The following is a 139,990-nucleotide window of genomic DNA, read 5'->3' on the forward strand; positions in this document are numbered from 1 at the left end:
TTGGAAGGGAGGTTGTCAGGGATATGAGTCGCTGGCTTTTGTCAGCTGCTGCGGTAGACAAGGTCTGCAAGGGGCTGTCACGCCGACAAAGAAGTGTACAATATCACTGTAGTGTTATTTTCAATTTCGTAATTGTATCATAGCTTGCTAGTGGAGTTATCCAAATTCATTTCTTGTTTGCTTCGTTGAAATATAAATTGAAAGAACGCTTTATAATGTAATATTGGATGGCGCGACTCTCCACACGCTATTGGCGAAAGCATACATTGCCATAGGTAAAGAGTGCTGCTCTATGCCACCTATGTCCTGCAGTGGACTGTTAGTAAAGATACGGTTCCCAGTAGACACGACTGCGGTCAGTAAGCGAGTGGATCACCACTTTGATTAGTCTGAGTAGGGACTGAGGGTGAGCGGTATCGGTCCTCGTAAGACTGTTCAGCGGTAAAGTATTCGACTTCGCGCGCACGCCTTCTGTCTACCAAAGCAGGTTAGCCATCCTCTCTGCAGAGGAATAGAATTTAGATGGCATGTCTTCGTATCATCCTCAGAGATGTTTCCCAGATAGTTGCAAATAGCACATCGTGCAGCTCTAGTGCGATGTTAATAAAGTACCACGCCACCTGCAGCTACTACGTCTCCACAAAGCTTTGAAAGTTTAAAGCTTGTTTTAAATCGCACAGATATATGCAGCAGCACGCTTCTTAGCATAACAAAAAATTTGATCTCTTTCCGATTCAAGATTATTTAGTCTTTCTGAAATAAATATAGGACATTAAGTTTTCTGATAAATATAATTCCGAATTAGGATAAGTGCTCCTATTTTTAATGATTCAACTGATGAAATGCAGGTTAAGTTTAATTTTTTATGTATTCTGTAATCAGCATGGAACTGTTTTTCTCATATTCCTTTTAATTATGGTATCTGACTGATTTTTATTAATTCATTCGACTTTAATATGAAATCAAATTGTAATATTAATTTGATTTCATATTAAAGTGGAAGAAATGTGAGGCGTTTGTAACAATTGTAACGAACCTAACTATTATTTGTTTATAGTAAATGATATAGTTACAAGTCAAATGACACTCATATCTTTTGAGAGATCTGTCAAAAAATTTTACAAAACTATATATTTTTACTAAACCTTGCGTTAATTCATTAAAATTAAGAGCATAAAGTGTTAAAATGAAATTTTTAAAAAAAAACTGGGTTTTAAAACAAAAAATATTGTGATGGATCTATTTTCAAGACGAAATATTGGTGTACAATTACTTAAGGATATTTTTATATTGATGCCTGTTTGGTGCTAGTAAGTTTTTGTCAGCAGTGAACAAAATTGTCCGCTTTTTCTTTGTAAACATCTAGTTTCATGCATCTAATGATTAGTTGCTTTAATATAGTACATAGGTTATTCCCTACAAATTGGCTATTTTCAGGTAGGAACAACAACTACAAAAATTATTAATTTTCTGTAATAAGCTACAGGATAAGGTACTAAACAAAAACAAAAAAATAGCAGTCTCGGTTGTTATTAAAATAAAATGATTTATTATTTTAAGTATTTATTAAAGTGAGTTTATGATAGCATAGTAAGAGAATAATAATTCTACAGATAAACATGTTTAAAATAATATTTTTAATGAACATGTTTAAGTGCATCCTTAGTCCTTAATTGCTTTTTGAATGATATATTATCCATTACTGGCAAGTATTATCTGTAAAATATATATATTATTTAATCGTATCAGCTATAAGTAGTAAACATGCAAATAAATTATGGGCTGTCAATTTTTAACAGGATTTGATTAATTCCATCTTTTTTAACCACTAAGAACCTACTTTTTATCATGTTTTGGTAAAACTGGTTCTTAAAATCTAACCGGACCAAATAATTACAAATGTTATTTGAGTGTTTCAGCTATTGAAAAAGCGCTTGATTCCAAAAAGATCAGTTTTAGGAAACAACTCTAAGGGTAGAATCGTATTACTGAATAAGAAAAGTCTCTTTTTCTGCCCATTATTGAGATTTATAATTTTGTTCTTTAGTGTCAAGATCATCATAGCTATTTGATCGGAGAATTCAGGTGAAGGATTTCTGACTGATTTAAAAGACGTGATTGGCTGTTGCAAATTCATGAAGCTGGTAAAGTTGCTGTTGATTGGGAGTTTTCTTTAAAGAACAATTGCTGCCAGCTCTAAATATATCTTACTGAGTAAATATCTACCTGATTTTTTCATTGCAGGTCCACATATAAGAAAAACAAGTACCAGAGGTTCACATTTAATAAGGAAGATGCAGATACATAGACAATCAAAATAACAGACAAAAGTCCAAGCGCTCTACACTCTTTAAAATCATAAAGCCACCTTCAAGGTTAATGCCTAAACATATACACATAACTAAGAGTAAAAAATGAAACCACGGTCCACACATGGTTTTATTTTTCTGAAATAACAAATGATTATATTACAGTGTTTTCTTCAAAGAATTATTAAAATAGACTCAAATTAAATTCTAATTTGAAATGTATTCTTAAAAGTAATTTTTCTTATTGAAGGGAAAAGATTCCGTTTATAATTATCATTACGATTGCATCTCATTATTTTTACTTTCTATAAATTGTTATTTTCCTCTTTTTATAATGTTTTATGGTACTTTAACATTAATTTTGGTCCCATCTGTTTTAAAAAATAATTTTTTTATGGATAATATAATTGTTTTTAAAGCAATACGAAGCTTTAAAAAAAAAAAAAAAAAAATCATGAACGTGGTATAAGTATTAAGAAATACTGTAGTGTAAAAATAAACGATTGGTATTAATTTCATTGAACTCAATAATTCTATTCAATTGTCTCTACGATTAACCACTGAACCAATAGAAGTTAGTAAAAAGTTTTTAAAAACTGAAATTGGAACCATTACATTAATGAATAAAAATTTACACATACCTTATTTGAAACATTTTAAATTTTAATTAAAAAACTAATTTAGTTTCCATGGAATGCCAGATTTTCTCTTTTCATTAACATTACACTTATTGTTTTGGGTATATACATTTTTCCTGCATTTATATTTTGTTTTGAAAAATGACTTAAGAGAATTCCATACCCTTAAGGAAACTTTTCATTGAAAGTTCTCTTTCATCTCCATAACTAATTTAAAGTGAGTTCAGACAAACCTAGAGTAAGTTATCAAGTTTAAATCGCTGAAATTTATTTTTCTAAATTTAAAAATGCGAACAAATTATTGGAAGTAACAGTTGCGTAATCAGAAGTTATCTTCTCATAACTTATTTTCATTTTGTTACTTTTAATACTTTATTACCAGTATTTGAAACTTTATGACTTACTCTAGGTTTGTCTGAACTCACTTTTTCTTTAATTTAAATAAGTTGTTCTAAGGTGAAAGAGAATTTGCAACGAAAAGTTTCTCATGTGGTATGATGTCCTCTTAAACATAATTTTGCATTTAATAGTATAAAAATAATTCTTGATCTTCTGTCAGCACTTACAATTGTTTGGACCAAAGCTTAATGTTGCCTTCTACGTTTAATCATGAAGTATACACACATAACATTTAAGTAGTATTTACATATGCAATTACTGGTAAGAAGATATTTAGACTAAAAATTTCTTTACAATGACAATTTAATGAACATAATATAGCTTTAATTATCGTAAATTAAGAAAATATTTTTGAAGAAATTATCCAGATAAAAAACAATGGGTCTAAACCAATTATTTTCTGCTAACCTTGTATTTCTACTTATCAAATTATTTCCTGATAGCCTTTAAAGTTTGAGCCTATGTCAGTGATCAATTTGATTGTCATTCATTTTATTGATGCTGAATCTTTTTTTCAGATGCAGAATGTACTTTAAACCCACCTTATATTGGGTCTACAAAGTGAGATTGAACTTCTTATTCACACATTTTGCGAAAAGCTTACAAAAGCACCTGCCTCAAAAATGGCTGCAGTTTGCCTGATAGTGTAAGTTTTATTTTAATGCTAAGCTCTGAATATGTTTGGATATGTATTTGAATCTGTTTGTGTATCGCTGTATTTTAAAAAAAGTTTTTGTTACAAATTCAGTGTGAAGGAGGATATAGACCCATACTTGTACAGTTTGTTTCTATAGTTGTGCCATTCCTGGTTTTAAGGCCTGCTTATTTGATCCAAGTTTTTGAACGAAAATTGTTTGAAACTGAGGAAAACTTGTTTTGTTTGAAACTTGAATCATGTAAACTAGGGGTGCACAACCTTTTTGAGTGAAGGGCCACTTGACAGCAGGTTGACTAACGAAGGACTGCACATGTATTTGGACATGTTAACAGCAAATGTAGTAATATTTATTTATACATTAGTGTTCTAATTTTTTTTTATCAATAAACTTAGTAATATATTTGTAGAAAATTAAAGGTGTTCAAGTATTAAAATTCATTAAAAAATGAAAAAACTAATAATTTTTTTAAAAAAAATTGCCATTTTTTATCATATCAAAAATAGATTTATCAAAATAAATAAATAAACATTGGAGAAAAGAAGTGCTTTTTTTTAAATCATATTTTGCAATACAAAAATTCATTTTAAAAATAGATTCTATTTTAAAAAAAACTACACTGCTCATTGAATGAAAGTAGGAAAAAATTTGGTACATAATTAAGTAATATAAATGTTAAATTCCAAGCATAACAGAGGGGAAATCACACAACTATTTTATTCTAAAATATATATTAAATATTTTTGAAAACAAAAATTCTACTGGAACATGATACTTTAGGGTTTAATTAATTGGCATAAAATAATAAAAGATCCTCATAGTTAAATTGCAAGTTAATTAAAAGTACTTGTGACAGAGGGAACGAATGAAATCCCATATTTTTGACATGCAGTGTTATTTATGTTAAGATCTGTGATTTAGACCATCCGAAACATTATCTGTAACTTTTTTTAAAATAATCACATTTCAAGGTAGGTAAAATAAATTATTATAAGATTTTTAATGCCTAAAGAATACTATAAAGAAAATATTCTTCCTCAATTTCTACTGCTTGTATCAGTGCATTTTTATTTTTCCTTTATCTTCATTTTTTTTTTTCAATTTATCAATTTTTCTGTTAAGTTTTTTTTTCAAAATACTTCTGTTATCATAAATTTTTGCTTCATATTCTTTATCTTTCTTCTCACAAATATCTTTATTTATCTGAGAGAATATAGAACATTCTAGTTCAATATTCTCTCATTCTTTCAGCTGCTGTTTTCCCCATACTGATTACTCACTTAAAAAACTTTTAACTATAAACTAAGTGCAATGTCAAATAAAAATTGCACAGCTTTGTATAAAAAGTGTGCTCTAATAGTGCAGGAACTGGTTTAAACTAATTGAATCGGGATGCATTAGCACCTGTTTACATTCCTAGAGTTCCTTAATGGTCAACTTATCAATTTTGCGTAACAGAGGGGGTATTTAGTTTTGTCCTCTCTGTTATAGGAGAAACTTTAAAATTTGTATTTTTTTTTTTTTCAAAAATGTAACATAGCATGCTTGTACTTAAGGACTTTATTGTAAGACCTTAAGAGAATAATTGTAACAGAGGGGACAAACATATTTTTGCGAATTTTTGACTTAAGCAATAAGAAAAATTTTATTTTACAGTAATCACTGCATAATTGGACTCAGGAACAATTTATTTTACAATATAAATCAAGCTGTATGTAAAATCATAATATTTTTAATGACCTATTCTTCTTTAAAGGAGACAGTTTTTTTGGTAAAATAAGTCGAAATCATAAAGCCTATCTATTTATGATAAATTTTACTATACTCATGCATAACTCCAAAGAATAACATTTAAATTCATAAATTACAATGGATTTCCTTTACAATGATACCAAATACAAAGATATTGCTCAAACTTTAAAAATTCACTACTGGTTTCAGTTGGCATGGAATTCAACAAATGCAAATTAAATACTTTAATTGAACAAAATTTATATGTCTTAAACAAAAGCCTAAAATAAAAACAAAACTGTTATATTTCAAAATAAAATCTAATTTTTATTTGGTAATGTACTTTATTATTTCTTTTTATTGATTATTCGATTTTTCTATATAGTAAAGGTTTTCTTTTTTTAATTGAAAAAAATCACTTAACCAACAAAAAATCGAAATCAAAACTACAAACAGTGAGCTGTTTAAAAATTCATGTTTTTCGCCTCTTTATGAATTTCTCAGGTTCCAAAAATATATTAGGGGTATCCATTTATATTAAGGATGTAACGAGTATTTGGCCCTTTTGTCAAAAATTCAGTTGGTCGAAGGATCAGCCAAATATTAAGCAGAATAGTTTTTAGAAAAATAATTTTTTTTTTTTTGAATTTGTATAAATATGATAAAGATAATATAAACTATATAGTATTGTTTATTATTAGATATATTTTTTACACAAATTTCTTACATTTTAAAATCCCTGTTTCTGCACATGGCTAGCAAATTTATCATATACAAGACAAATGGAAAAACTAAATTTGAAGAATTGAAACTAGATTAGTTTACATTGAACCACAAGTTTTGGCTTTTTTTAAAAATATATATATATAAGTTTTCAGATAAGTAAATTTCATCATTTTTTCGATACTTTTAATTCTAAGAATTAAGAAGGATTTTTTTTTTCATTCTTGCTGGTTTCATTATAACTCAACATTTTAACAGAATGTCTCATACTATTAATTTATTATCACTTTTTCCCTGTGCTGTAATATGAATAACCAGTAACATAGAACTGTGATTTTCAATATTAAAGTTTTGTTTTAGGAAATTTAATTAAATTTCTTTTTGATTAACTTTTCCTTTTACAAGCATTTTTTTAATGAACATTACTTCATTACTTAGTAGTTGGAACATTACAATTTTCTTCTTCTAAGAATATGCTAATATAAAACATTTAAATTGAGATTTTCAGCATAAAATTTTCATTAAAAAAATTAAGAAAAGTTTTTGTTTATATCTAGCTGTTTTTTTCTTTTTAAGAAAAATTCTTTTTCATGGACTTTTTTATTGTAACGTGGCATTTTCAAGAGCATTTCCGTTACACTTAATTGTTTTTTTTTTTTTTTTTACTCTTTCTAGTAATTTTGAGGCCTTAGAAAAGTAAAAAATTCCGTTAAATAAAAATAATAAATTAAAAAATGAAAACAAAATTTCTAATTTAAAGCAATTTCTTAAAAATCAAAACATATTAAGAAATTAGTAGATTTTAGAAAAAAAAGAGGACAATTTCGCGGCGAGACCTGCAGCTCTAATCATGAGAAAAAATGAGAAATGTTGCTTATTTTCATCTTCGTTAAATCGGATTACCAATTTCATAATATCAGTATTTTTAATTCATTGTTTCTATAGAGATTCATTTAGGGATTCTTAAAATATTCGTTGCATTGAAATTTTTGCTATTTTGGAATTTGACTATATATTTTCTTTGATGTAAATAATGTCTGGTGAGCTAAGCTTTATACTTATCTGAATTTAAATTTATTCTCCATTTTTTTTGTATTGAGTATATTCTTCAATCATTAACAAAGTAACTAATGAAGAGTTGAATATAGTTAGTTACTATTTAAATAAAAATTAGTGTGTTTATTTTATTAGTGAGTTGGCTGCCAAAGTAAGGATTGAATTACTTGGAACTTACACTGAAGACAATGCTTCTCAAGTTGGAGATGATACTCATAAGTAAGCTATGTACATTCTTAAGTTTTTAGTGCATCACATAATTATAACACTATTTGAATTGAATGTGAATTAGTTCACTGTGGCAGAATTTTTTTAAGCTATCTGCAACAAAACTTTCTAGCACTGATATCTATCTGCAAGACACTTTTAATAATAGCAAACGTATCTGCTACTAATTTAAATTAGAAAAACTTTGTGTTTACAAAAAAAAACTATAATACTGAAGCATCTATTTTATCTTTCACGTAAGGCTAAATCTGAAAAGGGATTCAAGTTTTGTTGGTTTCGCGATGGTAAAATATTCCTGAGAAAATATGAATCGTCCAAAATATTATGTGTGAAATCATCTCAAGACCTTAATATTCCATCCAACTGAAGAAACATTTTTATCTGTGCCGGACTGCCTAAAAGTCGAAAATTTGGACGATCTAAATTATTTTTTTTACCTCAACCTGTAAGTTAAGCATTAATATTTTACATATAAATATTAGAAGTTTAAGAGCCAACTTTGATAATTTTATTTCACATATTTCTAGCAAGATTGAAAATATAAGTGTTATAATTATGTCGAAAATCTGGATTTTCCAAAATGAAACTAATTTTTACTCAATAGATGACTATAATTCATTCTTTAATTGCAGAAATAATAATCGCTCTGGCTGTGTTTTTATTAAAAGATGTCTTGATATTTCAGAGTTAGCTGTACATTTTGTTTCCGCAGAATCTATATTACTTTATTGCAAATCTTTAGATTTATTATTTCTATCTTTATATAGATCTCATGATTTTAGTGTTGATTTTTTTAATACTGAACTTAAAGTAATAATCTCTAAACTTAAATATCCTAATATAATACTGATGGGGGATATAAATATTGATATTCTAAGTGATAATTTTATTACTCATGAATATATTAATTTGTTATTCCAATTTGGATTTCAAAGTTATATAGACAAACCAACTAGAGTAAATTCCTCTTGAAATTGCATTGATCATGTCTTCGTAAAAACAAATAAATTTTCAATCAAATCCGGAATATTCATAAATGACATAAGCGATAATTATCCAACCTTTTGCAGTATTTATAACGATGAGGTAAATAAAATTAAGGAAACTGAAAATAAAATTTCAATCAACTATAATAAGCTCTAATTATTTGTCAAATTACAAATTTAATTATAATCCTCAAGATTCTCTTGATCAACAATATCAAAGTTTTGTTTTCAAACTCAATAAATTAAAAAATAATTTTAAATATATGCGTAAATTAAACAAAAGAGCCAAAAACAACTGGATGACTAGTAATATCTTGATTTTAATTTGAAGAAAAGAAAAACCATTTAAAAAAACTAGAAAATATCCATGGGATATTATTTACAAAACAGCATAGAACACTATAGTTTCTGAGCTTAAGAACTTAATTAAAACAGCAAAATCAGAATATTTCAAAAACAAATTTTTAAATTATGATTCAAATAAACAAAAATGGGATCTTGTAAATAGTTTTATTGGTAATCAGAGCAAATCACCTACTTTACCTGATATTTTAAACGACTATGAATCTTCTGATCAATTCAATAAATCATTTGCAAATGCTAACAGTACCTCAAACCTAAATTCAAACAGTTTTCAAATCTATATTTCACCAAGTTTAACCTCATTTGTTTTCCTAGAATTGAATGATTGTGATGTACTTTACTTGATAAATTCTCTTTCTAATAAAAACTCCTATGACTATGACGGTATTAATGTAAAATTATTTAAACTATTTGCTCTCAACAATATAAATTTTATAACTAATTTCATCAATACCTCAATCAAGTCATCCATTTTTCCAACTTCTTTAAAAAGAGCAACCATAACTCCTATTTTTAAAACCGGCGATAAAAATTGCTTATCAAACTATGGACCAATTTCAATATTACCTGTTTTCTCCAAAATCATTGAAAAAGCTCTAGCTGATAAAATGAACAATTATTTAAAACATAAAAATTTTTTCTCTGAAAATCAACATGGATTTATTGAAGGCAAAAGTACAGAAAAAGCTCTTCTGGAATTTTCAAAATTTATCCATAATAGTATTGCTGAAAATAAGATAACAGTAGCTATATTTCTTGATATATCAAAAGCTTTCGATAATATCAATCACAATCTTTTAATCAAAAAATTAGAATTTGCTGGTTTCAGAGGAATTATTTTAAATTTGTTTATTTCATATCTTTCAAACAGAGAACATAGAGTAAAAATCCGAAGTAATTTTAGTAATTATATTTTTTCAAAACGTGGTGTTCCTCAAGGATCTGTTCTAGGACCCTTATTGTGTTATTATATTCATCAATGACTTTTGTCAACTCAAACTTTTTTGGTAAGATAATAACATATGCTGATGATTCCGTAATTTTGTATTCTTGCACTGATTTAAATCAACTAATTCTTCAAATTGAATCTGATTTACATATAATTTCAAAATGGTTTACTGTAAATGACTTAAATTTAAATCTAAATAAAACTAAATACATTTATTTCAGTTTAAGAAAATCAGAAATTAACTTAAATTTAAAATTTCACTCTCTCTCCTGTAAAAGTGCTAATGAAAATTGTCAATGCTACATTCTATAATCTGTAAATTATATCAAATATTTAGGACTATATATCGATTCTAATTTGAAATGGAAAACACATATTAACAATTTAGTTAAAAAATTGCGTTTAATTTTAGTTAAAGTTTATCACCTTAAGAATGAAATTAATTTTAATTTTGTGAAAGCACTCTATTACTCCTGGTTTTATTCTTTAATTAATTATGGTGCAATAATATATGGCGGTGAATATAAAACTAATTTACTTCCTTTAATCTCAGTTCAGAATAAATGCTTCAAGATTATTAATTCTCTAATTATTATAATTACTACTAATATATATACAAGAATTAATCTATTACCATTTCGCCATAATGTATTTTTTCGTATTTTACTCTATTTACACAACAATAAATTAATATGCAAATTAAAAACTAATGTGTCTGAAAGGAGACCAACTGAAATATATGAGATTCCCCACTTTACAAAAGAAAATTCACGAAAACAGTTTTTTTACTCAGCACCTAAATTATACAATAAATTACCGTTTCAGTTGCAAAACATCCAAATATATTCTTTTAAGCATGCTTTATTCAATTTGTGATGAACATTGACGATTTAGATCTATATTTTTCACTTTAAAGGAAGCATTTGATTTTTTTATACCAGTCTTGTGCCAATCCAAATGAATTTCTTATGTTACCTTTGTTATTTTTTTATATAGTTTCATGCATTTTTTTCTATTATTACAGTGTTCAACAATATATGATGTCTTATGATGAGCAAAATAATTTATAATTGTAATATCCCCCCCCCCTTTTCTTTTTTTTAATTTTCTATTTTAAATTTATTGTATTACCTTTCTTTGTTGCCTGGACAGGATTTTCCTCTTGGTGACGAATATATATTCTTTGTATTTATGTGTTCGTTTTTGTTCCCAATAAAGTTATATTTGTGTTAAAAAATTTTTTAAAAATATATACTTTTTTAACTGAACATGTAATAATTTTTTATTCTAATATTGTGGGTGATATTCTCACATTTTGTTGGTGGCGAACGGACAAATTATTTCCTCTTTCACATTTTGTAAATAATCATCGCAATAAAAATACTGAAATCCATAGTGGTAATTGCCGTAGAAAAGATCAAAGACGAAATCACACAAATCAGACTACTCAAATGCATGTTTCGTTTCCAGATTAGGTTGTAATAAATAATATTGTATAAAAAGTATCAGGTTTAAAAACTATGGGGAAATCAATAGCAATAACTGCTAAAAATTAGATGGAATCAGTGCTTTGAAAAGTAAATACTCAAATGCATGATTCTAATACTTTTATTGTTTGAAATAATCGGGATATTTAAAAACCATGTGAAAGTCTATATCAATAACTGTCAAAAATTCAATCAAAACATTGCATCGATTTAAGATACTATTGGCCTAAATTGAATGCGCACAAAATTTCTTATCTAAATGCATGATTCAAATATTATGTGTAAGTTTCTGCAGAAAATAAAAGTAAATTTTTTTGTTCTTAAAAAGAAAAATCTTTCTGCAAGAACTCTGTAACATTCTGCGACAATGTCGCTGCGATTCTGCCACAGGGGATCAGTTATTGTTATAGATTTATATTTAGTTCTTAAAAATCATTATTGGAAAGAAGTAACTTGTTTTTTCCCAAAGTATGTAGGCCCTCGATATATCAATATGTATCTCTACAACAATATATTAATTTAGTCCCCAAAATATTGTTGTTACGAGGTTTTACTGTGTTAAATAAATGAATAAACTTTGAATTTTTACATTTGTTTGGATTTTGTGAGGATGACCTGAGAAAGAAAAAGATAAAGACTGCTTCAAATAATAAATTTTTCAATGAGTAGTTTTATTTCATATATATTTGTTTTACTTATTGACTTCAACAACTTAGTACTAAAGGTAGCTTGTTTAAAGAATAAATTATGGTTTAAAAGTTTTTAAAATATAATAGTTTGAAATCACAAACCAAAAGAATTATTCTTATTTATTTCATTAAAGATCAGATAAGAAATAAAATTGGGGAGTTTATGTATATGTTTTTTTTTTAAAGTTTCAACTTAATTATGTAATCCTTTGGAGTTTAATTTCTACAATTTTTTTTCTAGATAACTACTAAATATTCTATTTCTATTTAGTTTTTGTCCAAATCAAATCTAATTTGGCTAAATGAATTTGATATTCAGTTAAAAGTAAGCGTGTGTGTCTGCATCTTTTTGTTGTTTCGGTGAAATTCAGAATTTCATTTGGCAAATTTAAATTCCTCTAGGGTCTAAAGTGTATGTTCCTGGTACCCTTATTTAATGACACCCACCTGTTCCAAATTTCAATAGTGTCGACTAAAATCAGAATTATTACTTCATAAATGGGCTTGCTGCTCACCTCCATAGACTCTAGATCTTTCCCGATCCAAACAGTGTCGTGCACAGGGAGGACTCCCCAACCGAATGCTTTGGTGAGATTCTTGCCCTCTCATATGCAACTCTTCTCCCTTTTGTGAGATATTCTCAATTACAGGTTTCATTTTCCACCCTGGGAAATCGAACCTTAAAATCTCTCGATCTATGATGGCTATTATAATCAAAAAAAGAGTTCTTTGTCAGAAACTAGTTATTTTGTCATGATCATGCAAAGTCTTTGAAAATTATTTTGCATTTCGTTAATACATATGTTGCTTAAAATATTTTTAGTGCTTAAAAAGTCCTTAAAAGGTGCTTATTTTTTGTTGAAAGATTTGGCTACTAACCCTGAAAAAAATTATGTCAAATACGAAACTTGTATGGTATATAAATTTTTATAGATTTTTTGCACTCAAATATTTTAGGGTTTTTCACTTAGTGTCACAATTACCCCTGCTTAGTACATTAATTACCAAAAATTTTGTTGAGTACTTAATATTGAATAATGGATTTTATACTTGTGTTGTTTCAAGTTTATCTACTTATGAAAAAATTAAAATGAAAAATAATTTCAGAAGAATTTAAAGAATTTTTAAATTACTAAGCTTTTGTTTTCAGCAGAGCGTAAGAATTTGAAAAGGTTTTTCCTTTCATTTTTGCTTGTGCAAAAATTCTATGCTGTTTTTTATAATTATCAAAAGTATTTCATTATTTAAACTTTAGATTTTATATAATGCTAACAATGCCTGGATGAATATTTTTGGATTATTTTTTATCAAGACATGAAATGACACTAAAAATTTACTCATTGGTTTGATTTTTATTGTTATTTCATATTCATACTTAGTTATTAATTTTTTTTTTTTCAGAAATGAGTGCTTTATGTTTTAATGAAAATTGTTTTGAAAATTATTTCACAGGTATTTATTTGCACAAGGAAAGCAAGTTTGGAAAAAATGGGAAAAAAAAGATTTTTTTTGCTGATCCAGGTGGGTGTTTTTATTGTTTATAAAAATGTCTTAAGATGCTCACTGATCCATGACTAATCAGTTGTAAAAAAATATTAAAACATAAAAGTTTGGAAATTTTCAAATTCTTGTGCTATTTTTTCTATTATATTGTAGCAGTTACATATAAATTGTGAGAGACTGTTTTTCAAACAAATTTTTATTTTATGAGAATAACTATGATTTTTAACAACTTTAATTTTTATTGTTATGTGTTACTGGCAATTAGATATAAACAAAACATTTTTAAAGAACATTGCACTTACAAAAGGGAACATCACCATTTGGAAACACACTGTAGACTAAACACTTACTGGCTAATTTTGACAATTAGATAGAAATGTTGTCTAAATATCACCAGTACAGCCATATATCATTAAGAAAATTACATTAAACTCATTTTTTAAACTATTCTGGTTTGAAAATAATTGTTAGTTTAAACTGTTTCAGATTTGAAAAAACTTGCTATTGTCTAATTATTTGCTTTTTAATTTATGAATAATTTAGGAGAATAGTATTTAGTTTTAATATTTTTCAAATGTGAGTTTTGAAAAACGAAAGTAAAACTAAAACAAAATATATCTATTAGCTTTTATTATTAATATAATGACTTGCATTTTTTGTGTATGTTATGTTCAAACTTGTATTTGTTCCCCCCCCCCTCCCTCTAAGTAATAGAGGAATATCAAATTCTTGCTATATAGTATATTATTTATAGTCTGTTATATCCCTGTGTTATATTAGCATCAGTATCAATTCAATAAAAATATCGATGTTTTCTAAAAAAAAATTATCATGCAAAATATTTAGACCATATATCTTGTTTAGTTATAATCTTTTTTCAATTTATTAAACTTATGCATGTGTCTTTCTTTAATATTATTTTTTCTATTACAAGTTATCCACAGTATAATTTTGCAATGTGCAGTTATAGAGAAAAGAAGTCAGAACCTACGGAAATGGTGTACTGTAGATTTTGTTGAACTAGTGCTTGGCAATATGTTTTCTATGTTTTACTTTATTTACTTAGTTTTCTAGTTTGTATTTAATTAATATGCGTAAACTCCAATAACTAAACTTTTGTATCTTACAAATTATTCTAAATAATTTGTACAACCAATTTGATAGACCTTTAACTGAAACGAAAAAAAATAAGAATATAACACGATTATTACACTAAACTACTAATCTGAAAAAATTAACAAGCTTACAAGATTTTAAGCTTTAGCGATTAAAACTCAACATAATTCTTGTTGGATTTTTCTTATTCTGGTCTATTTTGAATAAAGAGTTTTCAGTGCAAAACAGTGCTGAACTGCACACTCAGTGGAATGGTGGTCATAGTGTAACTTAACAAATATGAACTCTAGAAAACAAGCAGGAATGGGGTTAATCAGACCGTAATTTTTTTTTAGAAACATTTTATTTGTAACAAATGTCCTATATGTGAACTATATTGAATTTTTTACTTACTTTCGATATGAAATATGCTCATTTTGTTATTAAAAAAATTGGCATTAGTTTTGTGTATTATGAAATCCGATTTAAACTAATAAGATTGGTATAAATTTTTTTTTAAACCGTTGTTGAACAGCTGACCCAAGTTTTTGGGTCCATTTCTGCTAATATTCAACTTCATAGCCTTGTAATTTTGAACCAATCCTGAAGATAAGGAACCTCCTAATTAAGTACCCCCAGAAGTATGATTTGTAATGGGAACATGGTGGACTTTGTAACTCGACACATTTAACTTCCGTCAGTCACTATTTACTACACCGGGAGTCTTTGTCTGGCGGGGATCAAACCCATGACCTCTGGGACATGGGCCCATAATCCTACCTACTAGGCTATCCCGGCGTTTGGTATAAATTGTGTCATTTTTTGGAGTGCAATTTGTTTTTGGGTTTGTTCAGTTTGAAATAAACTAATTTATTGTTCAGATTGTTTTTGTCTCATTGGCTCTAGGATCTGAGATGAATCACCAGTTAATGTTTCATAATAAAATTAATCTTTGTTAATGTGATAGTGGTTTTCAAAAATTACTTGTATTTAATGGTGTTCTAACTATTTTTGCTACCTTTTCATTTAAGCAAAAGTGTCATCTGAAATATGTTACTGTTGTCTGGAGAAAATCTGTTGCTGTAATATTTTTATTAAACTTATTGAAATTCAAAAAAAGAATGAAGCAAATTGAGCATTTAGGGCAACATCAGTTAGTGCAGAAAATAAATGCATCTCTGAACAAGCATCTACTTTTGTTTGAATAAAATCTCTTTGTACTTATAGGATTTAATTTATTATTTCCCTTTTCTTGTTTTGTTTAATGCTACTTCAAATTTCAGATCTTAAAGGTTTGAGTTTTTTCTTCAATGCGGTTAAAGAAGGTGATAGCTTACTTTATGCCAGTGACGATGAAAATTAGTGCCATCTATGGGTCATGGCTATGTACAGGGCTACAGGACAATGTCATAAACCAACTCCTCTTGTTCAACCTCAAACCAGCAAAAACTCTACCATATCTAGATTACAAGAAGGTATGTAGCAATATTTGGCTTCAAAAATTAGCTCAAATGATTAAATCTTTAAAAAAAAAAACTGAAGAGTAAATATTTTGGAGAAAGGATATAAGTACTTTCCAATTATTTTCAGATAGCTCTCATCCCACAAAAATTTTTTTTAATTTTTGTATCTACTGATGAGATAGATACAAAACTATTTTAGTAGAAAAATATATGTGAGTATAAATATATGTGAATTTTCTATTTTATGTTCTGAGCTTCAAAAACAAATATGGTAAGTAAAATATACCGATTTGATAGCACTTTTGTGTGAATAAAAATGTTGAAAGTTGTAAGTGTTCTAAGGTTCTACAATCAATTTTTTTTATTAGACAGCAAATTTAATGAAATCAGAGCTCCCACGGTCCTTAAAAACTGCTTAATTTTTATTTTGGAAAGTAAGGGCCCTTGAAAGTACTTAATTTTGATACAAAGGTTTTAAAAGTCCTTAATTTTTCAGTATCACTATGGTTGATAGGAACAATTTTTCAGTTCAATTTTTTAAAACAAAATGCCGTTCTTTTATAATTTAGAATTAGACCATGCATAGAGGGTAAAGTATTTTAGAGAGACAAAAATGAATGTGTGGGAGGGGGTTATGGCAAGGGGAAGAAAGCATGTCCTTTCATTATTGTATTGGTTCTTTCGTTAATGTATTCTGCATTTTGCCTGGAATGATACTCTATGAGGAGAGTGAAGCATTCTAAAAAAAACGATTTGTGTGGACGTGGGGGATACTGCACATGGAGGAGATAGTGCTTTTTTAGAGAGAGTGCAGTTTTAAGGTATCTTTTGTAAAAGGAAACCTATATAAAAGATTATAAACTCAGGTTTTCACCGAGGTGGAATTCAATCATTTATCAATTATGCTTATCAATTCATTAATGAAATTTAATAGTTTTTTTTTAATTAAAAGTTTCTTAGTGAAAGTATTTCTTAATCACAGTATCGGTTATCAAAATATATTTGCAATTGTTAAAATATATAATAATTCATTTAAATATGTTTTTAACTTAAAATTAAATATAACTGATATGTATTACACTTTTTAATGTCTTGCTTTCTATTTATATTGCTTGAATATAAATATTCGAGCATACTTGTTATTTTATCCTTATTTTTTAATTGAAAACAATATTTTGAGTTTAAGGAAAAATTTTCTGAAAATTTTTACTGTAAGAAAAAAACAAGAAGTAATGCCAATTAAAAGAATATATATTTTCTTATTAAAAGAATATATATTACAATATATTTGCTTCCTTTTAAAATTCATGGTTTAAAATTATACAACTAGGCTTGGTCATTAGTATATTGTAATAATTTGTATAATTATGGCTACTCGAAAGGATAAATTATGACTTTGTTAAGCATTTTATAATAAAATGGTTCAATTTTGTAATTATTCACTAAGTTTGAAAACAAAAAATTTACATTTAATTGAAATGTACAGTAAATTCTTCGAAAGTTAGTTTATCTTTTTTTTAAAAAAATATTGTTCTTTGTGCTTTCTTTTTCGTTAGACTTTTAAAGGTTTATTTATTAATGCAAATTAATACAAAAAAGGAATTAAAAAGTTAAAATCTACTTGCAAGGTAGTAGATTTAGACCTTTATATGTGGTGCCATAAATTTTGAGTTCTTTTAAAAAAGTATAATTTTCTTCATACCTTGTCTAATTGCATCAATACATCTTTGTTTTCAGTAATATTAATTTTCTTTATAGCATTATTGTTTATGTATAATTCATTATAATATACTTTTTTCATTTCAAAATAATATAAATTACATTTCAGTACTTGGTAATGTACATATATATATATATATATATATATATACAAATGGGTGACAAAATAATACGAACACCTGTGAAATATCAGAAAATCTTTATTAATAGGGAGTTGGGCCACCCTTTGACTGAATTACAGATTTAATACGACGTGGGATCGATGCATAAAGGTCATGGACAACGTTTAAAGGAATATTAAGCCATTCCTCTTGCAAAGCGGCCTCTAATTCCAAAAGATTTGATGGAGGTGGGAATCGGGAACGAAATTTAGACTCCAAATATTGCCACAAATGTTCAATAATATTTAAGTCCGGATACTGAGGGGGCCATGCGAGATGCTCAACTTTATTGCAATGCTCTTCGAACCATGTTTGAACGCACCTAGCAATCGGTCTCTCTCCAAGGAATACAGTCTGTACAAAAGAATGAACTTGATCCGCTAGAACGCTTAGATAGTCATTAGATTTGATTCTCCCATGCAGATGTACTAGTGGCTCAAGACCACGCTAAGATATCGCACCCCAAACCATAATGGAACCTCCTCCATGTTTCACAGTTGGTAAGAGGCATTCAGAATCAAACGCTTCTTTGGGTGATCTCCAGGCATAAACGCTTCCGGTGATCTGAAATAAGGTGAAGGATGATTCATCGGACAATATTACCTGCTGCCATTGCTGTGGGGACCAGCCTTTGTGACCTCTACACCACTGACGGCGCTTGAAAGCATTGGTTGCTGTCACCAAGGGTTTACGAATTGCCACTCTCCCATAAATGTTCGCTGCATGAAGTTCTCTTTGAACAGTTCTTTTTGAAACAGGGTCCTGAAGATGACTGTTCATGTCTGATGTTATCTCGGATAACGATTGCTTGTGTTTTCGAGCTACAACGCGCTGCAAGACACGTCTATTCCTATCATCAAGCTTTGACTTTCGGCCACTGTTTTGCTTTGAAGACTTCGTCTTACCTTCTTTCATGTATGCTGTCATAACGGCTGATACAGTACTTCTTGCAAACCCCAAAAATGTTGCTGTTTTTGTCATTGATGCTTCACTTAAACGCGCCCCAACAATGATCCCTATTTGGAATTCTGACAGGTCAGACATTTCACCTCATAAAAGATAGTTAGATAAACTCATGCAACACAGGTGACTAATGTTGAGAGACTGATAGCTTCCTCTTCACGCTCACTAGGTGGCAGACTTCTGTTGCAGGTGGCGCGGCTGTACTGCAGGTGTGAAATAAGTCACACTTTTTCACAGGTGTTCGTATTATTTTGTCACCCATCTGTATATATATATTTAAATACAAAAAAAAAGTATTTTTTTAAAAATATCTTATGATAAAATGGCTCACGCACACACATCACTTATTGAGTCTTATGCCACTTTTGCATCTTAGTTTTCTTTCTTACATTAATTAGTCTTATTAAAGTTTTTTATATGTTTAACAAGATGATTTAGTAATTTGTAGTTGGATAGAGAATTTCTTAATATATAACTAATTGCCCTTTCTTATTTTGCTTCCTTCGCGTAAACAATGTGGAGTTTTTTTTCCGGTCTGAAGAACTATTTAAACAGTTCTCTTTTAAATATTATTATTTGTATGAACTGTTACATTAGAGGATAGCTTATTTTTATGATAGGTTCACTACAGAATTTTTACTTCTGTGAAAAATTTATTTATTCACAAACATGAGAATAACATAAAATAAATCATTAGCAACACAAAAATCAGAAAGAGTTTTAAAAAATAACAGTTTCTGTGCTATTAGCAAATCTCAATCTCAATATAATAAATTTAGATGCTTGGTTATAGTACTAAAATAAGCAAACACTAGACTAAATATTTTTAAAAGACTGACGCTTGCCTTTCAAAATTCTTTTTTACATAATATTCATTATTTCTATTTACTACCAGCAGAAAGATTACCCTACTTTTCTTGAATACAAGGGCAACATATTAGGAAAAAGATTTTTGCAATAATCATAGAATTTAAGTTATAGAGTAATAAAATTTATAACATACTTATAGCAAGTCTATGTTAAAAAATAAATTGCTTTAAGGAAATTTATTGTATCTCTTAAATAAATCTTTCTTCAATTTAATACGCCTCCATATTTCAATTACTCTGTATAATGTACTAAATTTCCCAAAAAATTTTAAAGAAATATGTTTTTCAAAAAAATTTGGTACATGCAAATGGTAAAGATACCACTTTTAATTGATTTATTGAATTTTTATACCAAATGCTATTGTTTTATCATTTTCCTTCAATAAATGCTTACTCCTAATTTGAAATTTTTTATGAATACATTATCAGTTATTTGACATTTTATTAGTTCTCACATAGTTTATTTATTTGCTGTTTAGACTTATATGTCAAACTGAAAGATTGTTGGAGAAAAAAGAGGAAAAACTTTGCATTAAAGTGCTGCAAACTTTTAAAGAAATGATGTCATTAGACCCAGACTATGGAGAACAGGTATGTTTAGTCTTAACTATCTACTTACCAGGGCAGTAATTAACCAGTAACTTTTGATTCTTATTTGTTCCTATTATAAATGGTTATGAAAGCTTAAGTTCTGATAACGACCAAGTGTGTTTTTTTTTTTATTCATTGTTCTGCTTTTATTATACTAATAGATTACAAAGTTTGTCATCATTGCAAATTATTGGTTTCTTTTTGTTTCGTGTCAAGTTTCAGAAAAATATTAAACAAATCTTCACTTCGATTTTCATTATTATTACATGGTGCGTAGCGTTTTTAAAAAGGACTTAAAGGTGCTTATTTTCGTTTTTTAAAATCCCTTGAAGGTGCTTTTTTCATTGGGTGTTTTTAAAAAGTGCTTAATATCCCGAAAATGAACTTTTTTTCTTTCTTTACCATGTCGACTTTCGCGCGTTATGCAAAAGCATGCTTTTCACATTGTTCTATTCAACGTCTTCACAATTCATCCAATCACAATCTATTTCGGCTTCCCGTCGGTCCATAGGGTCTGAAAGCACCAATCATTTTACATGTTTGATGAAATATTTGATAGTACATGTCTACTTAATACCCAAATAGAAAAGGTTTTGAATCACTGCCATTTTAGCATTTGAACACAGCTGATTTCTGCTCCTTTGCCATTCAACTCAATGACACTCCTTCAATGTGTATAGGTTGTTATCTCAAACTTTTTAATCAAACATATTATTATTCAACTCAAATACTTTTTTTTTTAAAAGATGTCAATTAAGTGATTTTTTTTTATTACTATAAAAATTATGTTATTGCAGATTACTAAAACTTAACAAACTGTTATACCTGCTTAACACACTTTACTTTTACTTGAATTACTCTTATATTTTTTTCCCCAACAGATTGTCACAACTTTTTTTTTATATTTTATTATTTACCTTTAAATTATTCTTTTTATATTTATATATATTTTTTAATTATTTTATTTAAGTGTGTTGATTGTGAACCAAATTTTTCTTTTATCTGGTGCATGAAATTCTGGTGAGTATGATGCTTTTGTAGCATATAGGCTTTGTTCTTGTCTTCTGTGGCCTTTCTGCAATCATTGTCAAACCACTCATTTCGGGTTCGTCGTTCCAGATCTGGAATAGCTTCACGTGCAGATGTCGAAATGTTATCTTTTATTGCGTACCAGTCAAAAGTGAAGCCTGGTTTCCCTTTTTGTTCACCAATTCAATTGGAGAATTTAATTTTATATTCTTTAAGAATGTTTTGATCATTTAATTTAGAAATGTCAGGTTTGAAATCTCTGATTTCTCTCCTGTGATAGAAATTCTTACATAATAGGAGTCTGACTTTGGATATCACAAGGACATTGTCGTGTCGACATTTGCTCCTCTAAAACTTCTCACGTCCGTCACATTGCTACGGTGTCTCGTGTCCACAAGTATATGATCCATCTGGTTAAGAGTTAACCCATCAGGGGACCGCCAAGTATGCTTGTGTATATCTTTATGTGGGAATGCCGTGCTTGTGATGAACAGATTTTCTGACACAGCAAAGTCAAAACTTCTCTGTCCGTTAGTATCGAAGTGAAGGCTTTCATCACGGAATCTAACAAATCCTTCCCTGCCGATCTTAGCATTGAAGTCCCCAATTACCGTCTTCATGTCCTGTGTGTGCAGGGCAGGGCTCTTCATCAACAGGTCGTCCTTTTCCGCATAGTCTTTCTCTTCAGTCGGTGCATGAGCACAAATCTGGGTTATGTTGTAATGTCTTCCTTTCAGTCTTATTTTACAGAGTCTCATGCTTATAACCTGAAAGTCAATGACTGCCCTACTCAGTCTTTTGTTCACAATGAAACCAACACCAAAATGGTGTGATTTGTCATGGCAGCTGTAATATACTCTGCATTCCCTTTTTTCATCAAAAATGCCTTTTCCCAACCATCTGATTTCCTGAACTGCAAGGATATTTAGCTTATAGTCATGGTCTAGCTTATTGCAAGGTTATCCCTTCCCATGCAGAGTCGTCTGGGTAAAACAGAGCCCGGTATATGCACATTGTTGAGGTTTCTGAACTGGAGGTCTTTTACAGGGTGGGGTAGTTGGCCCCACACCCAACCCCTAACATAGAGGACCAGTTCCCTAATATAATCCCCAGGGGCAGTGTGCCCGGCTATACCCCCGGACGCTGATGCCCTAGCTGACCCAACTCACAAAAACTCGACGGTAATTGCAATTAAAAAACTATGGCATAAAGGTATTACTCTTAATTGGACTAGAGCTCATGTGGGGAGGCGGATCGGGCAGCCAAGGAAGCCATCAGTCTCGACCGAGTGGATTTCACTGCCCAACTAACCCAAGTACAGGTCAAGTCGATAATAAATTAATGTGTCATGACACGGTGAAAAAGCGAATGGACAAACAATACTAAAAGTCGTCAAACTTGTACATTTTTTAAAGATCCAAGGGTCACCAGACTGCAGGCAGATTTTTACCTAAATCAATTTCTTACAGGCCATGGCGTGTTTGGTAATCATCAATACCCCCTTTTCGGGAAATCCCCAAACTGTAACTTCTGTGGTGAATTCCAGGATATTAAACATCTATTACTTGATTGCCCGGAATTCCAGACGCTAATCAGGCCTGCAGGAATACTATCAAATACATCATCAAAGTGACCCTAAAGAACATTTTAGACTTTACGTAAACTATAATACTTGAACTATTACTTCTGAACTTAGACTGTCCCTCCATTGTGCCAACAATTTTAACTTTTTACTTATTGATTTTAACTATTGACTTTTAAAACTTTACACCTGCTTTTATCATCTTATCTGTCTACACTACGATGTTAGTTTTTTATTTGTTGAGTTTCATATGATTCATCAATTTAAAGTTTTACTATTTCACCCAAGTTTTAATTTCTTATAGATTTTAAAATTGCTCATTTTAGCATTTGATGTTAAATTACTTTTAGAATTTTACTTGTTTTGGGGCTTTTCCCAGGTTTTAAATTTCTCTTTTGTTCTATAGCTTAATATTTATCTTACTCGCCCACCATGTTCATGGGCTGTTGCCATTTTTTACGTATCTTGTGTATTTTATGATTTGTATATCTTTTTGGATTTACATAAACATTTTCCCGTATGCCCTAAATTTGGGCAGGTCAGGGTAAATTTTCATACCCCCGGATGCTTTAGTCGCCTTTAACGACATGTATGAGCTACATTGAAACTATTCTTTCTCACCAGGTCTCCACACAGGTGTTTCTTATTATATTCGTTATTTTAGAATAATTCTATGAAACATATCAATTATATAAATATTGCTATTTATTTATTTGTTAGAAAATTTCTGAGACAAAACTTTTGTTTTGGTATATTTATTTGTTATATTATTGTAATATTCTTAAATGTATATATATTTTTTTTTTTTTGCTTTGATAATTCCCTTCTGCATTTCTGCTGATGCTATTTTTTATTAGTTTCTATAAAAGCATAATTACATCTGTAATATTTTTATTTGATATAAATAAGGAATCTGCCAGGTTTTTTTTAAATACAGGGTATCTGCGCACCTGGAAAGTCATGGAAATTCATGAATTTTGGTATTGAGCAAAATTTGTCATAGTTTTAACTAATTTTTTTAAAAAAAAATCATGAAACGTCATGGATTTAGGTTGCCGATTAAATTTTTTAAGTGGAATTTACCCCCCCCCCCCAATTTCATAGTGTTCCGAATATCTGAATTTGTAACAAAATTCCCACTCACCACTCCCATATTTGATTAAAATATAAAATGTTTTTATCGTGTTCTATAAAAATTATGGTATTCTTTCAAAAAATTAAAGGAAAAACATCATTTCTGGAGCGAATTATCTTTGAAACTTCTGTGATTTCAGAATTTTTGTTATTATTTTTATTTTATCAATTTAAAATTTTACCTGAAGGCAAGCCAGTAATTGGTAAATTTTTTTATTCCAAAATGTAAACAAAAAATTCAGGAGTATTCTTTTATTTTCCGATGAACAAGAAAAGTATCTTTCGAATGTAATTCTGCCGAAGAAAAAAATTATTCACTTTTGTATTTTTTCAGCTATTTTATGGCTTTAACTCTTTCTTTACACTGTTTTTTAAATTTAAAATCTATAAATATGAAGAGGCAGAGTATAATAACTTTGGTTTGACATTGAAATAGTAGGTATTACCATTTCAATAAATGTTTTTATAATGCTGTTTTAAATTTATTGTTGTGTTTTTGTCAGAGAAAATAGTAACTTCGTTAAGTCATGAATTTGAAATTTATTAAATGTAACAGATACCCTGGTAAATATTTTTCTAATTAGTTATTTTTACTTCATCATATTGTGTTGTATTTTGTCTTTTCAACAATAGTCATCATCACGACAATCCCTTAATTTCTGTTAAGCTTCGCGCTCCCATGCCACAGGTTCTGGGTTCAATCCTCGGGCCGGGCAAGGTTGACTCATCCTTTCAGTGGGTCGATAAATGAATACCAAGCATGCTTGGGGGCTAAACACTGGGGGGTTCGCATTCGACTGACCACCTAGCCGCAACATCTTGCTTCTGCACCCCTGAGCCCAAGGTTAAGAAAACTGAGATGGGCACAGTAGGCCTTGGCCCTTTATGGGCTGTTGTGTCACTGAGTTTAGTTTAGTTTTGAATTGCAGCATTAAGAGTTTTAAAAAAACAATACTGGAGATTAAAGCACATTAATCAATGAATGCAGTCAATAATATTTATTGTTTCAAATCGATAATAATTAAGTTAAAATGTCTGAGTATAGAATATAAGATTAAAATAGTTTCATTTAATATTTCCGTTATATTTATTCAATATGTTATAAGACATTTATTTCACAAAATTTTGATATTTTTCCTTTTCCTAATAGTTTTGTATCAAACTCTTTTTAGGGGCTCATACCCACATTGCTCTTGAAGAAATTTTAGCCGAAAAGGCTGAAAAAGCAAAAGATGCCGAAGAAAACAAACTTCCCCAAGAAGTAGTTCTGAAGCAGCCTATTTTAAGATTCTTACAACTCTTGTGTGAAAACCATAATTATGATTTGCAAGTAAGTGCATATTTTCATAGCACAGATTATTAACGAAAAAAAGGATAAATTAAATAAAAATTCAAAGTAAAAATATTCCTTAGCTCCTTATTTAGTATTAATATGTTTTACGGGAGACATAAGTTTAGCTCATTAAATTTGGATGTAGCTTCGTAGCTATAGATTGAGTGGTGTTTAGTTTTGTTTATTTAGTAATTATAGTTAAATTTCAAAGTGAAATTGAGAAAGTTTGTTTTATCCAAAAAGGCTGTTGAAGTAGTAAATCAATTATCTTAAATATTTGACTTGTTTTAAATTTACAGGTTGCGGTGTGCTTATTTATCTTCAAATATATATTGTAAAGAACTGCATTTTTATTCACTCTTTATCTGAAACAACTCACTATATTGTGATAGACTTCAAATAATTATATGCATTGTGACTTTTTAAAAAGATTTCCTTGCATCTTTCATAGTCATCATTTAGTTATGTTGAACCCTTGTGTTGGTTATTTGTATACAATACCCACAATTGGTATAACTGTGGCCATTGACATAACTGAAAATATAGTACAATTTATTTTGTGGAGATTATAACCAAAGTCTTGTATCGAAAATTGTCTTTATTATGGCATGCTAGTGTTCTAATTATGAAACCTCTTGTATTTTGTAAGTTTTAAAGCATCTTTCATTTTTCTGAATGTAAAGCAAACTTTTTTTCATCACATTTAACCATATATTTTTTTTAATTCTGTTAAGTTGTGTGGATTCACAATGATAACTAGGTCTAATAATTTAATTTTGATATTATTTACTATTATTTATTTCGATATTTTCATTAAGACTGTTAACAATTAGAAACATATAATAAATTAAATTAAGTCTAAGAAAGAAAATGTATGTGTTGTGCAAACCGATTAGTTTTCTCTCTTTTTTTCCAAATTATAATCGACATCCTTAATTATTATCATAATTTTAAAGAGTGGCTAAACATTGCATAGTTATGAATATTTTTTTAAATATTTTTGTTTGCATCTTGCAAATAAAAACTACCCCCTAAAAATTTTTTATTTAAAACATTATTTTGGACAACTATGCACTATTTTAATTGTTTTTTTTTTAAAAATGTTATTTAAATTTTTTTAATTAAATGTTTAATTACATAACTTATGACTATTTAGTTTTTATCTGTTCCTTTTTTTAAAATCAAAACTTGAAAAATTGAATACAATATTTAATATCCATCTGCTTTTGTTAAAGATCTTTAATTTCTTTTATTTTTAGAATTTCTTGAGAAACCAAACTGATAAAAATAGTTACAACGTTGTATCTGAAACTCTTATGTTCCTTGATTGTATATGTGGAAGTACTACAGGAGACCTTGGATTATTAGGTTTATATATTAATGAACACAATGTTGCTTTAGTTAACCAAACTTTAGAAACACTTACTGAATATTGCCAGGACCATGCCATGAAAATCAAGTAAATAGTTTTGATTTATTTTCTTTACATTTATTGTTTATTTTTACACATTGTATTTGCTTTTGTTTTAGTGTACTCGTGTGGTAAAAATTGGTCCTCTCCAAAAATCAGTATTAGAAAATTTTATTTTTCTAATACTGAACTAACTCTTTTCTTTTAAAGTTTTCAATCCAGTGTAATTAGTTTTAAAATGAATAAATTAAATTAATTTTGTAAAGAAAATATCCTTGATAGCAATTTTCTATTTGTATTAAGGAGTGACTGTGCTTTTAAGTATTCCATCAGTTCATATACCATTTATTGATATTAAATACTTTAAGTTTAAGAAAAATTATTTTGAACCAATTTAAGTGAGAATAATATTACTTTTGAAATTATTGGTTAATGTACTTCTCAGAGCCATCCCACAGTCAACTGACCGTAAGACTTCCTGTACATCACCAAAGTCAAGCTTCACTGAGCAAGTGGGTAACCACTTTGATCAGCCTGAGAAGTGACCTTATTAAACTGTTCTACCATAATGTGCTAAACTTTGTGGGCAGATGGATCAAACTTGTGATGGCATGTTTCTGAACCATCTTCAGTGATGTTTCCCAGACTGTCCCCCATTATGCAGCTCTGGTGCAATGTAAATATTGTACTACTTCTCAGGGCCAAGATTTGAATTTCAGTTGGCTGTATTAGAACAATCTGACCAGTTTCTGTTGAACAACTATGTCAGCTTTTAAAATATTGGTTAAAGTGGTTTAAAAGCAAATGTTTCTCAAATCGATAATTGAAATGCTTCTCACTGTTATTTAGATCCTATGTTGTAAGGACTCGAATAACTGTTGTTCAGGATCCCAAAAGAAAGGAGAGAAATGATTTTATCATTCTCTGATTGAAACAGGGTTGCCACTCCACAGGAAAAGCCTGGAAAATACAGGGAATTTAAAAATCACTTAAAATAACAGGGAAAATGCAGGGAATTTTGATTTTTTCTTTACAAACTGGGAAAATACAGGGAATTTTGTTTCTTATTTTTGTCTTTTAAAAAATGGTGACTCCTCAAAGCGTAATCTATGGGATATTTAACACTTATATTTCAGCTATACTAAATTATTTCATTTGCTAAAGCATTATTTAAGTATGTTCACTGTTTCTCCAGCAATTAAAACTAATAAAAATAGTTAGCCCAATATAGCTCACACAAGAGCACAGTAATTGTTGTTTCCTCTTAATATATTGTGTATAATATGTGCAGGGAATTTTTTTCCCTGATTTGAGTGGTAACCCTGTGTAAGATTGTTCTTATTGAAATCCAACCTAATGTAATGTCCTTAATAGTTTCTAAATTAAGTTCCTTGGTTGGTTAGGAAACAGTGTGGTAGCCAGGTAGTTACTACTACAGTATGGGGAAAACGAATGGATTTAGTCCTTGAACTGAAGGTTTGTGTATATTTCTTCTAATCTAACAAAAAATGTTTTTCTTTATAAACTTATGGAATATTAGAATAATAAAACCTGTAATTGGTTCTAAACTGTAGCTGTTTTCGTAATTTGTTGTTAACCTTTCCATTTTTTAATTTAAAAATTTTTTTTTAAGTAAACCAATATGCAATGTTTTAGATTTAAGTTAACGGATTTAAATTTGGTTTAAAAAAATTGTTAGCTTCTTTTGTAACCTATTGTGTATTCTTTTACACAGAACAATGCATCGAAGTTATTGCTGGCAAGAATGGAAGGCAGAGGTGACAGTGAAAATGCTGAACGAATTCTCCATAATATGAGTCCAAAGCAACTGGTAAAGTAATATTTTAAATAAATTTCCTATTTACTGAGGACATTTTTTTTTAAATATTTATTTACATTATTCAAGTTAATAAATAAAGGATTAAAAATAAGGCAATATTATTTAGCATTTTTTAACTTAATTTTTTAATTCAAATTACCAATTACTTTGTTTTCTAGGTATTCATTTTTTTGTTTATTTAATTTTTTACTTATTTTTTACAGATTTAAGTTTTACAGATTTTTTTCTTTGATAACAAAATAAATTAAATATTTTGTAAACTGCTGAAAATTTCAATTTCTTCATTTTATTAATGGCTTCTTATCTTCTGTTACATTTAAAAAAAAAAAAAAATTGAAGAAGAGATATTTATGTGAATAAGAGTATTACTACTATTACCAGCATACCTGCTTAAATTTTTTATTTTAACTGTTTATTTTTTTTATTTTTTTTATTTTTTTTTTTTTTTAGTATTTAGTTATTTTTAAGAGTTTGATTTTATGTGTACTTTTTTTTAATTAGAACTTCTTTGAAATTATTCAAAATACTTCTATTGTAATTTAATGGAATGTGATATTTTAATAAATTATCAAGTGCAGAAATTTAAATTTGTATCTAGCTCTAGAAAATTGTGGGAAGCTTGTGAAAATTACATAAATTTCTTTTTCTGTCAGTATAATTCTTGTAGCAATTGAAAAATATTTTAAGATTAAATTATTTCAAATTATATTAGGAGAAGCTTTCTAAATTTATTCTAACGATTATTAATAAGTCACAGAGATTTCAAAGATTACAAATGTTATATTTTTGTCAGTTATTTCTTCTATCTAATTTATTAAGTTCGGAACTCATCATAATGTGCATTATCTTCGTTAAATAGAAAATAAATAATTTCATTTGTAATAATTATTAATAATTTTTTGATCTGCTTACATTCTAGTATTTCATAATAAGAAGCTAATGCATCCTTATTGGAGATGAGTCCCAGCTGGGCTTGACAACTAGCTGAGACTCATTGTCTGGAAACATTTTCCATACTCAGGCTAATGACATAGTTTTTATTTACTTGCTAATTTTTAAATAAGTGATCTCAATATACTAATCTCAAACATATTTTACTTAGTCTTATATCTTTACAAATTTTAGCTTAATCTTACATATAAAATCTTTAACACATATAAAACCGCCTTAAATTTAGAGTCAGCCTCAAGCCTCTAAGAGTGAGTCTATGCTTAACACTAATTAGTGCTTCCTCAAAACAATAAAAGTTTAATTTAATGGTTAATTATCATAAGGCATTTGATCTTTTAATACTAATTTTTTTTTTTTTAGTAGTTTGAAGTCTTGTGACATTTTGTTTCCTCCATTTCATTCTCATTGCGGTTTTAGTCTCTTCTCGATTCAGTCCCGCTACTAATTAGATGTGTCTATTTTGATATAGACATTCCAAATTGTTTATTTAATATTTCTATTAGCAAAAGCCAGGAATTTCTTTAATGATTATTAAGTATTTACAAACTATTAAGCGTGAAATCATATCTCCAAATTATTTCAAGTACTATTTTCCAGTGATTGCCCACAATATTCTAATAAATTAGAGAAGAACTTATTTAAGTTTCAAGGAAAACTGTCCTTTTTTGTATTCTGTTATTTATGTATCTGTGTTAATTATTATGAAATAATGTATAAAAATTGTAAAAGATTTTTAAGATAACTACCTCCAGTCATTCTTTTCAAATGATTCCTCCCTTGAAAAAAAGAACTTTGAAAAAAGGATAAATATTAGGAGCTAAAAAATTAATAAAATAGAGATACAGACAGGGTGGCCACCCACCTGGAAAACCTGGAATTATCAGGGAATTTTTTTTATACTGGAAAAAACCTGGAAATATCAGGGAAATTTGGATAAAAACCTGGAAAAATCAGGGAATTTTAAAGAAAAGCTGGAAATTTTTTCTTTGATCATTTTTTTAATTTCACCAATTTAAATTATTTAAAAATTTTTTTAATTTAAATTATTTCATCCATTATACCTACTTTTTTGTAAACGGAAATGTATCGCCAAACAGTTGAAATATTATCAACTTAGCGATACTTTGCTTGCATCAAAATTTGCTCCATTACAGCTCTGTTAAACTAGAATGCCACATAAAATTCTGCCACGGTTGCTAAACGAATGTAGAAACCTTTGACCGCTATGGGACTGTTCAATTTAGGAAAGATTCTGGTGGAGGTGGAAAGAGGGATTAGGATATTAGCTTCTGTTTTTAAATTCTGTTCTTGGGCTGAATCCATTTATGGCTCAAGTTTGTTCCGATGCTTTGGTGGTGTTTTTTTTTTTCTATTTTGACAAAATGTTTTTGTATTTTTAGCTTTTTGAAATTCTCAAAAAATTAGTTGGTTATAATTTAATAATAATAATAGACTTTATATTGCACCCTTTTTCTGAAAGCTTTTCTACTCCCATACAAAGAAATCTATGAATTATTTTTTTCTCAGCAAACCAACCAATCACATATTTTTACAATCGCTAACCGCAATGTTTGTCAACAAATCTCTACAATTGTTGCATTAATGATTTTTGATTCAAAATTTTGTACCAAAACATTAAAAATTAAATAAAAAATCTTGAAAATTGTCAAAATGAATTATTTTTTTTCAAGATAATATGTTAAAAAAATAATATTTTGAATAAAATATTTTATAATACCGACACTTTTCTTGTACACATCCTACACTTCACACGAAAAAAGAAACAAAAACCTGGAAATTTTAAGATTTTTATCTGGAAAACCTGGGAAAATCAGGGAAATTTGAAATCTGATTTGAGTGACCACCCTGAAAATAGAGATACAGATCATTACAATTACGTAGAAATGTTTGCACATTTAAAAAAAAAATTTAAATTTCATTTCTCTTTTCAAATGAAAGAGAAAAACAGAAAGGACCCAAGGGACAACAGGACTTAGAATTTGCCTTTAGTATGCATTTAATGCTCAATAAAATAATTAGTTATGTATTGGGAGTACAAATTAATTCAGTCCTTTTTTTTGTGGTTAAAAATCCATTTATTTCAGAACAAAATTAATGAACAGATTAATCGAAGTATTGTCCATCATTGGCTACTACTTTTTCCCACCTCTCAGGCAATTTTCGAATTCTATCTCTTCTCTTCTTTTGAGGCGATCCAAGTTAAGAGGCAACTTTCGATTTCTGCAAAAGAAGTGAACCGGTGACCTGCCAAATCGTGCTGCGTCCGTCGGAGCAACCAGTAATCAGAAGGAGCAATGTTTGGCGAATACGCCGGGTGTGGTAAAATATCCCACTTGAGCGTTTACAAAAAAAAATTTGCGACATGAAGCCAACCGTTGTCATGAAGAAGAATAACTTTGTCATGTCTTTGCTCGTATTCGGGCTGTTTTTCTCTTAATGCACGGCACAAACGAATCAATTGTAGCCTATACCGATCGCCTATAATGGAATCGCCAGGTAGTAGCAGCTCATACTATACCACACCATTCTTGAAGCGTCGAAACCATTCCCTACATGATTTATTAGTTTATTAATTTTCATTTTAATAGTTCTCTCCCCTATTCAATGAAAAAAAGTGTTATATTTATAAATTTTATTAATGTATATGAAATACTTTTTTTAATTTTATTAAGTACAATAAGATTTTGATTGTGCAAACACAATCATATTTAAAAACCTACCTTGTTAACATAGCTTAAAAATATATAGGTTAAAGAGAGAAAAATAAATGACAAAGTACTGATTTGAAGCATCTTGAAACTAACCTGTACAATATTGAATGCCTTCTAAGACATTATTTGGTAGAACAATTCTTTGCAATAAGAAATTTTTTTTATTCCAAGCAAGTAAAATGCCTCGTAAAAGTTTTTTAATTTATGGTAACTAAAAATAATGTTAATAACACCTACATTTCACTTATTTATCTATTCTTAAATAGTAGAAAATCTTTTTATTTGGCAAAAATACACCTTTTCAAAAAAAAAGCTTTCTTGAAACTGAAGTTTAAAATGTAAATGCAATAAGAATCACTAAACTAACATTTAAGTGTGAAGGAAGCAAAAAAGTTATAGAAATTTCACGATTTTCTTATGAGTTAAAAAAGATGAAAAACAACAGAACCAATTTAATTGCGCATTGAAATGTTGAAGTTTTCAAAGATTATTTTTTAACTTTCCTGTCCTCTGGCAATCAAACAGGTTTAAATATTTTCAGTCCGGTTTTCCTCTGAATTATTCATTAGATTAGATTGTTTCTTTTCCTTTGTGACCCTTGATGTGTGCGTCTTATAACAAAGTTTTTCTTTACTAGAATTCGAAAAGCATATATTGAAAGTGGTTAATGTGGAACCCCTGCTATACTAATCTACAGAAAATGACAACTAATTTTTCTGTATCAAATGAAAATGCATGTAGTATGTAGTGTACTTCCTCGAGAAGGGCCACCCCTCCTCACTGCCCTTTGATGACACTGTCTGTTAATATTCCTTTTAAAAAATTAAATGTGTATATGATAATTACATACTTTTAAAATTATTCGTGTTAATAGGTTTGATTTTGATACCATTACAAATATTTACTTTGTTAGGATTTTTCTCACCTGGTTAAATTTTTCAAAGTTTCTCTTTTTGGTATCAATAAGTTTATTAAGGGATAAATATATATTTTTAATATAATAAATATATATTTTTTTTAAATGTACCTTTAAATATTTATTTTTCTCATAATTTTTAGTTTAAATTATAGAAAAAGATCTCTAGTTTAACAATTAATTTTTTTTTAAAGTGTGCACAATGGTTTTCTTTTAGCATATCTTTTTTTTTCGTAAACTAAAAATTTTTCTCATTTTGATAATGGGTGAGAACTACTTTTTGAAATACACATGTAAATTAGTATAAGATGGTAATTTTACAGTCGTTGAGAATCAAATTCAGCTACTACATAATAGTATACATTTTGTTAAATATTTATTGTGTTAAATAAGAGCCCTTTAAAAACTCGATGTACCCTTTTCTGTGAGGAAGCATCTTGCGCTTTTTTATTCCAAGGGAGAACTCTGTAGTAGGCGTAGTAATGGAGTATTTAAGAAAAATTTTTAGTTAAAAAAGCAACTAAATAAATAAAAAAAAATGAAGTAAAAAAAATTTCTTCAGAGATGTAAACAATGTTATTAATATTTATGTAAACATTTCATTTTTTGTCTTACATCTGTACCAGTTATACAGAGACATTACGGAAATCGTGACTTGCTCAAATCTGTGATTATTCTTATCTAACTCTTGTGTTTTTTATGTAAGGAAAACTTATGAATTTCTCAAAGCATCACCATTAAAGTAATTTAAAAACTTTTTGAAATATAAATTAGTTACAGTATTGGAAAATTATTTGCCTTTTTAACTAGCAAATTTTGAGCAATCTTTTTTCATTTATTACTGAATTGGTTTCAATTTCATTACGTATTATTGTTTTAATATGAAAAATGTTGTAAATTTTGACATTATTTTTTGTCGAAGGAATCCAATAGCAAATTTAATCATAAAAATAAACCGAAAAAGAAATACAATTGATAAATTCATGTATGTAAGTAATAAGAAGTACTTTTTCTTCTATGCCTTTCCTTGAAACAATAATTTACATTAGAGTATCATAATTATTTTAAATATTAAAAGCAATAAAATTGAGCACCATAAAATAAATAATGGAAAAAAAACAGTATGTTTTTGAAAGTTAAATATTTTCTGAGAAAAGGTGTGCACAAAATAAAAAAGTGAACACTCTGAATAACTTTTCATTTAACAGTCAGCTTTTCCTGTACTAGGTGTCAATCTTAATGGGTTCGTGAGTCAATAATTTCCTTCAAAAAGGAATTTTGTGTTCAAAATCTTTCTAAATTATAAGGCAGGTGTATACTTGCATGGTGTTACAATCTGTATTTTGTTGTTGAGTCAAAATTTATCAATGAAATAATGAAAACAAAAACTTTTCAAGATAGAAATTTTAGTTTTAAAAGCATATTTGTACAAAAATACTCAAGTTGCTTAAAATATATGATTTGCATAATTTTTATTTTAATATCTTCTCTTTCAGGATTTTGAAAAATGTCAAGCATTGTTTGTTGCAGTTGTTATATTGAAGTTTTTCAGAACTCTTCTATGCTATTCCAAGGGATTCTATGTTGACAAAAATATTTATTTCTCTGTTGTCTTTATTATTTTTAAAATTAAATATAAATAGAAATTTGTGTAATATTTGTATTGTTTATGGATATGTCTTTGTATTTATATATCTTTGTATAATAAAATGTATGCTAGAGACAATGTTGATTATGTATTTAACTACTTTCAGTGTACATTCAATTCATTACATGAGATAATCAGGTGATTATATTAGTACATTTTTGTACAATACACTTATTTTTTGCTAAATTTCCTGCAAGACAAAATATAATCTGTAAAACATGAATTCATGATCAATACTGCACTAAATCGTCATCTGTAGACAGCTTCTTAATATTATCGGCTGTAGGTTGTATATAGTTTCTGTATAGGGTACAATAGTATCACTAGATTCCTTAAAAACGCACAGCTTTTATTTTAAAACTCTATTTTTAACTTTATTATCTATTTATTTTATGTTTAGTAATTTATATACATATATTGACTACAAGTTAAAACTTGAACAATTACTTGTGAGATACAGAATTTCTATAAATCTGGACAGCAGTTTTATTACTCTGCTTTTAAGTAGAATAGCACAGTGAAGGAAAAACTATTATGTATGTTTACCTAGCTTAAAAATGTACTAATAAGTTTAACCCCTTCCTTCTCTCTCCCGTGAAAATGACGGGGTGAGATTTTGCCCGCTATTTCTCGCTCGCGTGATATTAACGGGCTGGAGTGTTCAGTAGTAACGCGTCAATAAGAATAAAACTAATTCATTTCTTTTGCAAGGAAAACATTTTATTTCTCATTTTACACACCTGGTGGCAGTAACAGGAAAATTTTAAGGTAATTGTAGAGTAAGTGTAATTAGTTTATTTTAAACTAGTTGCAGCACTAATCTAATATAAATACAAAAGCCAAGAAAATAGGCACTTTTATGATCGTTTTCATGAAAATTAACCGATCCTTAAGGAGTTAAACATAGATTATGCAGGGCACATCTTCTGGACTAAGGGGTTGAGCTGTGTAAAAAATATTTTTCTTTACAAAAGCAATTTAAATGAGAGAATTACCTAAAAATATTTTCTTAGTTCATTTATTAATAATTTATTCAAATATGTTATTAGATAGCTAGATATTTATTTAGCTAACTGAATTGTATTAAATAAAAATAATTGGATTTGAGGGTTTTAATTACCCCTGTAACTAGGTCAGTGACTTCTAGTAAGTCTCAATAGACTGAAAGGATGCTGCTGAGTGCATATAAATTGCTGGCCCTCAATTATTGATTACCCTCTGCTTGAAAATGTCGGGCAATCCCTCATCCTGCGCTTCTTAGACGACGAATGCTGTGTTGAATACTACTGGCCAGCATAAGTACAGTTGAAAGTGACTTAGACCCGTCGCTTTAGCTGCTGGCAACCAGCAGTTTTGTGGTGCTGGACCTATGTATTTGTTTTTCCTGGGATGGAACTTTATTATCATATAATACTAACAGCATGATGGTTATAAAATTATCTTCTTTTCTTAAATTCCAATTGCTCTTAGTAAGATTGCTTAAAAATTATTTCTTTTTAAAAAATACATTTTATATAGAGGAATATTTGCTGAAATGAGGCACATTTCATGATATTTAATTTACCATCACTGTACTATCCTGAGTTATCTCAGAAAATAAAATAAGTTAAATATTAGTCTTCGTATGATAGTTTTTAAAACAAGGGACAAAACAAAGTGATACTTTCCAAACAACAGTGAAGTGATACGCTATTTTTTTTACTCTTTTTTTTCCTACATAAATTTGTTGTTGTAATTTATGTCGCACTAGAGCTGCACAATGGGCTATTGGCGACGGTCTGAGAAACATCCCGGAGGATGATCCGAAGACATGCCATTACAATTTTGATCCTCTGCAAAGGGGGTGGTGCCTCCGCTTCGGTAGCCCGACGACCTGCACGCGAAGTCGAGCACTTTACGGCAGCACAGTTTAACGAGGACCAATACCGCACACCCTCGGTCCCTACGCAGACCCTACGTAACTTTAGTAACCGTCGTATATACAATCGCACAAAGCACGTGTGCAGTATCGCAATCCAACAGCAAATGTCATAAACAAATCTTTGTAATCTTCCAATGACAGCAGATTTTTATTCCAATCTAGTAAAAACGGGGAAAAAAACTGACAAATTCTGCTATGCCCGGGTATTGTCGGGATAATAAATAAATATTTGCAATATATAGACCCACCCGAGTTAACTCGGTACAAAATTACAGTAGCTTGATTGGGAGGTATTGTCGCATCCCCCATGTAGACCCGATCTCCCACTATCATTTAATATTTATTTATTTACATCATTTATCATATCTTGATTACCATTTTTACGAATTTTACAAAATTTTAAAGATTTTATCAATAAAAATCACATAAAATTGTGATAAAATTACCATTCTGCGCAGTAATGACATTTCTAGTAAAATAAAAATAAAAGTTTTGCTTATAAGGACCTGAAGTTCTATGAGCTTTGGATCATGGAAATAGTAGAAAAGTCAGTCAAATAGAATGAAAGATATTTGACTAATTTTATTTTTTGTGTAGGAAAAAAAAAAGTTTATTTCACTCTAAAACACCGAAATTACTTTCCAGCTACCCCAATAGTAAAATAATAGCTTTAAAGGGGTTCCCAGAATTTTCACTGAGTATCTTTTTTTTAAAATTTGGGCCGCTGGAGCCCAGGTATCATAAAAAAGATGAGTCAAAATTTAAAAACTTTATATGTTATTAAATATGCTTCATATAAGAAAACGATAAAAAACGTGCTTCAAATACATATGCGTACATAGTAAACTACAGGGCCACATTGTGTACCCCCTATGAGGTCTATAATGATTTCCTCTGGTAGGGTACACTATTACCCGGTAATATAATACGTGGTCCAATTTGAATATTATAGGTTAATATAAGAGGGAGATATAGGACCATATTTTTATACAGAATAGTGACTTCGAATTTCTTCATTTAAACGCTATTCAACACACTATTATATTTATACATACATAGGAAATTAAAGAGCCACTGTGTGAACCCCCTATGACAGGGATGGCGAACCAATGGCACGCGTGACATTTATGACACGCGATACAATATTTTGGGCACGCCACCAATCACAAGGTTTACTATGAAGCATATTAACATATAAATTAAAATTTAAAAAAAATTATTGACAAAAAAATTAACAATTAATGCCAAAAAAAACTAACAATAAATAACTAGCAAAACAATTTAACAGTCCTGTTTAAACTAACATACGATCTAATATAAGTTATTTGTCATCTGATTTGCAACAACAGAAGTCACACTGATGTTACTTTAAGTTGAATTATGCGTATAACTGAGACATTGCAAAATGCCTTTTTTTCCATAGTATATAAAGAGTTTTGAGTTGATAGTATTCAGTATTATTACTTTCCCAATAATCACGAAGTCAAAATTATTTGATGGCACGTCTATGATCACATTAAATAATTTTTTGGAAAAAATGGCACGTTAGTGCAAAAAGGTTCGCCACCCCTGCCCTATGAGGTACAATACTACCCGGCAATTAAATACGTGGTCAAATTAAAATATTATGGATCAATATTAAGGTCTGATATTGGGCCTTGCGGTAATATTGAAAAATAATTTCGAATTTCCTCGTTTTAAAGCTCTTTAGAACACACTATTTAAGATATACGTAAATAGTAAACTACAGGGCCACATTGTGTACCCCCTAAGAGGTTTATAATTATTTCATCTGGTAGGGTACACTATTACCCGGTAATATAACACGAGGTCCAATTAATATATTATTTGTCAATATTAAGGTCTGATATCGGGCCATGCGTTAATATTGAAAAATGACTTCGAATCCAATCCAAAATTTATCAGTTTATTAGCAATTATTCGCTATTTCATAAAGGAAAAATAGTTATTTCTATATACAGAACACTTGATTCACGTTAAATTGTCAAAAAGTATATTAAGCTAAATATTCGCGCGGCTGGTATGTGAATCGTGGTGCAGTTGGTAGCGCTGTGGGCAAGGATGATTTGTAGTCCCGGAAGTCCTGGGTTCGATACCCTGCAAGGGTCGCCTTTAAAATTTTTTTATTTAATTTATTTTTTAATCTACTTTTCGACAATTTAGCGTGAATGAAGTGTTCTGTATATAGAAATAACTATTTTTCCTTCATGAAATATCGAATAAATAAACTGATAAATTTTGATTATTTTTTATTTATTTAATTATTTTATTTAATGTTATTTTTTTAACTTCTTTCTCAATATTTTTAAGAGAATAAAGTGTTTTATATATGAAAAGAATTATTTTTCTTTGTTAAAGAGCGAATAATGGATGAAAAAAAGACAAAAGTCGTATCAGGAGGCACGCAAACATTACACCCCGTTACTCGCTATAATATTAACCTATAAATTTCAAACTCGGCCTGAAATTAGAGTCTAATGTAACAAACAATTGAACCGAAGGAATTTTTTATAGACTAATTAGTGGACCCACAATGTTCCAAAATAAGTTTTGTTAATTATCCGGGAGGAGGTGCTTTAAGCTAAATATACGTGGAGCAGGTATGTGAATCGTGGTGCAGTTGGTAGCGCTGTGCGCAAGGCTGATTTGTAGTCACGGAAGTCCTGGGTTCGATACCCTGCAAGGGTCGACTTCAAATTTTTTTTTATTTATTTTATATTATGTTTTTTAATATACTTTTCGACAATTTAGTGTGAATGAAGTGTTCTGTATTTAGAAATAACTATTTTTCCTGTATGAAATTGCGAATAACAGCAAATAAACAGATAAATTTTGATTATTTTTTATTTAGTTATTTATTTTATTTAATGTTATTTTTTTAATTTCTTTCTCTATATTTTTAAGAGAATAAAGTGTTTTATATAAGAAGAGAATTATTTTTCTTTGTTAAAGAGCGAATAATGGCTGGAAAAAAAAACAAAAGTCGCATCAGGAGGCACGCACACATCACACCCCGTTACTCCCTATAATATTAACCTATAAATTTCAAACTCAGACTGAAATTAGAGTCTAATGTAGCAAACAATTGAACCGAAGGAATTTTTTATAGACTAATTAGTGGACCCACAATGTTCCAAAATAAGTTTTGTTGATTAACCGGGAGGAGTTGCTTTAAGCTTAATATACGCAAAGCAGGCATGTGAAGTGTGGAGCAGTTGGTAGCGCTGTGGGCAAGGATGATTTGTAGTCCCGGAAGTCCTGGGTTCGATACCCTGCAAGGGACGACTTTAAATTTTTTTATTTATTTTATAATATGATTTTTAATATACTTTTCGACAATTTGGCGTAAATAAAGTGTTCTGTATATAGAAATAACTATTTTTCCTTCATGAAATATCGAATAATAGCTAATTGATAAAATTTGATTATTTTTTTTTATTTGTTTATTTTATTTAATGATATTTTTTTAACTTCTTTCTCAACATTTTTAAGAGAATAAAGTGTTTTATATTTGAAAAGAATTATTTTTCTTTGTTAAAGAGCGAATAATGGCAGAAAAAAAGACAAAAGTCGTATCAGGAGGCACGCACTCATCTCACCCCGTTACTCCCTTTAATATTAACCTATAAATTTCAAACTCGGCCTGAAATTAGAGTCTAATGTAACAAACAATTGTACGAAAGGAATTTTTTATAGACTAATTAGTGGTCCCACAATGTTCCAAAATATGTTTTGTTGACTAACATGGAATAGGTGCTTTTAGCTAAATATACGCGGAGCAGGTATGTGAAACGTGGTGCAGTTGGTAGCGCTGTGGGCAAGGATGATTTGTAGTCCCGGAAGTCCTGGGTTCGATACCCTGCTAGGGTCGACTTTAAATTTTATTTATTTTATATTATGTTTTTTAATATACTTTTCGACAATTTAGCGTGAATGAAGGTTCTGTATATAGAAATAACAATTTTTCGTTTATGAAATAGCGAATAATAACTAATATACAGATAAATTTTGATTATTTTTTATTTATTTTAATTATGTTATTTTTTTAACTTCTTTCTCAATTTTTTTAAGTGAATAAAGTGTTTTAAAAATGAAAAGAATTATTTTTCTTTGTTAAAGAGCGAATAATGGCTGAAAAAAGGACAAAAGTCGTATCAGGAGGCACGCATACGTCACACCCCGTTACTCCCTATAATATTAAATTATAAATTTCAAACTCGGCCTGAAATTAGAGTCTAATGTAACAAACAAGTGAACCGAAGGAATTTTTTATAGACTAATTAGTGGACCCACAATGTTCCAAAATAAGTTTTGTTGATTATCCGGGAGGAGAGGCTTTAAGCTAAATATACGTGGAGCTGGTATGTGAATCGTGGTGCAGTTGGTAGCGCTGTGCGCAAGGGTGATTTGTGGTCCCGGAAGTCCTGGGTTCGATACCCTGCAAGGGTCACCTTTAAATTTTTTTTTATTTATTTTACATTATGTTTTTTAATCTACTTTTCGACAATTTAGCGTGAATGAAGTGTTCTGTATATAGAAATAACTATTTTTCCTTCATGAAATATCGAATAATAGCTAATAAACTGATAAATTTTGATTATTTTTTATTTATTTAATTATTTTATTTAATGTTATTTTTTTAACTTCTTTCTCAATATTTTTAAGAGAATAAAGTGTTTTATATATGAAAAGAATTATTTTTCTTTGTTAAAGAGCGAATAATGACTGAAAAAAGGACAAAAGTCGTATCAGGAGGCACGCATACGTCACACCCCGTTACTCCCTATAATATTAAATTATGAATTTCAAACTCGGCCTGAAATTAGAGTCTAATGTAACAAACAAGTGAACCGAAGGAATTTTTTATAGACTAATTAGTGGACCCACAATGTTCCAAAATAAGTTTTGTTGATTATCCGGGAGGAGAGGCTTTAAGCTAAATATACGTGGAGCTGGTATGTGAATCGTGGTGCAGTTGGTAGCGCTGTGCGCAAGGGTGATTTGTGGTCCCGGAAGTACTGGGTTCGATACCCTGCAAGGGTCGCCTTTAAATTTTTTTTATTTATTTTACATTATGTTTTTTAATCTACTTTTCGACAATTTAGCGTGAATGAAGTGTTCTGTATATAGAAATAACTATTTTTCCTTCATGAAATATCGAATAATAGCTAATAAACTGATAAATTTTGATTATTTTTTATTTATTTAATTATTTTATTTAATGTTATTTTTTTAACTTCTTTCTCAATATTTTTAAGAGAATAAAGTGTTTTATATATGAAAAGAATTATTTTTCTTTGTTAAAGAGCGAATAATGGATGAAAAAAAGACAAAAGTCGTATCAGGAGGCACGCAAACATTACACCCCGTTACTCGCTATAATATTAACCTATAAATTTCAAACTCGGCCTGAAATTTGAGTCTAATGTAACAAACAATTGCATTGAAGGAATTGTTTATAGACTAATTAGTGGGCCCACAATGTTCCAAAATATTATTTGTTGATTAACCGTGAGGAGGTGCTTAAAGCTAAATATACGCGGAGCAGGTATGTGAATCGTGGTGCAGTTGGTAGCGCTGTGAGCAAGGATGATTTGTAGTCCCGGAAGTCCTGGGTTCGATACCCTGCAAGGGTCGCCTTTAAATTTTTTTTATTTATTTTATATTATGTTTTTTAATATACTTTTCGACAATTTAGTGTGAATGAAGTGTTCTGTATTTAGAAATAACTATTTTTCCAGTATGAAATTGCGAATAATAGCTAATAAACAGATAAATTTTGATTATTTTTTATTTAGTTATTTATTTTATTTAATGTTATTTTTTTAATTTCCTTCTCAATATTTTTAAGAGAATAAAGAGTTTTATATATGAAGAGAATTATTTTTCTTTGTTAAAGAGCGAATAATGGATGAAAAAAAGACAAAAGTCGTATCAGGAGGCACGCAAACATTACACCCCGTTACTCGCTATAATATTATTCTATAAATTTCAAACTCGGCCTGAAATTTGAGTCTAATGTAACAAACAATTGCATTGAAGGAATTGTTTATAGACTAATTAGTGGGCCCACAATGTTCCAAAATATTATTTGTTGATTAACCGTGAGGAGGTGCTTAAAGCTAAATATACGCGGAGCAGGTATGTGAATCGTGGTGCAGTTGGTAGCGCTGTGAGCAAGGATGATTTGTAGTCCCGGAAGTCCTGGGTTCGATACCCTGCAAGGGTCGCCTTTAAATTTTTTTTATTTAATTTATATTATGTTTTTTAATCTACTTTTCGACAATTTAGTGTGAATGAAGTGTTCTGTATTTAGAAATAACTATTTTTCCAGTATGAAATTGCGAATAATAGCTAAAAAACAGATAAATTTTGATTATTTTTTATTTAGTTATTTATTTTATTTAATGTTATTTTTTTAATTTCCTTCTCAATATTTTTAAGTGAATAAAGTGTTTTAAATATGAAAATAATTATTTTTCTTTGTTAAAGAGAGAATAATGGCTGAAAAAAGGACAAAAGTCGTATCAGGACTGGAGGCACGCACACGTCACACCCCGTTACTCCCTTTAATATTAACCTATAAATTTCAAACTCGGCCTGAAATTAGAGTCTAATGTAACAAACAATTGAACCGAAGGAATTTTTTATAGACTAATTATTGGACCCACAATGTTCCAAAATAAGTTTTGTTGATTATCCGGGAGGAGGTGCTTTAAGCTAAATATACGTGTAGCAGGTATATGAATCGTGGTGCAGTTGGTAGCGCTGTGCGCAAGGATGATTTGTAGTCACGGAAGTCCTGGGTTCGATACCCTGCAAGGGTCGCCTTTAAATTTTTTTTATTTAATTTATATTATGTTTTTTAATCTACTTTTCGACAATTTAGCGTGAATGAAGTGTTCTGTATATCGAAATAACTATTTTTCCTTCATGAAATATCGAATAATAGCTAATAAGCAGATAAATTTTGATTATTTTTTATTTATTTATTTATTTTATTTAATGTTATTTTTTTAACTTCTTTCTCAATATTTTTAAGTGAATAAAGTGTTTTAAATATGAAAATAATTATTTTTCTTTGTTAAAGAGAGAATAATGGCTGAAAAAAGGACAAAAGTCGTATCAGGACTGGAGGCACGCACACGTCACACCCCGTTACTCCCTTTAATATTAACCTATAAATTTCAAACTCGGCCTGAAATTAGAGTCTAATGTAACAAACAATTGAACCGAAGGAATTTTTTATAGACTAATTATTGGACCCACAATGTTCCAAAATAAGTTTTGTTGATTATCCGGGAGGAGGTGCTTTAAGCTAAATATACGTGTAGCAGGTATATGAATCGTGGTGCAGTTGGTAGCGCTGTGCGCAAGGATGATTTGTAGTCACGGAAGTCCTGGGTTCGATACCCTGCAAGGGTCGCCTTTAAATTTTTTTTATTTAATTTATATTATGTTTTTTAATCTACTTTTCGACAATTTAGCGTGAATGAAGTGTTCTGTATATCGAAATAACTATTTTTCCTTCATGAAATATCGAATAATAGCTAATAAGCAGATAAATTTTGATTATTTTTTATTTATTTATTTATTTTATTTAATGTTATTTTTTTAACTTCTTTCTCAATATTTTTAAGTGAATAAAGTGTTTTAAATATGAAAATAATTATTTTTCTTTGTTAAAGAGAGAATAATGGCTGAAAAAAGGACAAAAGTCGTATCAGGACTGGAGGCACGCACACGTCACACCCCGTTACTCCCTTTAATATTAACCTATAAATTTCAAACTCGGCCTGAAATTAGAGTCTAATGTAACAAACAATTGAACCGAAGGAATTTTTTATAGACTAATTATTGGACCCACAATGTTCCAAAATAAGTTTTGTTGATTATCCGGGAGGAGGTGCTTTAAGCTAAATATACGTGTAGCAGGTATATGAATCGTGGTGCAGTTGGTAGCGCTGTGCGCAAGGATGATTTGTAGTCACGGAAGTCCTGGGTTCGATACCCTGCAAGGGTCGCCTTTAAATTTTTTTTATTTAATTTATATTATGTTTTTTAATCTACTTTTCGACAATTTAGCGTGAATGAAGTGTTCTGTATATCGAAATAACTATTTTTCCTTCATGAAATATCGAATAATAGCTAATAAGCAGATAAATTTTGATTATTTTTTATTTATTTATTTATTTTATTTAATGTTATTTTTTTAACTTCTTTCTCAATATTTTTAAGTGAATAAAGTGTTTTAAATATGAAAATAATTATTTTTCTTTGTTAAAGAGAGAATAATGGCTGAAAAAAGGACAAAAGTCGTATCAGGACTGGAGGCACGCACACGTCACACCCCGTTACTCCCTTTAATATTAACCTATAAATTTCAAACTCGGCCTGAAATTAGAGTCTAATGTAACAAACAATTGAACCGAAGGAATTTTTTATAGACTAATTATTGGACCCACAATGTTCCAAAATAAGTTTTGTTGATTATCCGGGAGGAGGTGCTTTAAGCTAAATATACGTGTAGCAGGTATATGAATCGTGGTGCAGTTGGTAGCGCTGTGCGCAAGGATGATTTGTAGTCACGGAAGTCCTGGGTTCGATACCCTGCAAGGGTCGCCTTTAAATTTTTTTTATTTAATTTATATTATGTTTTTTAATCTACTTTTCGACAATTTAGCGTGAATGAAGTGTTCTGTATATCGAAATAACTATTTTTCCTTCATGAAATATCGAATAATAGCTAATAAGCAGATAAATTTTGATTATTTTTTATTTATTTATTTATTTTATTTAATGTTATTTTTTTAACTTCTTTCTCAATATTTTTAAGTGAATAAAGTGTTTTAAATATGAAAATAATTATTTTTCTTTGTTAAAGAGAGAATAATGGCTGAAAAAAGGACAAAAGTCGTATCAGGACTGGAGGCACGCACACGTCACACCCCGTTACTCCCTTTAATATTAACCTATAAATTTCAAACTCGGCCTGAAATTAGAGTCTAATGTAACAAACAATTGAACCGAAGGAATTTTTTATAGACTAATTATTGGACCCACAATGTTCCAAAATAAGTTTTGTTGATTATCCGGGAGGAGGTGCTTTAAGCTAAATATACGTGTAGCAGGTATATGAATCGTGGTGCAGTTGGTAGCGCTGTGCGCAAGGATGATTTGTAGTCACGGAAGTCCTGGGTTCGATACCCTGCAAGGGTCGCCTTTAAATTTTTTTTATTTAATTTATATTATGTTTTTTAATCTACTTTTTGACAATTTAGCGTGAATGAAGTGTTCTGTATATCGAAATAACTATTTTTCCTTCATGAAATATCGAATAATAGCTAATAAGCAGATAAATTTTGATTATTTTTTATTTATTTATTTATTTTATTTAATGTTATTTTTTTAACTTCTTTCTCAATATTTTTAAGTGAATAAAGTGTTTTAAATATGAAAATAATTATTTTTCTTTGTTAAAGAGAGAATAATGGCTGAAAAAAGGACAAAAGTCGTATCAGGACTGGAGGCACGCACACGTCACACCCCGTTACTCCCTTTAATATTAACCTATAAATTTCAAACTCGGCCTGAAATTAGAGTCTAATGTAACAAACAATTGAACCGAAGGAATTTTTTATAGACTAATTATTGGACCCACAATGTTCCAAAATAAGTTTTGTTGATTATCCGGGAGGAGGTGCTTTAAGCTAAATATACGTGTAGCAGGTATATGAATCGTGGTGCAGTTGGTAGCGCTGTGCGCAAGGATGATTTGTAGTCACGGAAGTCCTGGGTTCGATACCCTGCAAGGGTCGCCTTTAAATTTTTTTTATTTAATTTATATTATGTTTTTTAATCTACTTTTCGACAATTTAGCGTGAATGAAGTGTTCTGTATATCGAAATAACTATTTTTCCTTCATGAAATATCGAATAATAGCTAATAAGCAGATAAATTTTGATTATTTTTTATTTATTTATTTATTTTATTTAATGTTATTTTTTTAACTTCTTTCTCAATATTTTTAAGTGAATAAAGTGTTTTAAATATGAAAATAATTATTTTTCTTTGTTAAAGAGAGAATAATGGCTGAAAAAAGGACAAAAGTCGTATCAGGACTGGAGGCACGCACACGTCACACCCCGTTACTCCCTTTAATATTAACCTATAAATTTCAAACTCGGCCTGAAATTAGAGTCTAATGTAACAAACAATTGAACCGAAGGAATTTTTTATAGACTAATTATTGGACCCACAATGTTCCAAAATAAGTTTTGTTGATTATCCGGGAGGAGGTGCTTTAAGCTAAATATACGTGTAGCAGGTATATGAATCGTGGTGCAGTTGGTAGCGCTGTGCGCAAGGATGATTTGTAGTCACGGAAGTCCTGGGTTCGATACCCTGCAAGGGTCGCCTTTAAATTTTTTTTATTTAATTTATATTATGTTTTTTAATCTACTTTTCGACAATTTAGCGTGAATGAAGTGTTCTGTATATCGAAATAACTATTTTTCCTTCATGAAATATCGAATAATAGCTAATAAGCAGATAAATTTTGATTATTTTTTATTTATTTATTTATTTTATTTAATGTTATTTTTTTAACTTCTTTCTCAATATTTTTAAGTGAATAAAGTGTTTTAAATATGAAAATAATTATTTTTCTTTGTTAAAGAGAGAATAATGGCTGAAAAAAGGACAAAAGTCGTATCAGGACTGGAGGCACGCACACGTCACACCCCGTTACTCCCTTTAATATTAACCTATAAATTTCAAACTCGGCCTGAAATTAGAGTCTAATGTAACAAACAATTGAACCGAAGGAATTTTTTATAGACTAATTATTGGACCCACAATGTTCCAAAATAAGTTTTGTTGATTATCCGGGAGGAGGTGCTTTAAGCTAAATATACGTGTAGCAGGTATATGAATCGTGGTGCAGTTGGTAGCGCTGTGCGCAAGGATGATTTGTAGTCACGGAAGTCCTGGGTTCGATACCCTGCAAGGGTCGCCTTTAAATTTTTTTTATTTAATTTATATTATGTTTTTTAATCTACTTTTCGACAATTTAGCGTGAATGAAGTGTTCTGTATATCGAAATAACTATTTTTCCTTCATGAAATATCGAATAATAGCTAATAAGCAGATAAATTTTGATTATTTTTTATTTATTTATTTATTTTATTTAATGTTATTTTTTTAACTTCTTTCTCAATATTTTTAAGTGAATAAAGTGTTTTAAATATGAAAATAATTATTTTTCTTTGTTAAAGAGAGAATAATGGCTGAAAAAAGGACAAAAGTCGTATCAGGACTGGAGGCACGCACACGTCACACCCCGTTACTCCCTTTAATATTAACCTATAAATTTCAAACTCGGCCTGAAATTAGAGTCTAATGTAACAAACAATTGAACCGAAGGAATTTTTTATAGACTAATTATTGGACCCACAATGTTCCAAAATAAGTTTTGTTGATTATCCGGGAGGAGGTGCTTTAAGCTAAATATACGTGTAGCAGGTATATGAATCGTGGTGCAGTTGGTAGCGCTGTGCGCAAGGATGATTTGTAGTCACGGAAGTCCTGGGTTCGATACCCTGCAAGGGTCGCCTTTAAATTTTTTTTATTTAATTTATATTATGTTTTTTAATCTACTTTTCGACAATTTAGCGTGAATGAAGTGTTCTGTATATCGAAATAACTATTTTTCCTTCATGAAATATCGAATAATAGCTAATAAGCAGATAAATTTTGATTATTTTTTATTTATTTATTTATTTTATTTAATGTTATTTTTTTAACTTCTTTCTCAATATTTTTAAGTGAATAAAGTGTTTTAAATATGAAAATAATTATTTTTCTTTGTTAAAGAGAGAATAATGGCTGAAAAAAGGACAAAAGTCGTATCAGGACTGGAGGCACGCACACGTCACACCCCGTTACTCCCTTTAATATTAACCTATAAATTTCAAACTCGGCCTGAAATTAGAGTCTAATGTAACAAACAATTGAACCGAAGGAATTTTTTATAGACTAATTATTGGACCCACAATGTTCCAAAATAAGTTTTGTTGATTATCCGGGAGGAGGTGCTTTAAGCTAAATATACGTGTAGCAGGTATATGAATCGTGGTGCAGTTGGTAGCGCTGTGCGCAAGGATGATTTGTAGTCACGGAAGTCCTGGGTTCGATACCCTGCAAGGGTCGCCTTTAAATTTTTTTTATTTAATTTATATTATGTTTTTTAATCTACTTTTCGACAATTTAGCGTGAATGAAGTGTTCTGTATATCGAAATAACTATTTTTCCTTCATGAAATATCGAATAATAGCTAATAAGCAGATAAATTTTGATTATTTTTTATTTATTTATTTATTTTATTTAATGTTATTTTTTTAACTTCTTTCTCAATATTTTTAAGTGAATAAAGTGTTTTAAATATGAAAATAATTATTTTTCTTTGATAAAGAGAGAATAATGGCTGAAAAAAGGACAAAAGTCGTATCAGGACTGGAGGCACGCACACGTCACACCCCGTTACTCCCTTTAATATTAACCTATAAATTTCAAACTCGGCCTGAAATTAGAGTCTAATGTAACAAACAATTGAACCGAAGGAATTTTTTATAGACTAATTATTGGACCCACAATGTTCCAAAATAAGTTTTGTTGATTATCCGGGAGGAGGTGCTTTAAGCTAAATATACGTGTAGCAGGTATATGAATCGTGGTGCAGTTGGTAGCGCTGTGCGCAAGGATGATTTGTAGTCACGGAAGTCCTGGGTTCGATACCCTGCAAGGGTCGCCTTTAAATTTTTTTTATTTAATTTATATTATGTTTTTTAATCTACTTTTCGACAATTTAGCGTGAATGAAGTGTTCTGTATATCGAAATAACTATTTTTCCTTCATGAAATATCGAATAATAGCTAATAAGCAGATAAATTTTGATTATTTTTTATTTATTTATTTATTTTATTTAATGTTATTTTTTTAACTTCTTTCTCAATATTTTTAAGTGAATAAAGTGTTTTAAATATGAAAATAATTATTTTTCTTTGATAAAGAGAGAATAATGGCTGAAAAAAGGACAAAAGTCGTATCAGGACTGGAGGCACGCACACGTCACACCCCGTTACTCCCTTTAATATCAACCTATAAATTTCAAACTCGGCCTGAAATTAGAGTCTAATGTAACAAACAATTGAACCGAAGGAATTTTTTATAGACTAATTATTGGACCCACAATGTTCCAAAATAAGTTTTGTTGATTATCCGGGAGGAGGTGCTTTAAGCTAAATATACGTGTAGCAGGTATATGAATCGTGGTGCAGTTGGTAGCGCTGTGCGCAAGGATGATTTGTAGTCACGGAAGTCCTGGGTTCGATACCCTGCAAGGGTCGCCTTTAAATTTTTTTTATTTAATTTATATTATGTTTTTTAATCTACTTTTCGACAATTTAGCGTGAATGAAGTGTTCTGTATATCGAAATAACTATTTTTCCTTCATGAAATATCGAATAATAGCTAATAAGCAGATAAATTTTGATTATTTTTTATTTATTTATTTATTTTATTTAATGTTATTTTTTTAACTTCTTTCTCAATATTTTTAAGTGAATAAAGTGTTTTAAATATGAAAATAATTATTTTTCTTTGATAAAGAGAGAATAATGGCTGAAAAAAGGACAAAAGTCGTATCAGGACTGGAGGCACGCACACGTCACACCCCGTTACTCCCTTTAATATTAACCTATAAATTTCAAACTCGGCCTGAAATTAGAGTCTAATGTAACAAACAATTGAACCGAAGGAATTTTTTATAGACTAATTATTGGACCCACAATGTTCCAAAATAAGTTTTGTTGATTATCCGGGAGGAGGTGCTTTAAGCTAAATATACGTGTAGCAGGTATATGAATCGTGGTGCAGTTGGTAGCGCTGTGCGCAAGGATGATTTGTAGTCACGGAAGTCCTGGGTTCGATACCCTGCAAGGGTCGCCTTTAAATTTTTTTTATTTAATTTATATTATGTTTTTTAATCTACTTTTCGACAATTTAGCGTGAATGAAGTGTTCTGTATATCGAAATAACTATTTTTCCTTCATGAAATATCGAATAATAGCTAATAAGCAGATAAATTTTGATTATTTTTTATTTATTTATTTATTTTATTTAATGTTATTTTTTTAACTTCTTTCTCAATATTTTTAAGTGAATAAAGTGTTTTAAATATGAAAATAATTATTTTTCTTTGTTAAAGAGAGAATAATGGCTGAAAAAAGGACAAAAGTCGTATCAGGACTGGAGGCACGCACACGTCACACCCCGTTACTCCCTTTAATATTAACCTATAAATTTCAAACTCGGCCTGAAATTAGAGTCTAATGTAACAAACAATTGAACCGAAGGAATTTTTTATAGACTAATTATTGGACCCACAATGTTCCAAAATAAGTTTTGTTGATTATCCGGGAGGAGGTGCTTTAAGCTAAATATACGTGTAGCAGGTATATGAATCGTGGTGCAGTTGGTAGCGCTGTGCGCAAGGATGATTTGTAGTCACGGAAGTCCTGGGTTCGATACCCTGCAAGGGTCGCCTTTAAATTTTTTTTATTTAATTTATATTATGTTTTTTAATCTACTTTTCGACAATTTAGCGTGAATGAAGTGTTCTGTATATCGAAATAACTATTTTTCCTTCATGAAATATCGAATAATAGCTAATAAGCAGATAAATTTTGATTATTTTTTATTTATTTATTTATTTTATTTAATGTTATTTTTTTAACTTCTTTCTCAATATTTTTAAGTGAATAAAGTGTTTTAAATATGAAAATAATTATTTTTCTTTGTTAAAGAGAGAATAATGGCTGAAAAAAGGACAAAAGTCGTATCAGGACTGGAGGCACGCACACGTCACACCCCGTTACTCCCTTTAATATTAACCTATAAATTTCAAACTCGGCCTGAAATTAGAGTCTAATGTAACAAACAATTGAACCGAAGGAATTTTTTATAGACTAATTATTGGACCCACAATGTTCCAAAATAAGTTTTGTTGATTATCCGGGAGGAGGTGCTTTAAGCTAAATATACGTGTAGCAGGTATATGAATCGTGGTGCAGTTGGTAGCGCTGTGCGCAAGGATGATTTGTAGTCACGGAAGTCCTGGGTTCGATACCCTGCAAGGGTCGCCTTTAAATTTTTTTTATTTAATTTATATTATGTTTTTTAATCTACTTTTCGACAATTTAGCGTGAATGAAGTGTTCTGTATATCGAAATAACTATTTTTCCTTCATGAAATATCGAATAATAGCTAATAAGCAGATAAATTTTGATTATTTTTTATTTATTTATTTATTTTATTTAATGTTATTTTTTTAACTTCTTTCTCAATATTTTTAAGTGAATAAAGTGTTTTAAATATGAAAATAATTATTTTTCTTTGATAAAGAGAGAATAATGGCTGAAAAAAGGACAAAAGTCGTATCAGGACTGGAGGCACGCACACGTCACACCCCGTTACTCCCTTTAATATTAACCTATAAATTTCAAACTCGGCCTGAAATTAGAGTCTAATGTAACAAACAATTGAACCGAAGGAATTTTTTATAGACTAATTATTGGACCCACAATGTTCCAAAATAAGTTTTGTTGATTATCCGGGAGGAGGTGCTTTAAGCTAAATATACGTGTAGCAGGTATATGAATCGTGGTGCAGTTGGTAGCGCTGTGCGCAAGGATGATTTGTAGTCACGGAAGTCCTGGGTTCGATACCCTGCAAGGGTCGCCTTTAAATTTTTTTTATTTAATTTATATTATGTTTTTTAATCTACTTTTCGACAATTTAGCGTGAATGAAGTGTTCTGTATATCGAAATAACTATTTTTCCTTCATGAAATATCGAATAATAGCTAATAAGCAGATAAATTTTGATTATTTTTTATTTATTTATTTATTTTATTTAATGTTATTTTTTTAACTTCTTTCTCAATATTTTTAAGTGAATAAAGTGTTTTAAATATGAAAATAATTATTTTTCTTTGTTAAAGAGAGAATAATGGCTGAAAAAAGGACAAAAGTCGTATCAGGACTGGAGGCACGCACACGTCACACCCCGTTACTCCCTTTAATATTAACCTATAAATTTCAAACTCGGCCTGAAATTAGAGTCTAATGTAACAAACAATTGAACCGAAGGAATTTTTTATAGACTAATTATTGGACCCACAATGTTCCAAAATAAGTTTTGTTGATTATCCGGGAGGAGGTGCTTTAAGCTAAATATACGTGTAGCAGGTATATGAATCGTGGTGCAGTTGGTAGCGCTGTGCGCAAGGATGATTTGTAGTCACGGAAGTCCTGGGTTCGATACCCTGCAAGGGTCGCCTTTAAATTTTTTTTATTTAATTTATATTATGTTTTTTAATCTACTTTTCGACAATTTAGCGTGAATGAAGTGTTCTGTATATCGAAATAACTATTTTTCCTTCATGAAATATCGAATAATAGCTAATAAGCAGATAAATTTTGATTATTTTTTATTTATTTATTTATTTTATTTAATGTTATTTTTTTAACTTCTTTCTCAATATTTTTAAGTGAATAAAGTGTTTTAAATATGAAAATAATTATTTTTCTTTGATTAAAGAGAGAATAATGGCTGAAAAAAGGACAAAAGTCGTATCAGGACTGGAGGCACGCACACGTCACACCCCGTTACTCCCTTTAATATTAACCTATAAATTTCAAACTCGGCCTGAAATTAGAGTCTAATGTAACAAACAATTGAACCGAAGGAATTTTTTATAGACTAATTATTGGACCCACAATGTTCCAAAATAAGTTTTGTTGATTATCCGGGAGGAGGTGCTTTAAGCTAAATATACGTGTAGCAGGTATATGAATCGTGGTGCAGTTGGTAGCGCTGTGCGCAAGGATGATTTGTAGTCACGGAAGTCCTGGGTTCGATACCCTGCAAGGGTCGCCTTTAAATTTTTTTTATTTAATTTATATTATGTTTTTTAATCTACTTTTCGACAATTTAGCGTGAATGAAGTGTTCTGTATATCGAAATAACTATTTTTCCTTCATGAAATATCGAATAATAGCTAATAAGCAGATAAATTTTGATTATTTTTTATTTATTTATTTATTTTATTTAATGTTATTTTTTTAACTTCTTTCTCAATTTTTTTAAGTGAATAAAGTGTTTTAAAAATGAAAAGAATTATTTTTCTTTGTTAAAGAGCGAATAATGGCTGAAAAAAGGACAAAAGTCGTATCAGGAGGCACGCATACGTCACACCCCGTTACTCCCTATAATATTAAATTATAAATTTCAAACTCGGCCTGAAATTAGAGTCTAATGTAACAAACAAGTGAACCGAAGGAATTTTTTTATAGACTAATTAGTGGACCCACAATGTTCCAAAATAAGTTTGTTTGATTATCCGGGAGGAGAGGCTTTAAGCTAAATATACGTGGAGCTGGTATGTGAATCGTGGTGCAGTTGGTAGCGCTGTGCGCAAGGGTGATTTGTGGTCCCGGAAGTCCTGGGTTCGATACCCTGCAAGGGTCACCTTTGAATTTTTTTTATTTATTTTACATTATGTTTTTTAATCTACTTTTCGACAATTTAGCGTGAATGAAGTGTTCTGTATATAGAAATAACTATTTTTCCTTCATGAAATATCGAATAATAGCTAATAAACTGATAAATTTTGATTATTTTTTATTTATTTAATTATTTTATTTAATGTTATTTTTTAACTTCTTTCTCAATATTTTTAAGAGAATAAAGTGTTTTATATATGAAAAGAATTATTTTTCTTTGTTAAAGAGCGAATAATGACTGAAAAAAGGACAAAAGTCGTATCAGGAGGCACGCATACGTCACACCCCGTTACTCCCTATAATATTAAATTATGAATTTCAAACTCGGCCTGAAATTAGAGTCCTAATGTAACAAACAATTGCATTGAAGGAATTGTTTATAGACTAATTAGTGGGCCCACAATGTTCCAAAATATTATTTGTTGATTAACCGTGAGGAGGTGCTTAAAGCTAAATATACGTGTAGCAGGTATGTGAATCGTGGTGCAGTTTTTAGCGCTGTGCGCAAGGATGATTTGTAGTCACGGAAGTCCTGGGTTCGATACCCAGCAAGGGTCGACTTTAATTTTTTTTATTTATTTTATAATATGTTTTTTAATATACTTTTCGACAATTTAGCGTAAATAAAGTGTTCTGTATATAGAAATAACTATTTTTCCTTCATGAAATATCGAATAATAGCTAATTGATAAAATTTGATTATTTTTTTTTATTTGTTATTTTATTTAATGATATTTTTTTTAACTTCTTTCTCAACATTTTTTAAGAAAATAAAGTGTTTTATATATGAAAAGAATTATTTTTCTTTGTAAAGAGCGAATAATGGCTGAAAAAAAGACAAAAGTCGTATCAGGAGGCACGCACTCATCTCACCCCGTTACTCCCTTTAATATTAACCTATAAATTTCAAACTCGGCCTGAAATTAGAGTCTAATGTAACAAACAATTGTACGAAAGGAATTTTTTATAGACTAATTAGTGGTCCCACAATGTTCCAAAATATGTTTTGTTGACTAACATGGAATAGGTGCTTTTAGCTAAATATACGCGGAGCAGGTATGTGAAACGTGGTGCAGTTGGTAGCGCTGTGGGCAAGGATGATTTGTAGTTCCGGAAGTCCTGGGTTCGATACCCTGCTAGGGTCGACTTTAAATTTTTTTTATTTATTTTATATTATGTTTTTTAATATACTTTTCGACAATTTAACGTGAATCAAGTGTTCTGTATGTAGAAATAACTATTTTTCCTTTCTGAAATAGCGAATAATAGTTAATAAGCAGATAAATTTTGATTATTTTTTACTAAAGGAAACGAATAGTTTGGGGAGGAATTTAGACGAGCGAATTTTTTTTTTTTTTATGTTCATAAATAAAAGAAGCATATTATGAGAAAGCAAAGTAGCACTATTTCGAAGAAGCTAACATGGAACTGGGAAGTTAGCAATTTTTTTGTGGGGAGATGGGGGCCACTGGGTGCCATCTCGTCTGCAGAGGATCAAATTTTGATGGCGTGTCGTCGGATCATCCTCAGGGATGTTTCCCAGACCGTCACCAATAGCCCATTGTGCAGCTCTACTGCGACGTAAATGCGACTACACCCAAAAAATCTAAAAACGTCATAGAAAGCAAGTAAGCTAAAAGCGTGAAAATATTATCGCACAATTTTAGCATTGATTGATATAATTACCAAAAGAGTATTTTTAAATCAAAAATTTTGACTAAAATTAAGAAGGTTTTTAAAACTTAACTAAATTGTGATAGCTCTGCTGATGTTACCCGTGTTAAAGTTCTTGTGCTTGTCCTGCTGGATGTTTCTTGTGACCTGCATTGTTGATCATGAATTTTTAATGCGCTAAGGAATTTAATTTATGTGAATGTTCGTGAAATTATGTAAACATGTCATTTAAGCCCTGCAAAAAATTAGTTTTTAAGTAAAAGTGCTATTTTATATTTTATCATTTCGGTTGTTTCAAGTAGCAGTTTAAATTATACAGGGATATATTCGTAATCTGACCTGTGAAGCCAACTAAATTTGCCAAGACCCAGGTTATCCAGGAAATACATCCAGAAATAAAAGTATATGCTGGGATGGGGCGTATATGGATATCATCAGATCGAAATTGTATTTCTATTTTTTCTTTATTTAGGTCGATAGTATTTTTAAGCTAGTTTTAGTTTAAATTTATTATAACTGCTTTCTTTTATTTTGAAGTTTTATTTGGGGGTAAATTACCGAATTGTGTAGGATAATATAAATGGTGTAAACCTATTTAGTGTGATCTTGGCAAACAATAATATAATACCTTAATTCTGGTGGCCAAGGGTGTGATAAATATGTATTATATTCTGTAACGATGTAAACAAGAAATTTACTCAATCCGGAAAGATAACAAAACTCAAATAATTCATTTGCTAATTTAAGACAGTGCTAAACATTCAAGGAACTAGCTCATTTGTTTATTTTTTTTTCTTGATAAATTTGTGTGTATTCTGTAATACTTAGCTTTGTTAATCTGAAATGTTCTGATGTTTTTAAACATTATTATTTCTCAGAATTCCAATTGCTATTTTTAATTGAAAGATAATCTATATTTCATTGTTCTGTAACTTTTATATTAAGATACTAAGAAAATGTTCATTCTAGACCTTAAAAAGGGCAGGGCACAAGAAGCTGGAAAGAGCCCCTAAAAAAGGGCTCACATCTTAAAAAAGAGCATTATTTAAAAATATTTACTTTATTTTTAGGACACCCAAAATATAAAACGTTTTTAATTTTATCACTAAAAAATTTTTTTGTTGTTGAGGTAATTAGTGTAAAATAATTCCTTTAATTCAATTGGTACATTCTATATGTTGATTTTAAAGTGAGCGTAATTATGAAATTTTAAAGCGCATGATAAAATATCTATATGGTTCGAGAGTTGGTGCGAAATTTACATTTTTGTGAAATCCTAATATTGTTTTTCTTTTCATGTTGCTTATTTATACACTATTATACTATGCTTATTTATACACTTAATTTAAAATATATTTTTCCTTCCTATCTAGATGATGAAAATCAGATTTTTTTTCTTTTCATGTTTATAATTATGCTTATTCATGCATTCAATTGAAAATATTTCTTCTTTCTTATCTAGAAGATGAAAATGTTGGACATCCTTTTTGGAAGATTGTAAGCATGAAAAAATTGATGGTGGTATCCTTGGTTGTCAAAAACAAGAAGCTATCAGCTGATATAATGGTTAGTCAGTAATTAACAATAAATTTAATTTTTACATTCATTTTGGTGTTCTTACCCATTGCAAGAGTAAATACCCTACCCACTGGGTATTTACCTGACCCTCATTTATAGTTGCAATCTCAATAAATCGAACCTCATCTTAAATATAAGATTTTTTGTTGAAGATTTTTCTTTCAAAGTTTTTACTACAAAATCAAAAGATTTACCCATTGTTATAAATTTAAGAAAAATTTATTAGTTACAAATTTTATGAATAAAAAACTATAAATTAGTTAATTTGAAAGAAATAATGTAATTTTTTTTTACTGAAACGAGACAAAAATTTTTTTTTTTGGTGTTTTCTTTCTTTTTTGAATTTATTTGAGACATTATTTTATTTCGTATAAAAAAATTTTTAGGTCCTTATTTTTAAGTACTAGTTCCCTAAACACTCATTATTTTAGTTCAAATTTACTTACTACCCTGTCATTAAGGTTGGTAAATTTAAGCAAGGAAAAATTAAAAATATTATTACAATCAAACGAATCACTATAAAGGAAACTTGGACTGAAGACATTAAAACACATTCGATTGCTGGAGCTAGAGAAAAAAAGATTTAACGTTATGAAAAAAACAATTCGATTATTATTTCTGCTAGCAATCATACAGATCTTTTTGTACATCTTTAAGCATAATTTAAGAGTGCTTTTTCTTTCCTTTTTCCTTAAATATTAAGTTGAAATTCCTAATGTGTACTTTTTAGCGTTATGTTTGGCAAGTGTTATAAAATGGCAAATTCAAAAAAAATGTGATACCACTTTTAATTGTGTAAGAATACTATTTTTAAATCCTTATTTTCATATAAAAATGTTTTGTCATGGAAAATTTCTTCATAAGAAACATTATTTTTATAAGGATAGGCTAAGTAAGATCCAAATTGGAGTAAAGGTGTAGAAAAATACATAAAGGTGTACAAACTAGAGTATATTGTGAATGTACTAAAATAGTGTCTTATGGCTGTTAGGATGCAAGGTATGTTATTTTTAAAAGTTAAACCCTATTCTAAATTTATAAATTTCACAATTGTTTCAAATAAATTTCAAAGGACAACATCAGGCAAGACTTATAGCTAGCTTACATTGCAGTATTTATGATCAGTATGAGAAAAAATGTACCCTAAGCATTAACATTTTATTTCTATTCATTATTTTTGAAATAACTTGCGAATAATTACTTTTTCTATTATGAGACAATATCTATAGTAACTGAAAGCAAGTAAATAAATATACTGACATTATTCGCATGATTTTGAAATTTTATGTAATTTTTTTATTTCAATAGAATGAAATACATAAGATGACTATACTCTTATGTTTTACTCGACATAAAATAATGTAATTTTTCGTTATTTCTCGGTGAAGTTATTTTTTTTAAAAAAAAGTTAAATATTTGTACCAGATTCTTGCTCTTTTTCTGATTTTCTGAAGTCATTTTTTAAATTTTAATAATTTTTTTTTCCTAGATGGGGAGAATGCTTTGAAAAAACTACTCACAAGAATTTACAGTAGGTAGTTAAAGGTATTTACATAGGAAAACATTTACATAATTGAAAAATAACTTAAGCCAATAATTCTCTTTCGTGTGTGTATTTATAACAACTACTGAAATCAAACTTTAAATTTTTTAATTGATAAAGAACGAGTTCATGTGCCAACAATATGAATTTTTAACATGTGGGTAATTTATTTTTGTAACATAATAGACCTGCTAAATGTAACTAAGGTGCTGGTTTTCAGTTTTGCTATCTAAATTCATTAATTTAATATTACCTTCATTACTACTTACCTTTAACTACCTTAAATAGCCTTTTATATATTTAACATTCTATTATGTAAACACTTTTTGAATGGTATAGTTACATATTGATCAATTATTTTGTTAAAAGTTTAAAATCATCCTATCATTAATTTTACTTAGTGTTAAATTCTTCTAGTCTATTTCTTATAAATGGAATATGAAAAATACTATGAGCATTGTTGTAAGTAGGGTGTCAGCTTTGTGAAATGCATATATATCAACAATCTTAATTTAATAGAATATAAAGTCATATCTGTAAAATAGGTGATAAATACATTATTTAGATATTATATTTTCTTCTATAACACAACAATTAAAATGTATAGTTAGTTACTAAATTTGCCGCAGATATAACAGTCTTAACTTTTTTTTATGTGTATTTTTTCAATCCTTTTTTTCATTCAATTATTTTTTCTTTTTCTTCTTTTTTACTATCCCATGCTTTTAGATTTTGTATTTTGACAAATACCCTGGGTATTTACCCAGGTGAATACTTGAAATTCATAAGTGCCTGGGTATTTATGAATTTTATTGAAAATTCTATTATCATGTTCTTTTGGGTGTTAAAAAATTATATATATATTTAAGGTACAATTAAGTTCTACTGACATTGTTTGAAGTTAATTAGTTCTTAACTAAGAAAAAAATTCCTTCATAAATTATTGGAATCATTGTATTTTAGTTTTTATTTGAGAATGACTATGGTTTAATCATCCTGAAGTTCACAGTTTGATTCATAATTCCCAATGTTTCTCAGCTCAGAAATATATATTTAAAATATAAAGGAACGCTTAAGGAAAACTCAACATACATATATTTACATACTGATATAAATATATATCACATAACACCACCTAAAAAGTGCATCCACCACCCTCCAAAATATTCCTTGTCCATCCCTGACTTCCATCATTCTATAAACAAACATTGAAGAAAAACTTATCTTTAAAAACTCATTCAATTTTTAATATTGTCCATTACAATGTGTATTTTTATTACAAATCACAAAAGAGTTTAATTTAAAGACATATTTAAATAAAATTTTAATGTTGTAAATTTAATTAAAAACTCAGAACAATATTAATAATCAATATTTCACATAAAACTGAAAATTAAATACAAGATCTTAATAAATTTAACTCAGTCAAATTTGTCAACCTCTTGTTTAATTGTCTAAATTATCTTGTATTTTAAAGATTTGTTTTCCTCATACTTGACAAAATAATTCACTAATATAAAAATTAAATTGTTCACTTTAATATTTTTTGAAAAAATGATTTTTTTTTAAAAAATTTCATTAAAATATCAACTGATTTTAAAATTACATTAAAAAAAGCATTTATTTTAAATAAAATAGTTATATTGTTTTTTTTTTTTTTTTTACAAAAACTTACAAAAGAAATTTCCAGTTTTAGTTTAGTCATTTAATATAAATATTAAATTTATAGAATTAATAGAAATGAACACAGTTAAGAAATTTTAAACTCATCCCTTATGCATATAAATTTCTTCTATTTTATCCAGTTAATGCCATTGTCTTCGAAAAAAATGATTTTTTCATGAAAAGCGCTCAATTTTCACGTAAATCACTTAACATAAAGTCTACTTTGTGATACTGCACAATACCTTTTAACATTGCTTTTTATTGTGACAATTTAGCTCCTCTGCTTGGTATTTATAGTTTTTTGAAATATTTTTCCTGGAATTGATATTCTTTAGTGTTCATTTTTTTAAATTAAAAATGTTATGTTATTGCCAGAACTATAAGCAAGGCAAATGATGGTTATATATTTTAAAAATGACGAAAAGTTATAAAAGCCTTGATTTAGGGTACTACCCGCAAGGCAGAGGTAAATACCCATATATAAATACCATACTTACTGGGTATTTATATGACCACATCTATACCCATGCAGTGTTTGGCTAAATTTGAATTGATAAAACTCTTAATAAATATAAAGTAATGACTATAAAATATGTAAAATTGTAATTGCTGCAATTTTTGTAGTCTTTATCAAATTTTCTTATTTATTTCCTTCTCAGTGACGATACATATTATATAAAAAACTATTTTAAGTTTGAAATTTTTTTTTGTTTATAAAAATAAATAATTATGATAAAGTTTGCATAAAACACTGAAAAGTTAAAAATTTTATACCTTATTATTTTGAACTTTTTTTAAAAAAATTTTCATGCAACAAATTTGTCCTAAAAAATTTTAAGCAGAGGAGCTTTTTTTAGAGGAAAGAAGAGGAATTAGGTGATTGAATGTGCCTAAAAGTTTAGCTTTTAGGCTCATTCAATGACCTAATTATTCTTTAGTTTAATGAGAGCAATCACAAATTTATCTTTAAAATGATAAAAATAGAAAGTTAGAGCAAGGTTTATGTGTCATGTAAACTAAAAAAGTAAATTAATGTTATTAGTTTTACCCAGGCTATTTTCTCTTTGCTTAATCAGATGAAAGTATACTGCAAAATAAAAATACCTTTTTTGGTACAATATAGATTTTAAAAATAATTGATTATTCTAAAATTCTCAATAATTCCCATTAAACTTTGTTCAGCAGTTTAAGCTTCTAAAAATGTTTTGAAGAACCTAATTTTATTATTGATTTTCTGAAAAATGTATTTTCTCCTACAGAATTTAAAAGAATAAGTTTTATTTGGATAACGAAATAGCAGGGTCTAATACTAATTCTTATTATCGGCATTGCAACAGATTTGTGTCTTAAAATATTTGTACAAATATTTTAAAAGCAAAATACGCAAATACAGTACAGAACCCGTTATCCGGAAATCAGAAAACCGGAAAACCAAAAAACCGGAAAAAAATTCGGTAAATTTTTCCGCAATTTTAAAAAAGTTTTTTTTTTTCCTCATAAGATTTTACGATTTTTCTTTCTTTTTTGAAAGATGTTTACCTTACCATCATTTCAGAAATAATCATTAGTGTATTACCTCATCGTTTTTTCTTATTTTAATGATTATTTCCAAATATTTTTTTTTTAGTTAGGTTTAACACTAAAAAAACGGCATTTTGTAGCGATTCAGAAAACCGGAAAAATCAGTTATCCGGAATAGCGATAGTCCCGATCGTTCCGGATAATCGGTTCTCTACTGTACAAAATTGAAAAAGTCATTATAATGATCTATTATATAGCTATTATAAAATTATAAAGTTTCTAAAAAACCTCAAAATTTAGATTTTTTGTCTTCTATATTTTTATATATTTCTTTTTATTCTTCTCAACAAAATCCTTCTTAAATTAAATCAATTTCTTATTTAATAACAAATCCTTTTAGTTAGTTTACTTTGACTTATATAGTGACTTATTCATTTGAATTTTGTTTATTAATATGAATTTGAAACAAATGAGATTTTTTAAAAAAAAGAATCACTTCTGACTCGTGTCTATATAAATAGGAAATATATTGTATTACAGAGTTCTCCCTACGAATAAAATAGGGTTGGGCGCTTCCTCTCTGAAAAAAGCTTTTTGAGTCTTGAAAGGAACTCACATTAAAAATTAAAACTGGTAATATTATGTTATAAGTGAATTTTATCCATGACAATTTTTAAATTACCTCATACTATCATAAATTGTCTCATACTATCTTATAAGTATATTTCAAAGGTAATTCTCTCTCATTATCAAAATCTGAGAAGAGATTGTTGTTAATGAAAATAATTAAAGGTATGCTAACAAACAAACTCTGTGCATATTTTTTTTTCAATTAAAAGTAAACTAACAAAAAATGATTAATTGATAAACAGCTTGAGAGCGTTTTTTAATAATTTTAACTAAAAATTATAAGAAAATAAACTTTAAAATGTGCATTTTTTGAAAAAAAATATTTAGAAATTAGTTTTAAAATTACTTAAAAAAAATTATTAATATGCTCCTCCCCGACCTCCCCCTAAAAAGATACTTCTATTATAGAATGTTAACCAGTTGAGAATAGTCCAAACAAAGTAAATGTTTGTAAAAGTAATCTGAATTTAACCTATAAACACATAATTTTACCAATGTGTAATTGTTATTTAAGCAATGAATTAATTTTTTTCAAAATGGAATCTGAATAAAAAGACAATATTTTTAAAAGAGAGTGTCTTATTTTTATAAAAAGGGCAAAGAGCATTTATTGGGGTCAAAGGGCAAGCTGAAAGGGTTGCCCTTCACAAAAGGGTTAAGGAGAACACTGGTATTAAAATATACTGTTAATGAATTTCTTATAACAAAATAACTAAATGTTGCATTTTTAGAATGTTTTTCAATCCCCTTGAAAAATTATAATTATTGGTGATAAGATTTTGTTTTTTTCCGATCAATAATATAAAAAATGTTGTTTAGTGTGTCTTAAGGAGAATTCTCAAGCTCTTCCAACACTTATGTATCTTTGAATTATTAGGTATGCTCTATCATTAATATTGTTAAAAGTATCATTGTTGTATTAATTTTAAAAGAAAAGTTTTAAATTACCTTTTTTCAAACTTGTGAAGTTTCTAATTGTGTTCTAACAGCTGAACCTTGATTATTTCCATTCTATTTATCCTTTTACTGTTATTTCCAAAGAGTGAATGTAAGCAATTGATAACTGTTTTTCCAAGTTTATAGCTTCTTGGTAAAGCTCAACATTATTTAATAATTTCGACCAATTTTTTAAAAATCCATTTTGATGTTCATTTGATCCTTTTACTGTTACATTATTTGGGCAAATTATTAATGGTTGTCCCTACCATTATCGCATTATCATTACTTTAAATTAGAAGTCATTCAAATATTATATAAGCATAGTTTTGGCAATTTCAAACACTTATCAGCAAAATTAAACAAATTTCAAACCTTATTCCATGTGTCAGGATATTGCATCACCTTCTGGTTTTTACTTTCTTTTCAGTACTAATTTAATTTAAGGATAAAATTCTAATAAAAGATATTAACTTTATGTTAAACAACTATTGTATACAACTAATAAAAGCTAATATAAAAACACTCCCTTTTCTTTCGTCGTTTTTTTTTTACTTTAAAAATAGTTCAAGGTCAGTTAAATGGGAGTCTGTTTTAAATTTGGAAAAAGACCCTTATCCTTATCTACCCCTCTCCTGTGATTGGATATCAAAATAAAAGTAGGATGTGGGAAAACCAACAGGGAAAAGGAAATCTTCAACGAAACCATGTCTAATATTAGTCTTGTTTTAACCATGCATAGCATGCACTATTTTTAATGTGTGCAACTTTTTATTTATTTGCTTATGTGTGAAAAGCCCTGTGGCAGAATTTTTTCTGACTTTCTGCGACAAACCTAATTAGAACCAATATCTTTCTGCAAGATACTTTTATCGTTATAAATGTATGTGTAATGAATTTATAATAATAGATGAAATTCATGTTTATAACATAAGTCTACATGCATAGAATAAAACTGTGTAGATTTTTTTTCTTAATTTCATAATATAAGTTTACATTTCTTAATAAGTTTAAATTGTTTAAGTATAAATTTGCATAATCTTCGATAATAACGAAAAGTTATAAATGTATAGATCTGCAGACAAAAATGCTTACTAGAGCATAAATAAAGATTACCCAGAACCTGTAATAAGGTAGAACTTATAGAAATAGCTAAGAATGGACAAAAAGATTAAATTTATAAAACGAGATAACTAAATTTGAAGTATCAGTTTAAAACAGTATGATTTAATGTTTCATTATAGTAGTTATATCAGGTACAGAAACAAATCAGGTAAAAAAATTAATATTGAAGTTGAGTCATCAAAATAATAAAATAGTATTGACTATAACCGAATTCTAAGAGCAAAAAAATAAAGCAATGTTTGTTTCAATTTTTTCTACATCTAATTAATTTTATCTAATTAATTAGATACGATTAATATTGTACTGACTTATTGAAGGATTTTTTTTTTAAAAAAAAGAGGTAAATAAAACTTTTTTAGTGATCAGATTAAGTTCAGAACAAAAAAAAATACACAGCGCTTGTGATTTCGCACTGTATTGTGTAAATATATAGCACTGATTCCAAACGAAGTTTCCGACTCAATATGCTCAAGTCTATTCAACATCTCGAAACGAAATAGTCTTTATCAGTACTGAAACATCGGTATTAGAGCTATACTCATTGGATGCGTATGGAAACCTCTTTGAAAGCGACCAGTAAATATTTTTCACCAATCTGGTTTTCATTCGCATGTCAAAAAATCGTAGATAGTGAGATATCTTTCAGGCTTTATTTCATTTATCGTTAGATTGCGTTTTTTTTTTTTATCGACGATTTAATTCAAAGGATACAGGCATTTTATTTTTAAAGTATATATATAGTTATTTTTTACTTTTTACCTTTGACTGCTTCTAAAATTTCTTGATTTGTTGGAAATGCTGTCTCATCCTTACTATCGATATCACTACTAGTAAGAATATTTGATTCGAATCTAGAACGTTTTTTTTTTTTTTTTCAATATTAGTAGCGTGGGAAGCTTCTTTTCCTGTCGCTTTCCAGAAAAAAAATCCCTGACATCGCTAGATGTTGTCGACTTCCATCTTATTTCTTTTTCGGAATGCAGCCTTGAGAAATCAGTTTTCAAATTTGTTTTAACTATTGTGGCCTCACAATTGCAACAAATAACCTTTTCGCTAAACATGATTTTTTTAAAAAAAGAATATTTTAACGCATGAAATTTTCCACAAAGCAAATTACTGCGCCAGCGATAGAGGCCGAAGTTGGCAAATTTCCAAAAATAGCTTAATAAAGGGGAAAAAAATTCTCCCCTTTTTATCCAGTAACTGTTTGTGTTGGAGATTAACGGAGAATTACGAGCGCTTTCTCCTTCCGCGGTACGCTAGGAAAAAAAATATTTAAAACAATTCTGTAAGAAAAAAATTTTGCAGAACCATTATTGCTTCTGCAGAAATTTTTTGTTTCTGAAGAAAATGTTTTTTTTTTTGTTGGTAAAACAGCTTCTGTTTCTGCAGAATTTTTTTTGAGAACTTTTGTTTGTGGCAAACCAAAAATTTTTATTTCCCAAATAAAAAAAATCTTTCTGCAAGAACTCAGTCGCTTTCTGCGACAATGTCGCTGTGTCGCCGTGTTTCTGCCACGGGGGTGAAAAGGGAAGTTTTATTCTGATTCAAAAATCTGGTAATTTCTGATGTATTTAATTTATATACTCATAATTATGAAATGGTAAAAAAATTTGCAATGTAGTTTTCAAAAAGCTCCAATGAGTAAATTCTTAAAGGTGAAAGGGGGATACATAATTTTCCCCTTTGACTTTTTCTTGTTGGATTATCTTTCACTTTGATATTTGGAAAGCCAGAATTTTTTGCAGACAATTTTTGTTTCTGTACACGGCTTTAGTTACCAATCGATATGCAGTATTTTTTTCAAAGTTTAAATATAATCATTGCATTAACTTCATTTAACTTTTTTATCATTTTATGAATTTGGATTTAATATAAAGATTGAATATTAAGCGATTCTTCCTTTTCTTTGGGAATTAAGGTAGGAAATAAGTGGAATAAAAAAATTAAAATTTTTTTTTAATTTTATAGAATTTTTATTAATGTTTTTGTCATGATTAGCATTTTCTCGGTTTCTGTAAATATATAAAATATTGACAATGAAACTGCAAAATACATCTAATTGAAATGATTCATTCAGTTAAGTTGGGAGTTATTGCTTTGAGTTTAATTCACTTATAATTGAGACTGTTCATTCATAAATCTTTTATCTTCATAATTTCTTATATTCATAATTGATTGCTCAATTTGTATATAGTTTGTAAATTACTCCAATTTTCTTAAGTAATTTTATTTGACGAAAAATTGCATCATATTATAACTTCCGAATTCTTATTTTTTATGTATATATATTTTGCTTTAATTGTAAGTACTATTTTATATTTGATTGATAATTCATATTCTCTAATTCTTAAGATAGGATAAAAGTATAAAGCAAATAATTCAAAAATAATTTTACAACTATGGCACACAAAAATGCCTAATGTAAAAAGTTATATAGATTCAGGGGTCACATTCCCCCTAAAATTCATAAAATTCCTAAAACTATGTGCAAACCCTAAAATTCCTAAAAATCTGATAAAATTTTGTTGGTGTTCCTAAAAAATTAGAGTTATAGGCTGAATATAAATAAAAAAGCAATAATCTAAAATATAAGAATTTAACTACATTAATTAAAACTGTTTTAATTTTGCCACATGGGAATTCTGATCCTGAGAGAGGTTTTTCGATAAATAAAGCAATGCTTAATGTGAGTCACCATGAGAATACTATTATGTCTCTTAGACTAATCAAAGATACCATTCGAAATTATGGAGGAGTGTTGAAGATCACTACAACACTATTGAGGGCAGTAAAAGAATCTCACAAATCATATCAAGAATATATTAGAAAAATGATCATGATTAATTTGTTTTTCTCTAACTTCTAATTTAAATTGCTGATTTGAAATCTAATAATATCACACAATAGTTTTTTTTAATAAAGTAAGGTAAAGGGTAATAATAAAGTTTTGATTAAGAAGGTAAAAATTAAATAAAAATCCAAGTTGGTGTCAATTTATTTTTTCTTTTGATTTATTCTCACTTTTGCCTGTTCCTGAATTATGCACTTAATTTCTGATAGGTAATATGTAAAGTTGAAATTTCATTTTTACACTTCAGAGATTTCGTTCTTGACTTAATAAATTTCAGAGCTTTATTTTATGACTTGCAATTATTTATGATATGTGTGGATGAATTGTAATAATCTTCTGTTATGTAATAAGCTACCGTGTGATCTGTTTTTATCCTAGCAAAATCATATATTACCCCTAAAATTTACCTAAAATTTTTTGAAAAAAGTTCCTAAAATTACCCTAAAATTTTAAAAAACTTTGCTGCTACCCCTGTAGATTGTGCATGTTTTACAAGGAGATGCCCCAAGGGTAAAATATTACCCTTTAAAGTTTCAGTTCATTTACCTTTAAATTCAGAAAAACTTTGAAACTCACCTGCAGTTGTGGTGCAGCATTTAGACTTTCCATTTTCTGTTGAGAGGTTCGGATTTCGATGGAATATTTATTATCTTTAACTTTCTTTTCTAAAAATGAACTATTTAACATGTTTTATGCAATTTATAAATTATTTTAAAAACAAAAAATATCAGTACCTGTTTAATTTTATCTTATTAAAATATATGGATTAATTAAAAAATGTGTAATTCAAGTTAAAATTTTGTTGTTATTTTTTTAAATTACAAATTTAAGCTAAGAAATTTTGTAATTTAAAATTCGCATTGAAATGTTATAATTAGTTAAAAATTAATTCAAATATTTTGATTAAAAAATAAGAAAAATAAAACATTTATAAATTTTTGTCTTAAAAATTTAATTTTTTAAACAAATTAATTTTGATTAAAAAAATTATAATTTATAACTTGAATAAAACTTATTAAATGGTTATTAACCTTTTTAGATAAAGAAATTTGAATTGAACTCCTGACCTCACAGGTAGAAGGTGAACAGCCTAACTGTTACTCCACAAAAGAAAAAAAAATTCAACTAAACCAATATTAACTTAGTTTTAAAATAAACTAAAATACGCATTTGAAAATAATGAAGTTATATTTCTTGAAACTAATAAGAAATCAATTATAAATGATTAAATAAAAATAAATAAAAAAACTTATTTTAAGAAAAAGTTTTCAGCGATTTTTCAAAATTGCCTCATGCAATACCCACCATCTCCCTCCCCACAAACTGTGATGACATTTTCGACCAATAACTTGTCTTGGCTATTCTTAAATATTATCACACGTTTAATTTGTGCCCTATCTTAACCACATGCTCCTTAATTTAAGCTTAATTTTGTTTTAATAGGAATTTTCTATATGTGTTCCACCCTTGTTAGATACAAACTTGTGTGCATGCTATCGCTTGTGAGAACTGAACAACAATATTTGGGCATAAGCTTACTTTTCTGGGTTACACCAAAAATCGCAATTGAAATTGCAAGCATTCTCTAAAATGTTTAATCCTCTTTGAATAGAATTAAATTAATTTTGTTCAGTATATTATGAACTGATGACATATCGATAAGACTGCTTTAAAACTCTACTACGCTTTTTAGTTTGTCTCAGAAAGATATTTTTGAGCAATTATATAGTTTTTTTTTGAAAATTCAAGAATGGTATTTATTATAAGGATATTTTTTGTGCTGTCTAATTTAAACATTTTTAGATTTTGTCCGTTTTATTTTCTAAGTATTCCTTTTGTGTATGTGGATAAACAATTCAATACTGCTGTTTGCATTACTTTGTTGTTTTTGAAATTTTTTATTTTATACTTCAAGTAAACTTATTTAATTTTTGTACATTTCCATTATTTCACAATGATTTGTTTATAATAAATATTTCTATCAGGTGGAATATTTTTCTAACTTGTATCTAAAATTTAACAAGAGTTAACTTAGAAGTTGCAATTGCTAATGTGTCTTTTGAAGACTTTTATTTATCTTTCAGGTTTTGAAGTGGTTATTAACTTGTTACTTCTTAATTTAAAAGTTCATGTATTTCTCTTAATATGGTCACATACATTTTTCTTAATATGGTCATATATTTTTCTTAATATGGTTATTAAAAAAATCATATAGTATTTTGATGAATATAGAACCATAGTTTTTGATATATATAATTTTCACAAGATTCTTAAAATAAGATCCTTAATGCATTGACCTCTAATAATGTTTTAAGATTTGCTATTCCTTTTTCTCTTCAATAAGAATTTCTCTTCACTTTTTATATTGACACTTTAATATATATATATATATATATATATATATATATATATATATATATATATATATATATATATATATATATATATATATATATATATATATATATATATATTTTTTTTTAACAACAAGCTGTAAAGTTTCACATTTATCAAAAGCATCTTATTTTCTATGTTTGCAGTAAATTTTAGTTGAATTTTAAATAACTGGTAGATTCTTAAACTGATATTCAAAGAAACATTTAAAATATATTTTAAAATTTCTCTTAAATACTTTTTAGAGAGGGGTTTAAACACTGCTAACAGAGAGCTTGATGACATTTTTTAATTCTGTTACATTTGTTTGAATATTATAAATAGTATAAATATCAAAAAATCAAAAATACATGTTACAAATTGAAAATTGTATGCAAGTTTCAATTAGAGTGCACAATTGTATACAGTTACATTAAATCATCTTTAATGCAAAGTACAATGCAGAAAACATTGCAAAAACAAATGTTACAAATAGTGTGGAATATTTTAATCAGCCTATGAGAAAGGGCTTAAATACTTAAGAAAAATTTAGCCTAAATTTTTTTTTACTGCTCTTTTTATTTTTTTAAATTCAGTTATATTTTTTTTCAAAATTTTTTTATACCTATTTGTAATGTTTTTCTGTATAATTTTTCTGTAATGTGCTTTTTACTAAATATAATGCTCCATCATAGTTTTGATGCTTGTGTATTATTTTCATGGTTTTAATTTGTTTTGATTTTTTGTATCTCTTTTATACTTATCAATCTTTATATCATAATATTAATTACTTGTAGGACTCATCTTCACAGTCCTGCTTCACCTATAATTAAATTGTTTTGTTGGAAAAAGATGATCAACTTGAGATTAATCATGAAACAGTCTGGGAGAGGATGAAGAATACCTCTACAGTAAGTTTTAAATAATATAAAACTTGTAAATTTCTTTATTACATATACAGATAACCCAAGTGTTGTCCAGACTTGGGTGACCTCCTTATTACAATATTCCCAAACTCCTTAGAAGTCCTTAAAAACTGCTTAATTATTATTTTGGGAAATAAGGGCTATTAAAAGTACTTAATTTTGGTACAAGGTTTTTAAAAATATTTACTTTTTCAGCATCACTATAGTTGATGGGAACAATTTTTTCAGTTCAATTTTTTAAAACAAAAAGTTGATCTTTTATCTTTTAAAACAAAAAGTTGATCTTTTATCACCTAGAATTAGACTATGGTAGACCATTTAAGAGAGACAAAAAAGGGTGTGTCTGAGGGGGGTAAGCATATTTCATTCATATACTGGTTCTTTCATTAATATATTCTGCATTTTGTCTAAAATCTGTCCCAAACCTTTTGTTATAAATGTCGATTAGAATAAAATTCTAACTTAGATTTTAATAATCATTTTATTGAGTTAACATTGCAACTTAAAATGTTTCTTCTTCTTCTTTTAAAATTTCTAATTAACTTTTGGTAGTAAAATTAGTTCATGTTTTTCATCAGATTGTTTAGTAATCCTATGTAAAGTTAATTCCTAATAACAGTTTTGGCTGAAAATAATTTTATGTAATCCTCATTATAAAAGTTGAGGTACCATAAACATAATATGATAAGGTGATATTGCAGGATAAGAAAATGCCACTAATAATGAAGAATACTGTTTTGTTTTAAACTGTTAATTTGCAATAAAAATAAAATATCAAATCATAGTAATAGTAGAGAGTAATATTAAGAATGATAGAGGATAATAAAAAATATTACAAGTAAATGTCTATAAATGATTAAAAATTAAATAATTTACCAGTATTTATTAATTAAGTAACCTTATCAATTTTCTGCCTAAGGAATGTGTTGATACCCTTAAAAAATGGTTTTAGAACCTTTTATTAATAAGTTTCACTGAACATTGATTTGAAAATTATAAGTCTTCTGAACATAATTGTGTTTTTATTCTATAAAAATTTCATAAAAATATTTATTTCAGTAAATTTAAAAAAAAAAAGTTCAAACCAAATGAAAAAAAGTGAATGATTTAAGGTGCTTAAATACCAGCATTGTCTGTTTTTACTTGAAAAAGGACTTAATTTGACATGACATGTTAAGAAAACTACTATCATGCATGACTCTAATTATACTTTTTAGTATTAATTCTTTTAATATTCATTTGAAACATTTTATTAATGGAAAAGAAAGAATTTTTTCGGCATAACTGAATATTTAGCGAGATTGGCCCACTACTAAATATGTGATGCATGTCTAGCATAGTTGCCAACTGTTCCGGTTAAATCGCGTTTGTTCCGATTTTTTAGCTTTGTTTTGAAACTACGGTTTTAGGCCAAAATGTTCTGATTTTTCGACATTCTAGTGCCTTTTCACTCCTTATACCAATTTTCTTTCAACCCAGGGCAGGTCTAAAAACGAGAAGCAGGGCATGTGATTTTTCCGCAAATATCACGGAATTCTGTTAGACCATTGGTTAGCGCGCTTCGCGAATCAAAGTTTTATAATCCGATGAGATTTTGAAACTATTGCTAAATCACATTGACGAGACGTTTATGATTCTTCTGCCAATTTGATTCCTTTGATTTGGCTGATTTTCGCCATTCTGAATATTAGGAGCTCCATCGGAATCTGCTAATATCACGATTTTCATTCACACAATTTTAATATCAATCTTCAATTTTGATATTTAGCTAATTTAAAAGTTATGCATCATGATTCCTATTTACGCGATTTAAAAATTCAGTATTGTAATTTGTATTTTCGCTTTTTTAAAATCCAATTTCGCAATTCATATTCACTCAATTTTTAAAATCAAGTATTATGATTCATGTAAGAAGTAAGTTTTTTCTTGAATTACTTACTATAAACATGTGATATTCTTTATTAGTAAGTAATTTAATTAAAACTGTTTGCTCAAAAAATTATTTTCAGCATGAAACATTTATAAATTGATATTTTTATATCAATAGTTTAGTTTTTGATATTTTGTTTTCACTTTGTGCCATAATTTCCCATGATTAGCTTATCAAGCTTTGTGTTCCTCTTTTTGTTTTTAACAAGTAGGCAGCTATTTTCTAGAAACCGCAATATAAAAACTTGTTGTAATAATTTTTTCTCAACTTTCTTTATTTTTTTAAATATATGAAAGGAAAATTGCAAATCTTGATTTCACCAATTAATTTTACAATTCAATTTCAATGAAATTATTAAAGATGGAATACTGATTAGTTTCATAGATATTGTTAACCGTTAACAGTCTGAAAATGTTTTTTATTTTCCCTTCAAAAATCCGACTTAGGTTTGCAAAAATTACTCGGTCTCACTTTGACGAGCCCTGTTAGTAAATACAATTTTATCAGTACTTATCTATACATAATAATAAAAGCGGCTGTGTGTGTGTGTGTGTGTCTGTAATCACAATATATCGCCCCAGAAGCCTCGCCCAGGCACGAAACTCGGCACATAATTGTGTTTTGACATAATGAAGAAGTATTTTTTTTCTTTTTCAAAAATTTGGATTAGTTATTTAGTTATCAGTCATTTTGTAAGTCTATGCTTTTCGTCTGCTTTTTCGTCTTCAAAGAGCCATATTCAAAAAACTATTAAAAAATGCATATACTTTTCCCCACTCTTATAAATGTATGCTAATGCGAACCTTACAATTGAAATATTAATTTTCGACAACTTAAACCAATAATATACGAAGGAATTAATAATTTAATTGTAAAGTTCGCATTAGTTTACATTTATTAAAGTGGAGAAAAGTTTAACTTTTGTATTAAAAATGTGGCAACATATTCGATACGTAAATAGAACGCGTCGCTTTGATATATTTGTCGCTGTTCATAATTGTTATAATAAGTTTTTCTTCTTCTTTCCACGCTCTATTTTTTTCTTAAGCGAAGACGATAATTTTTGTAGCGATATTGTAGTACTTTGTACAACTAAAAATTCTTTTCATAACACTTTAAAAATATTTACTTTATTTTCTTTATATATACAGAGAACAGTCGGCAAAGAATTCGATTAGGTTGAAAAACATTTCGCTAAAAAGGAACGAATTCCAAAAGAAAAAATAAACAACTTAAAGAATAAAAATGCTGATGCCAGCCAATTTTTTGAAAGTTAACTTAGAAATAACAAACCAAACGATGTTAAATAACAAACCAAACGATGTTAACAAAATGACGTAGAAAGCGCAACTAGATCAAAATTATACAAGCACAACTAGATCAAATTATAATACCTGAGTGCTTGACGTAGCAGATATAGAAATAGAATTTGATACCATAAAAAATTATATAGAAATAAAAATTGATACCATAAAAAATTTATTCGTTTTCGTGTTCTTTTCATGTATTTGGCATTTTAGTTTTTTTTTTCTTAAGCGTTGTAGCTATATAATTTCAAACATCCTAAAGAGCTATAACACATCTGCAGCAGAACTGGATATGAAGACAAAATTGCAGGACAGGAACACTTTAATTGTCCACTAATCTTCAGATTTCCTGCTATGTTTTAAAAAACTTTATTTGTGAAAACCTTCAGCTTGGCGGACAGCTGGTCGCCATAGGCGGCTAGTATTATAATAAAGTTGCCTTTTATTGTTTTTTTTTATTGATTGATTTTCTTTTTCAAGAAAGGTCAATAATTGGCACTGTCACTGGTGGTATATATGCATATTCGATGATAAACAATCCTATTATTTTTAAAGTCCTTTATTTTTGCTTTCTTAAAAGAGTGGGAATCCTGTATTAAGTACATTTGAATATTTTTTTTAAAATTCATTCAATTACTTTTGTAAAATTGTACTACATTATTACATGCAAAAACTTTATATATTAAATTCCATGTAGTGTAGCCCTTGTTGCTGAACTTTATTCAGCCCAGCATTTGCTCTGTTTAATAGCATGTACAAGAGTAACTGTAATCTGGTACAAATTTTTTTTTTAATTGATTATATAAAATTCATCATTCAATTTACTTCTGCAAATGTTTTCATATTTTGCAATATAATGTGGGTTCACTCTTTGCATCTTTTTCCACCCATCTACCCTATATGTCATTCTCAGTCAATTAGGAATTCATATCATAATTAACTAAATGTTGATAATTTTTACATTAAAACTGTTGATTGAAGTCTGCAAATCAATGACTAGCAATAAAGAAACTTTAAAACAAAAATTTAGTTAAAGTTTTAAATTGCCATTGCATGAGAAAATGTAATTAATTACTGCATGCTCACTTAAATGCTTTTAAAACATACAAAGAAAATAATTAACTTTTTTCTTATCAATAAATAATTTATTAAAAAAACATGAAAAATATTTTAAATGATACTTTTTTGAAAAGTTATTGAATATTTTAAAGAAAATAAATAATATTGCTAGGAAATATGTAAATGACAGTTCATTTCACTTTTGGAAAATTTGTCATATATTTTGTGCCTACAACCAGTAAACATTTTCATTCAAACAACCCATTAATGATAATCTTATCTCCATCATTTTATTTTGCATTATACACAATGACTAAACACATAGTAAAATATACTTTTACTTTATTGTCTAAACAATTTATTATAAAAAAATAAGAATGTTTTTGAATCTGTATTACTAAGTACTTGATTACAAATTGCTGTCGTAAATAATCGCAACCACTAACCACATATTTTTTCTTAAAAATGAAAAATATATTTTTGAATTTATTACAATATATTCTTGAAAACCAATTCCTATTATTATTATTATTTCCAATTACAGTCGAACCCCGCTATAGTTAACCGTCTGCGGACTCAGTAATGTGTCCACTATAACCGATGGTTCACTATATCCAAATTTTTTGAAGAATATTTTTTGCATAAGACAGTTGAATGATTGAAAATTGGCTTTGCAATTTTGCATAAGTGATTTAAAAAAATATTAACTAATTAACAGATAATAAAGCAGAAATTGATGAAAAAAGTAATTATGTCACTAAATATTAGTTTTATTTTCACTTTTTATGAAAAAAAATTTTGATTTTTGATTGAATACAATTTGATTTTAAATTGAGTTCATCAATTTTCTTATCTACAATGTGCAAAGAATGCAAGATTTTTACATTTCGAACAAGCTTTCGAACCATCTTAACAAAGCATCTTCTACGTTTTCTCTTTCAGCTCCACGTAGTTTTTTCAATGTAACCATGTTTTTGCCGTATGCCGCAAGAATTGCACTTCGATTTTTCCAAATGTTTGAAACTGTAGATTTTGACAAGGAAAATTCGTTACACAGTGTCGATTGATTGGTTCCATCATCAATACGCTTTACAATTTTAACTTTGTCCTCTATCGAAAACGCTTTTCTCTTTAGAGAATTTGCCATTTTCACTGCTTTTGAAATAAAAATCTTGTCTCAAATAGATAATGTAAGAATATGAAGAGAGCAGCTGTAGAATGAGTTAAATTGTTCCCCTTCTTGATTGTCAATGGGTGATTTGTAAAGAATATGGTTTGAACAGATAAGAAAATTTCAAAAATTCAGCAGGTGGCCAAGTTAACTAGTTGTAGAGCAAGCTTGGGGAAAAGAGATAAAGCGAGGCTTGTCAGGGAGGGGGGAGTATAAGATAAATGATCTGTTTGACATTTATTTCAGTATAGTTGAAAGTGATAGGCATAAAGGAGAGTAATATGACGCATTTTATTGGAATGCATTCATTTTCAGTCCCAACACCTACAAGTTTAAAGATGGAGGACTGAAAAAGATATTTAAAGAAATGAAATTTGAGTCCACTATAACCGAGTTTCCGAGTTCTAAGCTGTTCACTATAAGCGTTAAAAATAACATTATTTAAATAGGTATACGGACGGGACCGCTAAAAAAGTTCACTACATCCGAGTGTTCACTATATCCCAGGTTCACTATAGCGGGGTTCGACTGTATTATTATTATTTCTTGAATAAAATGTAGACTTTTGATGAAAGTAAAGCATAATGTTTATAAATTAAAATCATTTTCCAAGTGAGTACTTGCAAACATAACACTGATTTATTTGCTTTATTCCATACTATCTGTTGGAGTTTCAGGATGTTTGGAATAAAGTTCATTTGGCAATAATGACTCAGGATTTTCAATGCCATTCTTCGTTACTGTAAAAAGTCATACCTCTAATTAACTATGCAGGTATTTGCATCGATTTTTATGAGGATATTAATGTTAACTTATTCTTAAAGGGCCTAGCCTATTTTTTTCTAACAATTCTTGCTACTCTTTTTTTTCCAAACTAGCACATTGTGGATTCTTCCTATTTATATGTTAACTTAGAAGCTCAGAAGTTAACTCTTTATTGAGTTTTGATAAATATGCATGCTTTGTGTAATCTTTTTATTTATGCCACGTTTGTTCTTCACTTTTGGCATAAGTAGAACTTTTATTCTTGATATTGATTTTATTACCCATATTTATGCAATTGTTTTACAGTAAACTTCCGATTATCCACAGGTAGAGAATTCAGATCATCAGCGCTTCACCTTTTTTTCACAAGGACAAACAACATAACGTTTAGAATTGAGAACTAACAAATTCATAGAGATGAAACTATTTCAAGACTTTTGAGAACAACATACTAGCAAAGATTCATGTTTGTAGTCTAGATGTTCGCAACTAATCAAATAATAGGTCTACACTGAAACATTGCAGCTTCAAGTGCAATAAATTAGTAATAAGGAGCACTAAAAATGGTGAGAAACAGCAAAACAATGTGAGTCATGATTTACAGTTGTGGAACTATGAATACAGGATGAAGTTCAAATTTCAATGAATAGATTCCATCAAAGCAGTTTCTTCTCCTGGATGGTATTGTTGCTATTCAAAGCAATAATATTGATAGCAAAGTTTTTCCATCTTGCCTTAATTTGATGACTGGGAATGTATTATCCTCATGGTCATTAAGTTAGTCAACACATTCTTGGAACCCTTAACAGATTATCCCCAAATTTGCTTATCCGCGCTTCAAGGGTCACTCAATTCAGTAAATAATCGGGAGGTTACTGTATAGTTAAAAACTATCAACAAATTACTAATGCTGAAATTGCTAACTTCTAGGTCATGGGGAAATTGTCTTTCTTTTTTTTAAAAGAACTGAATCTTTGTTTATTATATGTAAAAATAAAAAATATATAATATTAATAACTTTTTATAAGTAGAGCTAACTAAAAGATCCAAATTGAAATTACAACATTTAGATCTTAATCTAGTTAAAACTATAAGTGAAACTTTTTATGCAAATATTCTAAATTTTTTTTGGTGCAAAAAGGAAAGAAATATATGTTGAGCAAACTTCCAATAAAAATTATAAAAATAAATTTTAAAAAATACATCTAATTTTGGATATAGTTTTTTTAGCTATTCAGTTTATTTGTTTTTTACAAAGCTCACGTTTTTAAATCAAAACTATCTGTGGGACACAAAAAATAATGTATTCATAATTATCCAAACACTTTTAATTAAATTTTTTTTAGCGTTTTCTCAATTAATAATATTTATATCTTATTTGAATACAATCCCTTATTCGGCAGTCATTTTCCTAATGTAATTATTTCGGTAATTATGCATTGAAAGAAATTTCTATAAAAGTAAGTTATTATATAGTTTGTACAAATTAAATTTTTTTTTACTCCCAATTTATTGAAGAAAGCTGGGGGGACAGTAATTACACTCAATAAAGTAACACATGGAGTTTTTAAAATTAAGTAAAACTTATATACTATAAAATCAAACTTTAATATTCTTTCAAGAAAAATGCTCTTTATAACCCGGGAATTTTATTTTATTCATCTAAAGCCACCAATTGAGTTTTATTGCCACTTTATGTATTTGGGATAGTTTATACACAAATATTGGGGATATATTCAAAATTATGTGTAGAACAAAATACTCAAATTAATCTATGAATATGAATCATGTATACTTAAATCAATTAGAAATTCATACTAAATCAGATTAGATGTGAATTCATCTACAGATTTCTTGATTAATGTAATAAATTACTTAAAAGTTCAAAATTCCATTTTGGGAACAAAGGAACAGTTATGATATTTCATTTGCATTATTTTCTTAAAAATATAATTTAAATACAAAGTAAGTGTAATTGGTGCATATTTTTTTTTTGCTCATTTAGAATTTTTAATCACAGTTTAACATGAAATAATAGTAATTAAAAAAATAAGACAAATAAAAAAGAATGCTTTAGCATGGACAAGTTAAAGAAAAGAATTGAGAAAAATGACTCTTTTAATTTTTGACGTGTATGAATTTGGTGACACGATTTTCCTGCTCATTTTAAAGCATCAATATAAACAAGATTTAACCCTTCTACTAAGTTTTTAACAGTTCTTTAAAATTTGTTTATTTTGTAAATAATAATAGAATGTTTTTTTGTGAAAATTTTTTTCTATCACTTTAATAAGATTCCATTACTTTTCATTATTTTTTAAGCATGCTACCTTTTTTCAATAAGTCAATATAACATTTTCATGAAATAGTAATGTAATACATTTAATTAATTGTGTTAAGCAAGATCAAATACAGGGAAACTTTAAATATTAGTTAAAGTAGTGCAAATATCAAATAATTCTTTATTCTATTGCCTTAAAGTCAAATTTAATATTTATTCATTCACTGTGATCATAATTATTGATAAGCTTGCTAGGGGTTAAATCTTTATTTAAAAAATTGTAATTAAATCTGAAGAATTGAAATATATTTTGTCTCCTGAAATCTTAAGTAATATTCTGTGGATACCTGAAAAATGAGCAAAATAAAATCTTCATTTTAAACTCTGCTGAATTTCTCTTAACATAGTACAATTTTGATATTCTGAATCTCTTCTGGTAAGAAAAAAAATTTAAATATCTTATGCTATTTGCAAATAAGTTTAGTTAAATTTAATATAGTTACTAATATCAAAATAACTTTCCTTTCTTACTATGCAACTTACAAAATGTATATCACACATTAAAAAAAAAATTTATTCATAAAAATCATTTTTTCAGTTATATTAACATTTACATGAATGAAATAGTTTAGTTTTCACTATTTAAATTATGAATTCTAAGAGAAATAAAACTTATTTCTCATTGTTTAATATTGTTTATTTTTAGTATAATTTTTTTTATTAAAGCATTTAATGAATTTTTCAAATTTCTTATACAATATTTAAAAATTTTTCTTTTTTTAATTAAGTTATAACTCAGGAAACTGATTTATTTGTAAATCTATATATATATATTTCTCTTACACGGCGACAAAAAAAGCCTCATTACAACTTCCCGAATGGCAACGCTAGAAAATCAACCAATGATTGCCGCTAAAAATGTCACATGCCAAATCTAGCTGAAGTGGCTCAACATATAGCCCTTTTAAAAACGGAAACTGGAATAACCAGAGAGAGCATCAGCAGGTTGTTCAATTCAGCTGCGGCAATCTCATACTATTAAGCTAGGCAGAAGTGAGTAGTCTTTGTTGATAGATCTCCATTTTAATATTTTGTCAAAAGCGCTTTTTTTCACAAATTTATGTAGACTGAACCAGTTTTTAGTCATGGACAACTTTATGTTGTCCTCTCTAGGGTTAGATCATTTGACAGCCTAACAGTGATAGCTCCAAGTCCAGAAATTTATAATTGTGTGTTTAAGGAAGTTCTTAATCTTTAATAGTAATTATTTTTTGTTATTAACAAAGCCCTTAATCTTTCTCAGTATTTGTTCGTATTTAGTATTTATTTCAAATTAATGTTTAGTATCTGCAAGTTTTTCTTATGTATGTCAAAGTTCAACGATTTATTCTTATGTTTTTAACAAAGTTGTGAATCGTTCATGGTTATTATTTTTTAAAAACATAATGTTTTGTTTATGCAGGTTTTTCCATTGCAATTCACTTATTTCAATTTTTAATAGACTTAATTATAGCCAAAATTTTAACCTTTTTAAAGAGATATCAGTTTTAGAAATTTTATCTTAAGATTTTATACTATAGCACATTTCTAATGGGCTTAACGAATTACATGTCATTTATTTGAATTCAAATTTATTTTAATGACTTAGTATTTACTACAAAGATGTAATTTTTAAAAAAAAAAAAGTTGTTATATGGATTTGAATGATTGTTTTGAGCATTTTGCGCATTTGCAATGTACCTAAGTTAGTCGCGAGCAAAACGAGCTTGGCTTGCGAAGCAAACCATTTAAGATTGCGTAGCAATTTTCGGGGGTTGGTGAGCGTTAGCGAGCAGGGGGCGCAGCCCACTTGTTTATTTTAATTCTTTAATGACTCGTTCCATATATATATATATATATATATATATATATATAACTTATGTTGCCTACTTTTTAATAAAATTAATTTTGTAGCAGATTTTCTATGTACTTTTGAGAGTAATGGGCATTTCTACATCAATCATTCAATAAAAAAATTACGGTCAATAATTTGGATAAGCTAAACATGTTTGAAATTTCGAAAATTTACAAATTTTTTACAATTTGTGAATTAATAGATAGAGAGTTGACCTAGAGAGCTAAATTGTGTGATATTAAGATTTTCAGAGCATTTTATGGCATGTAGCATAGCTAAACTATGAAAAAAATTTTTTTTTACTTAAATGTAAATATTAAAGCTTTAAATTTTTTTAAAATAATAAAATTTAATTTCCTTTCTCTGTTTTGGAAAAGTTGACACCAAAAAAATAAATTAATAAATAAAAAAACAGCCAAACTAGTCTTTAGTTTATCATTTGCATAAACCAAGTAGTAATTAAAATCGCAAAATTCGCCATTAAAAAGAAGTTTTATTAAAAAGTGGCTTCTTCATTTGAACTACTAATTTTCATAACCTATTCTGGTCAAAATTGTGATATTTGTTATTCCTTTTATTAAATAACTCATAATAAAATAATTATACCCTAGGGAACAAATTTTTTGTTGTGTTTATGCAAGTACTTGATCTTAATTAATTCCAATGTATGAATTTCATATATGTAATTTCCAGTTTTGTTTCTTTAAAGCTGAGTTCACAACTATATAAAGAATGTATTGTGTGTGTATATATATATATATATATATATATATATATATATATATATATATATATATATATATATATATATATATATATATATATATATATATATATATATATATATGTTATTTTTAAACATTGAAAAAATTAAAAAGTAACATGAAAATTAAAAGTAACATTGCACAATGTATTTTTGAATGAAATAATAACATAACATAAGAATAAAAATTGATGTGGTCCAAAATATTAAAATATTTTATTATAAGCACTACAATTCATTTATAAAAGGAGAAAAAAAATTACTTATTTGAAATTACTTTTCAGCATCACCTTTAGCTTTGATCACTGCATATAAACAATTACATGGAATAAACAAGTGTTTGACAATTTTCTTTCAAGTCTTAGTAGTCCTAATGCTTTTCGCTTTTTGTTAATTAGAGCAACTTCTTATAGTTCTTTCTTTATTATCCATTAACTATCAGTTGGGTAAGATCTGGGGAATTAACTGGCTACGGTGCCATTATGATTTTGTATTAAGCAATATTTTAGTGTATGGTGTGAGGCTAGTTGAAAAATAAAATCATCTTCATTTGTGCTCATGCAATTCCATACTATCACACCAGCTTCATGCACTTTTTCCGATACTATTGTATAAATGCATATCCAAACTCAAATGCCTTGATTTTCATAAGAGGCACAGAACATAGTTTCGTCACTAATATTTTCTTTCAGTCTTTCAAGCCCCATAACAAACTTGATTTGTATCATCACTTTCTTTTAAGCTTTTGTTTTATAGTCTTAAATAGTTTTGTTTGAGAAAAATATGAAATTGAAGGTGCTGAATTGATTTTTTTTTAACTTCACCATTCAGAATTTTTTTTTTTTTCAATTTATGTTTGATTTTTGGTAACCATTAAAATTATTATTTCTTTTTATTCTACTGATACTGCTATATGATTCTTGGTGAGAATAATCTGAACTGTTAGCTATATATATTTGAATTTTACTTGTTTGATATGAGTTATTAACTCTAAGTTTTATTGATTCTGAAATATCAGGAAAAACGTTCCCTTTTGAAACAAGCATAAAACACAGAAAATCAAAATAATCGTTTAACAAATCAATAAATTAGTTTTTTTCTTGGATATTTAATATATATTTCAATAAAACAATTTTTTTTTTTAGTTTGCCCTTTGTCTTTTTTAAACGTAGTCTGGCATATATCTGCTGTTATAAAAAATTTCCTTATTTTTTTCTTTAATTTTTCCTTAGCCCATTATAAAGCCTGTATTGTATGACATATTCTGTTTTCCTATGTTTTAATTTATTTTTTCTCAAGTGCAGTCTCACTTTTCAAGTCAAGATCATTATAAATAAAATACACCGTTCATATCGTTATAAATAAAATATTAAGAAACTACTCCAACATAAAATTATAATAACTATGTATTTGACTAGTAAAATAAGCTTATTTTGCAAAAAATATCGACCTTTAAAAGAAAAGTTTATTTGAAAATTGACTAACCCTGAATTTTTATTATAAAAACTTTTTGTTCGACTTCTAAACTTATAAGTCCATATTCAAATACTAACTAAATGTATAACTTTAAATTTATAATTTTTATTCAGTAAGGGTCAGATATTCCATTTAAATGCTTGACTTATGTTTATTTTGTCCTAAATTGAAGTACATCAAAATCAGAGGAGCTTCATTATAAAGTAATAAACTAATGCAGTATATATACCTGAAACTCAGTAAAGTTGAAGTCTCTATGCACCCTTTTAACTTTCAAACAGCTGCAGCTATTTTAAAATGTCTGTGGCTATTATTGTGTCTAGGTATTGTAAAATAGCTAGTACTGCATGATTATATTATTTAGAATGCCAACCCGAAGAAAGTTGGGGATTTGTCTCGACAAGATATGCGCTCTATTTTTAAGAGATTAGGGGAAAAGTAATGATCATGTAAAGTCTTTGAAAATTATTTCTCATTTTGATAATGTATATAGTGCTTAAAAATATTTTTTAGGTGCTTAAAAATTATTTTTTTTACTTATTTTTGTGTGATTATGCTACACACCCTGGAAAAGCTCTTTGAGTACTTAAACTGATCATAATACAGCAAAAATTGCTAAATCCCAACTCTTTCATAAAAAGTAAATATTTTTTTTTTTTTTTTTTTTTTTTTTTTTTTTTTTTTTTTAATTACGCCCGCCATCGTCTTCTCAGACATAAGGCGTCTTGCAGTCCAATACAATACTGAAGTAGCTCCAGAAGGTGAGAGGGCACAAAAGTCATCAGAGGAACGAATGTCAAGAAGAGAGGGGCAATCTAATAAATGCTCCCCAGTCATTGGCGAAGTGCTACAGAGCACACAAAGAGGTGAATTGACCAAGTTAATTTTAAATAAATGGGCCTGTAAGTAGTCATGTCCGGTAATTAATCTAAGGCAAGCAACTCCCTCAGCTCTGGGAAGGAGGGAAAGGTGAGAGCGCTGCTGGTCATCAAGAAGGCTAGCCCAGGATTTCCCATAAGTTAAGTCCCTAAGAGCAGATATTGTTCTGTGCCTGCATTTGCTCTTAAGAAGCCGCCTTGCATTTCTAAGAGGAACTGGATGAGAAGATGGATGCAGTGCTGAAGCCTCTCTAGCCAACATGTCAGCCCGTTCATTTCCGTAAATGCCACAGTGGCCAGGGATCCACTGGAGGACTACCTCTCTTCCAGAACAAAGAAGAGAGTCAATGCGTTGTTTACACTTAAATTCGAGTTCAGAGGGATATAAATTATATTCAGAAATGGTCTGAATAGCAGCCTGAGAATCAACAAAGATAACAATGTTTTGTTCAGATGGTTCACCAATAGCTGTAATAGCCATAAGGATTGCAAACACTTCTCCATCAAAATTATCTGCCCAAGTGTCAAGAGGTTCTCTAAGGCTGAAATATTTGGAGTAAGCACCAGCTCCAGCTCTACCAGTTGAAAAAGTGGCGGATCCATCAGTAAAAACCTGCAGCCATTGCTCGTAAGGGTATCTCTCGTGTATAGTGGCCAGAGCGATAGGATACAACTCGGTCTGGTTGAAGTCCGATTTCCGAACAGGCAGTACCAAGTCCAATCTGGCAGTGGCATATCTCAGAAGGCCCGTAAAAACAGGTGGCCTATAGATGCAAAGTTTGGAGTTGGAGACCTCAAAGATCTCTGCAAGTCTCCGGTACTCAAAAAGAAAGGAATGTTGAGATTTAAGTCTAGTTTGAGGAAGATTGTAGTACGGCCAAAAGTGCTCCTTTCTCAACAATCTTTCACCAAGAGAAAGGACAGCATAAGTTCGTTTGTCAGATAAATTATAAATTTCTGTCTGTAGCTGCATGGCAGCAATAGGGGTTGAGATCGCAGAACCAGTGATGAGCCTTAGTGCTTTGTTTTGAACCAAATCGAGTTTTGATAACGCACTGTCAGAGGCAGTAACAAGGATTTCTGAACCATAGTCAAATACGGGTTTAATGTAAGAAGTAAAAGTGGAAGCAAGGACACTTTGGGATGAACCCCACTTTATTCCAGCGAGACGTTTCAATAGACCAAGGCGATTTGTCACGCTATCTGCCACTTGATTTATGTATTTAGTCCAGGTCAGTCTGGTATCAAGAGTTATGCCCAAGTAGGTAGCACAATCGGTCCGACCCAGAGTACTATTTTTGTATACCAAGTTAACATTAAACTTTTTGGTACTAAGGGTAAAAAGTTCAAAATTTGTCTTTTCCGGGTTAACCTTGAATTCGTTGTCCAGGGTCCAGGTTGCCAGAGCCTCTAAAGCCAAATTGAGTGTTTTCTCCAGCATAGAGATATCAGAGCCAGTAGACCAAATAACAAGGTCATCGGCATACAACAATGATTCAGTCTCTGGAACAGCATTTTTAATGTGGCTCAAAAGGTCATTTACCATAATATTAAAGAGGACAGGACTTAAAACTGAGCCCTGTGGAAGGCCCTGTCTGGTTTGCCCATACCCTGACTGAGAATTGCCATATTTAATGTTCAAAAATCTTTGTGAAAGAAAATCACTAATCCACTTAAAAAGATTTCCATACACTTTCTTATGAAGCAACTTCCTAAGAAGCAATTTTCTCCAAACTCTGTCAAACGCCGATTTAAAATCAACGAAGACAGCAAGTGTACTTTGCTTCCTCTGGAAGCCGTCCTTAATATGCTGTGAAAGTCTGACGATCTGTTCCGTTGTATTGTATCCACGTCTGAAACCAGCCTGTCTCTCAGAGATATGGCCACCATAGTCCAAAAAGAACTGAAGCCGATCAACGACCATTCTTTCAGTTAGCTTACTTAGGATACAGGTCAAGGAAATTGGTCTAAAATTTTGGATGTCCGTCGGGTCTTTTCCATGTTTCAAAATAGGTATAACATCAGCCTTTCTCCAGAGGCTCGGGAAAGTGCCACCCCAAGTTTTGTTTATAAAATTAAGGATTGTTTGTTTAGCTTTAACGCCTAGTTCCAAAATAAATTCAGGGAGGATGCCATCAGGACCAGCACTCTTTCCTCTCTTCAAGCAACGGAGTCCTCTCTGAAATTCCTTAGCAGTGAAAGGTGAGGAGAAAAGGCAGTTCCATTCTGGGTTATCACCAGAGGGATTTATTTCACCCCTCTTAATCCTAGTCTTTGGGTAAAAATTACTAACCCTGCGATAAAGTTTCAAAAAAGCTTTGGCAATATCTTGGTTTGAGGTTAAAGTTCTATTGCCAACCTTCAAAGGTTGTTTGCAAGGTTGTGTGCGCTTTCCATTTAGAGCAGATAGAAATCTAAAAGCTTTTGGTCCATCTTTTCGATAGTTCATATTTTCCAGAAACTTGTTAAAAGAAGAGCGTTTTGCATTTAAAATCTCTTTCTTTAAAATGGCCTGGCTTTTTCTTAAGGAGATACAATCCTCTAGGAGGCCAGTGGATTCTGCCCTAGCTCTTGCATGGTCTTTTTCTTCCTTGTGCGCCTGAAGCTTATCATTCCAGAAAGGTTTTGCATTTTTAATGTGACCCCTAGGGACACAAGCATTGGCACATTGCAAGATTGTGATAATGATCCGATCAAGGGACGTGTCATTATTTTCCTGTAAAGGGCAGTTTCCCAAAAGTGAATCTGTTAGTTCTGCATACCTCTTCCAGTTAGCCTTGCTCAAGTTCCATCGAGTAATTCTGGGTTCTTTAGTCAGTCTTGGCTCTGAGATAATCACAGAAAGGATCTTATGACCAGCACCACCAGGAGCCATGATAAGGTCGTGTTTTATCAAAGGTGTTAATCGTGGGTGAGACAGCAATAAGTCAGGATGAGAAGAACTGCCCCCATATGAAAGAAAAGTAGGTGAGGCCTTTGAGTTTTCAATAAAATCAATCTGGTTTGTATCAATAAAATCTTCTACCAAATTGCCAATAGGGCAGTTTTGGTCATAACCCCATCTGGTGGAGTGGGCGTTAAAATCACCTAAAATAATGGAGTGTTTATTCCAATCCACAATGAGAGAATTTAGGTCAGGTTTATTTCGAGGTGGATTATAAATGAATGAAATACGAAAGCTAATGTTGTTTTTCCACACTCTCAATTCAATTGCTTCCAAAAAGTCAGAGGATGTCATGGTATGTTTAATCAGTGGTTCTGCAATGAGAGTGTCTTTAACGAAAATAACAATTCCAGATGCTATTTGGCGAGAGCGTCTAAGAGAATATGATTTATAGTTCTTCATTGGGAAAAAATCAAGCTTGTCAGCAGATGAGCCGCTTTCAGCAATACCAATTGCATCAGGTTTTTCACGAGAAATAATATATTTAAGTTCAGTAAACTTGTCAATAGTAAGGCCACCGGCATTCCAGAAAAGAACCTTAAGGCCGGGGTTGTCCGTGCCCTTGAAAGGACAGTTTTTTAAAACATTTTTAAAAACCTTCATATAGTCTTCAAGATCAGTACAAGACAGCAAGATATTGGCGAAGGCTGTAGCAGATTCAGCATTACCCAGGGTGCACCACGAGGAGGCCTGCCACACTACACCCCAAAAAGTAAATATGTTCAGTTAAACCTATTTGCACAGAAAAACCCTTATAACTTCCAAACTATGAAACTTTCAAACTTCATTATCTTCACTTGTCTTTATGTCTGACACATATTAATTGATTTTTTGTAAATAAATAGTAATTTAAAAGTTTTTATACGAAAATGGCTGCAGAAGCTCACTTTGAACTTAAAATATCTGCATTTTGCTTTAAACTATAACTTTTGAAACATTTAACAGCTTTGTTCTAAATATTCTTATGTTCACTTATTTTGGTAGAATGATTCTAGAATTTATTTTCTTCCAATTTTAAGTAATAAAGTCTCCTAGTTTTACTAGTTCCTTAGCTTTGTGATTACATATTTGAGATTAAAAGAGTAAATATGATGTAAGTACTCATTTTTCCAAACATAGAAGTTATTTAAAATTTTAATAACGTCACTGGGAAATAAAATTATATATATATTGGAATGAATGTCTGTATGTCTTTGTGCTAAGTCTGTGTTCCAAAAATAATGAAATTTGGCATGTTTATAACTCACAGCACTAAGAAGATCAGTGTCATAGCATTCTATGACGAACTGTTCAAGCGGGATAAGCAAGCGACAAATTTCATAGTTAATTTGTCTTGCAAGGCACAAGAAACGTTACTGTTATAAATGTTACACTGAATAATAATGAAACCCAAAAACCATAAGATAGTGCAATTCTCCAAAAATGCCTTTTATTTAAAAGTATTCTTGTTCTGAAGGTTATATTTTTCTTCAAATTGTATTTTCATGTATCTGACATTCATTGCTTGAAAATATTTTACGTTTTTCAGCAGGTGAGCTACACTGATTCGCTTCTAACAGATCAGCATTTGAATCCCAGCCCTCCTTCTACCAGTTCCTCTTGCTGGTCAATGTCTTCTTCTGTATCCTTACCTCCAGGCAGAGTCAGAAGTAAGTTAGTTATTTGTCTATTTTTTTTTAAATTTAATTCTAAAGGCTTTTTCTTATTCCATTATAGAAAAATTTTTTTTCATAAGATTTTTTTTTCTTATTGTAATTTAAGCAATAGCTTTCTTGATTTTTTGGTGGTCAGCCAACAATTATCTAATCCGAATTCAACTAAATTAAAGAGCATTTTTACGCTAAATTAATTTATGCATTTTATAAGGTATTAATCATAAACTTTTGTATAGAAGAAAAGGAAATTCTTACTTTTTGAAGCCACAAACTTTTTATGTTCTACATTATTTTATGACTCATTTCAGTTAATTTTTACATGAAAGATTTTAACTAGATTTCCTTATGTATGCGCAAAATAAAAAGGACAACCCTAAGTAGCTTTTGATTTAATATTATCGGATCTTTACCTTTTAGGACTCAATCTTAATGGTTCAAGGGCGTGACCTCAAATATGCTGATTAATTAATGCAGGCAAAAATTTAAGTTACACACATAAATGTATTTTCTCTGTATAAACATACTTTTCTTTGTTGATGGTTTCAAATTTCAAACCCCCAGAATATAGGATCTAACGGTATTCTGGAAAATATATTCTGGATAGCCTGGGCAGGAGTCACTACCAGAATTTGAACCCCTTAATGTCAATTTTACTTTTTACGTATTTCACCATCAGTCTTAGAACTTTTTAAGCGAATTCAAAAGTTTTTGCTTATAATTATGCTTAAAAAAATTTATGAAGATTCTATACAAAATACAACTTTTAGTATATATAACTTTTTTTTAAATTTAATAGTAATAGTCAAAAAACTATTGGATTGTAAAGTATAGAAGTTTTTAGATCATTTTAAAGAATGCAGTTGTAAATTGCAAAATGCAAAATTTAGCAAAATTGTTCGATTAGTTTTTGGGAAATCAAATGCATTACTGTTAAGTAATATTAAATATTATTTGTGCATTTTAGAGTTCAGATCCTTAATAGTTAAAATAATTTAAAATAAAAAATGTTATTGAAGTAAAATTTATAATATTTAATATATATATCTTTCTTTTAAACAAAATCTGATTTTTATGTACCCTGATAAAATTGTCCTCCGATGTTTCGTTCAAGGCTGCTACAACCCTAAACACGAAATCACCTGGTATATTTCTTTGCTTAGCAAGTTAATTATTTTTTTGCTAAAACTACTTCGGCAGAGAGACCTTATAAAAAAAAGTTCTTTATATATCATTGTTAATAAGTCGGGTTGATTTTGGTTAGTTAGTTTTAAATGGTTTGCATTAATTAAATAATATTAACCTTTTTTTATTACTAATATTAAGAATTTTAGTGTAGTTTTATAGTTAAATGGTATTTAGTATTTATACATTTTATTAGAATTTTAATCATTAAACACAAAAAGAATTTTAAAAAAATTCTGATTGAAATGAAATGTTACACTGTTAAATCTGTATTTCTTAAACAAAACATGATTTTAACACTGATAAAATGTACACAGCATAAGTTAATTATTATTTTCTTTTTTTTTACTAAAATTACTAATGCAGAAAAATCTTAAATACTAATTTTGTTAATTTGTATAACAGAACAGGAAAACTTAAAAGATAGTTTATGTTTTCTCAGAATTAAGAAGAAACTTCAAAAACCCATCTTTTTCAAAATAGGTTAAAATGAATGTAAAATCTGCCTCATTGATCTGCCTTTAAAGGTGACTGTTTTTCTATCAGCGATTATTAGTATATTTGGGCATTACAATATCAGCGAAACATGAAGAGAATATATTCAAAACTTACATTCTGTGCTTGCATAGAAAAAAAAGTAGGATTTGTCAAAAGAAGACGGGCTAACAACTAAATTAATCACCAATCTGTTTGCAGAGTTGCTACTCCACAGGGAAAACCTGGGAAATGCACGGAATTTAAAAATCACCTCAAGAAACAGGGAAAATGCAGGGAATTTTGATTTTTTTCTTTGCATGCTGGGAAAATACAGGGAATTTTGTTTCTTACTTTTGTTTCCTATTATCTCTTGTTTCTTATTATCTTTTGTTTCTTATTATCTTTTAAAAAATGGTGACCACTCAATGCGTGATATTTAACCATGATATTTCAGCTATACTAAACAATATAGCTCACACAAGAACACAGTAATTGTTGTTTCCTCTTAATATATTGTGTATAATATGTATAGAGAATTTTTTTTCTCCAGATTTGAGTGGTAACCCTGATTTGTGTCAGTTTTGCTATTACTACAAGAATATATAAAACTTTTCCCAACTGAAGCAACCATCATTCACAAGCTGCATTATGCACGATTTGATCTTATTAGAGGACTTTTTGCTTGCTTTGTGAAACATGAAGCATTTTCAGCAATCGGAAATTAAACACAAAAAAAAGGATATAGCGAACGTAAAAGATATAGCAAACAAAAGCAATCATTTAAAAAGTGATTAAATTTATTTTATTTTTTTGAAAAAAGAGTTAATTAACTCAGCACCAAAATCCAAAATTTAAAAAATTATGTTGTATGTATAATGTATTTATGCAATAAAATGAAAAATAATTATCTAAGCAGTTGCTGATTATCATATAATTTTTCAAACTAAAATAGCAATTTTCGTATGTTAAGGAATTAATATATATTCCTACTTTACAGTTATTGATGTATTTCACAGGACTCTGGCTAGATTACATTATAATATGAACATGGTGATTCCAATTGTAAAAATTTATTTTATTTTCTAAATAATTTAAAAAGTCACGTTTCTGATATATTTGATGTAAATCATGGAACAGTATTAATTAAAAGAAATGGAACGTTAATGTATGTTCTCAGTAGTTTTAATTTTCTAAATCATGCAGTTTCTCACGTAATAATTGTCTCTTATGTGAACTGAAGAAAAATATAATTTCTAGCTTATTTTTTCAATTGGTAATTTTACTTTTTACTAAATATTAAGTATTGTTGTAATCATTTACTTAATAATAAATTAGTACACAAGTTTATGTCAACACATTGTTATCTATTATCTTAAATTGTCTGTAATATATTATTAAACGATTGCACACGCGTAAAATTTACTTGCTTGGAAATTCAGCTTTTTTTTTTCCTTTTGAACAATCTCATCCCTGTGTAATAATATTTTTTTTTTTAGGTGTCTTGGATTAGGTTGAAAAGATTTTCATCTGTTGACTGTTGGAGAGTATCCTTACACAGGTGACACTCGATTTCACAGCGTATACATGCAAATAAGTAATAATTGGGCACTCCAAATTAAATATCTGCAAATGAGGGCCTGTATGAGTGTCAGGTCCCACCCAAGAGTATTGTGGGTGGTGGGTGAGTCATTTATGATCCAAATTTTCTATCAATATTTGCTTGCAAAATTTTGTAATAGTGGAGTTTGGGACATTCAGGTCACTGCAAGGCTTAAGTGTCCCAAATCTTTTTTTTTATTTTTTTGCCTAAATTTATGTTTAGAATATTTTCCCTGGCTTTTATGTGTGCTATTTGTCACATGTTATGTTATTATTTTTGGTAAAGTATTTTTTCACATATATACAACGGCATTGCCGAGTGGGAGGATAAAAAACAGGTCTTAGGCAGGGAAGGAGGGTACAAAATTTATTTATTAATTATTAGACAGAAAACGTTTATCAAAGTGTGGTCACGAAATGTTGTGCTTCTCAATATAAGTTAAGGAAAATCTTGCAAAGTAAATCTAAAATGTTTCATTTTAGGGAATAAGGGAAATCTTAGTAATTTTAATTGGTTTATTAAATAGGATACTTGATTCCCACAAAGAGCAATATATATATATATATATATATATATATATATATATATATATATATATATATATATATATATATATATATATATATATATATATATATATATATATATATATGAACACATTAAACAGAGAAGAACTAATTCAAGAAAAAATATTACTAAAGAAAATTGAGAAGTTTTATTTTTCTGCACATAAGCTGCAGAAGCCATAAAATAAGATAAAATACAACGAAAACAAGGGGAAGAAATATTTTTTAAGTAAAGCATTTTGTTTTTGTGCTTCTAACATATTGTATTGATGTATTTTGCTTCATACGATACAATATTAGAAAGGACTCTGTTCTGTGGATGTAATTGTGTAAGCTAATGATGACATTATATCTTTTAATTTTTTATTGCCAACTTTTTAATTTTTTAATATTTTTAAAAAACTTTTATTGATTAATTGTTCTCATTTTCCCAAAAAATATTTTTGTCTTGTATTTTATCCTTACATTATACACATAAATTTAGTAATGCATATATATATGTATTACTAAAATTTATTAAAATTCTTTTTTTTTTAATTTTTTTTCTTCCTTTTTGTGCTGTATGTATACAGTAGAGTCCTGATTATCCAAGTTTCCGCTTTAACCGATCTATCACATATTTCAAGGATTTTTTGTTGTTGTTCTATTTTATTTTTAGAACTACAGCCAAAAAATAATCTGAATTTTTTTTTAAAAATATCAAGAAAACGATATTCAACAATTTGATCTGGTGAAATGATCGTTAATATTGTCAATAGTGAAAATGAATCTCGCGAAGATGATGAAGACAGTTACGATGAAAATCAACATATAAAAATCTCTCATGCAGATGGACAGATACGGATTTATTTTTAAAAGCTATCGAACATGCTATTGAATATGTAGAATGACAAAAAGAGTCAGCACCATCCTTCCTGTTATCTCTAAAAAAAAAATTATGAAACATTGCTGCAGAAAAGTTATGTGAAACAAAAAAGGACTTTTTTGAGTAAAAACTCTTTAATTTTCGTAGAGTATGCTCTTAAGTTTAATTATAATATGAATTGTATGTAGTCTACTCATATAAATTTGGTCAAAAATATTAACCCTACTCTTTTTCTTTCCTTTTTTATACTCGCTTTAACTGAGTTAGTTCACATTTACTCGAATAATTCGGACTCTACTGTACCCCGGGCGGAAAAGCGGCGACATTGTTGCAGAACTTTGTAGAGTTCATGCAGAAAGATTTTTCCTCCTTTGAAAAATAAAAAGCAATTACTTTTCATTTCTACAGAAATTTGCAATGCAATCTTCTTAAATTTTATGTAAAATTACCTATGAATTGTGCATCTACTTCATGGTGCATAGCGTTCTTAAAACGTGCTTAAAGGTGGGCGGCGGCACAGCCAAATGGGTGTAACTCTTAAGATAAGACCGCCATTTGGCAGAGGACTTGACTGTGGCAACCCTGGAATGCAGGAAGAAAAACTTTTCTTCCCACTCAGTCTGCTTTACATATGGCTTAGTGAATGTCGCTGTGGTTGTGCCGTACTCTACCATTTTGATGTTTATTACTAATTAACTAATTATTATGTAACCTTCTTTAAATATTAAATTAAACTTAAATATTATGGCTAGCTGGTGATTTTGCATTAGTTTATTTAAAAACCTATTTTCTTCTTTTTGGGTACTCCCCGTGCCTCAGGTGCTTATTTTCATGATTTAAAAGCTTTTAAAGGTGTTTTTTTTCATTGGGTATTATTAAATAGTGCTTAATTTTCCCTTTTCAAAAATGAGATTTTTTTCGTAACCATGTTGATTTTCGACACGTATTATGCAAAAGCGTGCTTTTCACATTGTTCTATTCAACGTTTTAACAATTCATTTCGGCGTACCGTCGGTCCATAGCGTATGAAAACGGCAATTATTTTACATGTTTGGTGAAATACTTTCGAGTCCGTTTGTGCGTCTATTGAGCTGGGTTCGGAGAGATTATTGCCTTCTCATGTGCAACTCTGCTGCATTTTGCAACATATTCTCAATTACCACCCTCTGATGTCAAACCGAAAAATCTCTCAATCATTTTATAACAGCTTATATAATCAAGAAAAATGTTCTTTGTCAGAAACTAGTTATTTTTTCATTATCATCTAAAGTCTTTGAAAATTAATTTGCATTTTGTTAATGCATATAGTGCTTCAAAATATTTTTTGAGTGCTTAAAAGGTGTTTATTTTTTGTTAAAAGATTTGGCTTCGCACCCTATACTTTTTAAGGCCATGATTCTATCGAATTTTTAGCAGTTATTGCGATTGATTTCTCCTTAGTTTTTAAATCCTATATTTTTTATACAATATCATTTATTACTTACCACAACGACCTGATCTTGAAACACACATTTGAGGAGTCCAATTCGCAGGATTTTGTCGTCGATCTTTCTTTTGGCAATTACTACTACAGATTTCATGATTTTTAATTATGTTTATTATTGTGATGAATAGTTACTAAGTACAAAATGCAAAGAGGGAAATAATTTGTGCGTACCCCCTAGAAAAAATTGAGAATATCACCCATAATATTAGAATTAAAAATTATTACATGTTCAATTAAAAAAAAATCATTTAGTTTTTTTAAACACATCTCTTTTGTTATTTTAAATTAGTAACATATATGTTTGTTATCATCAAAAGTATCTTGCAGAAAGATATTAGTATTAGAGAGGTATGTCCCACAAAGCCCGAAAAAATTCTGCCATAGGGACTATATATATATATATATATATATATATATATATATATATATATATATATATATATATATATATATATATATATATATATATAATATATAATCAATCCCTTATTATTACAGAATCGATTATTAAATTTTTTTTTACTGATTATTATTTAATGCTTCACAGTACCTGAAGCTAAAATAATGGAAGGTCCAGATATGTATTCAGAAGTAGGAAGCTCTATTAACCTAACATGTGTCATTGTGGACAGCCCAGAAGCCCCAGCTTATGTATTCTGGTACAGTCACAGTTCAGAAGGGTGGTCAAAATACTGCAGTCAGTAGGCGAAAGATCAGGGACGCACAACAGACAAATTCAGGAAACTACACTTGCTCTCCTTTGAATGCAGGTGCAGTCAGTTCCATTGTATATGTGGTCAAAGGTGAGAAATCTTACCCTTAATACCCTAACTGTAGTCCATGCCTAAAAACGGAATCTGCAGTAAACATTGAAAGAAAATTGCGATGTTCCCCCCGTATATTCGGAAATGTGGTTTTTCTGTGTTTTAGCAGAATTCCTCTTTTTTTTTTAAATTTAATTAAAGATTTTCTCTTTTCTGAATTCTTGAAAAAAGATCTGTTTTTTTGTGCTTTTTAGTGTATATGCAAAAACAATTTAAAATTACTTTCAGGTGATTTAAAATCACACGTCGTAATTTGTATTCACAATATTTTTAATTGAAAACCATGATCTATATTCATGGGAGTTTAAATTACACATCACAATTCATATTCCCATGATTTAAAAATCTCACATTAGGATTCAAATTTATCCAATTTAAGATCAAGATTTTTTATTTACACTATATAATAAAGAGTCTCGCATTGATATATTTATTTAAAGGCTATTAATATTCTGTCGAAATATGTTTTCTCCTTGCACTTTTTAATTTTTTGCTCAAATTTATGTATTTTTTCAATTATTTAAAAATTGCTTTGCATATACTTTAGATTTAATGCTTCTTTGGTTTTTCACTTTTCTCATCCAGGCTATTAATGTCATATTTGTTCTGAGAGCATTTGATTCTCGGATTTGGCCGATTTTAAAAACCGGAATATCTGCATTAAGGAAAAAAAATTTTAAAGTAAACTTTACAAATTGATTAACAGTTAAATTAATTATTACATTTTGTTTTTATTGACATTATTTTAATTTGACATTTTAAATAAACAGGAACTACATTTGTTAACTTACAGAAGGGTTTTAATATAAATAGCTTTTCCGAGTAACAAAATTTAAGTTTAAAGTTTTTGTAATTTTCAATATTTCTTTCTTTTTCTTTTTTAAGCCACTAAGTTCATTACAAGCAAATTTATAACATCTATTGTCGGTAGATCATTGAGACTGAATGATATTTATTCTGCAACTTTTCTTAATTTATGAACAGTTTTCATTTTTTACACGTCCTGTTTCCTAACTTATTAACTTAGAAGTATAATCTGCACATGTAACTTTGGCAGTAGGGTGTTGAAATAAATTTGTTATCCACATATTTTCAAAACTTAAGAAAATAGAAAATTTTAATTTTCAAAAGAAAAAAAAACGAACAAGGTTTTTCATAATTTAAAACGTATACAGTACAAAATGTTTAATTTTATAAAAGGAGGATTTTATCGTGCTTTGGTATTAAAATGTTTCTGTTCTCCAAGTTTAATTTTAATAGTGGCAAGTTTAATAGTGGCCACACAACAATATTTTTAAAAAATACTAGTAAAATATAATCAAAATAATTGACAACCTGTTTTCTATCTAGCCTGCTACCAAAACTGTATACAAAAGCTGGGCCTGACATTCTTGGATTATCAAAAATTAAACCCAGCGTTATAAATACATCCATTTTGGATGAATTTTAAAATGCTGAGTTTAATATGGCATTTGTAAATTTGAATTTTCAACAATATAATTTCATTTATAAATTTAATAAATTCATATTAAATTCAATTATAAATTTGAATTTTAAAATATATCCATTTGGTATAAACACATTTATTCAACGATGTTTTTATTTTACTGTACAGACCACTTTTTCTGACTGGGCATTTTTAAATTTGAATTTTCTATAGTTTCAGTAATTCTCTTGTGTTCTTTTTCAATTGTTTAATTAAACATAGGCTTAACATTTAACCCCTTCCTTCTCTTTCCCGTGAAAATGATGGGGTGAAGTTTCGCCTTCTATTTCTCACTCCTGTTATATTGACGGGCTGGAGTGCTCAGTAGTAACGCACCTATAAGAATAAAACCAAAATTATTCTTTTGCCTGGAAAACATTTTATTTCTCATTTTACTCACCAGATAGCAGTACCAGGATATTTTTAAGATAATTGTGGAAGAGATGAAAACAAAAAGAGATGTAGAAAGGAAACCCGGTTGTGACGTTGGCCTCTGTATCTCATGCTTTGAAATTTATCACACAAGAAAAAATTACTAATCTTTTTTTATATTATGCTAAAGTTTAATAAAATTCTTTTGTAATGTTTAAAACACATATTTTTTAAATTTTCCTTGCTTGCTGGAAAACCAACATTAAGTCATAGTAACCCTGAATGTTAACTTTTCCTAAAAATTAAATTTTTTAAAATTTCAAGCTAAAAACAAATCAAAAATTAAAAATGACTGTATATATATTGTTCATACACATATTTTTATATAATTTTCAGAGATTAAAAAAAACGATCATAAAGGGGTTAAATGTGATAAATTAGGTTGGTGGTAAACTGTTTTAATGTTTGTTATAATATTCATTTCAATAATATTTTTTTTCACATTATTATAAATATTTGTTTAAATACCTTTCATCACTCAGATAAAACATTAAAAAAAAAACTTTTTTTGTTTACCATAGTCTAACTTTTATCTATCTGGGGTAGAGAAAGTTTTTCGAATTCAAAATTTCCTGTTTACGTAATCCTGGTTAATTCACTTAAGCGTGCATTTAGATATTTTAATTTTTTTTCTTTGAAAATCACCCTGGCATTAATTTTTTTGGAGAGTTTTTTTGCAGCAGAATCTTGCCATGAAATCCAGTGCAAATTCCTCAGGTTTTTGATAAGTGATAGCTTTACAGCTAGTGCTAATTGCACACAATAAATTGCATGGGGATGCAAAGTGCAAAACACCATGTACCAGTGCTCAATGATACCACAATTCATGTCACATCAGTTGCTATTCTATTCTAAATTTTTGTGATGTGCAGGGTATCTGCTCACCTGGAAAGTCATGAGAAATCATGGAAAGTCATAAGTTTCGGTATTGAACAAAATTTGTCATCAAATTTCATGATTTTAACTAGTTTTTTAAACAAATTATGGAAAGTCATGGATTTAGGTCGCCAAAAAATCTAATTTTTAAAATGGAATTTACTCCCTCCCCCCCCCCCCCAATTTCGTGGTGTTCCGAATATCTGAATTTGTAACAAAATCTCCGCGCACAGTCTTATTTTATTAAAATATAAAAATTTTTATCATCTTCTTTTCAAATTATAGTGTTCTTTAAAAAAATGAAAGAAAAAACATTATTTCTAGAGCAAATTATCTTTTAAATTTCTGTGATTTCAGAATTTTTGTTATTATTTTTTTTAATTTTATTTCGAAATGAGAACAGAAAAATCAGGAGTATTTCTTTCCTTTCCGATGAACAAAAAAAGTATCTGGAATATTATTCTGCAGAAAAGAAGAAGATAAATTATTTGCTTTTGTATTTTTTTTCAGCTATTTTATTGCTTGAACTCTTTCTTTACTCTGTTTTTTAAATTTAAAATCTATAAATATGAAGATGCAGAGTATAACAGTTTTGATTATACCTATCATTTCAATTAATGTTATTATAAAGCTTTTTTATATTTATTGTTGTGTTTTTGTCGGAGAAAATAGTAACTTCGTTAAGTCATAACAAATTCTTCGAATTAGTCATGGAAAGTCATTAATTTGAAAATCTTAAATGTAGCAGATACCGTGTAGGTATCATGTTAATATTTGTCAGTGTTAAGTGCAAAATGATGTATGTATGCTCAAATAATTATAGGAGAGAATCAGGTGGTGATTCAAAATATCGAAGGATCTGCAACACAGAATTGCTGTGGCATTTACATCAGCAACCTTCTTCTTTTTGGAATGCTCTTATACCTTTTATAAGAAGATGACCAGCTTCACTTTAAACACTCAAAAGAGTAAGAAACATTTTTCATTTTATTTTTGTAATGGCTGAAAATTTAACATTGTTATTGAATATAAGAGGGGGGGGAACTATTAAAGAGCTGCCAACTCTTCTGCAGTGTGTGGAAGTTTCCTGCCTTCTGCACTGAGATTAAAATCTTCTGTATTTTAAAATTGTACATTAAAATTTTGTACCATCTTTAAACTACGTAGGAATGCACATACATGTGTGGGAATTTTCTCTCTTGTCTTGCAAGTATTTTAAAAAAATTTGAGAAATGATTATAAGTTCTATTTAAGGATCACTAACAAACATAGTTGCGGATAAATAGACTTTTTTGTAGCTAGTAATGGGATTAATAATTGAAACTTTAAAATATATACTAAAAGTTGTAAATCCAGCAAATTAAAAAACAAAATCTAACTGTACGCTTGGCTTTTTGAAAAATAAGAGTTGAATGGTATACACTATATTACAAAATAAAATTCTAGGTGACATTTTATTGAGTTTGCATAGAAAGTAATGTTAAGTCTTTACATTGACATTAGGAAGTAAAGTTTATTCCTTACCTTTATTTCCTGTCCTGCAGCTTCCAATTGACAAAATTTTTGTAAATTCCTAACATGAGTTTTAACTATTTAGTTCACAGCCTTTATTCTCTTGGCATATTAATTTGCTACAATAAAATAAACTTTTAATGGTTCACTGTTAGTTACCAAATACACTTGGAATTTCTTCAATTCTGTAAAAACTCTTAGATAGTCAATTAGTGCCTTCTTCCTTTGATATTTTCAAAATTTAAAGATCACTAATTATAAATTAAATTAATGTTATAAAGTTAGGTAAGACTTAAATAAGTTCTTTCCCTGAAAAATCTCAATTTCATTGAAAGTGTAGCTTAGAACTGTTCTTACACTAAGTTCTTCAATTGAAAGAAGAGTTGAAATAAGCTTTTCAAACTTATTTCTATTTCAATCCTTAATTTTACTTAGTTTAAAAAGCCTTAACGCTTTTATATAAAATATTATTTAATAGTTTAAATACTAAGTTATTGTCAAACATGAGGATGTTATATGTTATGTGCTTTAAATGTTCACTATTTATGAAAAAATACCTTTCTATTTTTAAAAATAATCTAGAATAATTTTTGTTATTGCATTTTAAAACGTCAGATTATTGTTAACAATAAACTTATAAAAAATTATCGGAATAGCAGTCACATCTAATTACTTTATTATGAAATATGAATTATGTGATTTATTAGTTCGAATTATGTGATTTTGGCTGTGTAAAAGTTACTAATCATTACATGATTAAGACTATTAATTTGCCGTGTGTAAGTAAACTGCATTTTGTTTCAAAAATATTTCGTTAAATCATTAAAAAATGCTTTAGAATTTTTCCTAGTATTGTTGTAGTCTACTGAACAAAGTATTTGAAAATTTTGAGCGAATTTTAGTATCAGGGGCTAAATTTGCCCTTGTGGCCACTTTCCAAATTTCAGGATGATGCATTCAATCATTCTTGAGTTATGAGAGAAACAAACAGACAGACAGGTAAACTCTTCCTTTTATTATTATAGATAATACAAAGTATACCCCTTTTTAAAAGAACTCATACCTGCCACGTCTCCTGTTTTGTAACGATGACTCCTGTATTTTACGACTACCTCCTGTTTACCTGCATATTCTCGAATTTCCCCGTATTTATTGAAGAATTTAAAAAAAAAAATTTAATAAAATATCTATTGATGGCAACAGTACTTCTCTTATTCATCAACAGAGGATGCTAATGCCAGTACTGCAGTATGTTGAGTGTTAATTGTTTAACTTGAGCCGTGATGGCTCAAGGGAGAGAGCGTTCACCTTCTAATCAGGTAAACCCAGCTTTCAATCCGAGTGATGACTGGTCAATACGCATTCCGCATCTGGCTTGCACCGACCACAGTTCTGACGTGAAATATCCTCAGTGGTAAACGGATCACGGATTAGATTCCCCTTCCCTGATGGGAGGTTCTCGTGATCTCCCCTCCATCTAACTCAAATGCGGGTTAAGTGCATCAAAAAGCCCTCCTTAAAGGCAAATTTCTCCCACTACTTGATTCACGGGTTCCCTTGTCTTTTGGATTAGGTACAAAATTATAAAGCTACAAAGTTGAACATCACTAGTCGTTAACCCAAAATTGGGTCGGTTAGTAAAATCTTTGTTATTTTATTTCTCCAATGTTGGCAGGTATGAGAACTGTCTTAAGGACCTTCCTAACATATTGCTTAAATTCAAACATGTATTACTTAATCCTTAGCATGCAAATTTATTATTTAAACATATTTTTTATATGAAGTGTTTTCTTTTTAAAGGGTACAGAATTGAGCAGTGGAGAAGTAGATCTATGTCATCCCTCACTGTTTTCCCCATTTTGGAGATGATTTCCTTTCTTGTGGATTATCAGTGCAGCATTTATTGGATAGTATCATCCAATTTTTGACTGGGGTGTTTTCACATTGTCTCAAGCAAAGAAAGTTCCAAACAATTTTATGTCCCATCTAAAGAAAATCTATATTTCACATTCCAAACTAATAATAGCATTAAGAGTGTTCAGAAGATATTCCAAAATAATTGGCAATTCCTGTTTGAAAGTTTTTTTTTTTTAACTACAGAGAGGCCTATTCAAGTTGACCACTTTGGTACAACAATTTGATGTTCCACTTAGGCAAGTGACCTATTTATAAAATGGCAATTTAATTATTTAATTGTTTTCTGACTGTCTGAAAATTGACGGTGATAGATGACCAACATGCAAAAGTGGTTCAGTTTATATATATATATATAAACTGAAAGTAAAGAAAGCAGAAATAAAAAAATGTCGGCTGCAGGTTTTCTGTCATTTAATCACACCATACAATAAAAGATCTTTATGCAAACCCTAGAAACTTGAGGCTTTGCATTATATAAATCATTTCACACTCCATTAAGTTTAACTTATTAAACCTTGCAATGTATATCTACAGTAGATCAATATTTAAGTATTTATAAAATAATTTTTAGATTTAATTAAGTATAATAATATTCTTAGTTGCAGAAAAAACTGAAATTATCAAGAGCATTCAGACTAACGACAAAAAAATTATCAATTTTGGTTTGGTTTAGAAAATTGTAACCTCTTAGTAAATATTTTTTTCCTTACAACCTGAGAACCGTTAATGGTTCTTGCTCAGCTCTAGAAGTAACTTAAGTGTTATTTTCATTGTTTATAACTGTGGTTTATGGAGAAATGTGATTCATACAATTTTGTTATATAGATCTGCTACAATTGTTTAGTTCCTATTTTGAAAAATTACGGAAAGATTTTGAAGTCTGTAAAAAATATTTCTGATTATTTTTTAAACGCTTTATTTTCTTGACTTAAAAAAAATGCCACACTTTTTTCTTCTTTTTTTATTATTATTATTTATAACAATATTTCTGTTATTTTCATAAGCTCTAATTGCTAATTTAATTTAATCAGTGCGTTTATTTTCTTAATTCAAACAATTTAGCAATATAACATCAATAATAAATTTTGCTTTGTATTTTAGTTTATTTGTTGAAAGTATTATGCCACTGTAAGATTGCCATTAAACTCCATATTCAATCTACTCCAATTAAAATTATCTCAATTATTACAGAAATATTGACCCTTTAACTATGTAAAAGCATGACTGCAAGTTGGATTCCTAGTATTGATAAGAATTTTCTGTAGTTTTTCTTAAATTAAAGTAAAAGGACTAGTAATGCTCTTAAGAATAGTAGCACATAACTTTCCTATTTCGAAGTAAAGAAAGTGTTCTGAAATTTTCTATAAAAATAAGCAACTATAAAGTAGATTTAGTTAAATGTTACTTTCAAGTAGTGAATATTTTTTAAAAAATAATCTTGCTTTTAGGAAAGAATAAGTGTTTTAATTGCTTATTTTTTATGTGTTGAATTTTTTAAAACTTGAATGCATTTACCCATGTGCTCTCATTAGCATTTGTGGTACAAAAAAAAAACTTGGTTTGTGCATTACATGTGTAATATAGGTAATATAGGCATTACATGTGTAAATTTTATTATCAATGAAACAATTTTATTGCAAACTAATTTAAGTTTATAAAATGTTATGCTAGCTGTGTGCATGTAATTATCACTCCATTGATAGATATTTTACGATAACTTATTAAAAGGTATATGTATATATATATTTAATACTCGCTTACAAAAAATATTTTACACATGCAGCAAGTGTAACACATTACCTGTCAGAAAACTTCCTACACATATATGTGATTATGGAGAAGGAATATTCAGTGTGCCAATTTAAGTGGTGATGATGGAATATTAAAGTGTGGGTGGAAGTTTGTATAGTATACCAATTGAAGATTGATGCTGAAATCAGAAGATGATGAAAATAACACTTGAAAATGAAAACCAGATAATATAAAGCTTTTATTTAATATATTTGCAGAGCTCAAGATACCCAAATATAAATATTATCCCTAAGAATTTCAGTTGAATCAATTTTGCATAATAATATTAATAAGGACAGGCCATGGGAGACAAATCCACCACGACCTGCCTAATCAAAAGCCAAATTTAAAAAGTATGTGTAATTTGTTCCCAGTGGACACAGAAGCATGGCTCCACAATTGGCGATTTATAGCATAGCCAAAACAAAGCCAACCAGCATATTAATATAGAGTTAAAATAATACCTTGGCGATCATGAGTCGCCGACAAATTTATGGGAATTATTACAGCCATGGAACTGAAACAGTTTTGTGGTTAGAAATTTAAAATAAAAAGTTATAAATAGATTTTTGTTTTGGATTAGGCGGACAATGAATTAATAAGTCTGCCTAGTAATGAAATAAAAAGTATCCGTTGCGTTGATCTACAAGAGAAGAATAAATATTTTATGTTCATTTTAAAAGATTAAGTCTTTGATTTACTTAAAAGTAATTCTATTAATAAAAAAAAGCTTAAGTAATGAAAGATATTTTAAAAGGATAGAAAATAATGTGATGCCAATTGTGGCATCACATATATCCCCGCTGTTTTTATTTTTAGGAAAATATTGTTTATACAGTTTTCAGACGATATGTATAATCATTGATTAGTGGAATCAGTTGCTTATTGTCATACATTTTTCAAAAGCGGCTAAGCATGTTACCATGGAATTTATTTTATTATTATTAAACTCATGACCCCATATATTTAAATCAAAACTATATAATCATATGGTACTCATATTTCTTTCAAAGTAGATATTATGCTAGTGGAATCAAAACCTTCAGGTACTTATACCATCACATTAACTAACAAGAAAAGAATTTTCTTTGTTTAAATTCCTGTTTAACTTTTATTTTATGTATAAATAGAAAACAAAATTTTACTATTAACTTTTATTTTATGTATAAATAGAAAACAAAATTTTACTAGAATTACTATCTGATTAGTGGAAGTTATTTTAAGATGAAATGTTTTTTTTCTTCCTTTAAATAAATTTTAGCTTTAACTGGACATTTGTGCAAATTAATATAAGTATCAATTTAACTTCTTATCATTTCTTTAAATCATCTCAATATTTTTTTGTATGACGTTAGAAAAGATATAAACACATCAATCACCGTTTATTACTATCACTCTCATTATTTAATAAATCTTTTAACATTGCTGGCTGTTACTCGCTAAAATTAACTGAAATTTATTTATTTTAGTGTTTGAAAAGTTATAGCTTAAATTAAAATTTGGTTGAATATAAAAGTTTTTACTGCATTGTTACTTCGAAAAGTCTCTATGTTAATGTCTAACAAGTGCTCCAATCAGTTATTAAATTGTTATATAGATTATACAGTTATTAATTGGTATATAACATCCCTGTATTTTATTCAAATTCATGTTTTAAAATTTTATAAGCAGAGTACAGACAGGCAAATTGCAATTTATTTTGAAATATCTTGCTATGTGTTTTACTCTAGTCAGGTCTTTTTATGGAATCTCATTTTATTTTTTAGGAAAAATTGTATTTTAGTAGATTGAAATGCGATTATAGTAACTATTTTGATTTTGTTTATTCTCTGAATTCAACTTGTTTGTATATCTTTGTATTTACATATTTTTGTTAACCGTTTTTCGAATGTGTTATGTTTCCCGTTAGTATTTCTTTTTAATCTTATTCAGATTTATTATTGTAGACTAGTCAATTACTAGTCATGAAAAAGTCATTGAAGTTGTATGTGTTATAATTAGGGTTGCAAGTTTGCAGGGAGTGAATTTTCATTTCCATGATTTATTGTTCTTAAATCCAGAAATTTTTTGAAGTGCTGTTATTAGCGTAAAAATTGTTTAAACAGAGAAGTTTTTTCACCTTGGTATTCTAATTCAACAACACTAATTCTAACAACAATTACTACTTCTCTGCAGCTTTAAAATTGATAATTTTTTATTGATAAAATGTTTAGGAAAATAGATCCATTGCAATTTAACATGAAAATAGTTCAGAGATAGTCCAAATCTTAATAAGTAAGGTGGTCTTACTATCTTTTCAATTATAAATTAATAAGAGCAACATGCCTCCCAAATAGTGCAATAAGTATACAAAAGGAAGAAAATGTTAAGTTAACTCTTACTTTACCAGAAATCAATTGAAATGACAATTAACTGATTGGTCGGGACTGTGAAATTTATAAAAACTTAGCATTAAAAACGTATAGAAATGTTGGCAAACAAATATTTGCTGAATGTAAAAACATATCAAGAATAGTTTAAAAATTTGCGATATTTCTTTGAAATTCTGTTTATATGAATAAATTTAACACTACATAAAATTAAATTAAACAATTTTCAGCTCTTTTACATGCTTATATTTGTGTTCGCCAAAAATTTCTAAATTTTATGTGAAATTCTACGACAAACTTGCACCCCTAGTTATGATCAATTTAAAAAAACACATATAATTTTAATTGTTATTTCCTTGTTAAATGATCAAAAGAAATTCATCTGTTTAAGAATTCATAAATTAATTTTTCAGCAAACTGGTTTTTAGTATTTGTGTTTTGCATGTCATGTTGTTCTATTTGTTTATAATTTAAACAAAAGTTTAAAACTCATTATAAATTATTGACAAATATATTTAATTTATATGCAAAATACAGTAGAACCTCAATTATTCAACGCCTGATCATCTATTCAGTTATCCTACACTTCTTTCAACCCTACACCTCATTGCATTCTAGTTGATGTATTATTTCTTTTTAGTCTCTAAACTTCTCATTCAATTCTATCAAATTACTACGGTGATGATAATTCTGAAAAACTGCTAAGAAATGACCAAAAGAAAATTTTAGAATGTCTTCTTTTTCATGATATTGTGCCATAGGTTTATTTTACTTATGTCAGAAAAATAAAACATGTGTAAGACAGACATAAGATTATTCAAAGCTTCTAAACTTTAGAAGAGAAAAAATGCTATATTAAATATTTATTTTTTTAATAATACTTCTACATTATTTTGTTATTTTGCTCTACTATATTATTTTATTGCCCTTAATCCATGTCTGCCAACTCTCCTGGATTTTCCAGTGGACTACTGAATTTTGGCCAGTTTATCCTGTTCTACTGGTTTAATAAAAATTCTCCTGGTTTTTGTGCATTTTTAGAAAATTCCCTAAAATTGAGTAAGTTTCCTAAAAGAAATCCCCATTGAAATATCATTTTTGCACTGATTACTGCTTGATTGAATATTTAAATGCTTATCACTGATACATTATAAAGCGAGCCTCATCTATAAATATCAATTTAAAACTTTTTTTGTTCTAAATTATATCGTTTTTTTATTTTATTTATTTATTCAAAACTCCCTTTTTGAATTAAAAGACTTTTACCTATCTTTGATGAATTGAAATGCCTTCAAAATTATGTGTAAACATAATACATAGCATTTCAAGTTTATTTAGTGTCAATCCTAGCTGGAAAATATTGCAGTTTTTCTATTTTGATGATGTTGAAAACGTGTAAAATATTTAGTACACAATGCAACAATTATCATGAAATTTATATTATTTCGTAAAATCTACTGGAGTTTTTCCTATCCAAGTTAAAAGCTCTGATAATTGTGATTTATTTAAGAAGCTTTTGTTAGGCTCTGAAAATGTGGATATAGTAAAACTTAAAACAAACTTTTATTAGCTAAATAATTTAAATGTTTGCTTTTTGTGAAAAATAGCTTCACACACTTTTTTTTTCATTATTTGAATTGATAGGTATTTTCAAACTTTTTGGGTTTTTTCCTACTCGCATGCCTATAAAGGCTTCTATTAAACTTTATTATTGTTGAAAATTGCTTTGAGTAATTTTACTCATACTTATAAAATTGACATAAAAAGGTCCCCCGATGATTTCAATTTTCCAGCGCACCCCTGGTCCCCTAGGCATTGTATAATTTGGGTTCTATTGTAGTAATTTTTAGCGTTGTATTTTGAAGTGTCTTCCCATTATATTTCAAAAGTTGTTTTGTTTTTCCCAAAAATATATAAAAATATTTTTCGTTGTTATTTCCTGGTTGTTAAGTTTTATTAAAATAATAACTGTTCCTAATCTGATTCTAATTTATTAGTGAAATTTAGGAGTTAAATAGTTTAAATAAAGTATATTGTTTTAAAAATTATTCTATTAAGGCTATCATGCTAAACAGTGTTTATAAGATGCCTAATTTCTGAAGTTTTCCAATTAGTTAATATTAAATGTAGCTTTTAAAGAGACCCTTAGTAGGGAAGGAAAATTTACTTCAACTTTCTTTTTTTTTTTAATATTACTCTAAAATTAATGAAAAAGTACTATTTTATATTAATTCTGATTTGAAACTGATCAGTTTCTAGTCTTAATACAATCGTAAGTCATTTTAATTAAACATTAACAAATGAATGTGTGGCGAAAAATTGTGTATTTAATTTTTGAAGATAATGATTGTCAGAGTCTGTTTGATAACAGTTGCTAAAAACTTGTTATATGTTTTGTTCTTTTGCAAACATCTTTATCACATGCTTAATTTTTATCAAATTTTTTATGTCAATTATTTTTGACAGTTACATAAAAAGTGCAGGTCTTAGTATTTATTTTTAACTGACAAAGTATATATTATTTTTATTTATTTTTTGGTGTCATTACATTAATTAAACGAAATACAAACACTATTTATCTATAAAATATTTATTAAGGTTGATTATTTTATGTGCAAAATACATTCAATGTATTTAAACAACTATGAGGTATTTTTGGAGATAAATTTTTATTACTAAGGTACGATTAATATTTAATAACATTTACCGTCAAGGAAAAAAAAATTTTTTTTTTTTTAAGTAAAAGTTATTTTATATCAGTTGTGTGATCTTATGTTTTTTTATTATTTTGCATATTTATTAATACTTTTTATTTAAGTTGTGGCTTACTTTTATGATAATTTCTGTTTAAATTAATTAGTAAAAAAAAACAATTATGCTTAATTTTTCTAGAATTTTAATTTAAATAAACTTTGATATTGAAAATATAATATGACGATCTCAAAATATTACTAGCATCTTTAAAGCTTTATAAATGTTGTAGTTAATGTAGCATATTTCTGAAAATAAGCTCATAAGCTTGATAAAACTTATTTTGTATATTAAATGTTAATTTTCAAAAAAAATCATACCCAATTAGAAGTTTATATTTTAACAGTTTTTATTTGTTTTTAATTAGTGTTTCATGCTACCATGTTTATTTGACATAGATTTCATGTTTGTAATGTTTTTAACCAGTTATTTAAAAAAAAAAAAGAGTGAAGTTTTATCATCTTTGTTAATATGAAGCTGTAGTGTTGTCGTAGCAATACTTCACAAATAAGGATAAATCATAATTGGTTGTTGTAAATTGTTTCTATAGATAAAGGTGCAGATGACTTACTTGACACTACAGAATTTAAGGAAAATTAAAATATTTTTTAAATAATCGATTTTATGTATAAATAAACCTTGTGATCTTGTATTTTGCATGACTCGTAAAAAAAGTCTACTTTCGTTATTAATTTTGAGTTTTATAAAAATTTCAAGAAATTTCTTTATTTCATTTGATTCCAAAAGAACTTAAAGTACAAGCCTTTTAACTCTTTTATTAAAAGTAATCATTTATTATTATAGTAATCATTTATATTGTATTATATAAAAGTTATCATTTATATAAAAATGATCACTTATAAAATAATGATTATTAATCATATTATTATTATTATAATCACATTATATTATACATTATTATTACAAAAGTAATCATGTATTTGTCATTGTATTTTTCAGTTTGCTTTAGTTTAACTTTCTTTACTTTTCTGATTATTTTTTCTCTTTCTATTCTTTAATTAAATTACTTATTAAAGTGTTGAATTTCTGAATGTTTAAAGGCACTGAAGCATATCACAAAGAATTTAATTTTACATGCCTGATTTTTGCAATGTACTGCCCTTTATTAATCTGCACATTTTCGAGGAGTACGTTTAAATTAAATCGTTGACTTACTTGCAATTTCAGTCTTGTATATTTTTGTTGATTTGTTTTGTCATAAATTTGGTTTATTGAGTAAGAAACTAAACTTATTATGGAATTATTATAGCTTTTGAAATTTTATTTTCCTGTGTTTTGTGTTTAAATCTTTTTTTTTTTATTATTTTTTTTACAAATTTATTTCATCTCATGCAAATAAGGGAATGGGAAGAAACTGAAATATTGCTGTTTGATTGAAATATATTTTTAACCTATATAAAATATTTATTAAAGAATTGTATCCAGAAATAATAATCTGGTCTTATAAGCAATTTGCTCAATTGTATTAATTTAAATTAATGCTTTTTTCTTTCACTTAAAAAAAATATTAAAGTATGATTTTACTTTATTTTCTAAAGATGATTTTTTTTATTGATCTCTTTTTTTTATTGAAAGGATTTTTTAATATATTGCAGGATTCATGAAGTCTTGTTTCAAGAGACCTTTTTATTATGAAGTCTTTTTACGAAAATAATTTTTTGCAAAATGCAGTTAAACATGTCATTGATAAAAATGATTTATCTACAGTCAATTTTTAATAACTCAAGTCTAAAATGACCAATAAAAACAAATTGGTCTTTCAGAAGGTTTGGGCTTTCAAACATTAATTTTTCATTTTTATTTATTTTTCTTCACAGGGAATTGATTCTTCAGAGATGCAAAAAAATTCTCAAAACAAAAACAAAAAAATTTTTTTTGTTTAAAATTACCCTTAATATTATCCTTTTTTTTAAGTTACTATGGCTTTTTCAAAATATTTTTAGAAAGTAAAGTTTATATATTGTTAAAAGTTTTCTGCCAATAATTTGAATTTATACAATTCATGAATAAACTGGCGTATGTGCTAAAAAATAATCAAAATTTATTTAAATAGTAATAATTAATGAAACTAAATTTAAGTTGCATTTCATAAACTTAGGAAATACTAAGAAATTATCAAATTGACTTGTAAAGTTATTTGTTATGTTGAACATAACAGAAAATGTTCTATTGACAATGTTACTATTGATTTATTTTTTTTACAGGGAACTAAATATTGAATTGTGTATAAAAAAAATTTTGTAATAAGACAAGAGATATTGTTTAACGATATTGCTAATACTTTTCAAAAGATTATCATTTAAGTTTTCTAATCAATCATCAATGATAATAAAGTTAAGTAGGTGTTTTAAATTCAAATGATACAGCAAAATTGTTCCAATAAATATTTATTGGCAGAATGTGGACGAAACATGTGATTTAATTGTCTGATGCGTTTACAGTCTTTGGGTATTAAATTAAATGTGTGTTGCACAGTACACAGAGAAATCTAAATTTTTTCTGCTAAATTATTTTCAATTTTTTCTCATATTGTGTAAATGTTTTATTTTTATAATGCTGTAAGCTAAAATTTAAATGAGGTAAAATAAACACCCTATTGTAATAACTTATAGGATTAGCACTGTATTTGATTATGGCACTTATGTTCAGGGGACTGTTATATTTTTTCCCTACAAAAACAAAGCTCCAAAGGCATGCCGAAAGAATGACCTATTTTAGAATTGTCAGTAACAGTAAATTATTCTAACATGTATTAAAAGGAGTCCTTTTAATGATGTCGCAATTCGATAGTTTTACACAATGTCTAGGGACTAGACCATCCAGTCCCCTCCACCTCAGAGCTTACATACCTTGAACTGTTTGCAAGGCAAAAGTCCCAGAACAAACAAAAGTGGCTGCTTCCACCTATTCACTACTGGTATAAAGCAAAAAGACCAGGACTCTCTTTATCTCTCCCTGGTGACAGGCGAACCAACACCTGCTTATCCCGACTGGCCAGTGGACACCTGAAATGTCTCACATTTTCTGCAAATCAAAAAGTCTTTCCTCTTTGCCCTAAATGCCAACAAAACCAGGCATCACCTGAGCACATCTTGAACTGTTTAGGGCTGGACTGGAATGACATTCATTCCTCTCCCATTCTGGTTTCGGATTTTCTGAATGTCAACGGATTCATTGATCTGGTCTGACCCCGTCAGACCAGATGGGAATTAGCAACAACAACAACAACACAATGTCTTCATTTAGTTGTGTTTTTTTTCCACTCTCAAAATTTGTTGAAACATCAAATAAAAAAAGTCATTTTTTTCTGACAAAATATTACAATATATAGATAAAATATAATCTAGAATTGTTGAAAAGTCGGAGAATTTTATTTTTGAAATGTCATGAACTCTATGATAAAACAAGTTTGAAAAAAGCAAAGGTTTAAAAAATCATTTGCTCTGAAGTTAACGCCTTTACTCACCTCTGAAAAAAAAATTATAATAAGTTTTGCATATTGGTTTATAAATTATTTTACACGAGCAGTTTACTAACAATGTAAAATATAAAGGCTGAATTAATCATATTTCTCATTGAAAAGGCATATTAACAAAATCCTCAAAGGATTTATGCATTATCAAGGCTTCATGCATCTGACATAGCAATCAGATTGTTAAATGAAATCATTGATACGAACAAAAGGTTCAATTTTAGTACAAGTTTTTTCCCCCCATCATTTCTATAGTGTTTCTAGTTTAAGGAAGATATAAGATTTATGAAAAGTTCCATTTATCTCTGTTGATGTTGTGTCGTAATATATAAATCCGTTGATAATAAATTCTATTTCCCTTTAATGTAATAAAGTACGATTTCCGTTCATTGTTCTTATACAGAAAGGTGCAATAAAAGTTGTTATTGTAAGTACTTGCCTCATTGTTTTTCTTTACTAGTTGCGCTCACTCTGCTCAGCTACTTACACAGCAATGTGCAAGTTCAATCTGTTGTGTGTTAAATCCTCTTGGTGATTGCATTTCAATGCATTGCGTTACAAAGTTCGTCAAATTCAATCTTTCGTTTTAGCTCAGATTAAAGGTCACGCGATTTATTTTTCCAGAAGATAAACGGTTACAAATAATTAGAGTTAGACATTTTTTTACTCGCCGCTCATTTTCCTATATATATCTTCGCGATTTCACGAGTTTACGAATTGAAATTTGATAATTTTAACGTAATTCAACATACTATATATACATAGTAACTTATAGGGCCACATTGTGGGCCCCCATTAAGCATATAATTATTTCCCTATGTAGGGTACACTAGTACCCGGTAATATAATACGTGGTCCAATTTCATTTCAATTATGTATCTCTCTTTAATTCCAAATTCAAAAGGGGAGATACAGGGCCATGTTATAATACAAAATATTAGTTTCAAATTTCCTCATTTTAACGCTATTTAACACACTCGTGTATATATACATACATAGCAACCTACAGGGCAACATTGTGTACCCCTAACAAGCCTATAACTATTTCCTCTGGTGGGGTACACTATTACCAGTAATTTTGATCCCAATCCACAACCCAAGGGAACGCCTGTATCACGTATTTGGAGAAATTTACCTTCGTGGAGGATTTTTTGATGCAACTAACCCTCATTGGCGTAACATGGAGAAGAAAAGTTCCCACTGTTAGCCTGACAACGAAGGGGCCAATGATCCGTCTACCTCAGGGGATAAAGCGTTCGCCTTCCAATGAGGTGAACCGGGTCCGAATCCCAGTCGATACGAATTCCGCATGCACTGACCACAATGCTGACATGAAATATCCTCAGTAGTAGACGGATCTTGGGTTAGAGCCTTTTTGCCGTCGGGCTAACAATGGGAGGTTCTCGTTTTCTTCCTCTCCATGTAACGCAGATTTCTCCCATTACTCGATCCAGGAGTTACCTTGTCTTCTGGATTGGATTAAAAATTACAAGGCTGCGGAGTTGAACATTAGTAGTCGAAAACCCATTAAATTGGGTTGGCTGTTCAACCACGGTTCTAAAATAAAATTTAACTTAAAAAAAAAAACTCCGGTTCTGAACCATAGCCACCGAGAAATAAGGTCGTTGAGATATCCAGGTTCTTTTAGCGACGTCGCAAACCAGTGGCATAGCAAGGGGGGGCCAAACGGTCCGCAAAACAAAAAATTGCTGGACAATTTTTATTATAATTGATTTCTGAAAAATATATTCTAATTTTTGAGCCAGTGTAATGTAATAAATGTTAATTTGTAAATAAAAAGGAAAAAAAGAAACATTAATAATCGAAATCAAAGTGTAATAATATATTCATAATAGAAATGGCAGGGCTAACTCGACCTGTGTCTAACAGCACTTCCTTCTGGCATCTACGCTGTGTGGTTATAGAAATTATCTGTCTGATAAAATAATAAGTTATAATAAATATTTGCAGTGTACAAATATTATTTCTTTCAGAAGAATATTTATTTTTATTTCCATAAACGCAATGCAGCTTACGCTTGTCAAAACGATAACAACAACACTCTAATGTACTTATATGTACAGTCACGGAAAAAAGTAGCCGGAAAATAACAACTAAAGGATCGTCTATTTTTTAATACTTCTCAGACACAACAAATACAGCGTTTTGCCGTTTCTAGGAAAGGACACAAACGCCGCATTTGTTGTGCGCCTGAGAAATATTAGTATTAAAAAATAAATTATTCTTTGTTTGTTACTTACCGGATATTTTTTTCCGTGACTGTACATATCCTTGACACTTGCGACAGGTTGTGGAAGTCCGCAACAAATGAGGGAAATACCCGAAATATTAACTTTAAAGTTATTTTGTGCGAGTATTTTTCAGTTTTGCGTCCTTGTCATCGCGCTCTTCTTACAATAACAATGATATGTTATTAAATATTATATGTTATAAGTAGGACTGGGCGATATTAGAAATTATATATCTTGATGCATCGTCAGTTTTGCATCGCGATATAGCGATGTATCGCGATACAGTATTTTTGAATTTCATTTACTTGTAAGGCTCAGAAAGTCAGATTTCTATCGAAACTTCATACCCAGATTGATTTAAATCAATTTATAAATTTGAAAATATATATGTTTTGCTTAAGAAAGATATTAAATAAATTGACTACAATGTACAAATCTTACTAAAAATATTTATTGAAATGTTTGTTTAGAAATTCATAATACGCTTAAAACAAAGAGTAAAAAAAAATTTAAAGCGTTTTTTACAAATTAATATTTTCTTGTACTATCATGCATAAATAATTATTAAGTTCGATCGTAATGTTCAATTTCTAAATGAAACGTTAAAAATTATTTGTATGTTTAAAACAAAGAGCAAAATATATTTTAGAAAGAAAAACGTTTTTAAAACACTATTTTTTATTATTATCATTTCAGTTATTATAGTTCTATTATAGTTCATTTACGTCACGCTAGAGCTGCACAATGGGCTAATGGCGACGGTCTTGGAAACATCCCTGAGGATGATCCGAAGACTTGCCATCACAATTTTCATCCTCTGCAGATGGGATGGCACCCCCGCTTCGGTAGCTCGACGACCTGCGCGCGAAGTCGAGCACTTTACGGTGGAACAGTTTAACGAGGACCAATACCGCACACCCTCGGTCCCTACGCTGACTGATCCAAGTGGTCACTCACAAGCACCCTGACCGCAGCCAGTTATGCTTGAATTCGGTGATTTGCTGGGAACCGCGTCTTAACGATCAGTCCACTGCGGGACATTCAGAATTAAATTAAATTAAATAATGACCGAATTATGAACAAAAAACAAAGTAAAATTTAATTTCTAAAAAACAAGAAAAATTGTGATATTCGACAATATATTTAGCTAATTAACAAATAATATGTAAAGAATATTCTTTAAAAAAAATTATTATACTCTCTAATAAAACGAAGTGCTAAATTATTTGTGTGCGTGCCTCCTGATACGACTTTTGTCTTTTTTTCAGCCATTATTCGTTCTTTAAGAAAGAAAAATAATTCTTTTCATATATGAAACACTTTATTCACTTAAAAATATTGAGAAAGAAGTTAAAAAAATAACATTAAATAAAATAAATAAAAAATAATCAAAATTTATCTGTTTAGTAGCTATTATTCGCTATTTCATAAAGGAAAAATAGTTATTTCGATATACAAAACACTTCATTCACGCTAAATTGTCGAAAAGTACATTAAAAAACATAATATAAAATAAATAAAAAAAAATTTAAAGCCGATCCTTGCAGGGTATCGAACCCAGGACAACCGGGACTACATAGCATCCTTGCCCATAGCGCTACCAACTGCACCAAGCTTCACATACCTGTTCCGCGTATATTTAGCTTAAAGCACCTCTTCCCGGTTAGTCAACAAAACATATTTTGGAACATTGTGGGCCCACTAATTAGTCTGTAAAAAATTCCTTTAGTACAATTGTTTGGTACTCTAATTTCAGGCCGAGTTTGAAATTTATAGGTTAATATTATAGGGAGTAACGGGGTGTGATGTGTTCGTGCCTCCTGATACGACTTTTGCCTTTTTTTAAGCCATTACTCGCTCTTTAACAAAGAAAAATAATTCTTATCAAGTATGAAACACTTTATTCACTTAAAAATATTGAGAAAGAAGTTAAAAAAATAACATTAAATAAAATAAATAAATAAAAAATAATCAAATTTATCTGTTTATTAGCTATTATTCGCTACTTCATAAAGGAAAAATAGTTATTTTTTTATACAGAACACTTCATTCACGCTAGATTGTCGAAAAGTATATTAAAAAACATAATATAAAATAAAATTAAAAAAAATTAAAGCCGATCCTTGCAGGGTATCGAACCCAGGACATCCGGGACTGCATAGCATCCTTCCCCACAACGCTAACAACTGCACCACGCATCACATACCTGCTCCGCGTATATATAGCTTAAAGTACCTCTTCCCGGTCAGTCAACAAAACATATTTTGGAACATTGTGGGCCCACTAATTAGTCTATAAAAAATTCCTTCAGTGCAATTGTTTGATATATTAGACTCTAATTTCAGGCAGAGTTTGAAATTTATAGGTTAATATTATAGGGAGTAACGGGGTGCGATGTGTGCGTGCCTCCTGATACGACTTTTGTCTTTTTTTAAGCCATTATTCGCTCTTTAACAAAGAAAAATAATTCTTTTCATATATGAAACACTTTATTCACTTAAAAATATTGAGAAAGAAGTAAAAAAAATAACATTAAATAAAATAAATAAATAAATAAAAAATAATCAAAATTTATCTGTTTTTTAGCTATTATTCGCTATTTCATAAAGGAAAAATAGTTATTTCGTTATACAGAGCACTTCATTCACGCTAGATAGTCGAAAAGTATATTAAAAAACATAATATAAAATTAAAAAAAATTAAAGCCTATCCTCGCAGGTTATCGAACCCAGGACATCCGGGACTGCATAGCATCCTTTCCCACAACGCTAACAACTGCACCACGCCACACATACCTGCTCCGCGTATATGTAGCTTAAAGTACCTCCTCCCGGTTAGTCAACAAAACATATTTTGGAACATTGTGGGCCCTCTAATTAGTCTATAAAAAATTCCTTCAGTCCAATTATTTGATACATTAGACTCTAATTTCAGGAAGAGTTTGAAATTTTTAGGTTAATACTATAGGGAGTAACGGGGTGTGATGCGTGAGTGCCTCCTGATACGACTTTTGTCTTTTTTTAAGCCATTATTCGCTCTTTAACAAAGAAAAATAATTCTTTTCATGTATGAAACACTTTATTCACTTAAAAATATTGAGAAAGAAGTTAAAAAAATAACATTAAATAAAATAAATAAATAAAAAATAATCATATTTATCTGTTTATTAGCTATTATTCGCTACTTCATAAAGGAAAAATAGTTATTTTGTTATACAGAACACTCCATTCACGCTAGATTGTAGAAAAGTATATTAAAAAACATAATATAAAATAAAATTAAAGAAAATTAAAGCCGATCCTTGCAGGGTATCGAACCCAGGACATCCGGGACTGCATAGCATCCTTCCCCACAACGCTAACAACTGCACCACGCATCACATACCTGCTCCGCGTATATATAGCTTAAAGTACCTCTTCCCGGTCAGTCAACAAAACATATTTTGGAACATTGTGGGCCCACTAATTAGACTATAAAAAATTCCTTCAGTACAATTGTTTGATATATTAGACTCTAATTTCAGGCCGAGTTTGAAATTTATAGGTTAATATTATAGGGAGTAACGGGTGCGATGTGTGCGTGCCTCCTGATACGACTTTTGTCTTTTTTTAAGCCATTATTCGCTCTTTAACAAAGAAAAATAATTCTTTTCTTATATGAAACACTTTATTCACTTAAAAATATTGAGAAAGAAGTTAAAAAAATAACATTAAAAAAAATAAATAAATAAATAAAAAATAATCAAAATTTAACTGTTTATTAGCTATTATTCGCTATTTCATAAAGGAAAAATAGTTATTTCGTTATACAGAACACTTCATTCACGCTAGATTGTCGAAAAGTATATTAAAAAACATAATATAAAATCAAATTAAAAAAAATTAAATCCGATCCTCGCAGGGTATCGAACCCAGGACATCCGGGACTGCATAGCATCCTTCCCCACAACGCTAACAACTGCACCACGCATCACATACCTGCTCCGCGTATATATAGCTTAAAGTACCTCTTTCCGGTCAGTCAACAAAACATATTTTGGAACATTGTGGGCCCACTAATTAGTCTATAAAAAATTCCTTCAGTACAATTGTTTGATATATTAGACTCTAATTTCAGGCCGAGTTTGAAATTTATAGGTTAATATTATAGGGAGTAACGGGGTGCGATGTGTGCGTGCCTCCTGATACGACTTTTGTCTTTTTTTAAGCCATTATTCGCTCTTTAACAAAGAAAAATAATTCTTTTCTTATATGAAACACTTTATTCACTTAAAAATATTGAGAAAGAAGTTAAAAAAATAACATTAAAAAAAAATAAAAAAAAATAATCACAATTTATCTGTTTATTAGCTATTATTCGCTATTTCATAAAGGAAAAATAGTTATTTCGTTATACAGAACACTTCATTCACGCTAGATTGTCGAAAAGTATATTAAAAAATATAATATAAAATAAAATTAAAGCCGATCCCTGCAGGGTATCGAACCCAGGACATCCGGGACAGCATAGCATCCTTCCCCACAGCACTAACAACTGCACCACGCATCACATACCTGCTACGCGTATATTTAGCTTAAAGCACCTCTTCCCGGTTAGTCAACAAAACATATTTTGGAACATTGTGGGCCCACTAATTAGTCTGTAAAAAATTCCTTTAGTACAATTGTTTGGTACTCTAATTTCAGGCCGAGTTTGAAATTTATAGGTTAATATTATAGGGAGTAACGGGGTGTGATGTGTTCGTGCCTCCTGATACGACTTTTTGCCTTTTTTTAAGCCATTACTCGCTCTTTAACAAAGAAAAATAATTCTTATCAAGTATGAAACACTTTATTCACTTAAAAATATTGAGAAAGAAGTTAAAAAAATAACATTAAATAAAGTAAATAAATAAATAAAAAATAATCAAATTTATCTGTTTATTAGCTATTATTCGCTACTTCATAAAGGAAAAATAGTTATTTTTTTATACAGAACACTTCATTCACGCTAGATTGTCGAAAAGTATATTAAAAAACATAATATAAAATAAAATTAAAAAAAATTAAAGCCGATCCTTGCAGGGTATCGAACCCAGGACATCCGGGACTGCATAGCATCCTTCCCCACAACGCTAACAACTGCACCACGCATCACATACCTGCTCCGCGTATATATAGCTTAAAGTACCTCTTCCCGGTCAGTCAACAAAACATATTTTGGAACATTGTGGGCCCACTAATTAGTCTATAAAAAATTCCTTCAGTGCAATTGTTTGATATATTAGACTCTAATTTCAGGCAGAGTTTGAAATTTATAGGTTAATATTATAGGGAGTAACGGGGTGCGATGTGTGCGTGCCTCCTGATACGACTTTTGTCTTTTTTTAAGCCATTATTCGCTCTTTAACAAAGAAAAATAATTCTTTTCATATATGAAACACTTTATTCACTTAAAAATATTGAGAAAGAAGTAAAAAAAATAACATTAAATAAAATAAATAAATAAATAAAAAATAATCAAAATTTATCTGTTTTTTAGCTATTATTCGCTATTTCATAAAGGAAAAATAGTTATTTCGTTATACAGAGCACTTCATTCACGCTAGATAGTCGAAAAGTATATTAAAAAACATAATATAAAATTAAAAAAATTAAAGCCTATCCTCGCAGGTTATCGAACCCAGGACATCCGGGACTGCATAGCATCCTTTCCCACAACGCTAACAACTGCACCACGCCATCACATACCTGCTCCGCGTATATGTAGCTTAAAGTACCTCCTCCCGGTTAGTCAACAAAACATATTTTGGAACATTGTGGGCCCTCTAATTAGTCTATAAAAAATTCCTTCAGTCCAATTATTTGATACATTAGACTCTAATTTCAGGAAGAGTTTGAAATTTTTAGGTTAATACTATAGGGAGTAACGGGGTGTGATGCGTGAGTGCCTCCTGATACGACTTTTGTCTTTTTTTAAGCCATTATTCGCTCTTTAACAAAGAAAAATAATTCTTTTCATGTATGAAACACTTTATTCACTTAAAAATATTGAGAAAGAAGTTAAAAAAATAACATTAAATAAAATAAATAAATAAAAAATAATCATATTTATCTGTTTTATTAGCTATTATTCGCTACTTCATAAAGGAAAAATAGTTATTTTGTTATACAGAACACTCCATTCACGCTAGATTGTAGAAAAGTATATTAAAAAACATAATATAAAATAAAAATTAAAGAAAAATTAAAGCCGATCCTTGCAGGGTATCGAACCCAGGACATCCGGGACTGCATAGCATCCTTCCCCACAACGCTAACAACTGCACCACGCATCACATACCTGCTCCGCGTATATATAGCTTAAAGTACCTCTTCCCGGTCAGTCAACAAAACATATTTTGGAACATTGTGGGCCCACTAATTAGACTATAAAAAATTCCTTCAGTACAATTGTTTGATATATTAGACTCTAATTTCAGGCCGAGTTTGAAATTTATAGGTTAATATTATAGGGAGTAACGGGGTGCGATGTGTGCGTGCCTCCTGATACGACTTTTGTCTTTTTTTAAGCCATTATTCGCTCTTTAACAAAGAAAAATAATTCTTTTCTTATATGAAACACTTTATTCACTTAAAAATATTGAGAAAGAAGTTAAAAAAATAACATTAAAAAAAATAAATAAATAAATAAAAAATAATCAAAATTTAACTGTTTATTAGCTATTATTCGCTATTTCATAAAGGAAAAATAGTTATTTCGTTATACAGAACACTTCATTCACGCTAGATTGTCGAAAAGTATATTAAAAAACATAATATAAAATCAAATTAAAAAAAATTAAATCCGATCCTCGCAGGGTATCGAACCCAGGACATCCGGGACTGCATAGCATCCTTCCCCACAACGCTAACAACTGCACCACGCATCACATACCTGCTCCGCGTATATATAGCTTAAAGTACCTCTTTCCGGTCAGTCAACAAAACATATTTTGGAACATTGTGGGCCCACTAATTAGTCTATAAAAAATTCCTTCAGTACAATTGTTTGATATATTAGACTCTAATTTCAGGCCGAGTTTGAAATTTATAGGTTAATATTATAGGGAGTAACGGGGTGCGATGTGTGCGTGCCTCCTGATACGACTTTTGTCTTTTTTTAAGCCATTATTCGCTCTTTAACAAAGAAAAATAATTCTTTTCTTATATGAAACACTTTATTCACTTAAAAATATTGAGAAAGAAGTTAAAAAAATAACATTAAAAAAAAAAAAAAAAAAAATAATCACAATTTATCTGTTTATTAGCTATTATTCGCTATTTCATAAAGGAAAAATAGTTATTTCGTTATACAGAACACTTCATTCACGCTAGATTGTCGAAAAGTATATTAAAAAATATAATATAAAATAAAATTAAAGCCGATCCCTGCAGGGTATCGAACCCAGGACATCCGGGACAGCATAGCATCCTTCCCCACAGCACTAACAACTGCACCACGCATCACATACCTGCTACGCGTATATATAGCTTAAAGTACCTCTTCCCGGTCAGTCAACAAAACATATTTTGGAACATTGTGGGCCCACTAATTAGTCTATAAAAAATTCCTTCAGTACAATTGTTTGATACATTAGACACTAACTTCAGGCCGAGTTTGAAATTTATAGGTTAATAATACAGGGAGTAACGGGGTGTGATGTGTTCGTGCCTCCTGATACGACTTTTGCCTTTTTTTAAGTCATTATTCGCTCTTTAACAAAGAAAAATAATTCTTTTCATATATGAAACACTTTATTCACTTAAAAATATTGAGAAAGAAGTTAAAAAAATAACATTAAATAAAATAAATAAAAAATAATCAAAATTTATCTGTTTTTTTTTAGCTATTATTCGCTATTTCATAGAGGAAAAATAGTTATTTCGTTATACAGAACACTTCATTCACGCTAGATAGTCGAAAAGTATATTAAAAAACATAATATAAAAAAAAATTAAAAAAAATTAATGCCGATCCTCGCAGGGTATCGAACCCAGGACATCCGGGACTGCATAGCATTCTTCTCCACAACGCTAACAACTGCATCACGCTTCATATACCTGCTACGCGTATATATAGCTAAAAGTACCTCGTCCCGGTTAGTCAACAAAACATATTTTGGAACATTGTGGGCCCACTAATTAGTTTATAAAAAATTCCTTCAGTACTATTGTTTGATACATTAGACTCTAATTTCAGGCCGAGTTTGAAATTTATAGGTTAATATTATAGGGAGTAACGGGGTGCGATGTGTGCGTGCCTCCTGATACGACTTTTGTCTTTTTTTTAAGCCATTATTCGCTCTTTAACAAAGAAAAATAATTCTTTTCATATATGAAACACTTTATTCACTTAAAAATATTGAGAAAGAAGTTAAAAAAAATAACATTAAATAAAATAAATAAATAAATAAAAAATAATCAAAATTTATCTGTTTATTAGCTATTATTCGCTATTTCATAAAGGAAAAATAGTTATTTCGTTATACAAAACACTTCATTCACGCTAGATTGTCGAAAAGTATATAAAAAAATATAATATAAAATAAAATTAAAGCCGATCCCTGCAGGGCATCGAACCCAGGACATCCGGGACTGCATAGCATCCTTACTTACAACGCTAACAACTGCACCACGAATCACATACCTGCTACGCGTATATATAGCTTAAAGTACCTCTTCCCGGTCAGTCAACAAAACATATTTTGGAACATTGTGGGCCCACTAATTAGTCTATAAAAAATTCCTTCAGTACAATTGTTTGACATATTAGACTCTAATTTCAATCCGAGTTTGAAATTTATAGGTTAATATTATAGGGAGTAACGGGGTGTGATGTGTGCGTGCCTCCGGATACGACTTTTGACTTTTTTTAAGCCATTATTCGCTCTTTAACAAAGAAAAATAATTCTTTTCATATATGAAACACTTTATTCACTTAAAAATATTGAGAAAGAAGTTTAAAAAATAACATTAAATAAAATAAATAAATAAATAATCAAAATTGATCTGTTTATTAGCTATTATTCGCTATTTCATAAAGGAAAAATAGTTATTTCGTTATACAGAACACTTCATTTACGCTAAATAGTCGAAAAGTATATTAAAAAACATAATATAAGATAAAATTAAAAAAATTAAAGCCGATCCTCGCAGGGTATCGAACCCAGGACATCCGGAACTGCATAGCATTCTTCCCCACAACGCTAACAACTGCACCACGCCACACATACCTGTTCCGCATATATATAGCTTAAAGTACCTCTTCCCGGTCAGTCAACAAAACATATTTTGGAACATTGTGGGCCCACTAATTAGTCTATAAAAAATTCCTTCAGTACAATTGTTTGATATATTAGACTCTAATTTCAGGCCGAGTTTGAAATTTATAGGTTAATATTATAGGGAGTAACGAGGTGCGATGTGTGCGTGCCTCCTGATACGACTTTTGTCTTTTTTTAAGCCATTATTCGCTCTTTAACAAAGAAAAATAATTCTTTTCATATATGAAACACTTTATTCACTTAAAAATATTGAGAAAGAAGTTAAAAAAAATAACATTAAATAAAATAAAATAAAAAAATAAAAAATAATCAAAATTTATCTGTTTATTAGCTATTATTCGTTATTTCATAAAGGAAAAATAGTTATTTCGTTATACAAAACACTTCATTCACGCTAGATTGTCGAAAAGTATATAAAAAATATAATATAAAATAAAATTAAAGCCGATCCCTGCAGGGTATCGAACCCAGGACATCCGGGACTGCATAGCATCCTTACTTACAACGCTAACAACTGCACCACGAATCACATACCTGCTACGCGTATATATAGCTTAAAGTACCTCTTCCCGGTCAGTCAACAAAACATATTTTCTAACATTGTGGGCCCACTAAATAGTCTATAAAAAATTCCTTCAGTACAATTGTTTGATATATTAGACTCTAATTTCAGGCCGAGTTTGAAATTTATAGGTTAATATTATAGGGAGTAACGGGGTGTGATGTGTGCGTGCCTCCGGATACGACTTTTGTCTTTTTTTAAGCCATTATTCGCTCTTTAACAAAGAAAAATAATTCTTTTCATATATGAAACACTTTATTCACTTAAAAATATTGAGAAAGAAGTTAAAAAATAACATTAAATAAAATAAATAAATAAATAAAAAATAATCAAAATTTATCTGTTTTTTAGCTATTATTCGCTATTTCATAAAGGAAAAATAGTTATTTCGTTATACAGAACACCTCATTCACGCTAAATAGTCGAAAAGTATATTAAAAAATATAATATAAAATAAAATTAAAGCCGCTCCCTGCAGGGTATCGAACCCAGGACATCCGGGACTGCATAGCATCCTTCCCCACAGCACTAACAACTGCACCACGCATCACATACCTGCTCCGCGTATATGTAGCTTAAAGTATCTCTTCCCGGTTAGTCACCAAAACATATTTTGGAACATTGTGGGCCCACTAATTAGTCTATAAAAAATTCATTCAGTACAATTGTTTGATATATTAGCCTCTAATTTCAGGCCGAGTTTGAAATTTACAGGTTAATATTATAGGGAGTAACGAGGTGTTTTGTGCGCGTGCCTCCGGATACGACTTTTGACTTTTTTTAAGCCATTATTCGCTCTTTAACAAAGAAAAATAACTCTCTTCATATATGAAACACTTTATTCACTTAAAAATATTGAGAAAGAAGTTAAAAAATAACATTAAATAAAGTAAATAAATAAATAAAAAATAATCAAAATTATCTGTTTATTAGCTATTATTCGCTATTTCATAAAGGAAAAATAGTTATTTCGTTATACAGAACACTTCATTTACGCTAAATAGTCGAAAAGTATATTAAAAAACATAATATAAGATAAAATTAAAAAAATTAAAGCCGATCCTCGCAGGGTTTCGAACCCAGGACATCCGGGACTGCATAGCATACTTCCCCACAACGCTAACAACTGCACCTCGCCACACATACCTGCTCCGCGTATATATAGCTTAAAGTACCTCTTCCCGGTCAGTCAACAAAACATATTTTGGAACATTGTGGGCCCACTAATTAGTCTATAAAAAATTCCTTCAGTACAATTGTTTGATATATTAGACTCTAATTTCAGGCCGAGTTTGAAATTTATAGGTTAATATTATAGGGAGTAACGAGGTGCGATGTGTGCGTGCCTCCTGATACGACTTTTGTCTTTTTTTAAGCCATTATTCGCTCTTTAACAAAGAAAAATAATTCTTTTCTTATATGAAACACTTTATTCACTTAAAAATATTGAGAAAGAAGTTAAAAAAATAACATTAAAAAAAAATAAATAAAAAATAATCAAAATTTATCTGTTTATTAGCTATTATTCGCTATTTCATAAAGGAAAAATAGTTATTTCGTTATACAGAACACTTCATTCACGCTAGATTGTCGAAAAGTATATTAAAAAATATAATATAAAATAAAATTAAAGCCGATCCCTGCAGGGTATCGAACCCAGGACATCCGGGACAGCATAGCATCCTTCCCCACAGCACTAACAACTGCACCACGCATCACATACCTGCTACGCGTATATATAGCTTAAAGTACCTCTTCCCGGTCAGTCAACAAAACATATTTTGGAACATTGTGAGCCCACTAATTAGTCTATAAAAAATTCCTTCAGTACAATTGTTTGATACATTAGACACTAACTTCAGGCCGAGTTTGAAATTTATAGGTTAATAATACAGGGAGTAACGGGGTGTGATGTGTTCGTGCCTCCTGATACGACTTTTGCCTTTTTTTAAGTCATTATTCGCTCTTTAACAAAGAAAAATAATTCTTTTCATATATGAAACACTTTATTCACTTAAAAATATTGAGAAAGAAGTTAAAAAAATAACATTAAATAAAATAAATAAAAAATAATCAAAATTTATCTGGTTTTTTTAGCTATTATTCGCTATTTCATAGAGGAAAAATAGTTATTTCGTTATACAGAACACTTCATTCACGCTAGATAGTCGAAAAGTATATTAAAAAACATAATATAAAAAAAAAATTAAGAAAAATTAATGCCGATCCTCGCAGGGTATCGAACCCAGGACATCCGGGACTGCATAGCATTCTTCCCCACAACGCTAACAACTGCATCACGCTTCATATACCTGCTACGCGTATATATAGCTAAAAGTACCTCGTCCCGGTTAGTCAACAAAACATATTTTGGAACATTGTGGGCCCACTAATTAGTTTATAAAAAATTCCTTCAGTACTATTGTTTGATACATTGGACTCTAATTTCAGGCCGAGTTTGAAATTTATAGGTTAATATTATAGGGAGTAACGGGGTGCGATGTGTGCGTGCCTCCTGATACGACTTTTGTCTTTTTTTAAGCCATTATTCGCTCTTTAACAAAGAAAAATAATTCTTTTCATATATGAAACACTTTATTCACTTAAAAATATTGAGAAAGAAGTTAAAAAAATAACATTAAATAAAATAAATAAATAAATAAAAAATAATCAAAATTTATCTGTTTTTTAGCTATTATTCGCTATTTCATAAAGGAAAAATAGTTATTTCGTTATACAGAACACTTCATTCACGTTAGATAGTCAAAAAGTATATTAAAAAACATAATATAAAATTAAAAAAAATTAAAGCCGATCCTCGCAGGGTATCGAACCCAGGACATCCGGGACTGCATAGCATCCTTCCCCACAACGCTAACAACTGCACCACGCATCATATACCTGCTACGCGTATATATAGCTTAAAGTACCTCTTCCCGGTTAGTCAACAAAACATATTTTGGAGCATTGCGGGCCCACTAGTTAGTCTATAAAAAATTCTTTCAGTGCAATTGTTTGATATATTAGACTCTAATTTCAGGCCGAGTATGAAATTTATAGGTTAATATTATAGGGAGTAACGAGGTGCGATGTTTGCGTGCCTCCTGAAACGACTTTTGTCTTTTTTTAAGCCATTATTCGCTCTTTAACAAAGAAAAATAATTCTTTTCATATATGAAACACTTTATTCACTTAAAAATATTAAGAAAGAAGTTAAAAAAAATAACATTAAATAAAATAAATAAATAAATAAAAAATAATCAAAATTTATCTGTTTATTAGCTATTATTCGCTATTTCATAAAGGAAAAATAGTTATTTCGTTATACAAAACACTTCATTCACGCTAGATTGTCGAAAAGTATATAAAAAATATAATATAAAATAAAATTAAAGCCGATCCCTGCAGGGTATCGAACCCAGGACATCCGGGACTGCATAGCATCCTTACTTACAACGCTAACAACTGCACCACGAATCACATACCTGCTACGCGTATATATAGCTTAAAGTACCTCTTCCCGGTCAGTCAACAAAACATATTTTCTAACATTGTGGGCCCACTAATTAGTCTATAAAAAATTCCTTCAGTACAATTGTTTGATATATTAGACTCTAATTTCAGGCCGAGTTTGAAATTTATAGGTTAATATTATAGGGAGTAACGGGGTGTGATGTGTGCGTGCCTCCGGATACGACTTTTGACTTTTTTTAAGTCATTATTCGCTCTTTAACAAAGAAAAATAATTCTTTTCATATATGAAACACTTTATTCACTTAAAAATATTGAGAAAGAAGTTAAAAAAATAACATTAAATAAAATAAATAAATAAATAATCTAAATTTATCTGTTTATTAGCTATTATTCGCTATTTCATAAAGGAAAAATAGTTATTTCGTTATACAGAACACTTCATTTACGCTAAATAGTCGAAAAGTATATTAAAAAACATAATATAAAATAAAATTAAAAAAATTAAAGCCGATCCTCGCAGGGTATCGAACCCAGGACATCCGGGACTGCATAGCATTCTTCCCCACAACGCAAACAACTGCACCACGCCACACATACCTGCTCCGCGTATATATAGCTTAAAGTACCTCTTTCCGGTCAGTCAACAAAACATATTTTGGAACATTGTGGGCCCACTAATTAGTCTATAAAAAATTCCTTCAGTACAATTGTTTGATATATTAGACTCTAATTTCAGGCCGAGTTTGAAATTTATAGGTTAATATTATAGGGAGTAACGAAGTGCGATGAGTGCGTGCCTCCTGATACGACTTTTGTCTTTTTTTCAGCCATTATTCGCTCTTTAACAAAGAAAAATAATTCTTTTCATATATGAAACACTTTATTCACTTAAAAATATTGAGAAAGAAGTTAAAAAAAATAACATTAAATAAAATAAAATAAAAAAATAAAAAATAATCAAAATTTATCTGTTTATTAGCTATTATTCGTTATTTCATAAAGGAAAAATAGTTATTTCGTTATACAAAACACTTCATTCACGCTAGATTGTCGAAAAGTATATAAAAAATATAATATAAAATAAAATTAAAGCCGATCCCTGCAGGGTATCGAACCCAGGACATCCGGGACTGCATAGCATCCTTACTTACAACGCTAACAACTGCACCACGAATCACATACCTGCTACGCGTATATATAGCTTAAAGTACCTCTTCCCGGTCAGTCAACAAAACATATTTTCTAACATTGTGGGCCCACTAAATAGTCTATAAAAAATTCCTTCAGTACAATTGTTTGATATATTAGACTCTAATTTCAGGCCGAGTTTGAAATTTATAGGTTAATATTATAGGGAGTAACGGGGTGTGATGTGTGCGTGCCTCCGGATACGACTTTTGTCTTTTTTTCAGCCATTATTCGCTCTTTAACAAAGAAAAATAATTCTTTTCATATATGAAACACTTTATTCACTTAAAAATATTGAGAAAGAAGTTAAAAAAAATAACATTAAATAAAATAAAATAAAAAAATAAAAAATAATCAAAATTTATCTGTTTATTAGCTATTATTCGTTATTTCATAAAGGAAAAATAGTTATTTCGTTATACAAAACACTTCATTCACGCTAGATTGTCGAAAAGTATATAAAAAATATAATATAAAATAAAATTAAAGCCGATCCCTGCAGGGTATCGAACCCAGGACATCCGGGACTGCATAGCATCCTTACTTACAACGCTAACAACTGCACCACGAATCACATATCTGCTACGCGTATATATAGCTTAAAGTACCTCTTCCCGGTCAGTCAACAAAACATATTTTCTAACATTGTGGGCCCACTAAATAGTCTATAAAAAATTCCTTCAGTACAATTGTTTGATATATTAGACTCTAATTTCAGGCCGAGTTTGAAATTTATAGGTTAATATTATAGGGAGTAACGGGGTGTGATGTGTGCGTGCCTCCGGATACGACTTTTGACTTTTTTTAAGCCATTATTCGCTCTTTAACAAAGAAAAATAATTCTTTTCATATATGAAACACTTTATTCACTTAAAAATATTGAGAAAGAAGTTAAAAAAATAACATTAAATAAAATAAATAAAATAAATAAATAAATAATCAAAATTTATCTGTTTATTAGCTATTATTCGCCATTTCATAAAGGAAAAATAGTTATTTCGTTATACAGAACACTTCATTTACGCTAAATAGTCGAAAAGTATTTTAAAAAACATAATATAAAATAAAATTAAAAAAATTAAAGCCGATCCTCGCAGGGTATCGAACCCAGGACATCCGGGACTGCATAGCATTCTTCCCCACAACGCTAACAACTGCACCACGCCACACATACCTGCTCCGCGTATATATAGCTTAAAGTACCTCTTCCCGTTTAGTCAACAAAACATATTTTGGAACATTGTGGGCCCACTAATTAGTCTATAAAAAATTCCTTCAGTACAATTGTTTGATATATTAGACTCTAATTTCAGGCCGAGTTTGAAATTTATAGGTTAATATTATAGGGAGTAACGAGGTGCGATGTGTGCGTGCCTCCTGATACGACTTTTGTCTTTTTTTAAGCCATTATTCGCTCTTTAACAAAGAAAAATAATTCTTTTCATATATGAAACACTTTATTCACTTAAAAATATTGAGAAAGAAGTTAAAAAATAACATTAAATAAAATAAATAAATAAATAAAAAATAATCAAAATTTATCTGTTTTTTAGCTATTATTCGCTATTTCATAAAGGAAAAATAGTTATTTCGTTATACAGAACACCTCATTCACGCTAGATAGTCGAAAAGTATATTAAAAAATATAATATAAAATAAAATTAAAGCCGATCCCTGCAGGGTATCGAACCCAGGACATCCGGGACTGCATAGCATCCTTCCCCACAGCACTAACAACTGCACCACGCATAACATACCTGCTCCGCGTATATGTAGCTTAAAGTACCTCTTCCCGGTTAGTCACCAAAACATATTTTGGAACATTGTGGGCCCACTAATTAGTCTATAAAAAATTCCTTCAGTACAATTGTTTGATATATTTGCCTCTAATTTCAGGCCGAGTTTGAAATTTACAGGTTAATATTATAGGGAGTAACGAGGTGTTATGTGCGCGTGCCTCCGGATACGACTTTTGACTTTTTTTAAGCCATTATTCGCTCTTTAACAAAGAAAAATAACTCTTTTCATATATGAAACACTTTATTCACATAAAAATATTGAGAAAGAAGTTAAAAAAATAACATTAAATAAAGTAAATAAATAAATAAAAAATAATCAAAATTATCTGTTTATTAGCTATTATTCGCTATTTCATAAAGGAAAAATAGTTATTTCGTTATACAGAACACTTCATTTACGCTAAATAGTCGAAAAGTATATTAAAAAACATAATATAAGATAAAATTAAAAAAATTAAAGCCGATCCTCGCAGGGTATCGAACCCAGGACATCCGGGACTGCATAGCATACTTCCCCACAACGCTAACAACTGCACCTCGCCACACATACCTGCTCCGCGTATATATAGCTTAAAGTACCTCTTCCCGGTCAGTCAACAAAACATATTTTGGAACATTGTGGGCCCACTAATTAGTCTATAAAAAATTCCTTCAGTACAATTGTTTGATATATTAGACTCTAATTTCAGGCCGAGTTTGAAATTTATAGGTTAATATTATAGGGAGTAACGAGGTGCGATGTGTGCGTGCCTCCTGATACGACTTTTGTCTTTTTTTAAGCCATTATTCGCTCTTTAACAAAGAAAAATAATTCTTTTCATATATGAAACACTTTATTCACTTAAAAATATTGAGAAAGAAGTTAAAAAAAATAACATTAAATAAAATAAATAAATAAATAAAAAATAATCAAAATTTATCTGTTTATTAGCTATTATTCGCTATTTCATAAAGGAAAAATAGTTATTTCGTTATACAAAACACTTCATTCACGCTAGATTGTCGAAAAGTATATAAAAAATATAATATGAAATAAAATTAAAGCCGATCCCTGCAGGGTATCGAACCCAGGACATCCGGGACTGCATAGCATTCTTACTTACAACGCTAACAACTGCACCACGAATCACATACCTGCTACGCGTATATATAGCTTAAAGTACCTCTTCCCGGTCAGTCAACAAAACATATTTTCTAACATTGTGGGCCCACTAATTAGTCTATAAAAAATTCCTTCAGTACAATTGTTTGATATATTAGACTCTAATTTCAGGCCGAGTTTGAAATTTATAGGTTAATATTATAGGGAGTAACGGGGTGTGATGTGTGCGTGCCTCCGGATACGACTTTTGACTTTTTTTAAGCCATTATTCGCTCTTTAACAAAGAAAAATAATTCTTTTCATATATGAAACACTTTATTCACTTAAAAATATTGAGAAAGAAGTTAAAAAAATAACATTAAATAAAATAAATAAATAAATAATCAAAATTTATCTGTTTATTAGCTATTATTCGCCATTTCATAAATGAAAAATAGTTATTTCGTTATACAGAACACTTCATTTACGCTAAATAGTCGAAAAGTATATTAAAAAACATAATATAAAATAAAATTAAAAAAATTAAAGCCGATCCTCGCAGGGTATCGAACGCAGGACATCCGGGACTGCATAGCATTCTTCCCCACAACGCTAACAACTGCGCCACGCCACACATACCTGCTCCGCGTATATATAGCTTAAAGTACCTCTTCCCGGTCAGTCAACAAAACATATTTTGGAACATTGTGGGCCCACTAATTAGTCTATAAAAAATTCCTTCAGTACAATTGTTTGATATATTAGACTCTAATTTCAAGCCGAGTTTGAAATTTATAGGTTAATATTATAGGGAGTAACGAGGTGCGATGTGTGTGTGCCTCCTGATACGACTTTTGTCTTTTTTTAAGCCATTATTCGCTCTTTAACAAAGAAAAATAATTCTTTTCATATATGAAACACTTTATTCACTTAAAAATATTGAGAAAGAAGTTAAAAAATAACATTAAATAAAATAAATAAATAAATAAAAAATAATCAAAATTTATCTGTTTTTTAGCTATTATTCGCTATTTCATAAAGGAAAAATAGTTATTTCGTTATACAGAACACTTCATTCACGCTAGATTGTCGAAAAGTATATTAAAAAATATAATATAAAATAAAATTAAATACAATTAAAGCCGATCCTTAAAGGGTATCGAATCCAGGACATTCGGGACTGCATAGCATCCTTCCCCACAACGCTAACAACTGCACCACGCATCACATACCTGCTCCGCGTATATATAGCTTAAAGTACCTCTTCCCGGTTAGTCAACAAAACATATTTTAGAACATTGTGGGCCCACTAATTAGTCTATAAAAAATTCCTTCAGTACAATTGTTTGATACATTGGACTCTAATTTCAGGCCGAGTTTGAAATTTATAGGTTAATATTATAGGGAGTAACGAGGTGCGATGTGTGCGTGCCTCCTGAAACGACTTTTGTCTTTTTTTAAGCCATTATTCGCTCTTTAACAAAGAAAAATAATTCTTTTCATATATGAAACACTTTATTCACTTAAAAATATTAAGAAAGAAGTTAAAAAAAATAACATTAAATAAAATAAATAAATAAATAAAAAATAATCAAAATTTATCTGTTTATTAGCTATTATTCGCTATTTCATAAAGGAAAAATAGTTATTTCGTTATACAAAACACTTCATTCACGCTAGATTGTCGAAAAGTATATAAAAAATATAATATAAAATAAAATTAAAGCCGATCCCTGCAGGGTATCGAACCCAGGACATCCGGGACTGCATAGCATCCTTACTTACAACGCTAACAACTGCACCACGAATCACATACCTGCTACGCGTATATATAGCTTAAAGTACCTCTTCCCGGTCAGTCAACAAAACATATTTTCTAACATTGTGGGCCCACTAATTAGTCTATAAAAAATTCCTTCAGTACAATTGTTTGATATATTAGACTCTAATTTCAGGCCGAGTTTGAAATTTATAGGTTAATATTATAGGGAGTAACGGGGTGTGATGTGTGCGTGCCTCCGGATACGACTTTTGACTTTTTTTAAGCCATTATTCGCTCTTTAACAAAGAAAAATAATTCTTTTCATATATGAAACACTTTATTCACTTAAAAATATTGAGAAAGAAGTTAAAAAAATAACATTAAATAAAATAAATAAATAAATAATCAAAATTTATCTGTTTATTAGCTATTATTCGCTATTTCATAAAGGAAAAATAGTTATTTCGTTATACAGAACACTTCATTTACGCTAAATAGTCGAAAAGTATATTAAAAAACATAATATAAAATAAAATTAAAAAAATTAAAGCCGATCCTCGCAGGGTATCGAACCCAGGACATCCGGGACTGCATAGCATTCTTCCCCACAACGCTAACAACTGCACCACGCCACACATACCTGCTCCGCGTATATATAGCTTAAAGTACCTCTTCCCGGTCAGTCAACAAAACATATTTTGGAACATTGTGGGCCCACTAATTAGTCTATAAATAATTCCTTCAGTACAATTGTTTGATATATTAGACTCTAATTTCAGGCCGAGTTTGAAATTTAGAGGTTAATATTATAGGGAGTAACGAGGTGCGATGTGTGCGTGCCTCCTGATACGACTTTTGTCTTTTTTTAAGCCATTATTCGCTCTTTAACAAAGAAAAATAATTCTTTTCATGTATGAAACACTTTATTCACTTAAAAATATTGAGAAAGAAGTTAAAAAAATAACATTAAATAAAATAAATAAATAAATAATCAAAATTTATCTGTTTATTAGCTATTATTCGCTATTTCATAAAGGAAAAATAGTTATTTCGTTATACAGAACACTTCATTTACGCTAAATAGTCGAAAAGTATATTAAAAAACATAATATAAAATAAAATTAAAAAAATTAAAGCCGATCCTCGCAGGGTATCGAACCCAGGACATCCGGGACTGCATAGCATTCTTCCCCACAACGCTAACAACTGCACCACGCCACACATACCTGCTCCGCGTATATATAGCTTAAAGTATCTCTTCCCGGTCAGTCAACAAAACATATTTTGGAACATTGTGGGCCCACTAATTAGACTATAAAAAATTCCTTCAGTACAATTGTTTGATACATTGGACTCTAATTTCAGGCCGAGTTTGAAATTTATAGGTTAATATTATAGGGAGTAACGGGGTGTGATGTGTGCGTGCCACCGGATACGACTTTTGCCTTTTTTTAAGCCATTATACGCTCTTTAACAAAGAAAAATAATTCTTTTCTTATATGAAACACTTTATTCACTTAAAAATATTGAGAAAGAAGTTAAAAAATAACATTAAATAAAATAAATAAATAAATAAAAAATAATCAAAATTTATCTGTTTTTTAGCTATTATTCGCTATTTCATAAAGGAAAAATAGTTATTTCGTTATACAGAACACCTCATTCACGCTAGATAGTCGAAAAGTATATTAAAAAATATAATATAAAATAAAATTAAAGCCGATCCCCGCAGGGTATCGAACCCAGGACATCCGGGACTGCATAGCATCCTTCCCCACAGCACTAACAACTGCACCACGCATCACATACCTGCTCCGCGTATATATAGCTTAAAGTATCTCTTCCCGGTCAGTCAACAAAACATATTTTGGAACATTGTGGGCCCACTAATTAGACTATAAAAAATTCCTTCAGTACAATTGTTTGATACATTGGACTCTAATTTCAGGCCGAGTTTGAAATTTATAGGTTAATATTATAGGGAGTAACGGGGTGTGATGTGTGCGTGCCTCCGGATACGACTTTTGACTTTTTTTAAGCCATTATTCGCTCTTTAACAAAGAAAAATAATTCTTTTCTTATATGAAACACTTTATTCACTTAAAAATATTGAGAAAGAAGTTAAAAAATAACATTAAATAAAATAAATAAATAAATAAAAAATAATCAAAATTTATCTGTTTTTTAGCTATTATTCGCTATTTCATAAAGGAAAAATAGTTATTTCGTTATACAGAACACCTCATTCACGCTAGATAGTCGAAAAGTATATTAAAAAATATAATATAAAATAAAATTAAAGCCGATCCCCGCAGGGTATCGAACCCAGGACATCCGGGACTGCATAGCATTCTTCCCCACAACGCTAACAACTGCACCACGCCACACATACCTGCTCCGCGTATATATAGCTTAAAGTATCTCTTCCCGGTCAGTCAACAAAACATATTTTGGAACATTGTGGGCCCACTAATTAGACTATAAAAAATTCCTTCAGTACAATTGTTTGATACATTGGACTCTAATTTCAGGCCGAGTTTGAAATTTATAGGTTAATATTATAGGGAGTAACGGGGTGTGATGTGTGCGTGCCTCCGGATACGACTTTTGACTTTTTTTAAGCCATTATTCGCTCTTTAACAAAGAAAAATAATTCTTTTCTTATATGAAACACTTTATTCACTTAAAAATATTGAGAAAGAAGTTAAAAAATAACATTAAATAAAATAAATAAATAAATAAAAAATAATCAAAATTTATCTGTTTTTTAGCTATTATTCGCTATTTCATAAAGGAAAAATAGTTATTTCGTTATACAGAACACCTCATTCACGCTAGATAGTCGAAAAGTATATTAAAAAATATAATATAAAATAAAATTAAAGCCGATCCCCGCAGGGTATCGAACCCAGGACATCCGGGACTGCATAGCATCCTTCCCCACAGCACTAACAACTGCACCACGCATCACATACCTGCTCCGCGTATATGTAGCTTAAAGTACCTCTTCCCGGTTAGTCACCAAAACATATTTTGGAACATTGTGGGCCCACTAATTAGTCTATAAAAAATTCCTTCAGAACAATTGTTTGATATATTAGCCTCTAATTTCAAGCCGAGTTTGAAATTTACAGGTTAATATTATAGGGAGTAACGAGGTGTTATGTGTGCGTGCCTCCGGATACGACTTTTGCCTTTTTTTAAGCCATTATTCGCTCTTTAACAAAGAAAAATAATTCTTTTCACATATAGAATACTTTATTCGCTATAAAATATTGAAAAGAAGAAAAAAGAAATAATATAAATGAAAATAAATAAATAAATAAAAATGATCCGAAATTTATCCGTTTATTAGCTATTATTCGCTATTTCCCGAAGAAAAAATAGTTTTTTTTATATATACAGAACACTTGATTCGCGTTAAAATATCAAAAAATATATATAAAAAAATAATATAAAAAATAGAAAAAATTCAAATGACGACCCTCGCAGGGTGTCGAACCCAGGGCCTCCGGGACTGCAAATCTAATTTGTCACACAGCTTTACCAACTGCGCCACGCTTCACAAGCCAAACCTGCGAATATTTGCCTTAAAACACCTCCTCCGGGGTAGTAAACAACTCTTAAACTCAGAGTAGTAAACAACTCTTATTTTGGCCCATTGTGGGCCCACTAATTGGTCTCTAAAAAAAATCCTCGGTACAATTGTTCGATATATTAAACTCTAATTTTGGGCGGAGTTTGAAATTTATAGGTTAATATTATAAGGAGTTACGGGGTGTGATATGTGTGTGCCTCCTGATATGTCTTCTGTCCCTTTATCAGCCATTTTTGCTCTTTAATGTGTTTTTCGATATTCTGGAGGGTCCCGCATGTAGGAAATAATTATTTTTTATTGGGAAAATGGGTAAAAACTGGGAAAATGCAGGAAAATTAGTTTATTTGCTCTTTTTCGACTTCTTTTGTAACATTTTGGATATACTAGCATGCATGGGGTGTTTTCTGTGTGTGAAATCCAGCAAAGAAAGCGTAATGGAATAATAAAAAAAAAAGAATAAAAAAATAAAATAGCTCGAGAAAGGTTCAAATTTCGAACCCCCTAGCTCCCTTTAATATCAAGGTATAATTTTCAAACTCCGATCCTATGTAGGGGTCTATGGTCCAAATATGGCTGCCGAAGAGAAATTTTATAGGCCAAGTATGGGGTTCACAGTGGGCCCCTAAAGGTATTTTGCGAAGATGAGAGGAGAGAGAGCTCTTGAAGCGAAACTGTGGTAGGCTTCACGGAGCACCATGGACTGGATGGTAGGCCACCAGACAAGCAAGTTCGCTGCTGGAGGGAGGAGTCCTGGGTTCGAATCCCAGGGACGGAGAAATTTTCATAAAATTTTTTTGTTTCTTTCAAATTATATTATTTTTTAAATGTGTTTTTCGATATTCTGGAGGGTCCTGCATGTTGGAAATAATGTTTTTTTACTGGAAAAATCCAGGAAAATCAGTTTATTTGCTCTTTTTCGACTTCTTTTGTAACATTTTGGATATTCAAGCAGGCATGGGGTGTTTTCTCTGTGTGAAATCCAGCAAAGAAAGCGTAATGGAATAATAAAAAAAAGAATAAAAAAATAAAATGGCTCGAGAAAGATTCAAATTTCGAGGCCCCCTAGCTCCCTTTAATATGAAGGTATAATTTACAAACTCCAACCCTAAGTAGGGGTCTATGGTCCAAACATGGCTCCTAAGAAAATTTTTATAGGCCAATTAGGTAGGTCACAGTGGGCCCCTAAAGGTTTATTGCGAAGATGAGAGGAGACAGCTCTTAAAGCGAAACTGTGGTAGGCTTCACGTATCACCGTGAACTGGATGGTAGGCCAGCAGTCAAGCAAGTTCGCTGCTGGATGGAGGGGTCCTGGGTTCAAATCCCAGGGACGGACGAATTTTCAAAAAATTTTCTTTTTTTGTTTCTTTTAAATTATATTATTTTTTTAATGTGTTTTTCGATATTCTGGACGGTCCTGCATGAAGGAAATAATGTTTTTTTTATTGGGAAAAAACTGGAAAAATCCAGGAAAATCAGTTTATTTGCTCCTTTTCGACTTCTTTTGTAACATTTTGGATATTCAAGCATGCATGGGGTGGTTTCTGTGTGTGAAATCCAGCAAAGAAAGCGTAATGGAATAATAAAAAAAAAGAATAAAAAAATAAAATGGCTCGAGAAAGATTCAAATTTCGAGACCCCCTAGCTCCCCTTAATATCAAGGTATAATTTTCAAACT

The 139,990-nt window shown here is 29.3% G+C and overlaps 1 protein-coding gene and 1 long non-coding RNA gene across 53 annotated transcripts; both read left to right on the plus strand.

Annotated features, from left to right (window-relative positions):
* The first annotated feature begins 467 nt into the window (after window positions 1-467).
* LOC147806919 (inositol 1,4,5-trisphosphate receptor-like) lies at window positions 468-35,232 on the plus strand. Of its 10 annotated transcripts, XM_087168557.1 has the most exons (10): window positions 689-848; window positions 2,048-2,144; window positions 2,245-2,375; window positions 3,865-3,992; window positions 7,648-7,731; window positions 13,616-13,735; window positions 25,496-25,653; window positions 26,916-27,115; window positions 28,803-28,898; window positions 35,003-35,232. In XM_087168557.1, the coding sequence occupies exons 5-9, from the start codon at window positions 7,701-7,703 to the stop codon at window positions 28,882-28,884; spliced, it is 591 nt and encodes a 196-aa protein (XP_087024683.1). In that variant the 5' UTR covers window positions 689-848; window positions 2,048-2,144; window positions 2,245-2,375; window positions 3,865-3,992; window positions 7,648-7,700; the 3' UTR covers window positions 28,885-28,898; window positions 35,003-35,232. The 10 variants fall into 10 exon arrangements, with proteins under 10 accessions (XP_087024691.1, XP_087024690.1, XP_087024686.1 ...); XM_087168564.1 differs by lacking the exon at window positions 2,245-2,375 and having other exon boundaries at window positions 579-848; window positions 2,048-2,214; window positions 13,667-13,735; window positions 25,474-25,653; XM_087168560.1 differs by lacking the exon at window positions 2,245-2,375 and having other exon boundaries at window positions 579-848; window positions 2,048-2,214; window positions 13,667-13,735.
* A 21,097-nt stretch (window positions 35,233-56,329) lies between these two features.
* LOC147806920 (uncharacterized) lies at window positions 56,330-113,726 on the plus strand. Of its 43 annotated transcripts, none has more exons than XR_015435700.1 (10): window positions 56,543-56,650; window positions 57,857-57,960; window positions 59,462-59,517; window positions 71,417-71,530; window positions 78,105-78,343; window positions 89,542-89,662; window positions 92,824-93,008; window positions 96,392-96,647; window positions 100,286-100,430; window positions 102,775-113,726. It is a non-coding gene; the product is annotated as an uncharacterized LOC147806920 (long non-coding RNA). The 43 variants fall into 43 exon arrangements; XR_015435693.1 differs by having other exon boundaries at window positions 56,570-56,866; XR_015435694.1 differs by having other exon boundaries at window positions 56,570-56,841.
* Window positions 113,727-139,990: the final 26,264 nt, after the last annotated feature.

The sequence above is a fragment of the Parasteatoda tepidariorum genome, chromosome 7, assembly GCF_982258835.1.
Source record: "Parasteatoda tepidariorum strain Cologne lab strain chromosome 7, Ptep-v5.0, whole genome shotgun sequence".
In the NCBI taxonomy this organism is placed as follows: domain Eukaryota; kingdom Metazoa; phylum Arthropoda; class Arachnida; order Araneae; family Theridiidae; genus Parasteatoda; species Parasteatoda tepidariorum.

What these genes read in the sequence shown, in the direction of transcription:
- LOC147806919 (XM_087168555.1), top strand. Translation starts at nt 7,701, where the DNA reads ATGCTTCTCAAGTTGGAGATGATACTCATAA. An exon ending in GATTTTTTTTGCTGATCCAG is followed by an intron (nt 13,736 to 25,495) that starts GTGGGTGTTTTT and finishes AACTCTTTTTAG; the next exon opens with GGGCTCATACCCACATTGCT. An exon ending in ACCATAATTATGATTTGCAA is followed by an intron (nt 25,654 to 26,915) that starts GTAAGTGCATAT and finishes TTTTATTTTTAG; the next exon opens with AATTTCTTGAGAAACCAAAC.